At 39.6% G+C, this 120,065-nt stretch overlaps 4 protein-coding genes across 4 annotated transcripts; 1 reads left to right on the forward strand and 3 right to left on the reverse strand.

Annotated features, from left to right (window-relative positions):
* Nucleotides 1-38,638: 38,638 nt before the first annotated feature.
* On the reverse strand, nt 38,639-54,773 carry ANAPC4 (anaphase promoting complex subunit 4; the record flags this gene model as incomplete). The annotated part of the gene is made up of 28 exons (XM_079534950.1): nt 54,576-54,773; nt 53,172-53,277; nt 52,431-52,563; nt 51,187-51,261; nt 51,030-51,056; nt 50,646-50,690; nt 49,393-49,477; nt 48,893-49,003; nt 48,271-48,354; nt 47,931-48,017; nt 47,191-47,255; nt 47,052-47,094; nt 46,865-46,941; nt 46,345-46,445; nt 46,214-46,265; nt 45,875-45,930; nt 45,528-45,574; nt 44,568-44,624; nt 44,331-44,387; nt 43,613-43,706; nt 43,232-43,329; nt 42,696-42,757; nt 42,573-42,611; nt 42,381-42,482; nt 41,021-41,098; nt 39,859-40,029; nt 39,256-39,379; nt 38,639-38,854 (listed from the first exon to the last, which is right to left on the reverse strand). Exons 1-28 carry the CDS (start codon nt 54,681-54,683, stop codon nt 38,639-38,641), a joined length of 2,400 nt encoding a protein of 799 aa, XP_079391076.1. The 5' UTR covers nt 54,684-54,773.
* Nucleotides 54,774-54,968: 195 nt separating this feature from the next.
* Nucleotides 54,969-65,220, reverse strand: ZCCHC4 (zinc finger CCHC-type containing 4; the record flags this gene model as incomplete). The annotated part of the gene is made up of 13 exons (XM_079534143.1): nt 54,969-55,110; nt 56,675-56,819; nt 57,542-57,593; nt 58,112-58,187; nt 58,832-58,953; nt 59,891-60,006; nt 60,445-60,595; nt 62,045-62,117; nt 62,426-62,506; nt 62,923-63,198; nt 63,836-63,918; nt 64,882-65,000; nt 65,130-65,220. The coding sequence occupies 13 exons, from the start codon at nt 65,218-65,220 to the stop codon at nt 54,969-54,971; spliced, it is 1,527 nt and encodes a 508-aa protein (XP_079390269.1).
* A 2,617-nt stretch (nt 65,221-67,837) lies between these two features.
* Nucleotides 67,838-82,232, reverse strand: PI4K2B (phosphatidylinositol 4-kinase type 2 beta; the record flags this gene model as incomplete). The annotated part of the gene is made up of 10 exons (XM_079534404.1): nt 67,838-68,011; nt 69,459-69,518; nt 70,263-70,396; nt 71,373-71,472; nt 71,728-71,795; nt 72,711-72,864; nt 74,178-74,309; nt 74,893-75,093; nt 79,363-79,520; nt 81,974-82,232. 10 exons carry the CDS (start codon nt 82,230-82,232, stop codon nt 67,838-67,840), a joined length of 1,440 nt encoding a protein of 479 aa, XP_079390530.1.
* Nucleotides 82,233-85,063: 2,831 nt separating this feature from the next.
* On the forward strand, nt 85,064-107,549 carry SEPSECS (Sep (O-phosphoserine) tRNA:Sec (selenocysteine) tRNA synthase; the record flags this gene model as incomplete). Its single annotated transcript, XM_079534564.1, has 11 exons — nt 85,064-85,180; nt 85,924-86,078; nt 87,654-87,772; nt 87,859-88,017; nt 89,093-89,246; nt 93,622-93,724; nt 95,785-95,914; nt 96,061-96,152; nt 104,372-104,465; nt 105,154-105,244; nt 107,300-107,549. The coding sequence occupies exons 1-11, from the start codon at nt 85,067-85,069 to the stop codon at nt 107,547-107,549; spliced, it is 1,461 nt and encodes a 486-aa protein (XP_079390690.1). The 5' UTR covers nt 85,064-85,066.
* Nucleotides 107,550-120,065: the final 12,516 nt, after the last annotated feature.

Here is a 120,065-nt window from a genome sequence, read left to right on the forward strand (position 1 = left end):
AAATACAGTAAGCTATTACCAAGAAGGCACAAATCAATATTTTACTGATGATTTTAATGGGGAACTTGAGGGGCTGTCTCAGGCACCATAGCTTTATTCTCTTTGAATTTTTACTTTTTCAGCAGGCAATCTGTACTGAGAAAGTAAGCTGTAAAGCAGCAACTGAATCAGCAGGTCTGCTTCGTCTGTACATATGCAGTGCTATCTCCTTGCAGCTCAGTGACTCAGTAACTCAGCGAGAAAAATAAAACTCTTGCTTTTTGCACCTTTCAACCTAATAGACACCCAGCCTTTGGGGCTGGGGGCCAGAACCTGCTCCTCATCTACATCGGTCTCAGAAATGTTTAGTATGTGTAAGTGGTGGCTGCAAAGCCTCCACAGCCCCATCTGCAGAATCGCAGAGCACCTGCTGGTGTAAAGCTAACCGCTGCCTTTACCCTGATTACAGGTGATGTTGGAACCCACGGGGACTTGAAAATAGCCTGAAGTGGGGAAGAAGTGCTAGGAAATGGCCTCAAGGTCCATTTTCAGAGGCTCCGTTCTTTTAACAAAACTGTCCTTTAACGCTGCCTATAAAAATAGTTGTTTGTGATTGATGACCTTCACCTCAGAAGTAGCTGAAACTTTTGACTGGGAATCCTTCTAATTCTGTAAGCTGTGGTTTATTCTCCTCTGAGTCACTGTTTGTGAAACCCAGCTCTGACGGTGAGAAGTGACGAGATGCTCACCTTTACAGTGCCAGGCTGGGACTCATTCACGTGTGATGACGTCTTAAGACAGGATTTTTATTCCGAGGCTGTTCATTTGCTAAGCACAATATTATGCACTGACCACGTTAATGTTTTAGGCTGGGATCAGACTCATCATGTTTCCAAAAAAATTTTGAAAGAAAAACCTAGTCACTTATGGAGAGGCAGGCAACGCAGGGTCTGCCTCTGGCAGCCTGGGGCTAGTTTTCTGCTTTCAGAGCCTCCATAAGGAGTCTCAAGGCATGAAGGAGGGTGTTCGTTGACAGGAGCCTTTGCCTCATTCAGGATCAAAGGAGAAGAGGATTAAACACTTCACAAGATACCAAGCAGTGAGAGCTGTAGCCCAATGCACTAAATTTTCATTCTTCAGAAACAGATTCAAGAGATGATGCTACCGAAGACCAATTTAATTATTTTTTCCCCCTCTAGAGGCCACAGACCTTATACCAAAAAACACTCCTGGATAGAGAATGTTTTCTAGAACAAAACATTCAAGTAAATGTCAAGAGTTATTACTTCCTATTGCAAAGGCGCTAAATTACTCTGCAGTTTCTTGGAATCAACCTACACCAGCCTAAAACTCACCAGAGATAGTATGGGTTATAGGAGGTGCAACCACAGGTAACATCTCAAACAGAGCACAAGAAAAAATTCCTGGCACGTGCAAATTCAGCATGAGCTGAACTCTGTCCAGGTGCTGTTCTGTTTTGCAGGAAGCCATCACACAGGAGGGAAATGTGTCTGCAAAACAGGTATCATCTCTGCAAGTTCTCTTACAGTTTTCCCAAACAAATGGGAAATTTGCTGGCAAGGGGTTGACCCTGTACATCTTTAAAACCCAGGCCTTAGTATAGAAAACCACTGTACCTAAGTCATAACAAAATTTAAATAATTAAAGGCAAGTAACATAAATGGTCATCCCATCCTGCAAAGGTATCAAGGTATCAGAGTAGCTGAAGATGTGTTTTCAAGAACATCAAAATTCACATGATCGAGTCTACTCTTTTAGTAGACACAGCTTAAGAAGACAGCAGGCATGATCAAGACTTAGCTAGTATCAAGAGAGAAAATGTTCATCTGACACTTTAATATTCAATGTTCCATAAATCCAAAGAATGTAGAGCTAAACACCAGATCTTTGACACGTTGAGACACAAGGAAACAACTGTATGGCTCTTTACTCTAGAGTGGTATTACTTCCAGCATTTGGAAACAACATTGTACATTTTAACTTGTTTTGAAACCTTGAACAAATGTAGCCATCTGTATTTGGGAACTGCATTAGTTTAAATTAGTCTTTCCTCTTGCAGGTCCGTAAAGACACAAAGCATTAAAAAGAGATCAGTGCAGACTTAAAGATGAATTACAACTACAACAGTTATTTAGCTAAGGACTTAGCCCTAGTCAGCTGAGGAGAACATTCTTGCATCGTGCAGTTACTGAAAAGAGTTCAAGCCCTGGTTTTCTCTATTGTCTGAAATGTATTTGACATGTAAACATCTGAACAATGCAATTTGTTAATGAAAAAGTACAGTCAGATATGCACTGTGATTATGAAATTCCACACTGATGTACAGCTGGGTATTTACTAGGGATCAATATTTGCAGCAGACTCTGTCCCTGGTGTTATACAGGATGCCCCATTCTTTTTGTTATAGAACGTTCATAAATGCTAAAACTTTGCAGTTGATTAACACACTTATATCCCATTAGGAAGTGTAAATTTGTCTTTGAGACTTTGGTGTCTACCAGGAAGTCATCTGGTGGGTGTAGATGCATTCCTGAGAATTTTTGCCCAGTGCTTCTACAATAGTCAGAGATAATAAAGAACTCCTGACAACTATGACAGCAATAAGAAAGCTCTTGATTCAACATATAAAGAGTTTGAAACCTATCGCAAGGTTATGAATTACAATACTGTATAGTTTGTTGTCTCTCACATCAATGATAGGTAAAATAATTAATGGAGATACTGTAGTTAGCATATTTCTGGAGCTGAGTAGCAAGTAGAGTCATAAAGAAATCACATTCAACAGAGTCAGTGCCAGGAATGGGTGAGAGAAACAAAATGTGAAGGAGTCACAAAAACTACAGGAAGGGCTTTCATAAATTAAAGGGGAAAGAAATATTTCAACACAGGAACAGTTCTTACGAAGGAGTAGTACGGCCAACAGCTTTAGACAGATGTTTTTGAAAGGAAAGAGGGACTTGGTTTTCTAATAATTGAGCAGCCCCTCCACTATAGAACCAGTTTATTCTCATTACAACCATGCTTCAAATGTTTTCATCAGTACAAACGCCTCACTGGGGCAAAAGTTAGCGGGGTTAGTGGTTTGCATCCTACATGATAGCAGGTTTCTCCATCAAGGACACACAAATGACAATTACTTTCTTTCTTCTTGGAGACCCTAAATATGTCCTACCCACTACAGGGGAAGCAAAAGAGCAAACAAAAATGTACCCACAATGCAACGTGCAAAATAGCACCAGTGCAAGCCTGAACGTGATTTCAATCAGAACTCATAAAATATGAATTGTGTCACATTGAAGATGAAAACCCAGACACTGTTACAATATATTTTTATCACAACTGCTCTCAACTTGTATCATTTGTCTTGAATGTTTAACTAAAAGATTTGAGGAAAAAAAACAAGTCCAAAATGAAGATCTGCTGAATTCTCCAGGGTAAGAAATTTTTAATCACAAAAGAAATCCAATATGATTCCCCTCTTGCTAACCCCTCCTTACCTATTTTATAGTCTAATTCCCACTGCATAGCCCCTTTGCCTTCCTCCTCTGGTTCTCTCTCTCAGTTAATCTTATATTCCACATCCGCCTACTGCCTCCCATTTTGGACACATATTAATGAATGCAAATAGCATCTTCCCACTAACAAGTAATGGGGAGGAGGAAGAAGAGAAGAAGTGAAGAGAAATATGAGAGCTCTTAAATAAATAATAATATTTACACTCTTATGTAAACCTTAATTTACAGATCTCAAAGTGCTTCGGGAAAGTAGGTATTGTTAGCTTCTTTATTATTCAGAGACAGTTCAAAGACTTTTTTTTTAAATCCATTGTTTTCCTCCTACACAATTTGTTAACCCTTGGCTGACACTGGACACGGTGTTGCTGGTAGCAGAATAAGCAAGTATAATTACCAGGCAGCCAGCTAAGCGTGTTCACACTGCAGGGAGGACTCCTCTCACGTTCCCAACCTGTACACTTCTGCTGCCCGTGAGCTGGCCAGTTTGCTGGCCTCCACACACCACGCTTGACATTTACCGTTGCCACACTTATTTGTCTTCTACCTAAATGACACGCCAAATCAAAAGGCTGATTTGATGATGACTTTACTAAAACAATCTCCCACAGACATACTACTCTTTCAAAGAGTGAATGAGTACTAATTCCACATAGAATTGCACATTTCAAATGAAGCATTAAATACCTCAAATTCTAGTTTAGAAACCGAAATTGACGTTTGTTACTTATTGCAAAATCCTTGGCAGTATCTCCTTTCAAAGTTTTCATCCCGGAGATGGCTTTTAGATAATTCTGTCTAAACTCAGATCTCCAGAGGTGATCCGTTGCCATAAGGTGAGAGAATAAATTTCTTCTCTTTAACCTTATTTCCCATACAATTAATTATCCTATAACATGCTAATTTTGTACATATCTTTAAATGAAATCTGCAAAATTAACAGTAAAATTAAACTCTCTGTCATTTAGTGCATCTCTGAGGGAGTAACTTTCCTTAAGATACAGTTTCTGAGCATTAGCAGTTTGTGATTATCAACTAACACTTCTGTCAGAATAATGAGTAAAGGATCTCAGGTCAAATTGTTCAAAGAACCCCGTGCAAGGAAGGACCTTCTTGGGGTGAGTACAGTAGCAGTTTTCTTGTCGTATTCAACAAATGGATTTTGATGCATAGCTGCAAGATCGTACAATTAGATTTCTCTGTGCCACACACCAGAAAAAAATCCTCTTTCTGTCACAGCAATCCATTCCACATAAACTATTTTGATCAAATCCAGCTATCGCCTATGAAAAGTGTGGGTGTTTTTGGAGGGTTTTATTCCAGTAAGCACGGCACTCTGCATGGCACAGGAATCAAACCCACTTCCTTGCAGCTTAAACTGGATGTCAGTCTTCAGCCTTCACAAAAAATTACATACAGAGAAATGTAATTTTTTGTTCTGTTTGTTTTAAACATAATTCTATTCTCATGGACTTTATGTAGACTTCAGGTGCATACGTATTTAAGATGTATTTAGTAAGAGGAGCCACTAGAATAAAGCCACCTCCACTGTTTATGGCACGGCATCTTGACAACATTTAAAAATAAAAATCTACTAAAGATCACAGTTCCTACTGATTTAGAAGAACTTGCATACACTTATCTACATGCATGTAAGACATCATATTGGCTTGTTCATCCATTTACACAAATATTACTTCAACTTTTTAAAAGGGCATTAAAGGGTTAACGTGAGCAATGTTTGTGTTTTCCAAAGGAAGTCTTCCATCAATGTGGGGACACACAAAGCAGAGATTTATTGACTAAATCTCTGAACTTTGGGCTCAGTATTGGCAGAAGGAGGCTTTCAGCAGTGAGGCAGGGAAATGTAACCAAGGAAGTTAAAAATGAAATCAAAGCAAAATGTTCTCTGTTGTGTTGTTTAGCCAACTCCATCTTCAACTTTCTTTCCTAATGCAAACTTTGGCTTGACACTCAAACCAAAAGTAGTAGTACTGCAGTTCTAATTGATATTAGCTATTACTCGTAAAATGATTGTGAACAATTCCACTATACAGGAAAATATAATTTTATATCTCTGAAACAGATAAATTGGTAAACCTTAGTATATAATTGGTTTGCTCTATAAAGGTTCCTCAAAAACCAAACATAACCCCAATGCTATGCTTATTGATGAGCTTAAATTTTCTGGCATCATATGACCTAATTAAGCTGTTGATTTCAGTATTGATAAATATCATTCTTTAGATGCACAGTCTTCATAATCATTACTTGGTTCATATACTTTCATTAAAAATGTTGCAGTATCAATATAATGACAATAACACAAAACTAAGACTTCCATTTCTCCAAAAATAAGTGCTTCTTTGTAACATGTATGAAATAGTGCAGCAAGAAGACAATAATTGCTTCTTTACTGCCCTGGAAGGACTTTTTCTTTAAGCCGGAGGTATCAAGTGTCATTTTGCATTTATTAAGATTTAAACAGACTTCTCTGTTACAGACGATGCGTAACTCAAGACTTACAGTGTTGTAAAGCCGTAACTTTATGCTAATTTCAATAAATTATGTAAAGCCCATTTACAAATATGTTACGTGCTGTCCTTGATCCCCATGCCATGATCTGATTGGCCTGCTATCCATTTAACAGCTGGCTCTCCAAGTGCCTCATAGGCTGTTACAGTTACGAGAAATATGACTTTATCAGTCTTCTCCAAAAACCTTGAAGTTACACATCAAGATTTTTCACATACCATCTACAATATTAGCATTTCATGTCAATATTATATGAGTTTAAAAACATCCACAGAGCTTTTTCGTTTGAAAAATATTAGTGAGTAAAAGAGAGAGAAATATAGACATTAAAATAGAGTCATTTTCAAAAGGACGTTTTGGAGCAACTCAGAATAGAGGAACGGAGGAGCTGTGTGCTTGCCATACCAGGCTGCAGCCCCAGAAGTGCTGCAAGAAAAGTGAATCTCCCTGGTCCTACAAAGGTTCCAGTGCACCCTGCAACAAGTATGCAAAGAACTAAGGGCAGCTCAGCATCCCTTTCTAGAGGAAAGCCATGAGGTATCTTTGGAAACACGTGGGTATTTCTTTTGAACTAGCAAACAGTGAGAGGAAGTACAAGCATTCAGAGGAATGCTGGAAAATGTGGAAAATGGGAACATGGAGAACCGTCAACTCATAGAAGCAGTTAATATAAGTGCTGTTACCAGCTGTACCAGCCCTTTCATGTCTATGATACATCTCATGCACTTACCTGGAAAAATTAAGTACTCTGACACAGTAGAAAATTAGAGGCATATAGAACAGTTTCCAGTTTCTTTGATGTATTCTGTAAAGAAAATACATAAGGCTAACTATTTGCAATAGCAACATAACAACTGATGTGTGCAGAGCATATTTCACATTAAAAGGAATTCTTATGTTACAGCATGCTGAAGATATAGGATTAAGAGAGACACAACTGGTGAAGAGAAACTCCTGATATACAAGTTACTGTTACCTGGAATAGATGTCACACCACAGGCGATACACCAGTACTTCCCTATTTTGTAGTTTCTATCTTAAACTTTCTAGATTTTACATGGTCCCGAGTTTAAAATTGTTCATTGAAAGAGAATCTAGGGAAATACTCATTTTAAACAACCGTATCTAAGAACCTGAAAGTGTTTTTTTAAAATAAGTGGTTTAGTAATAGTCTGCATGCCCGTGAACAGAAGATGGCCAAGTTGAGAAAGCTGAAAAACGTTCAGAATTTGGCACCTCTCAGTGAGGTGACAGGTTCAAGTAGTGCCTACCCATGGAGCAGTTCCCCCTGACAATGGGATGCCTTCTTGGTCACCTGGTCCAGCTGCTCTTGGGCATCCCAGCCTGCATTGTCACCATTTGAAGTAATGCTTGGGCTTAAACAAGAGGTAGGGAAATGGTAGAATCCCTAACAAGCCTCAGAACACATCCATGGCATAACCATCATTGCATCTGTCCCCTCCACAGACACCCGCCTCCTGCACCGGGACAGGACAGTAAGCACCCACAATTGGACCATCTTCTGGGAGTAATCTGGGGTTCATACCTCAGCAATGAGGAAGAGCTGGCAGGGCTGGGGAATGGCACAATAATTCCATTAGGCCCCATAAATTGCATATTTGGCAGCTTCGCTATTACTTGCAAGGTCATACACGCATAGAGGCAGGAAAGGAACATGAGGGCTGTAGTGCTCTTGCAGAAGTCTGAGTTGTTAATGTATAAGCTGATCCTCACTCAAGGCCACCAGCCAATCCATCTGTGCTGTAATTTCCTGCCACATAATGCTGTTGTTCACCCACTCTAGTGAACAGGATAGACCTGAAAACCTCATTGGCCCCAAAGAGTTTACAACTTGCCAGAGGAAAGGAAAACCGCAGTTCTGGATGTTCAGAGCATACCATGGTGATGCTTTGTCTATGCCATAGATCCCAGTGATACAGTAAAACTATTCACAAATAAGGAAATGCATCTTTTTTTGTGAACTTTGGATTGCAAGGATTGCTAGAAATGTTTGTAGGATATAGCTCCACTTTTTCTTTCTTTATTTCTCTTCTGCTTCAGAAAGACCTGAATTCTAAGGTCACTTCTGCCACAGCATTAATTCTGCCATGTGGCCTTGGTTAGATATTCATAAAGTTTAAATGTGACATTAGTGCACCACTGGAGTTTCTAGTGGTTGGAAGATGCCTCTTCCAGTGTTAAAGGACAGCACAGATAATTATTGTCGAGATAAACTGTTCTATCTAGGCTTACATCTCCACCTAACACAGATAACAGTTTACTGCTAATATTCTTGATGCCCACTCCTTTTTATTATCACGTTTAGACTGATTTACAGGATTACAGTCCTCAGGAATTTTTGGTAGTACACACCGAACTGACATTACATACTGACTTACTGACATACATCCATCAGGTAGTCTTTCATCATATCTCAGTTCTCACACTACTACTTTTCCCGCGGAATGAAACAGTATTTCCTTTTTGAGGATATATTCAAAGTTTCATGAGAACCTGGATAAAGAATTCAGCAGGCTTAAAAAATAAATGTTGTTTGTACCCCTTCCCCCCCCCCCCCCCCCCCCAAAAAAAAAAAAGTTGTGGTTAAGCATAATCTACCTGCATTTGACTTCCATCTGTCTGTATATGCTAATAACTCTTGCCCTTTATATTGCTCTGGGGCCTACCACTAGCTAACCTGCACAGTACTCTCTTTTCCCCCCTCAAATATGCAACATGAACATTTCAATTTATAGAAAACACAGATAGCCACATAACTGAATATCTTCTGGTGATAAAGAAAGTCAGAAACCATTTGAGCAACACCTGACAAATATACTTAGCCATGGAATAACTCCCCCTGCACTAGGTATACAAGCAAAGGCTACAGTAGCCACTACTTAAGCTACACCTATCATTCCCACAACCAGAAATGGTTGTACGGAGGATTCATTCGGCTTTACTCTTGTGAGAGATGCCTTTTGATGTTTAGGCTTTTGCACTTAACTTTGTTTTTTAAAATTCTTTTATTCTCTCCCATTATGTAGATCTTGGAGGTAAGTACTGCCTTGTGGAGCACTGCATCACCTCAGCTGCTGTTAAAACACATAATAAAATATAAGAACACAATGGCCAGGGTTGTACGTGGGGTATGTAAACTCACTGGAAAAACTCTTATTTGCCATATACAAAGTGATACAGACAAAGCAACGTGCAAAAAATGTCTGAGAAACAAAATGGGGGACGCTTTTGGTCATTACTGTAAATAATACTTTCCTACCTGACAGCAGAGAGATTTTATCTAGTGTGTCATTCACTGCAGCTGCCATAGTGTTCATGTGGTGCCAAGTCACATAACTCTCGCCTTTTAAGAAGTACCTGCTCAGTCTGATACTGCTGCTCACAGCCAAAGGCATGGACAAACACGGCCAACTTAGGATGGTGGCTAAACATGTGGTGGTCAGCCTCCTCTGTTCACTGTTAGATAAATAGGCCAGGACAGAAGAAGCCTCTGAAAAGCAGGGAACCACTTCATAGCCTTTGAGTACTAAAACAGAATCTAGAAAAACTCAGGAAATATCTCCTGGCTTTCCTGGGAACTCAGTCAGGCTTGCTGGTGCAATTTGAGTCTTGCCCAATACAGAAAACACTGCATATGAGAACCAGGATCCCACGGACCAGGGACTCCACCACAGTTCACCTTTAAGAACTTTCAATTAATTCTATTTCTATTACAATTGATTCAAATTTCCTTGTACATTTTTTTCCATTTTGCAGAAGGCACAGTAAACATTGAGTTTTATCCATTAATATTTCATGTAAGAATAATGAGGAACTTGGAAGAAAAACTGGATGACTTAAGAACCTCAGTGCAACTCAGTGGAACAACACAATACTCCAGTGTCTCATTGGTCATATATTTGGGTCTTTGTCATTTAAGCATTTAAAGAGAAATTGGAGCAGATCAACTAAGCTGCCTTTTCTGAAGTGCTGCCTAAAACCCCAATTAGTCAGGAAAGGTGAGAGCTGGAGGTATTTAACATATTTTAATTCCTTGGGAAGGCTGATTTGTCAAAACTCTTTGTGATTCATGCATTTTTTAATGATAAATCTTCTAAAGGAAAGATTTCTTGGACGGGAAATTGTATTGCTGCTCAAACAAGAGGAAAGGTTTGTGAGATGCAAACCCAGAAGGTTTAGTTCATGACTAACTCTCAGTAAGGCTTGACTGTACATCCTCTTCTAACCACAACAATTCCATGCAAACATCTGTGGGCAGTGTCATTTGAATAGAAATTGCTGGGATCCAGAGCTACTTGAGCTCATTTTCACATGAAAAGATTATGAGCTGATAATCTGAGCAACTCAGTTAACAGAGACACCTTTGTAGCAGAGGCAGCCACCTGGCAGGGACCTGATGGTGTACCTCATTTAGCCTACAGACTTCCCCTTCATACAGAGAGAAACCATCAAAAATTTCAATAGAAATCAGCAGATAAACTTTGGATGTTTATCACCAGATGCCAATTGTCTTGATGACGAAGACTACAAACGAAACAATCTTATGTGTATGTTTCACCTAACAGTCACACAACAGAGAAAACAACTGCCTTTTTTTTTTTTTTTTTTTTTTTTTTTTTTTGTAGTCCATATCAGAGATGTATTGCTCCCTGATGCAGAAAAGTGTGTGAAAGTAATTCTGCATCCTAATAACACCAAGCCACATTGAAGCTCAGGAAAAATATATATGTATACGTATCATTTAGAGGCAAAGAAACGCGAAGGTCACCGTATATGGAAGTTAAAGGCTGGATGTTGTGTTGAGGGACATGGTTTAGTGGGAACTATTGGTGATAGGTGAACGGTTGGACTGGATGATCTTTTGGGTCTTTTCCAACCTTGGTGATTCTATGATTCTATGATTTACAAATTAGAAATTCAGAAAAGGGAAATATAGCAGATAAAGACAATAAACAAAGTACCATGTGAGAAATGTAATTAAATATGAAGCTACACCAGAATCATAATATAACATGTTCAATAAGAAATGTGTTAAATAATTTCCAATTTTGATCACTTCCTTAAGCATCTCTTACATCAACTCTTAAGAGCAATTGGAGGACAGTGCTTACCTATTCCAGGTATCTTAGCAAACTATAATTCCACCATTCTTTGATCATTAATTCACATCAAAAGTCCTTCTTCTCAACAAGACTTCCTTTCCTTTTATTTGATGCAGATGTTTAAATCAATACATCTAAAAGTAGCTGTTTAAAAAAATACCAAGGAACTGCCAAGAAGAACTAAAAAGTACTTATGTATGTGATTAATATCCTCAAAGAACTCAGAGAGATATGTGTAGAGATAATGACATTGTTACAAACTGACATTTCTGGAGAAATAGACTGACACGGTCTTGATGCTGCTGAGGTTAGTTTTCTCTGTTCAGAAAAATACAGCTTCTCTGTAAATCCTTTATTCCCACTATAAAAAAAAGCAAAATAAATATTTCTAAATTCAGTATTCATTCAAATGCTAGGCGATGGAACAAAGTTAAATCAATTCCTGAAAATTTAACAAATATTGAGCTGAAGAGAAAAAGAGGACAAGTTTTCAGCTGGTACTTCCAATATTCCTACTGGCATCCACATTACTCAGCGGGTGCTAAAAGCAGCTCAGAAGCCCACAAATGACAGGACACTAGGAAACAGCACAGCACCAAAGGAGGTTCAGAGTGAACATTAGGAATAATTTATTTATGGTATGGGTGGTAAGACACTGAGAGAGGCTTCCTACAGAGGTGGTTGATGCCCCGTGCCAAACCCACACTTATGGCAAAAGGTAAAGCTAGAAGACAAGAGTAGTAAAGCACTATGAATAGTAAGGGACAGTCCTTCAAGAAAAGTGGGGGAAAAAAACCACCACATTTCCTTTTATGATGTACCACAAGCTAAACCACAGTCTGAGCTTGCTGCCTATCAATGACCTTTACAGAGGTCTGAGATACATTTGTGTGACCAACAGAGTCAGTATTAAGTTTGATGACATACTGCCAAACCAGCTCTAGCACTGAAATAGTGTAATTGTACAACCAAAGCAGAGCACATTTTAATTAGTCCAGAGATCTGTCCTAAAGCAACAATAACCTTCAGGGGCATTTGTGCTACAGCCACATTCGTGTTTTGAACCACACTCACCTAACTCAGAGGTCACAGCTATGATGATGCATAATGCTTTGCAAATATCAACAGTTGTCACAGACATGAAGAAAGATTGGGTATTGACTTTCGAATTTCACAGTTCAGGAAATAAATGCCATGGGATATTTAAACATAGTAAATACACAAAAAGTTAAATTTATGTCCATCTCACAGTAGGGAAACAAATAACTGTGCCCCAAACCTGATGGCATGCAAAGCATGACAGAGGAGATGTTCCCTGTTGCTCAACAGGTGATTGTACACATTAGAGAAACCTCAGCTTTGCCTCTGGTAACAAAGAGCTTGCAATGCGTGAGATTACAAGCCAATCTGGTTGCAAACCAACAAAAAGACGTTGCCTATTTACAAAGGGATGTGCTGAAAGACAAGTATAAGTCCATAAAACTTGTGATGTAGTAGCAGTATTAATAGGGAAAGAGGATCTTCATTAAGTAACTAGGGATTATATTCTGCTACAGTTAAGATGCCAAACCAAGCTGAACCTCAGCAATGTTGAATGACATTAAACAAATAATAAGATTAAGTTTAAAATAAAGACACCGTAAACTGCCTGTGTCTTCTGTGACTTCATTGTTTGCCACTTCCCTCAGCAGCTGGAATTTTAAGGTTAAAAATGTAATAGATATATCAGACTCATGACATAGAAATCTCTGCTCAATATAAATCATCCAGCTTCACCATTTCCATCGGCTCAAACCAGTAGGTTGGATTTCAGACTATTTCAGAATTTTCTCAAAGAAGTTGAGAAGAAAAAGAAGCTAGCCTTATAAGAAAAGGTAGGCATGTGACTGCAAATTGTGAGATACCACTCCCTGTGCCACAGCCCATTGCCTCTCCTTCACAGGCAGGAGGCTTCCAGAGTCACACCTGGATGTTCATTGCTAGGTGGGTTTTCCTGACGTAAGGCTTAATCTTTGTGCAACTGGTGACGTTAATGACTAAAGCCTAGGCTCAGGGCTGTTGGCTTTACAATCCTATCTCAGCACTGCACTCATCCTGCAGCAAGATATCCTCTGTTCTCAGAGGAACACATGTTTTGTGCTGTAACCAGAGGTGTAAAGAAAGATTCTACAAAATATTTATCTCCTTTGTTAGTTCAAAGTAATGCATTTGATTACTCTTCAGCACAAAACCCCTACAGATCCTTCTGCTTTTCTGCAGCCCCATAGCCCTCATATATTCACTTGTTAGGCTTTTCACCAGACACAGATGAAACAAAGGTAACTGGATTCCTCCATGTGGAAAAAATTGAATCCACTGACATTCATCAATGCTTGCTGAATGTTTATGGAGACCCTACAGTGGACATGAGCACAGTGAAGCAGCGTTGGTGCATTTCAGCAGTGGTGACAGCAACAGTAGGCCACCTGCACTGGTTCAGACTTTCACATGTGTGGCATGCAGGCTCTTGTTCATCACTGGTGAAATACACAGCTAGTGGTGCGACTATGTTGAAAAACAGTGCTTTGTAGCTGAGAATTTTCTCTGTCAAATAGTGTTATTGTGCTCTTTGTATCTGTTCTTGTAGTTTCCATGGGAATAAATTGGAGTCATTATTTTCAGAGAGACCTACCTACAATACTTGTGTTCTGAGGATTTTACTAAGAGCTTCTCTTCTTGCTTTTTCTTGTACTTTCTCCTCAGTGACTAAAGCCCAGTATTGAACAAAGCAGATGGATACAAATAGTTAGAAAAGTGATATTAATGGAGTTCCCAATTTCCCATGGTGGACCATGAAAGAGATCTGCCAGAACTTTTTTTTTTTTTTAAAACATTCTACTTCTCTTATGTTCTGCAGATTTAAATGACTAAATGCCTCAGACTAGCACAGCAAGAACTGCAGATGCAGGCAGCCAAGGAAGCTGAGAAGTGTAGATTTTTCTGTTGTTTGAAAATGTAAAATTCTGCAGGCTAAGCCTCTCTTAAACATTTAACATTGCTTAATTTCCATGAAGTACCAGGGAAAACAGCTTTATGATCCAATAAAAAAGAAGTCAGGTGGTTTGCTCACAAAGCTCTTTAGCCTTTCAGATAAAGTCAGATTAACTGTGAACACATCTATCAACATTTCATTTGATTACAAATAACACAGCCAAAAACAAGAGCTGAACACCAACCAGACCTCAAGACACATACTCACAGTTCCCAGATTTTCTCTTTGTTTTGTACTCGTGATTATTCATTACTATTTTTAGCATCAGCTTCTCTTAGCATTAACAAAACCAGCAGAGTCACATTCCCAGAATTAAAGACAAATAGACAATAGAGCACACTAACCTAGCTGCTGGAGGACTATGCACTATGAAAAAAAGTCCAAATAAACAAATAATACCCTCTGTGAAGCCTGCAAGCTGGAAGTACTGTGCTTTGACCAGACATGTGCAGGCACAAGCTGGATACGATAGGACCCAGCTATCTTTATTTCTGGGCCAGTGATCAAAAGGTGTTTCTCAATATGCTGTGCAGGCTTACCACCCACTGACTTCTCAGGGAAGAGCTGAACCTTGCGCATTTGCAACCAGCAAGAAAACAATATCCAGAGAAGTGGCTCTGCATTAAGCTGCCTTTAAGAGAATTCTTAGGGAACACTAACAAAGGTCAAGTTTTAAACCTACATGATACTCAGGTATCCACAATGCTGGCCAGTTTACCGGTAGAGGCTCAGAAACAGCAAAGGTGGCCTTATTTTGGAGATACCACCTCTGAAATCTGAGTGAACACGAACCTGTAAGCAGTGGTTTGTACAACACACCTTGCAGGTAAGAAAGGCAGGCAAGAGGCTTGTTTCTTGTCCTCACTCACCTCAAGGCAGCACCTTTCTCAGTCTTGCTTCTATCAGCTGGTCTACAGAAAAGCTCTCTCAGTGTAAATACCAGGTTCTAACCAACATATTTTCCATTCAAAAAGACCAAAAGAGATCCTAATGACACAGATGAAGAACAAGCAAAAACATTTGTAGGTGGTTTGGCTAAAGAAGAACAAATTTACTAATAGGCTGGAAACTCCCATTCCCTCTGCTTTCTCTTGCAAGCCAGAGAGATTGCAGCTGTCACATCTTGTGGTTTAACTGTGATGCTTAATTGTTTCAGTACCAGAGAATTTGCACTGTATCCCTGAAGTTCATTTGAGAAAATAGAGCTCTACAAAAGCAAAAATTCAGGAAAAAATTTGCATACACAGCAGGGAGGTTTATTATTTATCATCTCCCCTGATTTATGTAACTGCAGTTTGGGAATTTGAACAAGTAGCTTTACATCAAATCCACAATTTCGTTGTGCTAAAGCTTACTGAAGATACTTAGTCTTGGTTTAAAGGGACCAAATGGTGGGAAAATCAACACAACTCAACTGTTTCCAGTGTAAATGATCCTCACAATTAAAAAATGTGGACTATGTTCCAAGTCTCACTCTGTCTATCCTTCAACATCTTTAATATTTTTCTTAAAGTAATGATATTCAAGTTCTAGCTTGAGCAGATTGCCAAGATGCCAAACTGAATCAATGCAGAATATATATATTTTAAAGGGAATTTTAAGGACAGGGCAAGTACTTATTCCAAGCAGTTTTGCTCAATTCATTTTCTGGATTCAACTCAAAATATTTATAATTTAAAGAAAAAATTAAATGGATTTAAAATGGTAAACAGACATTCACAGGTAAGAAATATAAATTAGGCCATAATATGGAAGAAAAACTATTGCAAAAAAAAAAAAAAAAAAAATTCTCTATTTGGTTTTTGTCTATTCTCCGCCAGAATTTTTTTCATATCAAGTAAAATTCTAATTTATATTGGTCATGTATTTACATTAAAGACTATGACAGCAATGGCTGAAGACCTGTATATGTAACATACTTCTGTAGCTAGAAAAGCAAGCAGCCAAATCACCCAAACCTTATCCTCTTTCAGTTCCATCTACTATCCCTCAATTACAGTGTCACCAAGGATGCATGGAATGTCTGCATTATTCCTTTCCCACAAAAGCAGTTTCTTCCAAAGACAGCAAATCAACATTGCGGCCAAGAAGTAAGATTTCTGTAAAACCATAAATGACAATCAGCATCTTTTTTTCATTACTATATCCATCTTTTTTGCTATCTTAGTTTGCCTTTATATATAGTATTCATGGGAATAAAAACAAAGCTATGCTTAGCAGAAATGAGCTTCAGGTTATGCTCAGATGTTCCAGGAGAGCCAAAGGGTACGAGATCCCACTTTTTTTTGCCCTTGGGCAAGAAGGTGGCATGCCTGGAGATCCACAGAAGCCTACAGCCTGGCAAGCAATCAGGCTGCCCCGCACAGCATCTGCCCATGCATCTTTAAGTGTTGCTGTGGGAGAGAATGGAAGACCATCGAAGAGAGTGCGGTGCCATTGCAGATCCTTGGGCCAGCTGAGCTGGCAAAGAAGGGTCCCACCAGCCTGGCTTCTTGAAAGGCTGCTGCTCTAACAGCTGGATTTCTCAAACTTGTTGCTATTACATCTACACTTACTAAACAAAAGGACACTGGACCGCAACCTTTTTTGTATTAAGTGACATTCAGACATAACGCAATCTTTGATTTCAAGAAACCTGCCTTGCCAGAGTTTACAATGACTTCAGCCTGGGTGCTGCATCCTCACCTTCCTATCTTTCGTACAGGTGCTTGAATTCCTCTGCTTCCTTCACTGATATCCTTCTGTTTTTTCTTTTAATTCTCCCACAGTAAAGAGGTGTTAGCCCTTCCAAGCCCTCTTCCAATCTCCTCCACTTTCCATTAGTGGAGTGAATGTCCTTAAAATTCCCTTAAAAAAAAAAATCACTTTCAAAAATTCCTAGAATCTCAAGTGCAAACATAATGTAAGGCCACTGCTTCTATGATACTCGTGTTAAAGGTAGAAAAGGTATTATGAATTATTAAAAGATGCACTCACTAGCAAGATAAAAATAACATACTGTGTTAGAGAGCTTCCCAAATGCTGTGATGCGGTGAGTGGTTTTGTAGACAACTTCCCTATAAACTTTATATACAAGGGAAACAAAAACAAAGAAAAAAAAGCCAGGACTACCACAGAGCAGAATGTACTCATGTTCAGTCTTACAAGATGCGCTTCAATTTGGGGCAAAACTTGCCCAGACAGAATATTATTTAAGGGGTACATTATATAACAAAGACTCATACAATAAACAAGAAGCAGGTTTTGTAGGCAAAGAATATATATGGGTGTATTTGGATTTCTGAGTGCTTAGGCTATGGCTTTTTTGTGTTTCCAATTAATTCCTGAATAAACCCATACACAGGTAACCTACAGAGAAATTACGAGCACGGAAATAAAACGCAAAGACCATCATAAGACAAATCCTGGCTCTTCTGAAGCAGGCATCAAAACCTCTACTCATAACACCAGCTCGCCTATCATCTTCACATTTAAAATCAGCATAGTCTGTTTTTGAAGACAAAAGGAAGCCTGACAGAGTACGCACAGTCTGCAAAGCACACGCAAGCCCAAAGCAGTAAGGTGGGACAGGTGAGGTCTGCACAGGGATAGGGCCAGGGAGACTGCCACAGCGGGGAGAGGCATCTAACCCAAATAAAGGCACGTAGAAACAACAGACTGGAAAAGGAAACAGATTAGAATCCGACAAGAAGCGATTATCTAATAGTAAGGGGATATAGTCACCAGGGTTGGCTAGATAGTGAGATTAGGGCCTAGCAACTAATGAACGGTTTGGGATGAGTAAGAAGGGAGATGAATGTGAGGAGGAGTACCAGTGACTCCAGTGGAGAATGAGACAGAGCCAGGGACTACCAAAGCTCTGATGGTGACGATTCATCAATTAGACTTGATGAGCTTAGAGTTCTTTTCCAACCTTAATGGTTCTCAGATTCTAAAAATTAGGAAAAGGGCAGTTAGGTGTGATAGGAACCAGCTGAGCAAGCAAAATGGGGAAAAGCTACTGAGACACCAATGAGCTCAGGGTAAGTGCAGCCCAGAGAAATGAGAATGGTGTCTGGGCAGGGAGAGAGGTTTGTAGGTCGGAGGCTCAAAAATCTTGGGCACTGCTTTACACAGTGAGTGCAGAGGAACGTGGTGGGGCTGGAGGAGGAGGCTGGTACAGGGTACCAAAACAAGCAGAGGAGATGGCAGAGCTGTCAGGGCGCATAGAGACAGGTCTGGCTCAGACAGTGAGATTAGGGTCAGAAGCAGCCGGCTTGGAGAGAGGGAGGAGATGAAGAAGAAGGGTCTGTGCCACCAGGAACTTGCTTCTTTTCAGCCTCTCCCTCTGTGTGAACTACAGAGCCACTTTCTATTTTAAGCAGCAATGGGAGTGCCTGTAGGAATTAGGAGTTCAGGTGGTGTTATTAACCATCACCTCGCCCAGAAACAGATACAGATCTTCTGTAAGAAACTTGGGCTTATTTGTATATTACTTTCTGATCTTTGAGCTTGAATGGCAGTTTTCAATCTAGCTATAAAGCTGTTTATTATGTTAATGCCTATTGTAGCAAAGAAAATAATAATAATTTTAAAAAGTAATCAATCTACTGATTAATCTGACCTGGTTAAGGAAGCTGTATAACTCATTAACTGTATTTTGGGAGGTGTTTTGTTATGAGGATATTTGTAATGAGGAAAAACTGTTCCTTGCAGAAGTCAGCCATCTGGAATTATTTTAATGTACCATTAACCAAACTTGTTTATTAATTTTAGTACAGTAATGAATTGCTTATAATTATCAGAGTGGGAAAACACTTTCTAAACCACTGTTTATCAAGAAAGATTAAGTCAATCTCAGAAGAGACCATCTGAAATCAGACAATTGGACAGTAAGCTGAATGCATTTGTTGTTTTTCTGATCTGGCCAGCAGCAGCTAACTACAGCTGAACAGCAAGAACACAGAGCTGTTGCAGGAGGAGGAGGACTGGGTTCTTGATGAAAACCAGTTTTTGGATCAGATCACATCAGCAGTGAATACTGATGCCTTCAACACGCCCCTGACATGCATTCTAATAACTCTTATTTGCTTATTTGCCATTTCACTTGCAAAAGTAACCATTACACTTGCATGTAGGGAAAAAAATAGCCTTTTTTTAAGACTACTCAATGACCACCTGAGAACCCAACTTAGCTGCTTTTCTTGTTATTCCATATAACTTATATCTGGCAAGCACCCAGGATCCATTTTCTCGGATATGAACTGCAGTCCTTTTTGCTACGCACACGCTCATGTTTGTGTGTGCAAGCTCTTTGCAAAAGACAGCATGATAGCTGCACTTTGAGGTTGCTATCTTTCGGGAAGGACAGAAATAAACTGAAGTTACAACAGTCATTAAATATGTACTCACTAACCTGCACTGATATGCTTGAGCCAAAACCAGATGTAGGCCATGCATTCTTTATTTCAGGATCCTCTGTAAAACTGAAGTTACAACAGTCATTAAATATGTACTCACTAACCTGCACTGATATGCTTGAGCCAAAACCAGATGTAGGCCATGCATTCTTTATTTCAGGATCCTCTGTAAAACTGAAAGCTCTATTTCCTATTCCATCTTCATGTACTTTCCTGCTTCCTTCCCTACTCCAGTGTTTAGAATGCCATTCCTTGTGCAAAAAACCTCAAGCAGTGGTTTAACATTTCCCCAAAGTAATAGAGAAGGACTTCCCAGTCTGTACTTTGCAGAAGAGCCTTTGTTTGTTGTTGTTGTTGTTTTTTTTTTTTAACTTAGTGTTATAAAAAACACAAATTTTGTGTTCCCCATTCTCACCTGACCACTGACCTCTCATAGAGATGCCTGAATATCTCCATTTTTTACACTGGTAAACTCCCAGGTGTGCAGATATCATCCTGAGAGACTGTGTCCCCTCTGGTGCCAAACGATCTTAGTGACAAAACAAACAAAAGCTTCTTTAGGAAGATTTCAGATCACGGAAGACTGAAAACCAAAGTATCACAAATACAGAACACAAACCATCTGATATTTAGCTGAATACCGTCCAGATGTTTTTTGCCTCCCTCGACTCAGTTCTCCAGAAATATCCCAAGAGCTGCAGCTGGGAACGCAGGTTCTACAGCACCAACATGTCTTCCGGGCATTCATCAAGTTCTGAAATTTTCTAATGCACTTTGGAGGAGGATGGAAGGTCCACGTTCTTCCTCCATCACTTTTAAAATTAGCATTACAATTATAGTTCTCATTTTCTTCTCAGCATAAATGGCTTTAACACTGGAAAGGCTTGTTTATTAATTTTTTGTAACAGACCAGCTTTCACTGTTCCCTTCCTGTGTTTAGAATTAACATCTTAGAAGGTAAATAAGTTGCTGACTTTCCTTGTGAGAAGAAACTCACCATATGACAACATGTATATACTTTATGACTCTTAAATAATGCTTATGCTTTATCATCACAACATATTATCTGAAGACTGACCCCGACCTCATCTAGAAGATGTTAATTGGATTCCACTTTTATTCTATGGGTCTGATCTTCTCATTTAATGTCAGAAATTTCCAAATCCCCAAATCCTAGATACACAAGTTTATCCTATACCATTTTCTTATCTCATGGCAGGTACAATTTTGAAACATCTATAAATTTTTTTTTTTTCCCTCCATTTTTAAGTTTCTTCTTACAGTGATCAGAAGCATTTTTTTTCCCTATAATACTGTAAAAATTTGCATTATAAGCCATTAAAAAAAAGCATCATTTTCACATAATTGCAAAATGGATAAGGTAGGAAGCAACCTCTGGGGCCCTCTGGTCCCACACCTGCTCCAGCTGTGACACCAGAGCCTAGTGCTCAGATGGAACCTGAAATGTGCACATTAAACTGCATGAAATAGGCAGAAGGTATGCAAGAACAATGCTGACTGGCATTCTGAAGATTTTAGTTTACCTCTATAAAGTGAATTATATTGGTCTCCTTATCCAACACAACTACATTACTTTCATACACGCTGTGCTCATGCTCACTCTCCTTTTATTTCAGCAACATTTGCTTCCTCCACCTCGGCACTTCAAGGATGTTCCAGAAGTTAAATATTAGCATTATATTCTTAAGGAAGACTAAGGAGTTGAGGACACCAACCACTTAAGAAACACTATGCATACTGCTGTCTGCAGCCTCCTCTGGAGAACAATCATCCTTCACCTCTTCCTCTGGGATCACATAAAGACAACGATAAAGACAATGAATCAACTTACAACTTGTTTGACCTGCCTAATTATGACATAGTGTTATCAGTCAAGGATGCTCCCAGATAAAGAAGCCTTAATCTTTATTTTTATGGGTGTAGCCTCTGCGCAAACAAGTTTCCCTGCTCTCAAATCAAAGGCCTTCCTTTAACAAGAGTTAATTAATTAATTTAGGTCCAAGGGAAGCTTCAGAGGCAAGGGCAGATCCAGATGAGGCATCACAAATAAGCAATACAAATCACTCATTCATTCTATAATTATTAGACTTTTTCAAAACAAGCCTTGCAAGGAGGCTCGGGTTCCCTATTGTTTCTATCAGGAAAGAATGAAAAGCTTCTTTAATCAACCTATTTAAAAAATATATTTACATAGAAGATGATCAAATGTATAAATACAGTAATCTAAAATGCTTACATTATAATTAAGACAGATTTAAGTTATTTGCAATAGCTAAAGCCATCATAACCTAGCTAGTCATTAATCATGGCAGGAAAGGAGGGCAGACTGAGTCCACTACTTTCCAGTCCTTCCTCGTGAAGCGGGAAACAAGTGCTCTGTGAGAAAGCAGTAAAGGTTATGTGGATGAAGGGTGTTTAGATGAAGGGTGAATCAGATGAAGAGACAGCTGCAATTTGGTGGGATTTCTACAGCAGAAAGGCTATCTTGTCTCTGCTTGTTTGCACCTGACTAGTACTCATTTCCAAGACAGCTCTGCTCACACAGGCTACAGAGACACTGTGGTTATTCAGGATGAAAAGAGCAAACCTCACGCTGTGGTTCAGAAGATAAAGACTTCTGCAAGTGAAAAAAAAAAGAAAGGAGAAGTCAGATCTCTGCTCTAAGTTGGGAACTCAAACAGCCCACCAGCTGAAGTTTATCTGTACCAACACAGAGTACACTATTTTTCAAGTACCTTGAAGCATATTGTAAGAAAACATCTTGAGGCATCAACCCACCAACCAGATCAGACATAAATTTAAGAAACGTGATGCTAATTAAACGTTTGCAGCAGCTCTGTCATTTCATCTGAACCCACAGAGGAAATGTTCTCCCTTCTTGATTTTGTGAGCTTAAACCCCATTTCCAGTTTCAGCGGCTCAAGTGAAAGAGCACAGGATCAGAAGCTTGGAGAATGATTGTTTTTTTCAAAATTGAAATAAGCTTTCAGAGAGAAGCAATATTTGTTGGGTTTCTTTTGTTTGTTCGTTTGTTTCGTTCTGTTTTTTTTTTCCAACCAATCAGTGCAGTGACAAGCATTTCCCCAAAGCACTTCCAGGATGAGTTCCTAATAGTCAGCACATGGGACAAGATTACTGACACCGGCTCACCTGCACATCTGCATGTGAGGAGGCTCCCAGACATAATCATTAGTTTAACAGAGAAAGTGTAACAAATGCCTTGTAGGTCATCCAGCAGAGGACACTGGCATTTGAAGTGCCCATGTGATATAACAAAAATATTACTGGAGAATGATATAGATTGCTTTCTAACCACATTGGAGTTAGTTTTCTTCCCAGAAATAAGTATTTACTAAGATGAAAACAAACAAAAATTCAATAGTAGCCTTTGCAGCTAGAGAACAATGAAACCTGTAAATATTTTTCACTCATTTAATTTAGATTAGGTGGATTTGGTTTTTTATGTTCTCATTTTCGGTATCTGCTTTCAGTTCTTATTATCACAAACAATTTGACTAGATGGAATACTCTTACAAACTGACTTTAGCAGTTACTACAAAGAGATCTCAAACTTACGGCAGTAAAAATATATACTGAAGGCAGACTGGTGAGGGTAACATAAGCAAGCACAGAGAAAAAAAAGAAAAAGTAAATCTGGACAGTCAAACTATGTAATAAAAGTAATAGACAGAGTCTATTCACTCCAGCCATATTCCCCAGCTCCCAGTTAGCCCAGTGAACCCAAGGGAGGTTTCTGACTCAGTAATTCCCCTTTTTTCAAGCCATTATCAGTCAATAAAGACCAGTAAAGGTGGCATAATGGTATTTTGTTCAGCGTCAGAACACCGAGAGTAAGAAATGGAAAAGCACAGATTCAAATGGAAATCCTGAGTCACAGATATGGACTTCCACAGTAACAGCAATGATAAAAAGAGGAAAGGACAATATCAAAACTCTTCCAAAGTTTCTTCCAAGGTACAAAGTTAAAGCCTGGCCTAGAGCAAGTAATGAATATACCAAACATCCAAAAGTACAAAATAATAGTAGTGCTTTATGTAATAAAACAAGCAAATTAGCCACTAGTAAAGGAAAAGGTATCACCAAGTTTCCGGGGATTTAAAATCATAGAATCATTTTGCGTTAGAAGGCACTTTTAAGGTCATCTACTCCACCTCCTCTGCACTGAACAGGGACACCTGCAACTACATCAAGTTGCTCAGAGCCCCATCCAGCCTGACCTTGAATATCTTCAGGGATAGGGCATCACCACCTCTCTGGGCAACCTGTTCCAGTGCTACATTACCCTCATCATTAAAAAATAATAATAATAAAAGAAAATTTCCTTATATCCAATCTAAATCTCCCCTCTTTGAGTTTGAAACTACTGCACTCTGTCCTGCTAAAGAGACTGCGCAATACTGTCTTGTAGGTCCCCTTTTTCTTCCCACATTGATCCTCTTCTTTACTGTAAAAGTTTCATTTGGCTGTTTCTCAGTGTTTTCTGGACGTTAGGCAACTGCTGCTCCAACTGTGCTATAAGTACCTAAAAATGCTTGATAAATGACCACGTGGCACACCCAGATCAGCCCCACGGTGCGTGTGTGCCAACAGCAATCAAGACAACTCAGACCTCCCAGGCACACAGTGCATGAGCTGCACACTTACAGTAAGTCCATCACGTGCAGAATACAAAAAGGAATGAATCATAAAATGGATTAGATTGGAAGGGACCACAAAGATCATCTAGTTCCAAACACCCTTCCATGGACAGGGTTTGGACAGGGTTGCCACCCACCAGCTTAGGGGGACAATTCCCCCCCCCCCTTTCCCTGTTGTTACCCTTCTGTTGATGCAGCCCACGCTGGCCTTCCAGGCTGCAAGTGCATGCTGCTGACTCGCATCCAGATTTTTGTTCACCAGAACCCCCAAGTCCTTCTCTGCAGGGCTGCTCTCAGTGAGTTCTCCCAGTTTGTACACACTGGCTGAAGGCCAGATATTTTCATACTGATGATGCCTTTCAGCAAAATTTTCACCAATGTGAAAAGATGTGCTGAGAACTTGCATCAGATCCACAGATATTCCAGATGTGCTCTTAGCAGTAGGATCATGCACTCGCATACAACAGTCCCAACTCTGAAGAAAATTTCTGACTAAATCCTGCCTTCCTGGTGCACAGAAGTTCTCACAGTCACATGTGATATCCTGGCAAGCCCTGGAATAACTAGGACCAACATAGATTAGTTCATCCAACAAACCTTGGAGATTACTTTCGTCCATATTCTTCTCATGCTCATTAGAATGGTACTGAAACATTTCCAAGTTGTTATTTTATCAATTTTACTTCATATAGATACGAGCACACATATCTAAAAGAGCTGCTGTAAACTGAGGTTGGGTGTGGATTTATGGCACGTTAGGCATTCCAGAAAAATTGCTCTTAAGCATGCCCTTACTGTGACTCCACTCTCACCCCAGCTACCTTGCTTGTACTACCAAATGAGAGCATATTCCTAGGCAGCCACTGGCCAGTAGGCTGTCTATATAAATCCTTTGTATAAATACTTCAGTTACTCTACTGTATCTTGTGAGGATCCGTATATACACAGAATCATACAGACTTGTACGGGTTTGAGAGGACCTTCTCTAGAGATTAAGTCTGTCCAACCCCCGTGCTAAATGCATGCTGGTGCAGATTTTTAAGGGGATTCAGGCTGGCACAAAGCAAGAAAACACTAAGTCACTACACATACTACAACAAGGGCAACCCATTTCTTCAGTTTAACTAAGAGATGTGGCACAGGTCATTTCAGAGCACAGCTCCACCTATCCTATGAACCTTTTGATTTATCCAATACTAAGCTATTGACAAATAGCCCTTTCAACATGCAGAAACTTACTGTGGAGGTACTGGAGACACCGAAAAAGCATACTCCTTTTTAATTCACATATTTCTCCATATGTCAGAAACTTCATTTAGATTAAAATAAGTAAAAGCACGAAGTTTCTGGCATTGCACTGTTATTCTCATATTTTGCCTATGACACTCTGGAAATAAATCTTTTGTTATGTCCAGACACAGTTTACAGATATACTCCTTCAAATAGAAACACAGTTTTAAGACAAACACTTTCTTATGTCCAGATCTGATCTGCAGTCAATTTCTTTCAAATTAAAACATATGACGCAGATTTCCATTTGCTTTCTGCCAGAATCTTTTATTTTTAGGTGTAGGGCAACTTTATCTCCTTTAGTACACCTACCACTCCTATACAGCAAATGGTACACCTTAGCAAGCACTGGCTGACACACATTCCATTAGATAAAAGGCAAAACTGCTGACAAAATTCAAGCTTGATAAGAATGGCAACGTTTTGGACCTCCTACCTGATGGAAGCTTGTTAAAGAAAATAACTTTGTATTTGTGCTCATTTTTATATGTGATAATAAACCAGAAAAAAAAAAAAAAAAGTGACTCTTCACACTCCATACATGAACCAAGTTGCTCTGAGGCAGAACATCCTTTTGCATCAGTCAAATTGAAGTCACTCTAGAACGCTTCCTTGGCTCCCATTTTCAAGACACGAGGTCTCGTGTCATCACGTCTCCACCCATGTCTCTCTCATTTCCTCCCACACTCACCTCCTACTCTCCATGCTCTGCCCAGATGACTGTCCTGTTTGGAGTTTTTGTCCACTCCCAACCCTGGAACTTCTGATATCCCACCCCTGCTAGCAGATGCAACCTCTCAGCCAGTATCTATGAAATTCTGGCCCTTCATCAAGAACTCCCAGAAAACTGCTGAAAAACACTCTACTGCTAGAGATTACAAGAATACATAGGAAAGAGGAACAGGCATTTACCACTCTCCCTGAAATTAAACAGTTTGTTATCCAGAATGTGGAAATACAAACAAAAAGGGCTTAATTTATTAATTTAATTTTCCAGAAGGCTTCTGTAACACCGTCACAGCAAAGATCATACAACTCAGAAATGGCATTTCGGGGATCTGTAACACCGTTTGTTCCAAGCTTCTTGGAAAAAATCATTTTCCTACTTGACTCTATTTCATTAGCCAAATGATTTTGAGTTATTTGAAACTATGAGCATTTGCCCAAATGTTTACATTGTTGAGATAATTTTGAGCAGACTTCATCTAAACAGTGAAGCAACTTCAAGCAGTTTGTTACAGAAACTCTTCCTCCCTCACACATTTACTTCAGTAAATGTCTAAAAGCAACTCCATATTCACGGACTGGAAAGCGAAATGAAACAGACTGGCACAATTGCAACATTCGGAACACAAACTTTTTAACCGTAATTTAGATAATGTCCACATGGGAAGAAAGACTTCGCACTCCCTTGCGTGTCTTACGGGTGTTATCACTTATCTATTCTTCTGAATGTTTCCACATTTACTTTCTGCTCTGATAAAACTATTTTTAGAAAAAAAATTATCAACTCTGGAAGTAAAAAAAAAAAAAAAAAAAAAAAAAGGTTTTAAAATAACACCTGGAAAACCTACTAGAATGAAATAAAAAAGCAAATAAAAACCACCCTTACTTTTCCTCCTCCTCAGTCTAACTGGCACTATTCTCAGTTTGATTTAAAACACTGCCATAAACTCAAAAAGAAAAAAAAAGATACTGGATATAATTACAATCAGGCTCTTCCAACATACAGCCCTGGTGCAGCCCGTCCCCCGCCCTGTGCCACCATGGAGGTGACTCTGCCCCACCTGAAGCCCAGCCTGGCCCCTCCGCAACAACAGAACAGTGAGGCACTATGAACCCCTTCTGGGCAGAACTAGAACACGGGGAGGGCACAGAGCAGAGCTAACTCAAGCCGGGGCAAATAAGGTCATGCTTTTGGATACGTTGGCTAAGCGCAGCCCTGTGATCAGGGGAAATATGCAGCCGTGCTTTCCATTTTGATAAAGGTATTTGAGAAGAGGTTTCAAGAAGAAAAAAAAAAAATCAACTTTGCAACTCCGTTTTCAGTTGACACAACTACGTTACTTGTGAGCTTTCAAATGGAAAGTATAGAATTGCAATCCCAAATCTGATCACATCTCTTTGCCAGGCTTTTACTTGACCTCCTTCACAGTCATGCTTCATTCACGTGCCACTTTCTGGCAGCATGTACGTTTGTGAGCAACATGAACAACCATTTTCAAGGATGGAGTATAGGAAGCATAAAATTTTGTCAAAAATCTGACAAATCCCTTGAGAACTCACTAGGAACTGCATCAAACCAGCCTGATGTGTTAGTTACACCAAAAAAAGGGTCACGTGCTCCACTAGTTTTATATTTTTGTCGCTCTTCTTTAATGTGTTAAAAAATTAAGAAACATTAAAAAATAAAATAAAGTTTTGTTACTTATATACGTTAAGTATATATTTTGTGAGGTCTGCTTCAAAAGTAATGCCTATTTTATGGTATCAGTCCACAATATCAGTGCTGGTATGGCAGCAGAGGTTGAACCTTCCCTACAATATCCCATCAGATTTTGTTGCTGTGTCACAGCTGGCAGCAGAGGGGCAGTCTAACTAAATGGCATCTGATATGGAAGAGCAGATGAAGCAAAGGCGTGTCACTGAATTCCTCCATGCAGAAAAACTGGCACCCACCAACATTCATAGATGCTTGATGAACATTTATGGAGACCAAACAGTGGATGTGAGCACAACGAGGTGGTGCCTTTCAGCAGTGGTGACAGTGGGTCACTTCTGCTGCTGCAGACTGCTATGAGTGCAGCATGCAGGCTTCTGTTCACCACAGGTGAAAATGCATAGCTAACGGTGGCAACTCTGTTGAAAAAGACTGTTTGGTAGCTGAGAATTTCCTCTATCAAATGATGTTAATTTTCTCCTTGTGTTGGTTGTGGCCTCCATGGAAATAACTAGGAAGCATTACTTTCAGAGCAGCCTTTGGAAATGTGGCCCCAGTTCCCCTTCACTCAGCTCAGCCCAGGCCAGCCGAAAGGCTGGACACCCATGATTATACTTAATCCACAATTCCGACTGAATAATAATTCCCTTAAAAGCACAAATGTAATTTTCCTCAATATTAACCAGTTCTTTCAAAATCAATTATTACAAAACTTCAATTTTTAAAATTGAAGTTGAAAATTAAGCATTAAAATAAGGATATGCTTATAATAAGAGCGTCCTTACTACTGCACAGGTTAAAATTGGAGAGAAGATGTGGACAAAGTCAGTTTCACCTGTAATCAAAACTCAGAACTACTAGTTTACAAAAATACTGTTTACTTCGTAGTATGAAATTTTCTGCATTTTCTACAGAAATAGTGAACAAAGGTGAAAAACAAATGTCATCTTGGCAGCATACACGGTCATCTGCCACATTGTGAACATTTTTTCAAAGCCAGTGCCTGAAATTTTTCTGGCTACCTATAATTCATACATTCCCTCAGCTTTCAAAACAGACATTCAACTACGGGAAAACAGTACCTTGAATTTGCCCCAGGTTTTCAAAGGGCTTCTAGATGTTTAGGAGGAGTACTTTTGTAAAACAAGCAACAAAATTACAGGCCATGATCTGAATGTTAACAGTAATTATGTATGGTATTAACAAATATTATTGTAAGTGATAAAGTATGCACGGAGTTAAATAAAGTTAAACTAGAAAAAGTGGAAAGTTTGCAAAAATGGGGCCAAGAAAATAACAACCCAGTGCCCTGACTGCGAAACCAGTACCAATTTTCCAGCAGTGCTGTTTCTCCACCAGCTGCTCACCTCAGGCAAATGACTTACCAAGAGCTGGCTGGAGGAGCAGACCTGCACTGTGGAAGCCTGTTACATCAAAGCAGCAGTTGGAACATTATAAGATAAGTGAAGTCATATTTCTATGAGAAAATTGTTGTTTCTCATCCTGCAAAGCAGATAACGATAATACTTTCTAACCTCAAGGTGTCATAAAGTGATGATGTTCTCAGATGCTGCTGAAGTGCTGACACACAACAGTAGTAATACAAAATACATTCAGCAAAGACAGCAAATTTAAGACAAATCCCTGTCCTGGGTGGAATTTTAGGAAACGGTCTCAACTGGCATTGCTTCCAAACGCTGGTACTGTAGTGACACAATATTTTACTGCCAAATCTGGCTTCTTTTGAACATAAATTGAGAAAAGACATTGTCATCATTGTTATAAGCATGCCTGTTTACTACTACTGTTCAAGCACGGGCAAAAGCACCAAAGCTCTTGGGAGCAAAGTCATCTGGACCAGCTTACGCTGCACAGAAAGTGATTTAAGCAGCGCTGACTTCACAACTGATCAAATAACCAAAACTGATCAGACACAAAATCCATTCCAGAAATGATGCTAATGAACAAGGGAACAATAATGAAAAGCTTGGAGAGATAATATAGTCACCAAAGCAATCGTATGTCCAATCTTCATTGAGAGATCAAGATAAACTACTAACCTCTTAAAACACCAGTGGTATTCAATGCAGCACCTAAAGTCTCTTGTTGGACTCCTGCCTTCACCCACTCATACTTAATTTCTGAGATCCAAGATAGTCACAGCAGTTTGCTGTAAATTAGCAAAATTATAAATTACATTTGAGAACAAAGTCACAAAATTAACTGATAAACACACATGTATTCTTAGAATTTAATCACAAACGGCTATAATGATTTCGAAAGAGGGAAACAAAACAGCAAAAAACAAACAAACAAACAAACAAAAACCAATATTAGCAGAACAGCTAAATAAGTTTGCTATCATTTTGTACTTTAAGAATCCTAAGAAGTTCAAAATCAGATTTTATCTTGCCTTTGGATGTCATATCATAGCTGGAAGCACTCCAACGAGGGTGTGAGTTTGGAGCTTGAAGAACACCAAGCGCTGATTTTGCAGGTCATGCTGATATGGTCTGAATGGCATGGTCTCCTTGAAGCGCTGTGAAAGAGCCAAAAAAAATGCCAGATTTAAAGCTCTCCCTGATCCCATCTCAATGCCTTGCTTTAAAATATCATCACTTGAATACCAACTTGGGCTATATCCCCAAGGCACAAAGGGTGAAGAGAAAGAAGCCTGTGTTGTGTAAGGAGACTTGCTCTGAGTTCTCCAGTGATGTTCAGGTTCCCAGTCTGAGAATAAGGAAAAGTGAAGACAGGCTTTCATTAAAAGCATTTGCAGAAGTGTGCAGCAGAGTGGTTAATTCACTAACAGTAACCTGCAGCTTCTCCTGTGATCCCAGTACTACATTCAGGAATAGCCTGAAGTTTCCCTGCGATTCAGCCTGCTGCTAACACAGCTTTGAAGCCATAGGCCAAAGGACAGCGGATGAGCTGCAGCTACCAAGTCCCATGAACCAGAGCTTATGACCATAACATATCCTGCGAGCAAAAGATGAATTTAATCATATTTTCTCCTCTTGTCCTTCTGAGGAGGGGGAGTGAGAGCAGCACAGCAGAGCTCAGCTGTCCATCAATTATTCCACTGCAGGGACAGAAAATCTCTCTCTCCAACTGCAGTGTGTTTAAAATCCCTTACACTTAGGCCATCACAGCTCAAAGCAACTCTCTCTGAAGTGCCATTTCTGGAGTGAGCCATTAGATCCCTTCATTTAAGACTTCCTATATATATGTATAGGACTTCTTTCTCTGTCTTCCCTTACTTCTCCAAAACAGAAACTGCATCTTTGTAAGATGTATATCACATCTGTGATCTGACAATTGGTCATTTCAAAGCTTTTGCCAATTACATGTTTTTAAAATTATTTTAAAAATTAATAGATAGGAGAGATAAAACCAAGACAGCATAATTAACCTTATATTTATGGAACAGTAGCAACAGTCCTTGAATGTAAATCCTGAGACAATTATGATTTTTCTGCATCAGGAAACTGCACGTTTTCACTCCTAGGTTTCAGAGCAAGAAGAGCAGCCAGGCCCTCACTGCGTATGCAGGGGAACATCCTCCCAGTAAGATAAGCGATGCATCGAGTGAACCAGGAGTGATTCACAGCTCATTGGCAAGACCATCTTGTTCTCCAGATTCCAGGATATTTTTCACTTGCAAGGGATTTTACAAGAGGGTTATCCTGAGCTGTGGCAGGTGCAAAAGCAACCGAATACATCAGGTCCCAATATGCGACAGTAACAAATCAATTCTGAATGTCTAGGATCAGTATTGCAGCAGATGTATTGCTGCTTTAAACATTGTTAAGATACACAAGTATAGCAAATCTTGGCCTTGGCCCGGCTGAAAAGTTTGCAGAGGGACACAGAGCTTTCCCTGTTCTTCCTTTTAACAGCCACCAGTAAAAAGTCAGAAGGCTGTTCCTTCAAGCGAAGGCTGGGCCACTGAAGCAGTTTGTAGCAAATCAATACTGACTTCAGAGTTTTAGAGAATCCCCTTAAGGCTTGTTTGTAATTAGAAACTGAAAAGGCAGTATGCAAAAGGAATGCAGTTAGAAGGTAAATAGTAAATGCAGGCCTTACACATTGGGTGGGTAAAAATGTGCTAAGAACTCGAGGGATAGGCCTGTGCAACCAGATAAGAGTAAGTCTTGGATATTTTTCAGATCAGATAGAGGATCAAAGGCAAAGAAAAGGAGGAAAAAAAATGTCAAAAAGGAAGGGGTAGAAAAACAAAGAATTATTCTCTCTCATTGAAATATGTCCGTCACACATTCTGATTAGCTCTCTCGCTTTGGTTTCACCTTTGATATACTATCACCCCGAAAACGTGGCTTCCTCTAATCTGTCAATATAAAGGTGTATTTTGTGAACAAATGAGGTTGAATGGAGTTACTGTGAAACAGAGCAAGAAAACTGCCTAGAAATGTTATAATGTACACTGGTCACCTGCAGCTACTCTCAGCATGCAAACATACACATCATACAGCAATCTCACAAACAGTATCTGCATCCATTGACAAAAACACCATCAATTTCTGCAGTGAATTTACCTACTTGAGTGAGAACACAATGGGAGCCTTCTTTATATACTCATACTAAACTGTTGGTCTCCCAGATACAAAATGCTTCTTATTTGGGAACACAGCACTCCTAGTACACTGCAGATTGAAATAACAATCAGTTTTTCGAAGATAGAAAATCATCTGAACGTGAATGAACTATAAGTGAGAACCCAGAGATACAATCATTTCTAATTTCAGATTAGCGGCTGTTATTGTTAGAAAGCAGAGAGCAGCCCTGGCACTTGTCTGCTGAGCAGGGAGCTGCAGCTAAGGACATGGGCAGAAGTGAAACCAGCAGGTGAGAAAGCAGAAGCCTTCATCAGTTGTTATTTGAAGGCCTTGCCTTCGGAACATCAGTATCTGTTCCATTTCGAGTGGAGCACACAGGTCTGTTGTTTTTGTTTGGGGTTTTGTCTGTTTCTTACTGTTGTCCGGCTGTTAAGCCATGCCATCACCAAGTCCGCATGACCGCACCACCTCCCATCTCTGTACTAAACTTCGGTGGGACACCAGGCCAAGAAGTAGGACAAACCTAGTAAAACTAAGTCCTTCACTGTCACCCTACAGATTTTAAAGACAAAGTTTGCTTTCATTTGTGACCAGAAACCTACAGTGACCTTTTACAAAGAGAAAGGAAAGGTGGCACTCGGCCCAGAGCAGTCTGCTTCTAAGTTGCATTCAAACATCAAGATAACGAATAGATACCACCGAAAAATCTAAATACTCCTGAACTCTGGGCTGGTATGCTGATTTAGTTTTCCAAAACGATGTCAAAAGATACACTGCTAAGAAAGCCTTGCACCCAGCTCTTGCTCTCCACTCCCAGTTCATGCTCTCCTCAGAGCGGGTCCATGTTGAGAGCCGCCCGGCTACAAGCAGCCTCCCTGCCTGCACTCCTCAAGCAGTCGACACTGCAGCAGCTACACCGCAAGCCCTAAAGCCATCCAATATCAAAAGAGAAGAGGACTGAATTTTAAAGCCAAACTGATTTCATTCATCTGCAGTCATGCTCTCAAACTCACAAGTACCTGGACTCATGTGTTCAAGAAGCAGCATCCGAGCGCCAAGACTACAGAACCCAGGTCGGTCCAGGACCGCTTGTGACAACGCTCAGGACGAGGAGCGGCAGCTACCGACTTGTTTTGACTTCGGACTCTTCTTAGATTGGCAATCGTGTGCTGACTGCGGACAGACCTCTTTGTATCCGTAATCACCGTCCCGCCCTGCCTCTCAGAGCCATCCGCTCACTGCTCGTGTCCTTTGTTTCCTGACGACCCGCACGGACGTGTATTGCAGGACTTTGAAGACCCGCTAATCTCGGTGCCTTCCACACCGACATTCCCATTCATACCTATCTTAACTACTACGATCCTGCATCGTTTCGGTGACTACCAGGGGAATTAGAGTAATAGCCCCCTGTGCAACGAAGCACAGAAAGGGTTCACCCGCACAGCACAACTGCGCGGTATTGTAAGGCAAGAACTGAACTGACGGTGGCCATAGCTTGTGGACTGGTGGGCTTTGACACTGATTTCGATAATAGCCTTCAAATAAGATCGCATGTATGCTGCGCTCCCTTTCTCAAGGGATTACTCGATGTTGAATAAATTTATTTCTAGGTCCAACAATAAAAGCATTAAAAAAAACAAACAAAACACAGAACTCTCCTCTTCCTTACTCCCCACTGCATCTTCCCAGCCTAACATTTTTTAAAAACAAAGGAAGCAGGCATGCAAAGTCTAGGTTGTTGTTGTTGTTTTTCATGCAACTGATGAAAATAACATCAAAATTAAAAGACACTGCCTGGAAATCACAGCGCCTCTCCTCCACCCCCACCTGCATTTCCGTCTTCTGAACGCTGTCTAAACAGTTTGAGCGCTGAACCTGCTGTAAAGTGATAAGCTGCAAGAGAGGGGACATAATAAATGTAATGCATTTATAAAAGACTAAGTGCAGGTATTATCCATTTGCTTCCAGTCTAGTAGGATTGCATTATAAAGGCAACATGGTTAATTCAACGATTGGAAAAGTAGAACTTATTTTCTTCGGATGACTGCAGGGTTTGAAAGCCTTTTGCTATCCTCAGGAAACCGTAGGTTACTTCAACAGTCTAAAATAAATATGTGACCAGATGAACAAATTCCTTACCTTTGCCCCTCCGATTCTTATCAGTAGTGGTTGTTTAAGAGAATGATTTTAATCACTAAGAGAATGATAAAGAGTGATTGCACCTCAGGGCAAGCGTTCATCTTCATCACAGAATTTATACATGAACCAACTTGGCAACCGAAAAGAGCAAAATCAGGCTGTTGTAGTGACTCATTTAAGAGGGACACAGGGCAAAACAGATGTGGCTCTAAATCTGTAAAAGAATTGCTAAAGAGAGAAAGGTAGAGTGGGCTTTTTATTTTTGGTATTGTGATGCTTTACTGGTCGGTTCAGGGAATACCTTGCACCTCTCACCTTCTCATGTGGGCAGCTCTCCAGGCTGCAGAAAATCGAAGATTTTTCAGCCAAGCAAATTGGCAGAACAGACTCAGTGATGTACTAAAAGAACTCCAACACATGACACAACACACAAGAGCACTGCAGACTTAAAAATAGGGTCTCGTACTTCCTACAGTAGGTCCTAAGCAGTTTTTTTTGTTTTTTTTTTTTTCTTTTTTGCAAGGATAGACTCACCCTAGGAGGTAGGGTTCTTAGTAAGATATGTAAGAAGGAAAACTGATAGGATTCTTTATCTACCAATTTAATTGTGGGAACTGCAAAAACAAAAACAAACAAACAAAAAGACCACCCAAGGTCTTCTGATTCACAGTAGCAGGCATGATTACATCATTTGCACACAGTTATAAGACAGCCGGGTAGAAGCAGTAGCTGTATAATACCCCCTGGGGGAAGAATGCCACAACACCCACATATTTATATCCCATTGTAACTTCAACCCTAGGCTTTGCTGGCACCAATCATTTACTAACCGATTTGCTAGCAGCTCTATTGTTCAACCTGAAGGTACAGCTGAAAGCACTTTATTCACCTACAAGTGGCATTTCTTTTTCTTCCAGAGTTTTGTGGTGGTTTTTTTTGTTGTTGTTGTTGTCGTTTTTTTTTTCCCCCCTTGTTCCATGGCGGCATTCTGCTCAGAGATCATTATGTCACTTTGCAACTCCTTCCTTGAAGCTCACGCTATGAAAACTCAAACGCTCTCTTCATTCATATGCATCTCCTTATGAATGGATTGCTGAAATCTTTCTTCCCCTCTCCAAAATGTCATTCTTAGACTGTTTAGACCTTATGACTTTGCTTCATGACACAAGTTAAGCTGGCTCTTCACCTAACGCACCTAAAGCATGAAATGAGTCAGCTGCAAAAGCAATTGCTCATTTCAGGTAGCAAGAGAATGCAACAACACATGAGCCAACTCTGACTACAGAAACTTACTGTAGAACTTGAGTGCTTACCTACGTGGCTTTTCCATTTTGTTGAAGCTTACATACTATCTTAAACAAGCAAAACCCTTGTTTTTTCAAAATAAGAAACTATAGGAACAAGTGCAGATAATGCTACAGAAATACACTCTCTTTCCTGGTCTGCATAAAAGAATTAGTTAACTAAATCAAGTCTGTATTCAGTATTTCTCTACGTACTTCCTGTCTGTGAAAAGCTCAAGTGGTCACATATGAAGCCAGATGTGACTGAGCAATCAAATCCATGGAAGTGGGAGGCAACAGTGCCACAAACAGATCATGCCATGCATAGATTGTGAAGCAAAGCAGTACAAAGTGCTGAGAGTGCAAGAGAAACTTGGCAATGCAGAAAGCTGCACATCAGGCAGAGATCAGGCAGAAAAGGCAGACTGAAGGGGGCTGCACAAGCCAAATGGCAGAAAAATAGAAGATGCAAGAAATCTTTTAAGTAGTCAAACACCACACATGCAAAAGAAGCAGACTTAAGAAAATCAGCAGCAGTAGCTGACCCTTAATGGATCTAGAGATTAATATTATGAAGAGCAGACTATGGGAGCACAGCTGAGAATATATATATACTGAGAATATATATATATACGCACTACAATACTATCAAAAAAGAATGAGAACTCATTTGCAGCAGAAAAAGGCTGAAAAACCATTCAGTTAGCATTAAAAAAAAAAAAAAAGGGATGAAGAAGAGTGACAAGCGAGTCCCACCAGGTCCAGACACCACCAAAATCCTCAAAAACTAGATCAAACGTTTCCCTGTGAAAAGGAAAATGCATAAGCACATTGCTGATGCACTTACTATTATAAAAAAGATAGTAAAACTAAGACAAAGTTTGAAAGAAGGAAGCAGCAAAACATTCAGAAGCACTGACTAAACTGGTACATTTGTACCACATTGCTGGTAAAAGCAGAAAGCATGTACATACTTTTTCAATCCAGAAACAAAGTTATCATTCACGCAAGCACATCCAAGACAAGACTAGAACGGCCCACAGAATAAGCCCAGAGAGATTTCTAAAGAACACGTCCTTGCCCTGGGAAATAGGACACAGCTATTATTAACACAAATTCAGAAACAACTGTGGGCAGGGCAGATCACATTTTCATATGCTGTTAGACCAAAGCTACTTAGCAGAAAACACAGCAGAACAATTGTTTCCAAGCACTCCAGCGTAACAATTCTTAAAGCAAATTCAAAGGCAAGAATTTCCAGGAGAACTTTAAGGCCAAGCTTGACTTGAATTGGTTTGGTAGTTGCAGCAATTTCTCACCAAGAATAACTGATCTACGTAGAAAATGCATGGCACACCTGAATAGGCATTCCTGCCCCTCCTGTGCCACACCTTCTTTGTGCCTTCAACCATTTGTTAGATGAGAGCACTGAACGGCCAGCAGCTTCCTAGGACAGTTACAAACAAGTCTCTCTCAAACAAACTAAAAATCTCAAAAAGTACACTAAAAAAAAGTGACTTAAAAATGGCATATTTCAAAACAAGAGGATGAGTCTAACACCTGATTTTTGCAGTACCAAACAGCAGTTTGAGAAGACTGATTTGTTTTTTTAATATAGAATGGAGCAGACATGTAAGACCTGGATCTTTTTAGAAATAAAAAATACACATGCTGTTCCAAAAGGAAGATCGTGCATTTAGCAGAACTGTTCATTAAAAAGATGTACAGTTAAGGGCTCAAGCCAGCTACTAGGCAACAAGAAAAGATGTTTGATTTCCAGACTCCATCCCTAGCTTTCAGTGCTAGCACCGCACCACTCCTACAACAATATATAAATTAGCAACAGATTCCTTCTGAAGCCTGTACAAGATACACAATGCCACATCACATTAAAAAAATATTCTCTTTTAACTTCTTATTACAAAAAAAAAAAAAAAAAAAAAAAAAAAAAAAAAAAAAAAAAAAAACAAATAAAACAAACAGCAGAAGGAAAAATACAGGAGCAATTTCACACACACTAGGCAGGCTGAGGTTTCTGACAAAACACACACATTGTACTCAGAACTAAAGAACTGCACAGATTGAACAAATACTGTATGACTGAGGAGACAGATTTTTATCAGAATAGCTTTTTAAAAGTATTTAAGTAACAGTAGCTAATTTTTCGCGTCCAGCTATTTTTATGCTGATCTGCAAGCCTGTTGTTCTCTATACACACATTAAAGTGTAACTATACAAGAAGTTTCTGCACCTCTTAGCAGAACACGAAGTCTAACAAGGGGAGGTTTTGGTTTTCAAAAATTAGGGTTTTGTTGTTTTCACATACATGCTCATTTTATCTTCAGAACAGTATTCAGGACTGATCAGGTTAACCATGAAACTTCAGTTAATATTTTTCCTCCACCTACAAAAAACTGCAAATAGAAAACCTCTCCAAGAAACAGTTCCTATCAAATCACTGTGCCAAGAAAAAAAGTTCAAGCTTGTATATTTTAGAACATAGTTGGTCTTTGTTAAGAAGTAATACAGAACCCACAGCATGTTAACGCTACAGAGTAGGTATGGGAAACATCATTTCAGTAACCAGAAGTTAGATTTCAGTCTTCTCCCTTTACCAGGGAAAACCTGTGTCAAAGACCCAGGTTTGACTCATTTTCTTCAGTTTCATCAGGTAGTTCTTCAGCTGATGCACCACACACATTATCTTGGTTATCCACAGAGCAATTCAGCTCTTCAGGTTCCCCAGCTGCTATCTGAGTAGTTTCTTCTTCCTCCTCTTCTTCAACTTCTCCATCATCCTCTACATCCATCTCAAACACTCTCACATGACGAAGATTTGAACTTAGCTATGGAAACATTAAGAAGTCTTGATTAATAAGTAATCAAAAAAGAACACAGATACCAATTTATGTATTGCCCAATAGCTCTGAAAATAGCCTTTATCTTCAAAATGAAGGTACCGTGGAAATTGGCAATTGTTTTATTGCTCTGCAGACTGTAAAGTAAAACAAGTCTATCTATTAATTGCTATTAAATTTTTTCCAGGTTATGTAATGAGACAGGCATGACTGTATTCTGACAAATCGATAATAGATTCTGGGAAGATAATCAATTTGTAAGAAATTAAATGATGATAACCAAGACTTTTATTTCTGTTAACTTTATGAGGTTTACAGACTATCTTTCTCCCTAGCTATGGAACACTTCCTTCCCCCTCCACCCAATGTATTCACAGATATGTACTTACCACACAGGAAACTTTTCTAATACCATTTACAGCAACATACTGAGCTTTCATATTCTCCAGCACTCTCCACTGGTTGTCCAAGAAGACAGTACGTGTTGCTATCTCATCACTTTGCTCAGCCAATCTGAAAGAAATGATGCACAAAACATAAGAAAATTTCAGTACTAAAAAATAAATCCCAGTCAGTCCCAGGTTTGGGTTTTTTTTTTGCGTCTAGATTTTACTACACCATATGCAACAAGTAGACAAGCATTTAAAATCATAACTCCATATACTCCAGATACTTTAGAAGAGAGGATAAAACGGTGCCGACACAGCACGTTTTAAGCGCTGCAAGAGATTACAACAGGACAGAATGGAGTTGTATGATTCCTGTCTTGTCCCAGGTAACAGCTGTGGCAGGAAGATGATGTTGACATTCCTTCAAATCCCTCTTTTGCAAGAACAAAGCTCTGGAGGCAATGTCTACCCTTACACAGAAGTGACCTCTGTGACCTTTGATCAATGTATCTCTTCACTACCACTTACAAGAGCTGTATGTAATTCCCTGTTACAGTGGCCAAGACTGGTTTGAACTTGTTTTTAATATTGCCTGTTCCCCACCTTTTAGTAGAATCCCAGATGAATTCCACTTCTTGATCCTCATTTGTGTATACTGAAGATAAAGGCAGCTGGGCCAAGATTCTCTCCTTCCCCTCTTGTTCCACGCTCTCCTTCAGAACTACAGTTACAGTTTCATCATCATAAAAATGTGCATCTAAACAACTGTAGCACCTATTGGAAATAAACCAGTACCTATATATTAGGAAGCAACAAGGAATAAAAGTGACCATAGAACAAAAATATTTCTATGCTGCACAGCACTGAAGTTAGGTAGTATTCATTAGTTAACAGTGAGTTTTACTGTAAACAATGAAAAGGTCAGTTGTGCAACTGAGACTCTTTAGGACTGCTAAAAACTCCTGTAACATAAATGACACTGAAGAACAAAACTTAATAAAAATCTTATTTCTTCCCATTTCAGTTGAAATGTAAAGAGCAACTAACACAAATACCAAGGAAAATTAGGAGACAGTTGGTGATGTTGAGGGCCATCAGCACCACTTCGGGCCTTTCTAAATTAAAAGCATGAACTTACTCTGCCATGACTTCTGAGATTCCTTCAGGAATGTAAGATGTCGTTCTATCTTATTTCAAGATTACTGATACAAGAAAAAGTTGTTTCCAACTAACTCTACACATGTACCAAAGTTCAGCTTTTTGATCAGAAAACTAAAATGCTTACTTGACCTTAAGTGCAAAATAACTCAACAGTCTCCAGCTGCACCAGGGAGATTAAAGTGGACATCGGGAAGAATTTCTTCATGGAGAGGGTGGTGAAGCATTGCAATGGTGAAGTGGTGGAGTCTGTATCACGTGATGATTTAGGAGACGTGCAGTCATGGCACTAAGGGACAGGTTTTAGTGATGGGACTCGGTACGTCCGGTTGATGATTGGACTTTATGATACTGAAAGTCTTTGCAAGCCTAAATGGCTCTGTGGTAAGATTCCCACAGTCCTACACCTTCACCCCTGTACCGTGCCTTACGGCCCGACTCACTTGGGAACTACAAGCTACTGCAGCATTTGAAGTGCTAATTTGGAATATAAAAGCCAAATCATAATGCTAGGGAAGTTAACTTCAAGTAAAATGAACACTCAAAAACATGGTCTTCGATTTCACAATCTGCATCCCTAGAAGAAGAATCAACTCAACATACTGACCTGGAGTCTGAGCTCTCATTTATACTATTGTTCAAGAAGTTTCCAAACTCTACTGCAACAATTCCGTTACCGATAGACCTGAAGGACAGAAATCACTATTTTGGTGACATTTTTTTTCCATCTGTAGAAAATTCAAAATCTCAAAGGGCAACTGCAGTACAGAATGGTGTAAGCCCACCTGCTTTACAAAGTACATGACTACATCCCTAGATGATGTAACAAGTGGACAGAAACCTTTTCATTTCTCTTGCCTCTCAAGCAAAATGTGACTGAAGGAGCCAAATGAGAAAGTCCTTCTGGGTTGTGGGATACAGTTCTTCGTTGAACTCTCAGCCCAATTGTCCTAGTTTCAAGTCCATTAAGTCACTCATTACTTGCATCTACAGAAAATGAGTTAGTACTACCTAAGATTTATCAGGAAATTTTTCACATAGAGGGTGGTGATGCACTGGAACAGGTTGCCCAAGGAGGCTGTGGATGCCCCATCCCGGGAGGCATTCAAGGCCAGGCTGGATGTGGCTCTGGGCAGCCTGGTCTGGTGATTGGTGACCCTGCACACAGCAGGGGGGTTGAAACTAGATGATCATTGTGGTCCTTTTCAACCCAGGCCATTCTATGATTCTATGAAGATACCAGTGAGAAAGGAAATACAATAGAAACTACACCACAAGGCTACAATTTTGTCTTCAGAAGCAACCAACTGGAAACAAAGAAGGTATTTCCATCACGTGTTCCCTTCAGCAGTAAAAATGTTCTAAAAATTCTCACCCTGTCATAGCTCATCATCTCCTCAATTTAAACAACATACATTATAAAAATCACTATTTTATGTTGAAGCTTTTGTTGTTCTCCACACCTAGGTCATGTCAGTGCACTGCACCTTAGGTCGAGAAATTCCCAAAAGTGCAAAAATGATATCCCAAAGAGATGTATTTGTTGAACCCAGCTGTCCACCCATCCCATTTTTCCCTAGTGTTTTAAATCACAGGCTATAAGGAGTTAACAGTATTTTCAGCAAGACAAATCAACATTGTAAGCCTGATTCTCTACAAGTTTTCTTAGTTCACAAAGAGTAATTCTGCGAGGAGCAAAACGAAGGAAACCTGACTTTTTTCTCCTGAGCCTACAAACATCCTGGATGTTTTGATCAGATTTTTTGAGTTTAATAAAATATGAATTCCTACTGTAGTTTCCCACTGCACCTCCCAGTGCCTTCCACTTTGATGAATTCTCTAGTACCCCACAAGGACTGTGCTCAGTCCTTCAATCTCTGTTTTTGCAGAAAAAAAATCAAGTTGCAACTGTCTCTATACATACAATAAGTCTCACAAACCATTCTCCTTCCCCCCCTTTTTCTTACCTGGAAGTATCTGTATGTCTCCTCAAAATGTGTATTTTAGAAATAGAACTTTCTAATATGGTAAAGAGAACATAATGTATGTTGGATGTTTTGTCATTCCACCTGTAATGTTAGGTGAGGAAACAGGAAAAAGTCACACCATATTTTAAGAACAGGTGAGTGACATACAACAAGAAATAACAGCATACTTACAGAAAAGGCAGTTTAAATAACTGAGGTGAGGAATCTTCACTGAAAAGGAAAAACAAAACAAGTGTACAAAATACTATTATAATTTTGTGCAACTGAACTCCAGAAATAATGTTAAAAACATACCTACGGGAAGTCTTGTAGAGAGACACACAGAATGCTTGATGCACAGACTTTCCAATCACATCCTAACAAATATAATAAAAAGAGCAAAGAAAAAGCAAGCCGTTCATGATATATTCCTTCTTAAGAAAACTAAATCAATAAATACATAAAAAGAATAAAATCCAAGTGTGTTTGAAAGAAAAGTCCACAAATATTTATACTGAACTAACCATCTCTAATACGAACACTGTCACTTAACGCACCTAGTTCGTATTTCTTCAGAAGATACAGACTAACATACCATCAACTAATCAGCTATCTAATCTGTAATTCGTATACCGAGTTACTTAATGTTAAAATAGCTCTCATCAATGCACAGGGTAAACAGAATGCACAGAACACACAAAACAAAAAAAATCCTCCATTGATTTTAAGACACTCAGTAGTGGTTAAGCTGGAATGCATGCTGCCAGCTACATTGTAGGCACTCAATTAAAATTTCAGGCCTTGCTAAGCATGACTACCATCTAGAAGAAAGTTATATAAATTGAACTTACAGCTGGTTTTTGTAAACACTGATCAATGACCTCTTCCATTTGCCTTTTGACAAAATGCAGTGATTTCTCAGGATAGTAGGGAAACAAAAGCGGGCTTTCTGCAAACACATAAAGCTCATTTTAAAAAAAATGCTTATAACTCCATAAAAAAAATAGACAATACTGAAGTGACAGTGGAGTGACAGTGGGCCAGTAAGCTGCTCACAGGCCTAGAGCACATGGTTCAGAGGAGAAGTTGAGGGCCAATTATTTTATTCTGCCCAGATGAGCATCATGAAACTAACTTCTAATCACAAAAAAAAAAAAAAAAAAAAAAAAGGATTACTCTTATGTTAAGTTCTCCACATACCTCAGATTCAGTTTTACTCAAGCACACATTACCTTTAACATGAGTACTATTTTTGAGAAAGTGAAACCATTGGTTTCCTTCTGTATTAGGTGGTGAAACAAGGTCTTCATCTTCATCTTTCAAGTACTAGATAAGAAACAAACATTTTATAAGTCTGCAAATTAAAAATAAGTAACATTAGAATTCACTTCGAACAATATATAATCACAGAATTATAAAGGTTCCACTGGACTTCTGGAGATTATCTAGTCCAAGCCCTACACTGTCTCTCACAAGTTAAACAAGTTTAGTTCCTTCTAAATATAACATGTCTACATTTAAAATATAACATTCCACTCCTCCTAGAAATAAATAAGAAATCAACTATTGTTTAACTATTGTTTAATATCATACAGTACCACTTCCATGTGGAACTGATTTTCAAACAATACTTGAACACAAACATTTAGAAATCCAGTGAGTAACAACATAAAGACAATGTGCAGATTTTAATTTTACACTACTACTGCTGGTTGCAAACACATTTCACCCTTTTCCTAAAATACTGCATATGTAAGGAAAACTATAAAATGTTCTAATATTTTCTTTTTCTAATAACAAAGAAAACATTGACAATAACTTCCTTTTACTGTGACTGGAATGCACAACACATAGCAGAAGGGATAGAGAAGAAAAATGGGCACAACTCTAAAAGCTTTCTCATGATTTTCTCTCTTACTCCCTCCTTCCATATATTCTCTAGTTCTTTACCTGGCCAACCCTCTCCACATTGAAGTATTTTCCTTTGCGATTGTAAAGTTCTGGTGCCTGGAAAAAAAAATAATAACAATGCAAACAAAACCAAAATTGAAACCCAAACTGACTAAGAAATAAGGCACAAGAAGACGATAGAATTATTTTACTTAAAATTGTTCCTATTCAATTACTAGCAGCAAAAACACAGTAACCAAGTACCACTGCTGTACTCAATAAATTAGGATTACTTACCTCGTTGAAGTGCTCAGTAAGAAAATCCGCAACAAACGTGATATCTTTTTGAGTCATCTAAAACAAAAAACATAAAAAAATGGAGCAAGGGGAAACAAAGTTTGAGAATTACATCTAAATGAGCACAGAATGAACATTCTATAGGCTGAACAAGGCCAATTCATTGTTGCTCACAGGACAAGTACTGAAACCCTTTGCCAGCTTGCAGACCTTCTGCTGAAATCGCACCAGTTTATTCATATTTGTCTCATACAAAAGGGCCTCAAACTGGAGAAGGTATTCCGAAAATGATCTGACTCGTCCTAAGTAAGGAAGGTTATCATTTCTCTTGGCCATAATCCTGTTAGAATAACCCTGGTTCCTCTACACTGCCCTTTGTTGCCAGAGCCCACTGCTGGCTCATGCCTAGTTTGCTTCCACCAACATCTACAGCCTGACCTCCCCCCCAGCTAACCAGGGCTGTGCTGCTGCAGATTCTTCCCTGGGAGTAACTTTGTATTTGTTCCTGCTGAAACTCAGGAGGTCCCTATCGGTTCATTCTTGCAGCCTATTTCCCTTTGGATATCTCCATCTGCCCTAAAGCACATCAGCTGATGCACCCATTGTGGTGGTGACTGCAGATCAGATGCAGGTGTTATTTATTTCTTCTCTCAGGTAAAGATGTTACAATCTGATTCCTATTAACTTCATCACCTAGGGCATGTAAAGAGTCACCATACGCATATTTCATAGAGAACTAGGCTCATATGTGCTGCACTATTAAAAGAAAACAGTAAGAGTTATATATGCAAGACAGTACACTGAGGTGTTAGCGTGAATGTGCAGGCATCAGCTTTCTCAAAGAAACGTCAAAGGCACATCCTTTAAGTTTTGGAACAAAAAAATACATTTTTAATCTTGCTCTGTAAGTCAAGCAGAAAAGAAAATATACCACCATTAATGAGAAAATGTTATTACTACCTTGTTCAGCTCTGGAAGCACATGATCTTCTGACATCCTCAACATAGCTGAGGAGAAAAAAAAAGATACTAGTGTTTATCTTTTTCTTAATATTCCTAATTTTTCATTGCTATATAATATGACACTGTCAATAACATAAGAAGGATTAATTTGTCAGAAGCGGAAGAGTCTGAAAAGAACAATTATGAATTGGGACTGAAATTAAGCTTCACTTACCCTACTAAACTGCAGAAAATATCTATGGCAGTAATAAACAGATGGATATAGCTAAGACTGGCATAATTAATTGTTGGCATTTTGGCATTTACAAAACAGACACCAAATATTTACTACATCATCAAGCTTACCAACGTACAGCCATCGAAAAAATGCTTTGAAGTTTTTCATACTACTGTCAATAACTCTGCAGAAGAAACAATCAGTAACAAAAAATTACCAGATGTCACAAGCTATTGCAGGTTTAAGTTCTATTTCTGTTACAGTCAGATATGTAAGTATTATCAACTTCTTAAAAATGCCAAATGCATCCCTCCCTGTAAGACTCTTGTTGGCATACAAGCCTATGAGATGCAGCAAGACGAGCTCATCACCAACAGAGGAGCCACACCCTGCCATCTTTCTTTACTCCCAAGCCACATGCTTTCTCAAAAGCCAAGTTCTTAAAATTCCTCAGACTTTATACTTACTGAAGCAGCTCATTTGCTTTCAGGATGAAAGAACCAACAGCAGTAGTAGCCTCTGTCAAGAGAGCAAGCCATTGATATCATGCTTGCAAAAGTGCAATAAATGTGGTTAAGTAGGACACACACTACTGTACCTTCAATTCCAGATGCATCTAATCCCAGAGACTCATATTTTTGTTTCCATAAAGCCATCCCTTTCAACTCACTTAAGTAGTATAAGAGTGCTTCTGAGCCACTAGGAGAGTAAAGCAAAGAACCAATCTTCTAGTCCCAGTTTGATAACTGTGCTTCACGGTGCACCAGATTTTTATCTTATAACGGGCAAAGTGGAGAACTTTATAAAATCACCTGGAATGTAAGAGCTAAGAAAGTATTTGCAGAAAAGCAAATATTGTCTTTATAATCTTAACCACCACACAATGATGGAGAACATTTCCTATAAAAATACCAAGCAGTGATATTTAGCTTATACGCCATGGAGACTGCTCAAAATATGAGCTCTCCATCACCCACGAGTAAATTAGTACATGGTGTATTACCACATACCATACAAAAAATCTATATATAAAGAACCACTGACACTGCACCCCATCTTTTAGCAAAGTACATAATATGCCACTTAATCTAAAATTTATTGGACATTTTATGACGTACCTCTGCAAATGACTTATAACCAATTTTTGTATACTGGAATAGGAGGACTCTATGGACTGACCGAGCTTTTTTAAGCCCTGTTAAAAAAGAAATATAAACACATAATAATGTTTTCTTAATGTAAATGCACAGCGATTAAAAGATACTGAAATGTATAATTCTAAGATGTTAAATAATATGAACGTACCTTTACTGTCAGTTGGTTCATTAATAATGCCTGCAGTTCCAGACTAAAAAGGGACAGGGAAGAGAAAACCAAACATGCTTTCATTTTGCACTTGCATTTGATACTAAAATACATACTCAGATAAAACAACAGTAGCTACCTTGCTTTGCCCCATAACAACAGCTGCATAAACTCATCCTGAACAGAAGTGGTTGTATTCTTTTCCTGTCAGCCAAAATGATTGAAATAGATTGGTAAAGAGGTTACATTCAGCCTACCAAACAACGTCACAGATACCTCAAATAAAGTACATTATAAAACCCACCCTTACTCTTGAATGCTGAAATCAGTCTACAGATCTTTTGAAATTCAATTCAACTCAGTTCAATGATTCAAGGTCAGTATTTTCAATTATTTTCAGTTGTAATACTCAGTAAAAATTCTAAGCACTTTCCATCATCAAGAATCTATGTTAAAAATAAATACATTAATTACTTGATTCAATTAATTGCCAGCCATGCACACAAAATATATGCAAATATATGATCTGATATATATGCTCCATTGAGTTAAGCTGCAAATGGTGATGGGCTGCTGCTCAACATTTACAGTAGACAGTTCATCAGTGACTGAAGTAGAAAGAACACAACCTTAAACAGAAAGCAATTGTTCAATAGCTGTGCAAGCTGAAAAATATCACTTTCAAATAGTAAGGAGTAAACAAAATACAATGCAATCACACCTGACTGTACTCAGATATCTGCAGCATCACAGCAGTTTGCCTCTGAACTTAGAGACTGTTTGCTGGAGGCCTTACATAAACAGCACTAAGATAATGTACTGTGTAGTTAACATGAACAGCAGACCTACTACAGAAAAGAGCAGTTCATACTACAATACCTGTACAAATTTTGTTAGCCGTGAGTCCATCTGCATCAGTATTTCTTCCCACGCCTCACACATGCACGTCAATGACAAGTTTATATACTGCAATACAGACACTAAGATTAGTCTTACTTCCTTTTTTCTCCTTCAATACATATTAAATAACTGGATGTTGTAACACAAAGGGAAGATATATATTACAGACATCATATGAAACTTCTAATCAACTTTTCAAGCTAGAGCTCCACATTTACTTAAAACCAACAGAAGTTTCCTACTAAGAAAATTTTACTTCCTGTAAGAATATAGAACGTTCTAGGACTTGAGATATTAAGATGTCATAACAAAACCATACCTGTAACAGTGTTGAAATGTGAGTAAACTTCCGGGCCATTCGAGTTACCTCAGGTAAATAACTTGATAACAGACTGGTGTCCAGCTGTAACAAACAGAACAGTTAACAGATCATTTGTTTTTTTAAACAGTTTCGGGTTACTGAAATAAAAACACAGATGGAGAGGACCCACAGAGAAACTTACTATTTCTCATTTTCTTTAAGTTGATTTTAAGAAGAAAACAGGGCAATTAGTATTTTAATCTATCAATAAAAGCTCTTGAGAATGGTTCTAATTTTGGAGTTCTAACAGTAATAGTTTGCAGGATGACTGTTCTGGGTAGAATGAATGATGAACAGCACGGCTGCTACACCTTTGTGTTCAGAATGAAGACAAACGGAGTAACTGTAATTGAATAAACGTTATATTTGAAGTAATATTTTCTCAGAACGCCTCAGAGCATTACAGTCAGTCTCAGCTGTGAGACTGCAAGCCAATGCGACAAATCCAAAAGCTAAGCCAGCGTGCATTTCAGAAAGGCTGAGAACAATCATTGCAGGTTTTTCCTACAAATAACAGGAAGGTGATAAAGTTAGGTGAGAGTAAATAAAAGAAAGAACATTTTAAAATTACTTTACTTGCCTGAAAATAAGTTATCTCTGCTTCACTGTCAGGAGAGTCTTGTATTTCTGTAATAACCGATAGTGATTTCAGGTCACTGGATAAACAGAGTCCACGACAAGAACCTGCCACCTGAAGGATTCCAGTTTAAATGTTAATGAAATATTGAATTTTTTCCATACGTATTCGCTGTTGTAACACATTCACATGCAAAGCAGGCTGTGTTCAATAACATTTAAAAATCAAGGGGAATTTTGTTCAAGAAAATATTTACCCCTTTCACCATGGATTAGCATTGAGCTCAGTTTCTTTTCAAACAAAATGTTAAAATCACCAGTTAAGTTGGAATGTCTTTCCAGCAATAACCACACAACCCTATCCAAAGAAACAGTTATTCCTTTCTGTAAAATTTCAGCAATCCAGTTTCAGTTACACATAAACCCACAGATGCATTATTTCATTCAATTCAGCTGTATTTTGGTATACACTGAAGAAAAAAAAAAATACAGAAATAAACATACCCCAGTTACTGTAGCAATCTTGAACATTCCATAAGCATAAATTTCAATAAACCCTGAGCTGCCACCAAGGACAAGAGCATTAAGCCTATAAGAACAGAAGAACACGTGCTGATGAGCACATGAAAATAAACTGACAACTTTTTTTCCTAAACTATCTGAAGTCAGTTTTTAATGCAGATAAAAATAATTCTTAATTTCCATTCCTTTTACTAAAAGATTCTCTAGAAAACCACTAAAACAAATACTGTGCTGTCGCCTACAATCCAAGAAATTTAAAAACCAAATGAAAAATATTAGTAGCTTGGACTTGATTGATGAGAACTGGGTCTAACACTTGCAGGAAACAAAATCATATAGCAAACTGCTGAATGAAGGAAAAAAAAATTAACGCCAAGTTTAGGCACAGAAGTCCTTTTTCACTAACTGGAGACCTGTGAAAAAAACTAACAGTTTACAGCAGCAGCCCACCTACCAGTACAGGCTGCAAAGCATTCTTATAAAGCTACTTTTTCATTTCCCCTGTATTTATCCTAATTACACACTGAGTAAGTCTGTCACTCGGTGGGCCTCCTCAGTAAAACCTCAGCAGAAATAAAAACATAAAAGATACAGCAGCAAAGAACAGCCACAGACAACAACAGCAAAAGAGACAAAAACCCTGTTTAAAAAAGTAGGATCAGGGAGAAACAGATCTGTGTTCTTCTGATCACTTACCAAAATCAACTTTGCTATACAATGACTTGGAAAAACGCTTTTCTATGATCTCTCACTTTTTTGTCTACATTTGAAACATCACACTTTGCACATGGAGATTGCCTGCTGTGTCACAAACCACTCTCAGACTACTAGACTATACATCCTCCAGGTGCTCCTCATGTTTCCTAATATGAGATGCTTATTTTAAAGCATTCATGGTGCCTCTGAGACCAGCTTAAGTAATCCATACAAGATAGCCTTTAAGCCTGAGTCAAGAAATCTTCCAAGGAAAAGAAGATATAACACCAACAGCAGTAGATTGTAAGGTGCCTGACAATCCCTTTAAGCCAAGGGGAAAAGATGTAAACTGATGGAGACATAAAAAATTTTTTTTAGTATATTCAGTGAACTTTATCTTCATATACGAAAAAAAGAAACATTGCATACTTTCTCCAGAACCATTCAAACAGATTATGAATAACTTTAAAGTAAGCCTCTTTGTTATTTTAAAGCCAAAAAATAAGGAAACAAAAGAACAACACACAAACAGAATTTACCTCACATCACCCAGAAGCTTCATAATCTCATCTGACTTTTCTTCACTGAAAATATAAAAGATATGGATGCTTTTTAGCTCCTTTGTCTCAATAGCAGAAAACAAAGAAAGAAACTTAGAGGGTGGTGACACACTGGAACAGGTTGCCCAAAGAGGTTGTGGATGCCCCATCCCTGGAGGCTTTCAAGGCCAGGCTGGATGTGGCTCTGGGCAGCCTGGTCTGGTGGTCAGCGACCCTGCACATAGCAGGGGGTTGGGGGATGATAATTGTGGTCCTTTTCAACCCAGGCCATTCTATGATTCTATGAAACCCCCTAAAAAAAAAAACCAACAACAAATCATGTAAACCCCTAAAAAGAAACTAAAAAAAAAGTCAGTTCCTTACCTGAAAATTTTCGCAGTGGTACTATAACTGAAAAAGAAAAAAAACAACGAAGTTGAATGAGGCAGGCATCTAACTGAAAGCACCAGTAGAGTAGTGAAGACATAACAAAAACAACAATTAGTGCAAGTCTTCCCAGGCTTTCCAGTTTAACGCTTACTTTTTTGGTAGTGCTGGTAATTTAGGCAAAATGAGATTTGCCTCATCCTCTGCATTGTAGAAGGAAGTGAGAATGCTGAAAAAGAAATGACATTGTCTTAGCTACTCAAACTGTTAAAATAGAGGAAAAGAAAATTACTGACTTTGAAGTTACCGGCACACATTCAACATGTCATGTACATAAAATGGATACAAATATCAGACAGTAATCTTAAATATATCTAAAATCTAAATTAATAAAAGAAATTTTTACCATAACTTTATGGTTATTTCCACCAAGTAAAGTTTGTATTTGCTGGCCCAGTACCTTGCTACTGAATCGCCCATTATCTGTGGTACAGTCACCAATGGAGGCTTTCTCTTTAAAACAGATACAACCCTGCAGCTCACCTACCTGCACCTCAGCAAAGCTTCACTACAAAGACACGTGTTACAGTACGAAGAAGAGCCAACTACAGTCCTTAATAGCACACTTTACATGTGCCTGGAGGTTAGATTCCCTACATGTCTGTCCCCATCAGAGGAATGCTAGAGTTACTTATAATACACTGGTTTTCTGATATTTTAAGATTTCCATTTTGGGGAAATGTAGTGGGAAGTACCTGCCAGACTTACCCAACCGCTCATTTTTAAATAAACGTTTTAGTTATTATCTTGGACTGCCTATCACAGGTCTTTGTAAGACCACAGAAGGAGGGACCACAACATCCCCCAGCCTCACAAACGTGACTGAGAATTCTGCGTCAGCGCTCACAGTCTCTGCAAGAAATCTGATTTCCTAATGCAAGCGCTCCCATGGCAGAATGTCAGCACATTCAGGTGCCATATCAAATTAAGGCTGAGAAAAGATATAAATGCCAAACTGAAGGTCTTGAAAGCACAAGTGAAGAAAGATTTAACTACAAAACTTTTTCTAACAGAATAGATGATCGCAATAACATTATTACAATTACTCGGTGTCAAAGTTAGCTGGATCAGAAGATAGGATGCACAAGTTAACATTTAAATGCTGAAATATTGTGCCTAATAACCTAAAGAACCACGAGACTAAGATTTCAGCACTGGAAAGAAGCACATGAGAAGTGCCTGTTAAAATTTTCCCTTTGGTTAAGATAAAGCAGAAAGACAACACAATTCCAAAATATTAAAAAATATTATTTTTACTTCCTATTACATGCAAAACATACATAATTAATAAGTTAGTGCCACATAGCCCATAATTTACTTGCTGTTTTTCAGACCCACCTGCTCTCTGCAGTTACTTCCATCCAATGCATATAAGTAATTGACAAGTTCACTGAGAAGGAGTGCAAGCTTTCAGGCCTTTCTACATCACACAGAATAATCCGCTTGGTATCACTAAGGCCAAAGGCCAAAACTAGAAAAAGATGAGTAAAATGTATAAATAACCAATATGCAAAACTTTGTACTTTATACTGAACTAGAAAGCAATGCACCTTCACAGTCAATCACTACACTGCATTTTCCCTTTGCCCATTTCCACTACTTCCCAATTCTCACTTGAAACCTGCATTACAATGGGGGTTGTTGGTCCCATCATAGTTTTGATATGTTTAAGTCAAAAGCCCAAACCCACAATTGTGTATTTACATGCTGAATCAAACGCAAGCACTTCTAACACAGTCCTGTTCAGACAACTTCTTTCTATTCTTCAGGTAAATTCTGTATTTCATACAAAAATATTCTGCTTAGTTAAGAACAGGAAACTTTGCTACAACTTGAAAAGTAGTGTTTTGGGTATAAGTTCACCTTGTAATTATTTCTTGCAATTGCTTTCAACAGTGCAACTTTCCCAATTATTTTTAATAAACATACATATAGTTAACCCATCCTTTTCTTCAAATACAGTCTACTTAAAAGTTTCCTTCCCAGACAAAAGGTATCATCACCACATCATCACACATCACTTCACTGACTTCCAGTAGGATTGCTTTGCAGTAAGTCATAGCATATACTTGACATTACTTTTGCCATCTGGCCTCCAAGCAAGAGCTGTCACTTCTTTTCCTGTATTTTCATTTGGAGGCAAACTCCAAACTCGTTGAAAGTTTGCAAGCCGATGAAGTAAAACCTACAAAGCAAATGCATTTAAGACAGAAAAATAAAAACAGTGTTTTAAATAAAACCATTAAAATAATCATAAATCAATTCAAGATGCAATTTCTCACAATTCTTTAGTAACTTCTACTATTATTAAATAACTCCTTCTCCTAGCAGACATTCCACTCCTACATGGTTTAAGAGACCACCACACTGTTTACTGTAGAGCAACACAGAGGAACAAACTGTAACTTGTATAAACCTAGAAGCCTGTAACCAACAGGGATTACCCACACCTCTCCAGCAAGGACAGCCTGAAAGTACAAGTCTTTCAGCATGCATGATCACATGCAGCAGTTCTGGGAAGGAAAAAGCTATGAAGTTTTAGAATATCATTGACACAGGCAATGAAAATATCATTAGTGAACTCAATAAGGCCAAGTGCAGGGTGCTGCACTTGGGTCACAACAATCCCAGATATGCATACAGACTGGAAGAACTTGAGAGCAGTCCTGCAGAGAAGGATCTGGGTGATAGTGGATGAAAAGCTGGACCAGCCAACACACACTTGCAGCCCAGAATGTCAATTGTACCCCAAGCTTCATTAACAGAGGGGTGGCAGCAGGGAGAAGGAGGGGCTTATCCCTCTGCTCAGACCCACAGAGCTTAAGCACAATAAAGGCACAGAGCTGCTGGAGCAGGTCCAGAGGAGGGCCACACAGTGGACCAGAGGGCTGGAGCACCTCCTCTCCTGTGAAGAAAGGCTGAAGGAACTCGGCATGTTCAGCCTGGACAAGGCTATGGGGAAACCTCACTGAAACCGACCTGTACTGGCCAACAAAAAGATGGGAAGGGACGCAAAAGAGCGTAGCGATAAGACAGGGGTAGCAGCTTTAAAGTAAAACGGGAGATTTCGGTCAGATTTCAGGCAGAAATGTTTCCCTCGGAGGTGCTGAGGCACCGGCTCGGGCTGCCCAGAGACGCTGTGGGTGCCCAACCCTTGGAGGTGTTCAAGGCCAGGCTGGATGTGCCCCGGGCAGCCCGAGCTGCTGGGGGAGAACCCTGTGGAACTGGACAGATTTTAAGTTGCTTTGCAACTTGAGTCATTCCATGATGCCATCAATCAGTATGGAAACTAAAATTGGAGCGAGTGACAATGTTAGAAAGCTCGATAAAACGCTGCTGCGACTTGAACGGAACTACGCCGCAGCCCGCACCGCTCCCGCCGTCCGCTCTCCCTGCCAGCCCAGCGGGCAGCGCGGCGCTGAGCCCTCACTGCGGCGCACGGCAGGGACGGCGGGCTGCCCCGCCTCCCAGCGCCGCGCTCACCTCTCCCGCCCTGTTGGCCAAAGCGATGAGGTCCCTCTTGGGGGACCACGCCATGACGACGACCTCCTGCGGCAGCTGCTTCTCCCCGACCTGCCGGAAGGCGGGCATGGCGGCGACCTCCCGCTCGCTGGGCTCCTCCGCCGCGCCGCCTCCCGCCCTCCGCTGCCGGCTTCCGGAGGTGCCGCTTCCTGCTCCGGGGCGGAGCGCAACGGGGTGTCGTACGAAGTGGTCGCATTGTGCGAATACGCGGTGAGACGTTTGCATATTCGTTCCTGTAACGACGCCTAATATAAAGGACTGTCACTTTAAATTAGATCAGCTTTTATTCTGAACGGTGGTGTTAACATTTTTAGAAAGGCTAGCCATAAAAAAAAAGTCTTGAATAATCTTATATCAAGTAGTCTTGTCTTTTTTCTTCTTCATTTTCCTCCTGGAGAATATGGTGTGCTTCGTGGCCCATCTTTTACAAACACCCAACTTTGCCCTCTTTAGAGTTTTTAGGGTTTTCTGCTTTTGTCTTCTGCCTTTGCCAGCTCTGTAAAGAAAGAACATAAAGATTATAATGAAATGGTGACTGGACTTCGGTGTTTGCTGGTATTTCATACGAGTTGTGCATACACCTTAAAAATACTGTCCCAGGATTTGCCATCTTAGGATGTTCTGACATGGACTGTTCTAAAATTGCCCACTCCACTGCCATTTTTCATTTTTCAGTTCTTACTCAGCATTTACCTTTGCATGACCCCAAGTGCAAAACAGCACATGTGGATTTTTGTGCTGAGTGTGTTCTACATGAATATATTGAAGATGGGCTTAGAAGAAAGTAGGTGAGGTTTAACAACATTATGAAATATAAACACAGGACCCACACAGAGTTAGCAAGTGGCTATTATTTTTTGTCTCTGATAAAGGATCTATTTAATAGTACAAAGCATGGAATAATTTTAATAAGGAAAACATATCTATATATTTTTACTAGGAAAATAAGCCTAAGTTATTTTCAGTAGTTCATTAACATCATACTGATGGCCTGAAAGGACTAAACCATCCCAGCACAATGTATACCTGCCTTAAGAAACAGATGAGGTTGCTCGAACTTTTTAGTACCATTTTCACTTTTTCAAGAAAATGAAGTGCTGCTACATATAAATATGCTAAATATAAAGTACAGCCACACTTCAGCTCAAATACTCCGTAAGCAAAATTTGGATGAGTGTCATAGCAGGGCATGAAGTAACACTCCTATAGTCTACTGCCATTGAGCTTGCTGCTAACCTGAGAGGCCCACTGTCTGAATGTCACTGTGCAACACAGGGCATCTTTTGGGAGGGAAGATCTGCATTTCCAGTGTCACATGCATTTAAGGTGAGAATCACAAACAAAACCAAAACACTCTCTGCAGGGGCTGTCAGAAGCGTGGGGCAGCTATCCTAAACTGCCAACTCTCTGACTGGACCATCTTCAACATTCCCTTCCCTTTTTTTCAGTTAGTTTTATCTGAAGACCATCACATGCACTTTTGTCTTTTGATAAATACACGTATGTGTTTGTGTATGTTAAAGAATTACAGTCATGGCAGCATAAACGTAATGTGCCCTCATTAATAAAGTTGTTATATGGTACAGATTTAGACACTATTGCAGAGAACACCTGAAATACCAGATGGAAAAAAAGAAAGATTTGAAAACAAAGCAAAGGAGACAAGAAGCAATGAAAACAGTGCAGCAGCTATATACTCTGCCCTTCTGTGAGGAATCTGAAGGGGATTTAATTATTATGTTACTTAAATTTAATTTTGCATCTTCTTGACAGTGCTACCAATGCACCACTCAGAAAGTTCTGTGAGATCTGTGTGAATCCATTTGGAAAGAAAACACATTTAAGGAAGGGGGAACCAGAGGAAGATATCTACCTCAGCAACGCTAGGTTTTATCATATCCTCCTTTTGTATGCACTCTCCAGCAACACAGCAAGTGGACAACTGTTTAAGATGACAGCACACAAAGCCTAAAATTATCTCTTCCTAAAGCATTTCCATGAAATAAAATCACTTTTCATCTGAAACCTCTTTCATTACAATAAGGCAGTATTGCACTTACTGGCGAGATGCTCTGGTGCAGGAGAGGCTGGGACAGGAGCTGCGTTTGTGACCTGCCTTGCCACAAACAAAGCAGCCCACATCAATCTTCTCACACGTGTGGTTTTCCAGAGCACAGCAGTTGCATTTGTTACAGTGAAACCAAGCTGCAAAATAAGCAACACGGTTTTATGATCTTCAGAAGGTTCAGAATTACCATCCTGAAGTTGAATTCTAAACACAGGCTGTTTTACCAGGATTTTTATTTTATTTTATTTTTTTACATTTTCAGAGATGTGTGCATTCAGGTTTTGGTCCTTTATCTTATTTGATAAATATTTGTTAGAGATACTATTTAAATACAATTGAATTATTTTGCTATTATAACTATTATCCTGCATGGCATCTTAACATGAAAAATAGCCCATATGTTAAAATGGATTTACAAAGATGCAATTTCTATATCAACACCAAGATTGACTGCTCCAGCTGTTTAAACACAGCTGTAAATACAACTGCATTTGTGTATGAAACATAACTTAATAATGCTCTTAGAAACATTTTCACAATTGTCTCTGTTTATAAAGTTCTTACTAAAAGCTTTACAAAATCAGGAAACATTTATATAGCAAATCAAAATACAGATTTTCCCTTTAAAATTATAAGTAAGATTTAGCCCTGACAAGAACTTACATATATTTCCACTATGTGCAAATATGATAACTAAGTTTCTTACAACAACTTATGTGAAACTGATAATTTACTTCATGTCTTCTGCGTGATCCCATTTTATTTATTTTCCAGAATATTTATTTATCTGGTCTGTCAGCTCAGTATCTTCAGACTACCATTTCATTGTACTTTTATTTAGGTATTTTTCTGTACTTACAGGGTTTCACACATTTCTTGCAAAGAACACAATGCTTCCATCGTCTGCCATCCTGCAATTAATAGATGAATAAATGCACTGTTTTTAAAAAACACTGATTAGCTCCTAAAACTGAACTACTCATGTTTGTTACCCACTATATACAGAAACAGGTCCCGTGGAGAAAGGACCACACTTGAAAACGGTAGTGCTGAGAATTTGCATCAATCACAGTAAAACGGCTACATTTGGAAGTTAGTGTGCCCTACAACTTCCAATACATAAGGAGAAATGAACATGTAAACAGACCAGTGATGCAGGATGGTCAAAGTGACAAGTAGATAACTTTTCCAGTCCACTGTACAGAGCAAAGAAATCAGGAAATAGAAATTAATTCCTATTAAGTTATGATGTCCAGTGAAGAAGACAATCAAATTGAATTGTCTGGGGTTTCCCAAAGAAATCAGTATCAAAATAGCTTTTGTTTTTAAAAAAAATCAGAGCAAATATCATAGAATCTATTAAGACTACTGTCACCTGAAAGAAGATTGCTGCTAATATTGTGACCTAGGAAAAAGGCAAAATACTTACTTTTGATGTACATGAATTGCATATTTCACAGTGGTGGTTGCCAGAACTAACGTAGCGCTGACAGATAGCACAAAACCTGGAAGAAATAAAATCCTGTTTTATCCAGTATTTGCTCAAAAAGCAACATGAGTGAAATTTATGCAGGTTCTACAATAAACACAGGGATTGAAAAAATCACTAAATTAAATATGTTTTTGATTCATTAACTTCCACTTTGGCCCACAGCTTCATCATCATTTAGACACGATACACATAGTATCATTTACACAATAGTAAAAATCCAAGTGCATGAATTCAAAATAGAAAAAGCAAAAAAAAACAAACTAAACCAAACTCTGCTAAATAAGTTTTATCAGTAAAATCCATTTGCTCCTGATGCTTCTTAGTGCTCATATTATTAACTACTATCTCAACCAGGCTGATTACTTAGGATAGCTGTAAATCTCCATCGCCCACGGACATGCATAGTTCATACAGCTTAGCTGAGGAACCCCATCATCCCAAAACAGAAACAAACAGAAATAAATGCTCAACTCCCCTTCATATTGCTTATAGAATATGTAACCTTAGACTGCAACAGTGAAATGTGCTCTTGAACCTGGTATCCAAAAGTTAGGCACAACAATACTAAGCAGCACGTCCCAAAGTCCTTTAAAGCCTTCATGCACTAAGAACAAAGGCACTCTTTCAGTCACTCCCTTGACTTTTAACACACCTTACCTGTAGCCCTCTTCTGCAGGAAGTACAATCACACCTGGGGACAGATTTGTGAAGATACGGACAGGGGATTGTCTGCGACCTGTTTTGCCATGTTTATATAGTGCATGATTATCATAATCTACCTAGAAAAAAGAACAGTTTTTATAAAAAAGTATTAAGGAAAAACAGAACTATTTGCATGTCTGTTCTCTTTATGTGTGTCTTATGAAATTGTTCTTTAGATCTGGAAGATGCGAACCCTGAATTAGATTATAAATTCTACACCAAGTATTTTGTCTCAATTCCTTTTAAATTTCTGAAGCCATAATACACTTCAACTATCCTATTTTACTTCTTCCTTTTTACTCTTCTGTATGGGATATCTGGGATAATGTTTCAGTTGTTTGACACTAAGGAGGGGCTGTTTAACAAAAACACAACCTGTGATAAAAAACCAAAACTATACTGTTTGTGTTGTCTGACAGAACAAGAGCTGATGTGCATCCCGAACTACCTCAAAACAATTACAGAGCTGCAAACTCCATCAGCAATGCTTGTTTCCAGCAATGCTTCCTAAGACTTGCCCCCAAAATTCTCATTTCTGAATACTAGCAGGAATACAGCCTAGACTAGCATCCGTTTCCAATTTTCTTCTACTAATTTTCATTCTACAAGATATATTGTCTTGAACACCCATGTCATACCCACCGAGCTACCGGCATTTCAACACCTGCACAAAATGAAACATTCTTCAAGCTACCTCTCACTTCTGCAGTATGCATGTACTTAAATTAATGCAAAATGTATCCCCCTGAAAACATTTCAAAAGAATTGAGATAACGGACTGGTGACAGAAGGCTTAAGGTGTATAATGAAGCACAGGAGTGTGTGATAATGTTTTCAAATCCAAGGCATGACTTCACCAAATGAGCATCACATAGTTTGCAGCACCTCCAAGACAGTGAGAAATGCAAAAAGGCCCATCCAAAATAAGTACTGCCATTATATCCACTTTCATTTATATTCCTGCCCACTCTGCACTCAACCAAAATTCAGCAAAGTCACTGGGCTTTGTCATACCTGATAATCCATCATACTGAAGCTTGGGAAAAATTCAAGAATACGGGATTCAAAGAAATATGGAAATATCCAGAACATGGGCATCTCTTGGTTCTTATTACCTAGTGATAAAAAGGCTTGGATGTACATTAAAGAAAAACAATGTATGTGAAGCATGAAAAATTGACAGCAAATGTTCTGAATCCATAAGCATGCATATGCACACTCCACTAAGCATAATAACTAGTTCCTTTAGGGGAAAGGAAGTTTTTGGTGTATTTATATACGCTGGGCTGTAAGTTCCACTTACCCCAAACAAGTCCTGTCACCTGCCTCGGTTGCTAAGAAGTGCTGTTGTGTTTGAATTTGTTATTTTTCTCTACCCTTAAAGTCCACTTTAATTGCAAAGCTTATTTTTACAAATCCACATTTAAGGGAGACTTCAATACACAGTACTTCATCTTAGAAATTATGCATTTGTTAACATTCGCTCAAGTAGCAATAATTACAGACTTGAACAGGTACTTTTTCTTACAGTAACTTTACAGCTTAATTCACCTATTTGTAATACATGCCTCCTTTTTCTGTATCCTTCCACACTGCCATCAGTTTTTTAAAACTAGAAGCCAGTGCTTCCACTAAACCTCCAAATGGGGGATCAGCCACCATAATTACTCTTTCATCTTTCTCTTCGTGTAAGAATTTCCTACAAGTCTCATGTGCAGCCTGTAAGAAACAGGGGGGAATACAGATTTAATAACTGTAAAATAAAGTTTTAAGATCCGCAAAGATTTTATTTAGCACTATAATTATTGTTTTACAAATTTGAACTTAAACAATGTAGATTACCTCTTGTGTAGGCGAATGTAGCATTTCAAAAAAATTCTGGATCTGAAGAACTGAAAGCAATGCCCCACTCAGTTATATATGACATCACCATGGACAGATGCAGTTAATGATCTCTAAAATACTCTTTTTCTTAAGGGTAGTAAACGTGACTTGGAAAAAACATGTTGTCACACAAGAGAGCAGAGTTCAGGCTCAGAATACATGTAATTCATGCCCTTTTATTTTACTCTGTAAGGCATTACTAATAGGAGAAATTTCAGGCCACTGAAAATTGATTCAATCCGTACTGGTTATAAAAACCAATCCAGCTAGGATTCTATTATCAAAGGAAATGGAAAAAGCTACGTATTCACTGCCATCATGCAGAATCCTCTTCTATTGCCTGGATTCTGTAGAATTCCAAAGGCAGAATTGTAATATTTATCTACATTCAGAAGTGCAGTTCAGACCTTGAAATGATGCATGTCATTACAGGTGTCAGCTTTTCACAGCTTGGCAAAAACACTTCAGTCATGCAGTAATGCAAGTAAACAGTCTTTTAATTGAGAAATACAAAACTGGAATATACTAACAAATCAAAGAAATTCAAAGGTAAGGCTTTTAGGCCAGCTTTCCATTTCATGCTAGATTATTTTTATTTTTAAGAGCTCGCTAAAATTATGCTTTAGAATGAGCAAAAAAGAAAAAACTGACCTATGTGGTATGAAAGGTACTGCAGTAAGAATGTCTATGCAACTCAGTCAGGGCTTACTAATATGGCAGGGGAAAACTAAACAGTGAGTTAGAATACTGGGATAAGTGCTTTGAGAAGAGTGCTTAGAATTAGATTAAACTATGATCCTCTATTTAAAAAAAAGAAAAAAAGGGGGTTTGGCCTTTTGACCTTACTTGCCTGGAGTAAACCAGGAAAACCTTCCCTCTCAAGTATCAGTGAATGAGTACTGTTGCATCTGCTTGGCTCATGAAGGCTGGGAATAAAACAATTCTGTGGTAGCAACACAGGAACAGGGCTAGCCTATACTAATAACAGGCAACAACTCAAACTCACACCAAACTGTCATTTTAATCAAAGAAACGTTAAGCTGTTTAAGTAACGTTAGTCAGCATGTTCCTGAAGTCCCATGACTTTATTTTTGAATCAAGTGGGAAAGACTAACTGAAGATGCACTGTTGTTGGGTTTTTTTATTTCCAGTACTGCTGACCATTTTTATCTCATGACAGTTGTCTTCTAACTAACCATCTAGACAAGCCAGTACTTTCTTACTAAATTTTGTATCAACAACACGTATTGCTTCACAAAGCATTCAAGAAATACTTGTCCTTACCTCTCCACCAAAAAAATAATGATTAAACATGTTGTAGTGGCAGAACTCATCCTCTGTGTAAAATTGTGAATACCTGTAAAATACGTTTTAACAGTAATAGAAAAATATAAGTTACTTCTTGCTTGCCCTAAGGGACAATCACATTGAAAATAAGGCCTTTACAAAGACAACATTTTTGAGTTCCAATCATTGAAAACATGATAATGGAAACAATTAAGTACAACTATTTTTCCTCATAAACTAGTTGTCACTACCGTTAGGGTGCAGAAGTGAAAACATAGAGACAAGAAATGGAGATAACCACCAATTTGTTTTTTAAAGTAATAAGGAAACAAATTTTTGCATATACTCTTCAGACACACAACATTTATCAAAACCTACCTGAAGTCAATATCTAGCAGAAGGCTTCTAACCCTGAAGTCTTCTTCTTGTAAAGCTTTTGACTGGATCATTTCATGAAGCCTGAAGCATAATCAGAACAAAGAAATGTAAGATATAACCACCATCTTCAGAAAACATCTTACAAGACAAGAATATCTGGTATTTTACTAAGCCTGAAACCAAACAGATTAAGAAAATGGAGCAATTTGGCCAATATTTAAAGTTAGAAAAATATGATGGCCTTAAAAGATGGTAAGTCAGTGGAAATTAGAGAATCACCACAATAAAAACCCCAACGCATAACCTGAGTAACTCAGTGTCACTTTGGTAAGAAGCATTAGCACGACATTTAAAAACCACACAGGTGGGTGAGAGGGAATTTAACTGCAGTGCAGCTACAGCTTTCCTGTGTGTTTTGTGAGCTCAAAGCATGTTCCCAGTAAGTGCCTGGATTCTGCCAACCAATTAAAGCATAGTGAACCTCTTAATATACGTACCTGGGTGTTCCAACAGATAGCACTCGTCTGAATCCTAGTGAAATAATAAGGTCCAGTAGAAACTGGCAACTTCTGTCTGCAAATAAATACTGTGCATTTGTTTTTTTATTTTCTAGTGGATACAGAAGTTGACTGGGACTTCTTAGCTGGGCAGTGGAGATATCATACAGGAACTGATGACTCAAGTGTTCTTCCCATTCATCTGGCAATAGCAATTGCTGGCATTCCTGACAAAACCTCCTCTTTGATAAAGGCAACAGAACAAAATTCTTGAATCTATAAATATAAAAGGCAATTTTGAAAAAGTCTCTATAAAAGAAATGGAAGAAGATACAAATGGGTTTCATGTTTTCAAGACATTTACAGAGGCAAATAGTTTAAGCTGCTTTTGCAAAACTCCACTAACTACATGTCAATGAAATAATATTTATGAAAAAAAATGTTCATAGGACACTTGGAAAATCTCCCCTAAAAGCAAGTAATGCAATGGTCAAAGACACTGAGAATTTGTGAAATAACTAGATTACAGAGTGAAGAATGTATCAACTGTAAACATACAGGACTACTTGCTTGTACATAACTCACAAATTAGTGTTACTGTACAATCTGTGCAAGTCAGGAATAACTTTCTGAACTTGCACTGCTACAGACCTGTTGTTAACACATTAAGAGCACTGACATAAGGAAAACTGTAGCTATGAAAATAAAAAGGCACAGTTCCTGAGTTGAAAGCATTGTGTTCTAATCAGATGTTCAATGCTACTTACACTTTACAGACAATCTTTTCTTATTTTTCCATATGCCTCTGCCATGCTTTCATTTTCCAAAGAATCCAGAAACATTGTGCCTTCATACAAAGTCTCTGCACTTATATAAGACTGACTACAAATGAAAATGCACTTAGCAATAATACCTTTCCACATTCTGTCTGTGAGTACAAGGTGGCTGATGACTTCTATTATACTCTTCACGGGCTACAAGTCTAGCTTGTGATACCTGTAAAATTTATGCATGTAAGAAGTTAAAAAGCAGGAATCACTATGTTGTAAATCAAATCTCAGGATTAACCAAAAATGAGTGCATCAAAGATCTTGTGCTTCAGGTCCTCTGCTCAGGAAAACTGTCCCATTCCTGGGGTTCCTGGCTGAGAGTAACAAGCATGACCACAGTTTAGTGGCAAGCTACAAAGAAGTCTCTTTGAATTCAAACCAAGCAGCAACAAATAACTAAATGTAAGAATTCAGTTCCTTTACATCATGTAACATAGAAGGAAAACATCTCAAAATGTGCTTACAATAAACAAAGAAATGGACAGACTATTAATGTGTTCCTACATTGATAGAATTCCCTCTGAAAAACTATTCCACGTGACTGACAGAAACATTGCTGAAGACCCTTGTGCGCCATTATTTAAATGCACACCAGCCCTTTGCTGAGCCTGTGCCATCACTCCCACAAAACACACTCATCTCATAGCTAACAGTATCAAGACATCGGCACAGAACTTACAGATCCGACCCCCACCGCCCTCTCTGGGCACTGCACAATGTCTGCTGCACCCACCCAGTTTTCTCTGCCTGGACTGCAGAAGATGAGGACCTCCCAGGTCAGAACCATCCTTTGCTCAGCATCGCACCATAGTGGCAAAACTCACAGCCCCAACTCAGCTGTATTTTGGTAACGCAGTAACAAACACCGCTTTTGCTCAATGCGTAGGGCAGCCCTCTTTGAAAAGCGTACCTGAAACACCTTCCCTTCACAGAAAGCATTCTGCTACCCGAATACTGTTAGGAAAGCACTTACAGAACAATTACCACAGATTTCCAAAATGACATTTACATTTTCTCAGTTTTCTGTTAAAGAGTAAAAGAAAAAAAACAAAACAAAAAAAAAAAAAAAACAAAAAACAAAAAAACACCCAAACCCTAACACCCCCTGAGCATGAAGCAGCCCTCTTACCTTTTCATCCTCCCACTGAAAGAATTTACAATCCTTTCTGTCCCTACAAGCCGAACAAGCATAGAATCTTCTCCCCTCCTCTTTTCCTTGGCTGGTCTTCACGAACAGGAGAGCAGGACCTAACGACACGAGGCCCACAGACCTGCTTTATGCCTTCCGGGCTTGCTCAGGATCTGCGGCCACCCCCCTCGCGGCCCTCAGAGCTCCCGGCCGGCCCCGCTCCTCCATCCCGCCCGAGCGCTGCTCACCGTGCGGGCAGCAGGGAGCGCCGGGCACAGCGCCGAGCAGAGCCAGCCCGCCCGACCCCGCGCCCGCTGCCCCTTCAGCGCCGGCCGCCATGTTGGTACAGCCTTCCCAGCAGCACCGCAAGCAGAGGGAGGCGGGAACGCGACAAGCGCTGCGGCGCCCACCTCTTACCGAAGTAGCAATAGATTCCCATGCTCCTCCCCTGAATACACGCTGCAGCCGTCCTCCGCCTGGTGCTGCTGCACCACGCGAACTTCAGTTCCTCCTTACCTTAACCGAGGTCCCACAGGTTGCACGCACCGCCTGTCCAGTGTTTTCTGCTACAATGATACAATTTGTAGCTTTCTGCTACAAACTGGGCATTGGAAGAGATGCTGTGAGGAATATAGGCTGCACGTGAGGTTTCTTAAAGCACGCCCAGCAAAGTGCTTCGAGGAGCCCCGTACTGCTTTACATTCAGTTTTCTCCAACCACCACCAGTACTCAAGAAGTCTGTCAGGGTTTAGGGAGCATATAGAAGCATTCTGGTCACTAAGGCATAGTAACTCAAATGGAATCATTGAGGTTCAAAAAGATCTCTAAGATCACCTAGCAGTCCAATCATCCACCTACCACAAATACTGCCACTAACCCCTGTCCCTAAGGTCCCTAAGTACCACATCTAAACCTTTCTTTAATGCTGCCGAGAACGGTGACTCCACGTCCTCCCTGGGCAGCCTGCTCCAGTCCCTGCCCACTCTTTCTGAGAAGAAATTTTTCCTAATATCCAACCTGAACCTCCCCAGATGCAACTTGAGGGGCATTTCCTCTTGTCCTATCATGGTTACCTGGGAGAAGAGGCTGACCACTAACCCACCACAACCTCTGGGAGTTGCAGAGCAATAAGCTCTCTTCTGAGCCTCCTCCATGATGCTTGCTATGAAAAAGCGGTGAGATGCTACAGCCAGGAAAGAGGAAATACTTCAGCACAGAAGGTAAATCATAATAATGGGCAACATTATTAAATCTTACTATGCAATACCATTCCAGTTACATCTTCTCAGTACTCTCAAGAAAGTTACACCATGTAACAGGTACAGAGAGTATACTTAGTACAAAGAGTTATACAGACCAAACAAGACAATTAAGGATTCTCTCTGTAGGACAAACACAATACTGGAATCAAAATCCTGTGCGTTTCAGACTTTAACATTTATTTTCTTCAGTAGGAGGTCTGGTACATAAATACCTTCTTTAAATTTTAATAAACTGGATAAAAACAAATAATGGAAAATTTATAAAGGTGGTCATTTCAGTTTTCAACTCCATCACACTGTATTTCTTTATTTTTCAACATTTAAGGCTTAAACACTTTAGTTAATCATGTGAATTGCTGACACGCTACAACAATATTTACATCCAAAATTATATAAAATACAAGCATTTGAGTTCAGCAATATTGCTTAGAATTACAAAATACAGCAATATCTGAAATACTGAAAGTTTCTCTCATAAAAGCAGCAATTTTTTCTCCCATTCCTGGTCTTCACTGAAAAGTTACGAAAATAAACATTTATCATATAACATAAGCTACAAATCTAGAAGCATGACTATCAAGTCTTAAGTCACATTACTTAAACATAAATGAAAATTGGCAAATGAGCATAACATTGTTAAGGGTCCAATTATAAATATCTGTGCTCTGTATATTACAGTAAGTTGGTTTGGTTTTTTTTTTCCAGTCAAAAAATAACAGTGTGTTTGGTTAGAAATTCAGGAGGCAGAGTAGCTTTGTGATTAATAGTGCTTCTGTCATCAATAGTGAAGAACCACTTTGGTGACTACAAATTAACACAGTTATAAGGAAAAACCCAACCTGTACCATTGTGCAATTCTTTTGTTGTAATCTATCTACAAAGAAATACCACATTTATGCATACAGAACTTTTGTATTGAAGTACATAAAAGCTACAGGTAAAGTTTCACCCTCCAAAATGTACACTCAGTTCATTTTGTCACAGTAGAAAAAAACCTGTGTACTTACTGGGGATGAATTTTGCTGTAATTCAACTAAAAGCTATTTAATTATTTTTGGTCCCAACATGCAATAACAACAACAAAAAAAATCTACTTTGAGCATCTCTCTCCTTCCCCCCCTTCACATGTGTGTCAAGGATTTTTAAATTATTATTATTTTCTTAAGTGCATAACTTTTTTCCCCACGTAAATAGCCTATGAAAATCTATTAACAGCTTCAAATATGAGGCAGAAACTTCAAGGAAAAGCATTTTCACAATCAAATAAAACATTCCACTTTTTTTAAAGAACATATAAAAACAAACTGATAGATTATAGCTTTTCACAAGATTATAGCTTTTCACATTCATATTAAACCAAAAGAATTTCTGTTGTATTCAAAAGTAGTTTCTCAGCATATGCAAACTGTGCATCTTCCCTTTAGTATTATTCATATTACATTAATTCAGCCTATAAAAATACAGTATGGACAAGTTCTTCTCATTCCCTGACATATGAATTCATGATTTTGACACAAAAATTGTAAACTTTTATTACACTCAAAATACATTTCTTAAGTCTTTAGAATTTAAGTTCTGAGGTGATGGCAGTTGGAGCTCTTGGTATACAGCAGAAGTACATTATTGCAGAGCCTTTACACAGAAGTAGCTTACTAAAGTTAGAGAAGCTTACTCCTTCCCACATATTTCTGTTGCTACCAGGAGGAAAAAAAAGGCTTCCTGCTATGAAAGGTCTGTGTGAACGCGTTACTCAGATGAACAATTCGGCCCTGACTTCCAGTGCTACTTCGTTCCACAATTACACGTGGCATCTGAACAAGCTGAATGGGGCTTTTTCCATCCTTTAATGCCTGAGTAAGGTTTAGTATCTAAAAGAGTAGAAAGCAGGTAAGGTGCAAGCATACAAGTTAAATTGTGGTTAACACGACTGTAAACATACCTATCACTCCATTTATTTGATAAGGCAGTCTTCTACAAAATTTGTTTAAGAATCTACTGCAAGTAGAAGTACCTCATGTGATAACATTATGACATTCCACTGCTATTTGATTTGCCTAATACATCAAAAGCAACTCTAAAAATCAATGCTGAGAGAATCCCTTGCTCCTGGATTTCCGAACATTAAGGAATAATTCTGTTAAACTTCTTTTATCTACATCCAAGCCTGAAAAAAAAATTACATCTGTTGCAATTACACAGTTCCAAGGGCAGAGAGACAAAAATAAAATCCTCTGCTGAAATCCACCTCAAAGAAAGAAGTTGGACGAGAGGGTCTGGACTCTGACTTTTTAGTGTCAAATTGAATTAGACATTGTTGTCTAGGTCTCTCTCAGCTATGCAGATTAGATTTTGCCTGTATCTTTTTTTGTTAAACAATAGATTCCCTGTAGCTGACTGATTCAGCACAAACAAAAACAACTTAAAAAACGACTTAACTCTGTTAAGATAGATGAATATTTCAGAATATTTCCAGTGACTTCACAAAGATCTTCAAAGATCTATTTCAGAAATAGCTCTTAAAACTAAACTTTTAAACTCATAAAGAATAAGGTTCTCTGGCTTTTAGCCAGTGAACAATTAATGGTAACTGGAATTATGTTCGACTAAACAGAACTGCAGTTGTGCATAAAGCTTCTTGTTACAGGGGGAAAAAAAACAGACAAAGCCACTCTAGGAATTGCCAACGTCTGGCTTTAAACTACCCACGCTGAATTTACAAATGCAAACAAGTCAGTTTCAGTGCACTCAGAAGGGAGTCTTAGCTCCTCTAGCCCAATTCCCTTATGTTTTCACAAATCACTGGTTTATGCCCAGCTTACTTACAATGAACTAAATTTATTTTTATACTTTCATCCTCCAGTATATCAGACCAATTTTGAAGCAGCAAGGAGAGAGAAACCACTTCCTCTCTTGTTCTAGTACTACAAAATGACTTAAATTTATCACTGAATCTCTAATCTGGAAATGCCTGGATTATTCTGCTAATCACTGGTACCGACATCTGCTAAGATGAAGGAATTCTACTACCTGATTTCTTTATTGTGAGAAGTATTTCCAAGAAGTTAACCTTCTAAAAATCAATACAACTTTATTTTGTATTTATTTGAATAATGTTTTGTTTAATATATCAAAGAATATACAGGTATCATCTCCTCCCTTTCAAAAAAAGCCTCCATTAAAATTCAGTTTACTCTTCCCAGATGAAAAGGCCTTCAAGTATCTTCCAGTTAAATAGGAGCTTTGTTATTTTCCAGATACAAACACAAACACCTGAGAAGTTGTGACAAATGAAATAATATTAAAATGCAGTCTTACCTGCCCCCTCATAACAGACATTTGGTTTTCAAAAGTAGCCTTGTCAAATCCTTTATCAGTCTTTGTGAAGAAAACATAAAACATTACAGTTATTATAAGAAATTATCCCTTTGTTATCAATGTGGTTTTGGTATGCACATTTATTGAGTTCGCAATATGCACAGTCATATCTATCAACATCATAATAAACCTAGGAAGCTCCCAGTAGTCACAGAACGACTCAAAGAAATCTACTTACTGCAAACAATTTAGTTATGTCAAAATAAACATCAAAATTCATCACATGGTAAAAGCAGAACGTATCAATAGGTAACAATTCAACCCACTGGTAGGCAGCCTTAACACCACCACAATGTTATACCACTGGACCCTCATTTTTTCTCTGCCAAAGAAATTCTTCCACCTCCGGATTTATTACGTACGCCCTTTTACAGAATTTGAAAGTCCAGAGTCATTTTGAATGCAGCCGAGTCAAAGATGCAATTATTACTGCCAGACTCATTGGGCTACTTCAGTTTAAGTGTATATACACTACAGAGACAGGTTAAATGGAGAATTTACATAGATTTGTTCTATAAAAATTAACTAGACTTGACCAAGTATGTGAAACTTCACTATATATAAAGGTAATTAGGTTTTCAGATAAGCTGATTACTCTTAGTCACAACAGTGACATAGCTTCCTGTAATTATGTATATATAATGACTTGGTAGAAAAGGGTATAAAAACAAGAACTAACTTGTACTTGAAATGGAACAGTTAGGTATATCAGAAATGCCAAATTCAAAGAAGCATCCCTCTCACCTTAAATAGTTCATAAAGATCTTCACAAAGATCCTGTACAAAGTTCATGTCAGAGATGCGAGGAAGAACCAAGTCTCTAGTCTCCTGAGAGAAGGGAACTTGTGCTTGAGAAAGCCAAGCCCAGTGAAAGGGATCTAACGTAGGAAAAAACAACAGGCAAAAATTAAGTTTTCAAGTGTTTACGACTGTTGTGGTAGCATGCTCCTTCCTGGAGGTAATCAGTAATATGTGCTTCCACAGCACTGGGTTACCTCAATGTACCTCATCTGGCTGCATCTACTACAACAGCTATGTTTTTGTCTTTTTTTTTTTTTTCCTCCATCAGTGACAACATACATTTTAAGAATTTAATATTTTGAGCATTTAGTTTAACCAACAAATAGTGTAAACAAAAGCAGCTTACTCCTTGTGTAGTAATTTAATTTCCTTTGGAATAACATAACAGCTACAGAACTAGAACTGACTGCAGAAGAGATATGTGGGAAATAGCTATCAAGTAGCAAGATGTTTAGGACTGCACAAAGCTATGAGCAGGTAATTAAATAGCCTTTTATTATTAACCAGCCCACACTTAACTGTAACAATTACCCAATCGGCCAACAGTTCACAGACATCATTAAGCCTTTTCAGGCACTTTCCTCTAAACTGTAAGTATTCAGAGAGATTTTCAGAAGCAATTTAGATTTACTAGGAATGTAATTTTTTTTTTATCCTCTTGAACCTAATATTAAATTCTACAAAATGAGCTAGGGTTGAAAACAAGGAAAAATACTAAATAGGCTGTCTACTTATTCACAACAGCACCCTTAGAACAGTTTTGAAACAGTTTGCATATCCTTGCACTCAAGTCACTTTTGACAGCACTAATTAGAAAAAATGTAAGAATCATTCTTTGTGAATATCTATGTATTAATACTGCTCTAAGTTAAAAAAAAAAAAAAAAAAAAAAAAAAAGCAAAGGACTATATCACACATCACACATGCCACTGCAAAAAGAAAAGCATTTGGTGCTAGCTTGATGGCTTTACACTTTATTATCACCCAAACTGCAAATACTTATTTAGAAATCACTTGTCCAGAAGTAAGATGGTAGAATAATACAAAACATACACGCCCTCCACTCATCAGGATGCTTAAAGGGAAATGCTAAGCCATTGTCAATTGCAGCAATTTTAATAGTAGATTCTTCAGTTACGGTCCATTGAATATCCTATGGAAGGAATATTTCAAAGTTTAGTGACACCTGCGTGCTTACAAAAATATAACATACATTAGAATACTAAATATGGGTTTTAGTTTCACTAATTTAAGTAAATTTAAATTTCAGCAAGGACTATCAAAGAAACCACAGCTCACAGAATTCTTAAGGCTACCACCATAACAAAGGAGCTCTTCCAAAAATATAAAATAAACAGAGCCCAGAAATGGCTGTAGGAATCAGAACATTTTCAGATTATTTTCTTACCTTATCTGACAGGTTAAGTTCATCACCTTGCTTTTCATATCTGACTAACCAGTTATCATTACCTCTGTCTTTAAGTAAAGAAAAAAAATGCATGTCACAAGACATCATATAAAGAAAGCACTCAAAATTATACAGAAAGTAATACTGTAAGTTGAGAATTTACCAAAGATATCAGGCAAAACCATTCAGGTTTTTTTCCCCTCCAAAACACCTTTTGTGAAACCTTTAAGATAACTGATTTATTGGAAACACTAAATTTTACTAAACATATTTAAGCCATATATGCTACTGCTTTACTGACTGAATATACAGGGAAAGAAAAAAATAATAATCAAGCAAGAAGTATCTTCAGGCACTGGCATTCCTATAGAACGTAGTAAAGATGCCCACTTCAGATGAAGCAGCAAAGGAACCATTTAGATAAAACTGCTTTTGCATTCTACAAAATTCTAAAACAAATCACCTACAAAAAGTCAAACAAAAATCTCAATCTCTGAGTGAAAGAAAGAGGAACACAGGAAAACAGACATTTCACAGATTACTGTTCAGTGCCTGGCCACCATCAATACAAAGTATTTTGCACCAATGCGAAACTGTGCTGTTATTGGTCTCCAGCTCAGCATAAAAGGAATGGTAGCTGTAGTTGCTTTTATGCTTCCTGTAACCTCACCATCCTTTCTTCTAATTTTGCAAGAGAGACAACTAATCACCTATTAACACAGCTAACGCAGGAGTATTTTATTTTAAATTCTCAAGTCATTTAAAAATATCAAGTACCTGCCAATAAAAATTGCTTGGATTTTGTAATTCTCTAATATTTAGTGTTTGAATCTAGAGATATACATTCTTTAAAGCGCAACATTCTGGCCTTCATTTGTGAGTAAAACACTTGAAATGCATTAAAGCTTTCACTAGCAACTTTCAGTCAGTTATTTATAAGTTTCCCCTCAACTTCACTGATATTTCAGGATGCTATGAGGTACCTGTATTTCTGATGACATAATCTAAGATAACCAATCTTTCAAACTGTGACTGAAATTCCTTCCTTGTGTTCTCAGGTAAAGGATCAGTTTCAAACTTCCTGAGCCAGTAGTCAGCTTCCTTATATCCTTCAACAAACAGCTGGAAGGAGCCAACCTAAAACATTAAGAAACCATATAACAAATACATCCACACGTCTTTAGCCAACATCCTTTCAAAGGTCAGAACACTGAAAGCAATACAGTGAAACACCCAGCAAAAACCAGCAAAACCAGAAAATATAAAAACAAGACTAAGTAGTTTCTCTTCCCCAGTGGTTTCTCTAAATTCTGAGAAAATTCTAAGGAGTCTCAAATGTGATTTGGATTTTTTTGGTTTTGGTCTGATTTTCAGTGTGTTGAAGCACTCATTGAATTTACCAGGAACTAAAAGTAGGCAGACAGACTGGCACAAACAAAGCTTCAGTGTTATGAGCAATATCTGATATGAAGAAATAGCATCTATTTTCATTGAAAATACTTCGTTCATCAGTTCATAGAAAACTCACCAAAAATTACAGCAGGAAAAAAAGTCTTCCCCTCTGAACAGCTTGTATGTTTCACTGATGAGACCAGCAGCTCTGGTCATTTTTTCAAAACATTTTGCATGAAAATGACTGAAATACATTTCCCAAAAGACTCCAAGGAAGGAAAGCACAGATGAAATAGGCTCCGTATGTGTGGACAACAGAAAAGTTACTCAAGATTAAAATTCAAAAGAGAGATTATATTTGAGAATTAAAATGTATATAGATGCACGCATGTTGAGATACAGATGAACTTTTAAGTGTACATAATAAACATGCAATATGTGATACAAGCTTGCATAACGTATGTTGTACCAAACTAAATTGCTGGAATTGAGAAGTAGATCACTAAAGTTGTGTTTCAAAAGTGTAAGAGTAAAACTGGTGAGATTCTGCAGTTACAACAAGAAGGATGTGAGGCTGTAGTCAGAGGAACACTGCACACAAGAAGGTAGGATGAGCATGACAGTAAGATCCCTAAAAAAGGAAAAGAAATAGAAGGGAGAAAGATTCAGAAAATCTGAAAGAACTAGAAAAACAGCAAGGGAGAAGCAATCATGAAACAAAAAAAAAAAAACAAACAGCAAGCAACGAAGGGAATACAACTAGTTAAGACAAGGAGAAAAATGAAGTACACGATTTTTATGTGATTTTCTTCAAGGAGAAAGCTAAGCTACAAACTGAAGCAGTGGCTAGATTGTGAGCATAGTTTAAGAGAAAGAAAGATGCAACAGAACAGTCAGGTTTTGCTTAAGAACATTATATTTAATCAACCTTCCATCATTCAGAGATTGCTTGTAAATAAACAACAAGGTGTTTCTTCTGCTAGTCATCTATAGCATTTTTATTATCAAGGTTTTTGTGCCAGAGAAAGGAAACGCATTGATCTTCTCTTCAATCTTACCTTAGGAGGTAGTCCAATGCGATTAAATTTTTTAGCAACTTTTGGCACTTTCTCTAAAGCATATTTTTTTCCTCTCGACTTTGCACGATCTATTGCACTGTAATTAAAGGTCTCGCTGACAAGCCAGACAACCTTCAAGTAAGAAAATGTCATCATTAAAAATGTTAAAAGCACAACTCCATTATACATCATTTTATTTATCTATTTACGGTAAGTTTTATGCTGTTGCCAAGAAAGCAAAAATGAAGCATCAGGCAACTCCAGTAGGGAAAATAAATAAATAAAAACCAAGAAAGCATGAATATTTGCTATCTCACATAAGATAAGACATTAAGGAGAAATCTTAAAGAGAAATGTGATTAAATACTTGCAAACTAGAACCTTTATGCGCTGCTACATAAAATATATCAGAATTTACAATTCTTATGCTTCTTGCTAAATTAGATGCAGACAAACAGCAGAAAATACTGAACACTGAAGTGGTTATTTATTTTAAATGGAGAACACACTGAAGATTTAATTCAGCTCTCAAACTCATCCTTTAAAACAAAGAACCACAGAGTCACTGTTTCTACACTACAGCACTGGGCAATAGGACTTGATATAGTTTGCAGATGATCTAGAGCTAACGCGATCACAACTGCAGCCCAGATCCTGATATATCAGTAACTGTGTACTTTCTGCATTTGATAATTCATGAATTTTTAACTTTTACCTTAGTTTTGGGTACAACTCCCAGCCCCAGCTTGTCATCTACAAGATAGGCACCAGCTTCAGAGAGATAGCCCTGGTTTGGAACAAGGCAGCCTCTGCCAAAGCAGCAAGGACAACATATCTTGTGAAAATATTTGGTCCATTTAGGATTTAGATGTCCATAAGGCTCTTCAGATTTTGGTTTGAACACTCCAATCGTTTTCTAGGATAAATAATATACAATTAAACCTTTCAATACTTTCAATAACTAATATTCAAAATAATTTTAAATCCTAATGCATTACACAATTCCCCTTTCTATAAAATATAATAAATCTAGACCCAACAAAATAGTATTTGAAATAAATGCATTATATAATGCTGTTCTAGAAGTAGCACAAATTCAAAATGACCTCTTTTCATAACAAAAACATCAAAACCAGCCAACACTTGCTACTTCTACAAAATTAAAGACAACTATTTTAGAATACAAGTAGTTTTTAAAAGCAACTTTAAGAACTTTCAGCCTACCAGTTAACTTACTGATTAGACATTCCAGACAGACAATGGTTCCAGGAAAGCAAAAAATATACTTTCAGTTAGAAAACATGAAAACTTGCACTTGGCAGCTCCAATGGATGGCACCACTATCACTGCAGATTCCTTGACATGAAGCTGACAGCAGCAGTTTATATTACCTGACACACATAAATAATTGTACCAAAGCTTAAAATTACTAGGAGTACTATTCCATTTTTGGACATTATGCTTCAAGAAATCTGTGCAATAACTAGAGAAAATTGGAAAAAAATGAGAATATGCAAGACAGTAAATATTTCTCCATAATTCACAGATCCCAGATGGTATGACCATGGATTGTTCAGCCTAAAGAAGAAAAAATAGGGCGCAAAAATCAACTAAATAAGTTGCTATAAAGAAACAAGGAACAACAGATTTAGTGTTAACCAACCAAGAAACGATAGGCTTAAATCTCAGCAGGTAAGAAGCAAGAAAAACTCTTAAACCTTAAGAGTAGGCTTAAGACCAGAACAAATATCTGGGCCGCGCAGTTTCCAAAACAGGATGCTGCTAAGAACAGGTTAGTCACAGGAGCATGACAAATCCTTTAAGACAATCCTGCTCTGCAACATAGGGATTAAAGAGATAATTTCTTAAGGTGCCTCCTAGAACAGGATTCTATTATTTGTTAACCTCAAACTGCACAGTTTTCGTTACACTGAATTATATACCTTTCCCATTGTCTGTGATAAAATTTAGCCTAATGTACAAGGTCCCTGCAGTGACTTTTGTATAGCTCAAGTAAAATACTGTAGACATGCAGTATTTTTATTCCTTTTCTGATGACCACACTAAGTAAATCAAACTCTTATGTAATATGTGATGAATACAACTATTTAAAAATACTTTCTCATACTAGTTCTCTGAATCCTTACAAAAAAAAAAAAAAAGTAATCTCTCAATAAGCCAAGAATTGCTTGCAGTTGCACTCAATTCTTATAGCTGATTTGCACGTTAAACCAAGAACACAGTTTGCTGCTAGTTAGTTACCAGCATCCCAGGAACCTAATTCAGCTGGACTATGGAGATGAACTAACTAGTTGATCTAGGTTCAATAGAATTTTTAGCTGCTTTCACTCTTGTTTTGGATAAGACTAACTACAGTGAACTTACTCTGTTACACTTGGCAATACAATACACAACACAGTAGGTTTCTCTTATCTATCCACTTTGATTCACTCCCACCAACTACCCGAAGAAATAAGTTGAAACATTACTATTTGCATTCATTCTACAAGTTTACTATCAACAGGAATAGGATGTGAAGTGGCAAAAATTCTCTCGTGTTTTCAGCATGCTGTTATCTCCAGTTCTAATGGTGTGCAAGTTCTCTGCAACTGTGCATTGTGTTTACGATTCTATTTAGACCTACACAAGAGGTCCTTATTCCTACAACAAGCATTCTCTGTAACATGTAAGTCTGGAATTCACAACTATGTTCTCCACACAGAACACATTAGGAATTGGCCTCCTAAAGCAACAAAAGAAAAAAAACCCTTTGGAAACGGAATTTGCTTGGCATGCTACTTCAGTCAACATCACAATACTAGCATTCTTAAAAAGTTATTTTACTCCTGTTGAATCACATGTATCTACCTCCTCAAAACACAGTTACGAGCTTTCATTTCCCAGAAATGTAATGATGTATTACACTTATATGCCAGGTCAAGTCATTAATTATCCTTTCTGAGTCACATTTTAGGTAGTACTTCCACAAACCGAACATTTTTAAAAGGAGCTTAGCTCATTCCATTGCTTGCCTGAACCTTTCTGTGCTATAATATCAAGTCAAGATACAATTTTCAAGTTTTTCCTGAAGTTCAAACCTTGATAAACTTTGCAGAGCCACCGATGTCGAGTAGAACCAGATGGCTCACTATGTAGACAACCAAGAAACCCAGTCAAAATTAATTTCTAGACTGGCTGCAATGACATGACCAATTAGCCAGTAGCAAAAACACCTTGCAGAAGACTGCATTGAAGCAGATAGACTCTTCCTTGGTTACACAGTGTGCAGGTAAATGAACAAGTATTCGTCACTTCATCAAGAATGCTGAAGTACTGAACTGCTTTGTATCAGTAAACAGCTACACCAGTAAAACGCAGAAAGGTGACAGGTTTGTATTTCTGGGAGAATCAAATCAACGATTAAAACAACCTAACGGCAACAAGTCATTTTAGCTAGAAGTTGGTATTAGCGTGAGTAAATATTCCAGAAGCTGAGCAGTTAGAATGCTAAGTATACCAGTTAATAAGGTCTTCCCCAACACAGGGAGGAGAAAGCAAGCCACAAAGCTGCTCTGAATTTTTCCAATTCCACAAAAGGAAAGAAATGATCCTCACTTCTTCAGAATCACCTTTAGAAGTTGTATTCAGTTTGAATATGTATATGTAAGTATACAAGCTGAAAGCCTGCACAGAACAAAACTACTGAAGTAGGGAAGTGACTTGAAAGTAAAAAATTACTGATGAAACTCAAAACGGGTCTCTCCGTAAATAGTACTATATGTATGAGCAAGAATCCCACAAACTGATTGGAGAAAGAAACAATTTTTCTTCCAGTTTCAAAAAGACATCCCCCTCCCTTTCTTCCCCATCTACTTTGGTTCTCCCCCAACAGGATGAAGGAGCTCACTACTAGCAAATGTTCCTGGAATGCAGGAGCATGAACCATGTATACAGTCCTGAAAAGATTTTCTATGGGTAATTCTGCCACCTTACGTCTTCAAAATAAGTTCAGAATGAGACCACAACATAATTCAAGGCAGGCAATTATTGTGAAAAATCACTCATTCAAAAGCATAAACACTATCACCAGAAAATTGCCATTAAAACTAACTGGATATCTATGAAAAGCAGCAAGATGGGAATATACTCCATAACAACCAGTAATACAAACAGAGGTTAAATAAAAAGAAAATTAAATCCCAAACAAGGAAGAAACAACTTTTCTGAGGATGCAGGAAAAAGCAATCTCAGATGTTGTGAAAACCTAGGACTTAGGTGTTACAGTTTCCAAGTCCAACTCAAACAGCATCTTCAGAACTAACAAATACCTGCATCTACCTAAAATTAAAGACTGCTGACTGAGCTTAAAATAAAATTGCATATAACAAATCAAAAGGTACAGAGAATTATCTTCTTGATACTCGCTAAAAATGCTCCGGAGTCTGCTTTTTGGAACAGGCCCATAAGCAAAGTATTTCTGATTTAAAGAAAACGAGGAACTATGCCGAAAGTCTCCTTTAATAAGAATGTTAACATAGTGATACTTTTCAAGCAAGTTGTAACTAAGTTCTCTCTCTCTCACAGTAGACTTAAGACAACTCTGATGATATAGTAGGTGACTACTATAGTTACCCTTCTCTTCTGCTAGTGATAAATGGCACTTTTAAAAGTAAGACAAACTAAAAACTACCACGCTAAGATTCCGTAGCTGACTACAAGCAAAAAGGTTGGCTGGTTGTTTCACTCTCCTTGCCTGTCCATAGGAGCATGTAGACCAAACCATCATAGATAAAACACAATAAACAAAGAAAAAATAAATAAGTAAAACTGCTCGCTAAAGAACACTAAACAGTACTAAACCAAAAGCTGAGTTCTTTCAGGGAAATCAGTTAAAACGTACAAAAAACAAAATGGTAGATTCTGCAAAAAGGTTCCCTGAGCTGTTCTCAAACAGACCCTTTTATTTCCTCCGTATTTATCTGATGCAGAATATACAAAACATGCTAAAACTGCAATAGAGAAACAGTAAGTTGGACTTCATTTATGCCGCAAGACATCAGAAATCTAAATACTTACTTGGGTTGCTTAGATTTTAGCATGCTTAAAAGGTTTTTAAACAGAATTAGAAATTCTCATTTTAAACCAGCTATTGTTAGAGATTCTGCATTTGAAACGTTTTGCTCACCCCCTTGCTGTCCTTCACAAAGTAACTCCCACTGGATCCTTGAGAGATCCTTTCCGGCAAAACTCCACACTCTATAGCTTGTTCTGCTCTCATAACAATTTCTGCAAATTCTGGATCATCTAAAAATGTATTCATATCAATAGTGTGTCCCGTATGTCCTGGAAAATAAGAAAATAAGCAAACAAGCACAATTTGTAGTAAGAATGAATAAAAGCATAAGTAAATACATAGAAACATGAATAGATCTCCCTGCCAATGCCTACTTACCAGCAAGCAGGAGAATCTGCTCTGTCGAATCAGTGCAACTTTGCACAATGATACACCCACACCTAATAAAATGTATTTAAAGTAAAACATCCAAACCTACAACTACTTTGGGACTAGCACTGCAAAATGTTTATATCTTACAGGGATTATTTTAATATTTACGTCACAAAGCCTAAAGGAGAAAAAAAACTAAAAAAAATGCACATGTACATTGAACATCCACATATACCCTTCTCTTAAGGCTTTTGCTCCTCTTAGTAGAGAAAGGTAACTGAAAGCAAACTGTCCATCACCCACTGAGTATTAGAATGGTACCACATTATTCTGCTAACAGCTTGGCTAGCACATTCATTACCTGCTCAGTCTTACACGTAGAGCTGAGAAGTAGCATCAACATCCCAACCAAGTATGGCATGCCTTCAGCACTCAACACTAAAGCACTGTAAACCTCCTAAAGAACTTCTCTGCACACTGACCAGGGAATCAGTTCTATGTAGATAATAAACAATAATGAAAAACAAGCAGCTAAACAGCTGGCAGGAATTAATACTTCTATTGCTCTTCAAAACTTTACATTATTTCTTGGCGTAAGTTCTTGAACTGGAGAGCTCTGGCTTTCTCAGAGGTCAGCTTTTAACTACTGTGCATTCCTTCCAGGTCCGAAATCCATTAGAATCCTTACTGCCTTTAGGAATATAATCTTCTATAATGTCTCCCTAACATGAACGTAATTGAGTACATTTGCCTTGCAGTTATATTTAAGAAATACATTATGCTGTATGTTCAAGAGAATTTTTGTCTTTTTAAACGTAGGGTTTTAGCATTGTTGCTACTGAGCTACTAGAAAGCCTTCTATTACTGCAGTGATGTGGGTATGAGAACACACAGGATGCAAACAAGGACAGAAGCAGTTGTAAGAAGTTTCCTTTCAGTTTCTCAACAGCTTCCACATAAAAAAAAAAGCCACTTGTAACTAGCATCTGTTGAACACAGCAGGGTTTTCCAAGTTGGTTTCTTCTATGCAAACATAACACAGCTTATTTTCAGTACCATCCCTGGATGCACAATTACAACTGAAGGTTTTTCTTGCAGCTGCTCCAAGAACTATTCTTCTCAGAAGTTCCCATTCAGGAGATCAGGGCTCAGCCACACAGTCAGCATTTTCCAAATGAAGTTGCACAAGGTCCAAGTACAGCAGCTTTACAACCTTAAACAACGAGACCGTCCCACCAAGGACATGAGCACTGTCATCCAAGCACACACCTCTACTTGTTCTTCCATCAAGTTAACGATCGCATCGGCTAAACCAGTGTATTTTGCGTGTAAGTACAGCACTCTAACTCCTTTCACCTAAGACTTTCTCTATTTTAATGCTAGTATTAGTAGGGGGAGCCTTGAGGAATTCTGAAGTTTTCTTACATAATCTCAGAGGAGATGTCAAAGAGATCTCTGCATTCACCTCTTACTGCCCTGCAGGATGAGACTCAGAGCTCCAGTCTCCCCTCAGAAACATTAAGGGTGATACTTTGCTAAAAGCACCATCTAAATACATTAAATCTCCACAGAAATAAAGCAGAAGAACCCTAACATCCTATCGGCACCCTCACATCACACACTTTTATTGGTTAAAAAACAAGATTGCATTTGTTTCTTACAGTTAAACTCCCTATGTCTACTTAAGAAGAGTTACTCACATAGCCTGTTTTGTTCAAATTGGTGCGTTTTTGATTTGTTTGTAAAATCAACTATTCCTGCAAAATGAACTTTTTTCAAGTTTAAAGAAAAAAAAAAAAAAAGCCTTCCTAAGAGGCAATTTTAAAGCCCATCATGGACAAAAAATATAATTACCACAGCACACACTGATCGGTGACACAAATCCGTGGATTTCCATCGGCAAACCCTACATTGCTTTCAAAGTCGTACGAAATAAAGCATCAAAGCCTGAAGAAGCAGCGGCAGCCCGCAGTCGTGCAGTCAGAACTTTTACTGTGTAAAGCGACAAACCCAAAGAAAGTCACAGCAGAACCGAACGGCAAGGACAAGGCTCAGCAGCAGCAGGCAGGCTCACGGAGACGCGCACGAGCTCGGCAGCCCCGCACGTCCCGCGCCGCCCGGCACCGTCTGCTGGCTCTCCCCGCGGGACGGGCGGCCGGCGGAAGCAGCGGGCATTGCGAGCCGCGAGCACCTCGGCCCGGCAGGTACGGCCCACCCACCGCGCGGGGCTGGGCTGGGCTAGGCTGGGCTAGGCCGGGCCCGTCCGTCCGTCCGTCCATCCACCCATCTGGGCACACGCCGGGCGCCCCGCGCCGCTCCCCCCGCGCCAGCCCTGCGGCCGCGGCCGTACCTGCGCCGACGCGGGGCTCCTTATCCCGGGCGGCGCCCGTTCGGCGCCCGCGGCCCGACGCCCGCAGGAGAGGCTCTTCCTCTCCATCCCCCTCGGGCCCCGAGTCCTCCTCACCCTCCTCTTCCTCCTCCGGCCCCGGCTCCCCGCACAGCCTCACGGCCCCGCCGGGGGCGGCTCTCCCCGCGGACGGCCCCGCCCGAAGCGCCGGCTCCGACAGGAGCAGCAGCTGCTCGTCGGGCTCCTCGGAACCCAACTCCATAGGCGGCAGCGGCCAGGAGCCGAGCGCGGGGCGAGGAGGCACCGCCGGGCGAACGCGGACTCAGGCGCCCCCACCGCAGCCCATGGCGCTCTCGGTGCCGGCGCTACGGCGGCGGGCCCGTCACGGCTCCGCGCATGCGCCGGCGGCCCGCCCTGCGCTGCTACCTGCCTTAAAGGAGCCGCGTTCCGAGCGCCGCGCTGCCGTCCCGTCCGTCCGCGCAGCGCGGCTCCCGCCCTGCGTCGTCCGGACGCACGCACGCACGCCGTGGAGGGCAGCGTGCGTGCAGCGTGATTGCTCCCTGCTCCTCCGGGCGGCCAGACATTCACCCTCGAAGTATTCTCGTTGCTGGGACTCAACAAAACATCTCCGTAAAGCCTGAGTTTCTAAGTCTGAGGCTGGTTTGTCTTTTGGCCACGTTCCGGGTTCCCTCCTACCTTGCAATTTATGAAATGTTCTACGCAGTGCACTGTCATTTCCAAAAGCAAGCAAGCAGAAAAACAGCAAACAAAAACAGTACGAATCTACTCCAACTGCTTCCATGTTCTAACAGCCATCCTTGTGTTAACAGAAATAAGGGAAACAACCAAACCCCAACACAGCGCATCACACCGTGACTAGGATGCATCCTCCCACATTTCTCTCTCTGGGGACAGGTTTTGCTGGCACAGAGCTCAGAGGCGTTGGTGAAAAACAGGAGAAAGACATGGAGCACGTGCACAGAACTGAAGTTCTGGATTGTGCTGGGAGAGGGTCAGTTCTCAGCTCACACAGTAATTGCATGTCTTTATGATTCTCATAATTATTTGCACCACAACAATTTGTTGTGTACGTCGCCTGCATCATGGAAAGAAAATGACTTTGCTTGGTTTCTAACAAAATAAAACCTTGCAGCAGTATGTTTGCTTTGTCTCAGGTTACCTCTCAGCAGTGGACTTTGGAATACAATGCCATTTACTTGTGTAACTATTGATATCTGCCACATCTGATAAAATCCACTCACAGTGCTTTTCTGTTTCCATTTCTTTTAATAAAAAGTGAACAAACAATTGTGATCCCAATGTTGGCTAGGCTTTTATGCCTAGCCAACAGGTACAGAAGAGCTATAACAGAGGATGTAATTTTCAGTGCAGACAATGACACCGATTAGCTGCTGTCTGAAGCAAGCACACGGGTCAGAATTCAAGGGGAGAAGGCTCACGTTTTGCCCAGCAGATCACTGAGTGCCTTTCCCTTTAGCTGCACTAGTTGAGAGTGATCTGAAAACACTGCTATGCGGTTTGTCCCTGGGCTTTTCAAGGATTTGAACATTAATTCTCCTGAAAAAGTAAAACAAGAAACCCATGAGTTATTTGTTCTGTCACAGGGAACCGATTCACATGAGCTGTGGTGTGTGTGATCACCATCAGTTCTTACTTTTGGTGTTCTGCAGTAAGAACTCTGTAGCTTGCTGCTGGTTTGATAACGAGAAGCCTTCACACTGCTTCAGTCTTTAAGCAATTCAGCCTGTAATTAAACAAAATGTACATCGCAGAACAGTTACTACAAATGATTAATTTTAATTCCAAGTAGCTAATACCATTAGCTACCTGGTCTGAAGTTACTAAAGTATGCAAGTAAGTCTGATTACAGACTCACTTATTGAACCCTCACAGAATGGCCTGGGGTGAAGAGGACCACAATGATCATCCAGTTCCAACCCCCTGCTATGTGCAGCGTCGCCAATCACCAGACCAGGCTGCCCAGAGCCACATCCTGCCTGGCCTTGAAAGCCTCCAGGGATGGGGCATCCACAACCTTGGGCAACCTGTTCCAGTGCATCACCACCCTCTGTGTGAAAAACTTCCTCCTGATACCCACCCTAAACCTCCTCTGCCTCAGTTTAAAACCATTCCCCCTTGTCCTATCACTTCCACCCTTGTAAACAGCCATTCCCCCTCCTGTTTATACTCTCTTCAAGTATTTGGAAGGCCATAGTGAGGTCTTCCCGGAGCTTTCTCCAAGTAAACAAGCCCAGTTCCCTCAACCTTTCAACCTCTTGATCCATTTTCCACCTTAGTCTCTCATACTCGCCCGCACTGTGCCCTCTCCGCTCGCATCCACGCTCGCACTCCCCCCAAACACGGGACGCGCAGCAGAGAATCGAACCCGCGCAGCAGGGCGCGCTTTCAGCTCTCCCTGAGCGCCCTCTCGTGATGCGCCGAAGTAACGAGCTGAGCGGTTCTGCCTTTCCCAGCGGCAGCGACAGAACGCCTGGACGCAGCGATTTGCAAAGCTCCTTTATGTTCAAAACGGTGAAAAACTGGGTTAACTGCAGTCCGTCTGCCAACAGATCTAGCCGGTGTGCAGGACTGCTCCGCCAAATCACCCCTCAGATCCCATCAGGCCAGCGATACCTACGGAACGAGTCGGCCACCGTGGCAGTTCGCGCGTTATTCAGCCTTGAAACCGCGCCAGAGAAAGATCGGACAAGATCTCAGAACCAAATCCGACCAGGCGTGGGCCGGTTAGGACAGAGCAGCGGAACAGAGGCACGGCGTGCTGCACGCGCCTGCTCACGCTCAGCTCGCCGTCCCTGTAGTACAGCTACAGGCAGGCTCGGTACCACCGCCACGCGGCCGCCCACCGCAGCCCTGCCGCCCCCCTCCCCCAGCCCGGGCTGAGCGGCGGCGGGCAGAGGCCGCGCGCAGCCTCCACGAGGGCGTGCAGGCGGGACTCCGCGCGGCGCACGCGCAGCACCTGCCCCGCACGGCCGCGGCGGGAAGCGGACGGCGGAACCGCCCGCACGGCCCCGCGCTGCGGAGAGCGGCCCGCGGCGCCCTCGCCGCCCCTCGGCCATGAACGCGGAGAACTTCGCTTCCAGCGAGAGGCTGGTGACCGCCGCCTACGTGCGCCAGGGGGCGCAGGGCCGCCGCGGGCACGAGCTGCTCCTGCGGGCGCTGCTGGAGCAGGTAACGGGCCCCGCGGGGGGCGGCTCGCAGAGCGGGGCGGCGACTCCTCCGTCCCCGCGGCCCGAGGCGGCCCGCCGCCCTGCGGGGATTTCCGCCGCCCACCGCTCTTCTCGCTGCGGCCCTTCGTACCCCGCTGCGGTTGGGTTCCTTTTGTCGTCACGAGTTAAGCGACCTCTGGCCCGCTGAGTTGCAATAGCGGTGCTGTGCGCGCTTTGGGCGGCTTTCCGCTGGGGATCCGCTTTGCGGTAGGCAGAGGCGAGCGTGGTTTTTAGAGCAGAGCGCAGGAAGGAGTGCATCTGTTGCAGTTGCTGACAAATCTGTCTGCAGCTTCCTGACATACCGGGTAATAACTGCAAAGGAAAACACGCAGGTGTGAAGATGTGTTGCAACTGTTGCTATTCATAATGTTTTGGATTCTGTAATATCCCAGTTCTCTGCACCCGGTTTTACCCGCCGAGTTTCTGTAGTATTACACTTCTGTGTTGAGAATACATCACATAATCCACAGCGTTACATGTTGTGAACAACACCTATGTGCTGCAGTGGCTTGGTGTATGCCTTACAGAGCTCTTGAGAGTGAGAAGTACTCAATATCATGGTACGCCAGCGTAATTGCATTGAATGTATGGCAAAGTCATTATTTAACTTCTGGTTTCAGCATCTAAGAGCTGCATCAGTTGAACAAGTTGCTTGTTCTTAATTTCCAAGTTTATGAATTATCTTTCTGTATTCCGAATATGAAGGGAAAGTGCCCTGAAGATGGATGGGATGAAAGCACCATTGAACTCTTCCTTCATGAACTTGCCATAATGGACAGCAATAACTTTCTGGGCAACTGTGGTGTGGGAGAGAGGGAAGGCAGAGTGGCGTCAGGACTTGTTGCCCGAAGGCACTATAGGTACGAGTTTTATTGGTTATTTGAATTATTCGGTTTTATTACTGATGATTTTGAAGTGCTTATGCTAATTGTGAATTAGTTATCTGAGACCTGGGTAGCATTTGAAGAAAAAAAGAATGATGCAATATTGAAGCGATCTAATTTTCTGTATTAAGTTTTCATTAATAACTCATTGGGCAGTCTTAAATGTAACAAAAATATTTGGTGGCTGTATGTCCTGTAAAACTAGTACAAGCCTAAGATGCCAAATTGACTGCAAGCAAGGAGAAGTCTTTGTGTTTTAAGATAATCCATGCATTACTTGCTTTTTTAATACTGTACAGTTTTTTTTTTAATTAGTGCATCAATCAAAACTACTGAATTGTAGATGTAAAGTACTGAACATCCCCAGTGAACAGCTATTTGTTTTTTTTATATTCATTGCTATGTTTATAATGTGAAAAGTTGATAGGCATGTAAAAACTCAGTCTATATAAAATTTATTTTATATGAGGTGAGCTGAATTATGAAGACAAAAGGAACTATTAATGGCTCAAAGCCCTTGCTTTGGAAGGGCTATAGCAGGTACTTTGGAAGCTATAACTAGAGGCTCTGCATTAATGTCAGTATGAAGATAAGCTTTTTTTTTTCTCTTTTGCACAGTGTTCTGTGCTGAGTGGCTTTGCAGTTTCATCCATTGTGAATGAAACTGAGTGAAATTTCTTGGTGTATTTCTCCTTGAAATAGTAGCACGAAAGCTTATTGGAGACGAGAATTTTAGTGAGCTTTACCATATGAAAACTGAACTACTTAGGCTTAATGTCTTTCAGAAGCCCCAAGTACCATGAAAAATTAATGAAGAAAACCACTAACACATCAGTTTGGACTTCCTGTTTTCTGTTCTGCTCTCTGGTCTCAGATTTGTGAGGTGTGGAAGGCAGAGTTGTGCTGGGGAGAGTGCCCAAGTAATTGCTGGTGTTGCTGGAGAGGGCATGCCCAGCTTCTGGCCAGAGTGAGCCTGGGCTGTCATTTAGCTGCTGTTGATCTCAGGTAGCTCTGTCACCTGACATCTCACCTTCACCTGAGAGTCAGCAAGAACAAGGAAAGGTTTAGAGGCTTTCATCCATGCACTGATTGCTGAAATGTTTTGCCTAGTAGCTTTGGGAGTGGGAAAGGTAGCAGGAGGTGGTTCTGAAGCAGTATTCTACACTATGCTCTGCTGTAGGCAGCTGACTTTTGTTCTTTGGGTTTCTGTGTCTGGACATACCTGCGTTTGTAATGCTAATTCAGTAGGCATTGAGACATTGCTGGGGTGCGCTTAAAAGTAAGCCTGGCAGGTGCTCACGCTGTTGCTGTATTGGATCTTTTTCTTGAAGTTTTTTATTTGCTTTATGGAATATTGTTTGTCTATTGCTCAAAACAAAACAAAAAAATTTCATCCTAATATACGTAGATGGTTGCAATGGAGTTCATTAGAGTGCATTGGATACAAAATCTTCCACAGTTGTTTATCAAATTAAATGCTTTCCAGTAGCAAGAATTATTGCTTTGCAGCATGACAAATCTTGATGTGTGTTTTCAACCTTTTTTGTTCAGGTTGATCCATGGAATTGGAAGATCAGGAGATATTTCTGCAGTCCAGCCTAAAGCTGCAGGGTCTAGCCTTTTGAACAAGCTTACTAATTCAGTTGTTCTGGATATTATAAAGCAGGCTGGTAGGTGTACATCTGAAAAGCTCTCTTTTTTGGCAAAATGTCATGTGTTCTTCATGTTAATTTCTGACTTATTTTTTCATGTGCAGGTGTCCGGACGGTGACCAACTGCTTTGTGGTTCCTATGGCAACTGGCATGAGTCTAACTCTGTGTTTTTTAACATTGCGGCACAAGAGACCAAAGGCAAAATACATTATTTGGCCACGTATAGACCAGAAATCTTGCTTTAAGTCGATGATAACTGCAGGTAACAGGGGGATGACTGGTTGCATGGTGTGCTTTTCTAACAGATACAAAACTTTATCTTTTAGAGTGAATTTATATACTTGGAATCATATCCAGAAAAGGTCTAATGTATAGTAGTTGTAAGTGCTTTATTTCTACACATCTGATTTCTAATATGAAATCAGGCGTATTTTCCTATTGCCTTATAGAATGTGGGAGTATGCTGAAGTAGGGAGATGTATATAGTATTGTGGTTTCTTAGCAAAAAGCACAATACTAAGTAAATTAGAGTTCATTTTTTAGATAGATGCCTAATTTGCTTTCCTGAGAATGATGCCAATCTTTGGTTTGTGGTTCAAATCCCTTCTAAAATTTATTCAAAAAATAAAAAGTGTCTTTGAAATTGGGATCAGAAGGTGACAAGCTGACTGCCATGGTGTTTTACTTTGGAACGTGGCAAGTGTTAGCTGCCCCATTTGTTTTTAATCTTGGTGTGTCAGTGCTTAGTCAGGAAATAAGTTTGGTGCCTTTCTTTGTTCAAACCTTATTTCCTTCTCAAAAGAAATTCCCTGTCTACCAGACTGTAAGTAAACTAAGGATAGAAGTCCATCACTGCTCCAAAGCTGTCCCCTCCTGCAGACAGACCTATGGAATCAAGGAAATGGCAAGTAGGGGATATGTGCAGGAACTGAAAAAGGGTCATACCTGTGCAAGTGGTGGCATAGGTTCTCGTCCTAGTTCCTAGGAAACATTTCATTTCAAGGCCAGGTTGGATGGGGCCCTGGGCAAGCTGATCTACTGCCCTCTGATTTAGTGGCTGACAACCCTGCCTGCAGTGGGACTGTTGGAACTAGGTGATCTTTGAGTTCCCTTCCAAACCAAGCCATACTATGATTCTGGTTTTTGATATAAAAGATTACTTGGATAAAAACATCTAAACAGAGACAATTCTGTGCTAACGTGTCTGTATTATTAAACTAAGTCTGAAATTATCTGTTAAAAGAAAAAATGTACATTTTGGGGGTTTATGGTAGAAATGAAAAGCCCGCAATTAGTTGGAGATTCGTTGATGTACATTTGGATCTTGTTTTTGTTAGGTTTTGAGCCTGTGGTGATAGAGAATGTATTAGAAGGCGATGAGCTACGGACAGATATTGAAGCAGTGGAGGCTAAAATCAAAACTCTTGGTGCTGAAAATATTCTTTGTGTGCATTCTACAACATCTTGCTTTGCTCCAAGGGTACCTGATAGGTAAGTAGACTTCATAAGAAGTACGTTATTTGTTGTCAGTGAAAAAACCTACATGTTTTGAATGCTCAGTTACTGCCAATAAGCGAAGTGCATCTAGTGAAGATGCTTCAGTCCCTGTGTTTAAGGATGATGGCATGTTGTGAAACAGTGCTCCAAATGTTTCCAAAAAATGTATTAGGAAAATGAGAATGATAGAGAAGGTCTTCTTTCTCCCTTATGAATGAAGGTTAATAATGGTCACTTTGGCTGAAATTAATGCCACTTTGACAGAGGTTTCTTATGGGATTTTGTGGAAGTAGTAAGAGTAGAATCTCATAGAAATGTGGTCCAGAAGGTATAGTTCCAGAGCTAATGCCAGATGTTAATATTCATCCTCCCTTTTCTACTCTTTTCTTCTAGCTAATGATGAATTTTCCTAGGCTAATACAACTGCTAAGAAAAATAACCTATCGCCAACATTTAAAATCATTGCTTGAGTTGCTTTTTCCTGCATTATGGTGATGTCTGTAGCATTACTAAAGATGTACTGATGTGGGGAAACCCTTGAAAGCATGTAGGGCAGTGCTATGAGAGTATAACATAAGATTTGCTCTACTGTCATGTATCTGGGTTTGAACATTTACATTTATAGCCTGATTGCCTACAACTTACAATTTCCAGCTGTTAAATCACCATTAAAAGAAACCTAAACTACCTCGCATTCTTTCTTCCTATGGTGTGTCCATATACATAACTTCTGTAGTTCCTGCAAATGTGTCAGTTCAAGCACTTTCTGAAGCAGAGATGAGCACTGCAATTAGGAGATGAGAAACAGAATATTTGAGACATTATTTCTGCACGTAAATTAGTTCTAAAATATTTGGAAAACAGTATTTATCATAGATTTAGCCTAGTTGCTAGAGGGAAGTTAAAAGCAAATAGTTCTGTCGGAATGTTGTTTGAAGTTGAGTTCCAAATTTATTGGCTACCTTAAATCAAAGCTATCAAAATTGAATGGTCTATTTTATAGCTTTGGTAAATGAATCTTTTCCTTATCTGCCTCCTTTTTTTGACATGCAATTGTTTTGTTCTCTGCAACTAAGAGATGAAATATTAGGTAGTGGCACTGTGTTATGATATACCACAGATATAAGAGAATTTGAATGCACTTTCTATTTAAAGGATACTGTCAACTACTGAAGGCCATAACATCCATCTTCCTACAGGAAGGAGAATAAAGCATTTCTGGCGGATACCATTTTTATGTGTCTGCTTTTAAACAATTTACATTGTTAAGGCTTTGTTTAGTTGTGATGGTGATGTTTTAAAATTTTAAGTGAGTTAGGATTGTTGAATGATCAGGATAAGACCTATAGCTCCTTCGAAGCGTTATGAGACTTTATTGATAAAATGTACTACTGTATAAATCCCCTTATTAGAAAGACTTCAGTCTTCTGTCTTCTACCTGTTGCTACAGGCTGTCTCTAGAGGCACTGTATTCAAAAGAGAACTGAAGGCAAGAGGTGACTTTTTGGTTAATTAATGGACTTAATAGAATTCTCCACTTTGTCACTTTCATTGGTATTAGAAGAAAGACCAAAGTTGTTGTTTGTTATGAACTTTCACAGACAGAAGAGAAAGAAAGGACGTTGAGAAATATTTCGCCATTTATGCTATTTGTGACTTTTGGGAGCTTGAGTAGTAACCAACTTGCTTTGATGCTTTATGCCCTGAGAGTAGGGCGGCCCTTCAGAGGGATTTAGACAGGCTGAACCACTGGGCTGAGGAGAATGGGATGAGGTTCAACAAGGCCAAGTGTCGGGTTCTGCACTTTGGCCACAACAACCCCATGCAGCATTATAGGCTTGGGGATGAGTGGCTGAATGACTGTGAAGAAGAGAAGGACCTGGAGGTGTTGGTTGATGCTCGGCTGAACATGAGCCGACAGTGTGCCCACATGGCCAAGAGGGCCAACGGCGTCCTGGCCTGCATTAGAAATAGTGTGGCCAGCAGGAGCAGGGAGGTGATCATCCCCCTGTACTCAGCACTGGTGAGGCCGCACCTCAAGTACTGTGTTCAGTTTTGGGCTCCTCACTACAGGAAAGATGTTGAGGTCCTGGAGCGTGTTCAGAGAAGGGCAACAAAACTGGTGAGGGGTCTGGAGCACAAACCTTATGAGGAGCGGCTGAGGGAGCTGGGATTGTTTAGTCTGGAGAAGAGGAGGCTCAGGGGAGACCTCAGTGCACTCTACAAGCTCCTGAAGGGAGGCTGTGGTGAAGAGGGATTTGGCCTCTTCTCCCAGGCAACGAGCAGGACACGGGGCAATGGCCACAAGTTGTATAAGAGGAGGTTTAGATTAGAAATAAGGAAGAACTTTTTCTCTCAGAGAGTGGTCAGGCACTGGAATGGCTGCCCAGGGAGGTGGTGGAGTCGCCGTCCCTGGCAATGTTCAAGAGGCGTCTGGCTGACGTGCTGCTTGATGTGGTTTAGTGCTTGTGGTGGCAATGGTGATGAGGAGACGGTTGGACTAGATGATCTTAGAGGTCATTTCCAACCTTGTGATTCTATGATTCTATGAGTCTGTGATTTTATTTTTCTGATATGACTAGGTGCTCTTAATGGTTTAATTTAAGCTTTGGAAGCATACAAGCCGGTGTGCTTTATTGTTTGCTTCCCATCCAGAATTACATATTCTTTTCAAACTGTAGCACTCCTGTCCTTTATTGTAGCATGGATCAATTATTCAAAGAAATATTTGTAGAAAAAGTGCTTTTTCTGTTTTCTGGATCTGTAGCAGCTAGCATATTGCTTTGCTGGGACTCAGCAGGTGACAAAGATGATCAGCCATACAGAGTAGTAGAGAACCCTCTGTTTCTAGATTGGGAATTTCTCTACCTGCACTTGGAAAAAAAAAAAACAACATATAAGAGTGGAAATTATTTTATTTGAGTCTTGTTGGAAGGTGAGGAATGAGTCTGAGTGAGCAAGACCAGCAAATCAAAGGGCAAAAACGTTGCCTGGTGTAATGTTTCCTGTTAACTCAGGGTTCAGAATGTTGGTAAATGAGAAAAATTACAGGACATGCAGTTCCTGCTGAATATCTTGACTGTTGAAGATGAATGCATGCATTGCACTACGAGTGTTACCTAGCCAAACTTGTGCTTTACATACCTGTAATTTCTTTAGGAATAGTACTGTGATGATGTTGTTTTCCTAGGGATTGAGGTTTGGAAAATTCAGTCTGAGGTTTGTAGCTGAGTTTTGCATTACAAAAGAACACAAGGCAATATAATAGAAATAGAATACAAAAGAATGTCACCTCTTGTCACATTTTATATGGATGTCAGTAAATTACAGTGAGAGGCTGCACAAAAATAGACAGGGGAAAAATGCATTGAAGACTTGAATTTTTCTGGTGTTTTTTAAAAATAATCTTTATAATCACTTCAACAGTTGATACCCTTTGATACCCTTTGATCAACCAGTTGATACACTTCAAATTATTAAGTATTTATTTTTGAAATGGATTTTTTTAAAAGATATTCGCAAGTTTGTTAGAAATCAAGGTATTAAAAAAATAAGAGCGTGATTGGAGTGCTTTGGAAAGGTTACTAACAACATGTGTGCTTAAAAAGCTGAAGTCTCTCAATGGAAATGACCTTTGCATTCAATTAAATCTTAGCTTCACTGAGAAATAATCCAAATTGGCCTTTCTGTAATTCCAGGAATTTCTAAAGGCAGATGAAAATTTTCCTTCTTCTTTTTTTTCCTGAGCAAACAGTTAAACGAAGTTTTAATGTTTTGATCTCCACATCCAGTCATTTTCAAGGGTATCATTTTAAGGGTATCCAGCCCTTTTGAAGATTTTTTTTTCTGTTGCTCAGTTGAGCTGAACTATGCAAGTGAGATTTCAGCCAAAGGGCTGAAGCACTGGTTCTTAGGGGAAAAAAAGATAGAAACCTGTAAAGGCTTCCTCTTTTATGAAGTTCTCAGTTCCTCAAACACATCTTGAAACTTCCATCAAACTGTTTTCAGGTTGAATGCTGAAAGAAAAGGACAATGTATGAATAGCTGCAACTCTGTTAATTATCACTAAAGTAGGAAAATATCTGAAAGGATTATTTGAGATCTGGGTACTGGGTTCTGGACAAAACTTTCAGCAAAGCATGAAAAATCTCAGCCTAGTTCAACCATTTGTAATACATGTAAAAGTTAATAGAACTTCCTTCTTAGCCTTTGTTGCTAAAGGTGATTACTGCCTCCACGAGGCAGTAAACAAGAAAGTTTATTTCCTCTTTCTGACCTTCTTGTAGACCTTTCAGTCTTTTAATGGTCTGATTGATAACATGGATTACAGTGATCAGTATTTCTCTAAATTACAATTTTATGCTCATAGGCTGGAGGAATTGGCTAAAATTTGTGCTAATTATGACATTCCCCATATTGTCAACAATGCATATGGAGTTCAATCTTCAAAATGTATGCATCTTATCCAGCAGGTAGGAACTGTGCATTTCAAATACATATATATATATATATTCTTAACAAGCATGAGAAAACCTCTAATCATAGACAATGCTAGCAAGTTTTACCATGTGTCACAGCTTGGAAATTAATCCCACACATATCCTATAATTGGACTACTTTCTGAGAATGCGGAGCAGAAGGAAATAATACTTCAAATGTTTGTTGTTTCTATTGTTGGCTTTTTATGTAATCAAGTTTGTTTAGGCTTCCTTTATGTTCAGCTGTCTTTTATAATGGAGAGATACCCTTATTAATCTTTCTTAAAATACTTCATAAAATTATTGACATAATGACCTACTATCATGAAATAATTGGTTGTACTTGAATGGGAATTAAGGCTTCAGCAGAACGAGTTACTGATTTTCAAATTTTCTTCCATTTCTAAATTCTCCAAATCACATGTTTGATTGGCACAATCCTGAAGGCACAAGGTGGTACAGCAGCACTGTGTAAGCGTTGTCACTTGTCAGTATTGTTGGCACAGAGAACACCTGAAAAAACTGTTGAATTCAATGTTGCATTCAAAACAGGTTCAATTTCTTCTTGCTGTTTTTGCAAAGCAAATTGTTTAATACCTAAGATCAGCCACAAAGCATACAATGCCTGCATTTTTGCTCATTGCAAATTCATGCAATGTTTCTTTGATATTTCTCTGTTCTCCCTGTTGCCTATGTATTTTAACAGGATCCAGGGAATCCTGAACTATTATGTATATGCTGATATTTTTTTTTTCTGATTAAGAAGACACTGTTATTAAATGAGCAAAGAGCAGCTGGATCTTGTTAGCATTTCTAAATTTATCTTGAGAGACTGAAGGAATGTGACAGAAGTTGCAATGGCGTGTGAAATAGAACACTGTATATGTTTGATTTGTGATGATACATGGGCACTGCATTTAACTTGCTTAATTGTAGTGAACTTCTAACATGAAGGAGGCTGTGGGATTGCTGAGTTTTGCTGCATATTATGTCATATCTGATGATTTTCTCAGGCTGCAAAGCCACGAATAGAACTGTTCATGTTTCTGTTTCTGTGTTTTTCCCTAGCTTCTTGGTAGATGGTTTGTTTTCTCTTTTTGGGTTCTGGGAATGTATACATTTGAGCTGTCATTTATTTACAAGAATTTATTTCCTCTGATAGAAAATGTACAGTCCATGTGGAAGTAGTTACTAATGAAATCAAATGTATACCTGTCCCCCATGCACTGTCATAGTAAAACATAGAAATGACTTTTAGTTTTATCTGCCTTTTTCACTCTTTTTGTCACAGATGTTAGCTCTGCTTCTGTTCCTTGATTTTAATACAAAGTACTTATGTATGTAGTTGAATATTCTTTAGTATGTATGATCATTATTAGACTTTCCAGCTTCTGTTATGATGCATGCTTCTTAATTGCACAGTTCATTGATACTGTATTCCTAAAACTGAAGTTGCACTGCAGAATCACCGTGTTGTTTTTTTTTCCTAATTGCCTAAATGTTAGGGGCATTCTGTTTTCCAGGAAGAGGGAAAGTCTTTGAGGAAGTTACCTGGATCTTAATTTTGCAAGCAGCATTATATGAAGGAACGCTGTCACAGTCCATTTGTTTTGATGCAGATTACATGCATATGTCAAAAAAGGTAGTTTTGTTTTCTGGTGAGGCATTAACCTGTAGCCTTTTACTGCCAGAATCTATGGCACGTTTTGAATTGTACAGTGTTAACTGTGTAATTCCCATTCAATTCCAAGAGAATTTTTTTGATAGTTGCTGCAAATGAGCTGGACTTTTGAAGACATGCAGGAACTAAAACCAGTATTTTAAATCATAGCAAATGAAGGTTGCTGAAGATGGTGTGTTAGCAGACAGCAAAAAAATTGTAAGCAATGCTAAGCAAAGGTAATGCTGTGATTTAAAATTCTTCATCACAAATAAAATATCTGAGAGAGTTTTAGGAATTATATTCGTTTTATTGCTGGATTATGGGTAATTATTATGCCTTCCCATGTTTTTTCCTAATACTTGCTGTGGATTATTTTTTCCTTTTGATAAAGGGTGCTCGAGTAGGCAGAATAGATGCTTTTGTTCAGAGCCTGGACAAAAATTTTATGGTTCCAGTAGGTGGTGCTATCATTGCCGGCTTCAATGAGTCCTTCATTCAGGAGATCAGCAAAATGTATCCAGGTAAGTAGCTCACAAATTGATTTCATCCATACAAAATAAGCGTAGAAAATTTGATTATCAACTTTCTTTCGTATAATTTTTGTTTGTTTTTGTTGTTTCAGAAACTTAACGTGTACTTTTTGTTTTGTTTTGCTTTGCTTTTTCAGGAAGAGCTTCTGCATCTCCTTCTTTAGATGTCCTCATTACACTTCTGTCTCTAGGTGCCAGTGGCTACAAACAGTTACTGAAAGAGAGAAAGGTAAACTTTTTGGGAAGCAGTGTTTTCTTGAATTCAGCTCTTAAAGTGTTGTTGCAAAACTGCTTCATGTAGTAAATCCTGTTTCTGTCTTGAAAACCGTTAAATTTCTTTGGAGTTTACAGCTCTTAATCTGGAAAGGCAATATGATACAGTTACTGCTTGAGCAAATAATGTTCGTGCATGAGTTTGATTTCCTTCTTGTATTTTAAATGAGAGATTTTACATCAGCTTAACTATCTCATACAGTATTCATATTTATTGTTCAAGAGTACGACTGATGCAATAGAATTTTGTCCAGTACAATCTGAGAAGTGCTGTGCTGTGTAATGATCACAGTGCTCATCCCAGGGGTCTTTGCTCATCTTCGTTTGGCCATATTATGCTATTGTGCTACAGCAGTGTTAAATGCTCAAGAAGATCACAGTTTCTGATTCTGTGTTCTGGGCCACAAAAAGATTAAAAGATTGTCATTTAAAGCATCCATCTAGATACAGAGCTAGGTTTCTTCTCTGCCTCTCCCATGCATATTCTGTGTTGGATATAACCGAGTTTTTATTAAGTGTTCTAAAATTGGAACTTGTACATCTTGAGTCATCTTCAGTTCTGGACGTACTAAAAGGCTTGTTTTTGCTATCTGTAAGCTTTAACACAGAGAATTCTTTTTATAGAATGTTTTAGGTAAGGAAATGTTGTGCATTAAGTACTGTAAATTAATAGTTTTAAATCACGAGTGATTTGTTACATACCTTAATTTATTTAGGAAATATGTTTCATTTGTCTCCTGCTGGCAGCTTGCTGCTGCTTCTGATATCTGAGCAGGATGATAGTGCTGTGTGCCATGACTTGTTTCTAGTTCCTTGTACTGGCATGCGGAAATTCTGTACTGGAATTGAGACCCCGTAGGAGTGGCTACAATATGAGAAGCACAGCAGGGTTGACTTTCAAAGGCTATGGTGTGATCTGTGCAAGCTATGTGAAAACATGGTTTGTGAAAGGCTGAAAGCAGTCACTATTCTACCAGTAGTGGAATGTAGTTTCTAATGTTTTGTTCTGAACCAGTGTATTATCACAATATGTGGGTTTATATCTTCATTTAAAGCAAATTTATATATTTTTCCCCTCTTCTTCTCATCTCCAGAAAAACTTCAAGTGACTTTATCATGTTTTTTGCAAAACTGATTTTGATGTTAGACTTACACTTGCATCAGATATGTAATGAGCAGTATAATTATTGTTACGTGATGAATAATAAGTTACTTGTAAGTAAACTGTCTTAATGAATAGCTGTATAATATTTAAAATCATATCATTTTCTTGGAAGTAGAATTCTAAAGTGAATAAAGCATTACATTTTTACAATTTCAGGTCTGTTTTATTTCAACGTGAGTATACTCTATAAACATAGCCTTATATATGGCATAAATATTTTTCTTTTATTGGATTTGCTGTAGAAATAGAAACCTTTTTTTTTGCTTAAATGTGTTTGTTCCTGAATTGTAAAAATGTAATAATGATGGTTTATTGCCTGTGCTCTGTGAAGGCAGAGGCAGAGCTATTAGGCTCTCAGCAGGAGCTATTTATAGGTTGACACTGAGTACTCCTTTCTATATTGGTTCAGTTATACCTACTCACACAAAGTCAGCTATAAAAAACTTCCAGTGTTTCTTTCTCTTTTTACACTTATTCACTAGTGTTATTTCAGGTTACTTGAGTTCAGGCCAGAAAAACCAGGATATCACTGAGAAGAGGTTAATCTCACACAACCAAGGGAAAGAACTAGTCATAGAATACCCTGAGTTAGAAGGGACCCACAAGGATTATCAGGTCCAACTCCTGGCTCTGTGCAGGACCACCTCAGATTCAAGCCCTTAGTCTGTGAGCATTGTCCAAACATTCCTTGAATTCCAGCTGCTGTCACCACTGCTACCAAGAGTCTGTTCCATGCCCACCACCCTCCAATGAGTAACCTTTTCCTGATATCCAACTTGGCCCTCCCCTGACAGAGCTGTATATTGTTCCCTCAGATCCTGTCACTGTCACCAGAGAGTAGATTAGCACTGTCCCTCCGCTCTCATCATGAGGAAGCTGTAGGATGTCACGAGGCCTCCTGTCAGCTTCCTTTAGGCTGAACAAACTACATTATCTCATCTGCTCTTGATAGGGCCCTCTAGACCCTTCACCATCTTTGTTTCCCTCCTTTGGACCCTCTTTGATACTTGTACATCTTTGTTATATTACAGTGTGCTAACATGCACTCGGTGCTTGACGTTGAAGCTGCACCAGTGCAGAGCAGAGTGGGACAATCCTTTCCCTTTCCCAGTTGTCAGTGCTGGGACTGATGCACCCCATGATATACTATTGACTCATACTCAATTTGCTGTCAACCAGAACTTCCAGATGTGCACGGCTGCCTCTTATTTCCCTGACAGTACCTGTATCCAGAATTACCCCATTCCAGCTGCAGAACTGAGCACTTGCTGTTGACTAGTGGTGATTGCCCAACCCACTAGTCAGTCAAGATCTCTCAGAAGACCTTTCTGCCCTTGGGGACATCAACAGCTCCTCCTAATTTAGTACTGTCTGTAAACTTAGTGTGCATTAGAGTCTTGGACACAGATCATTTATAAAAAACATTGAACTGGCCCATAGATGGAGCTCTGAGGTACCCCACTAGTAATTGGCCTCCAGCCTTCAGTAACCCCATCTACTCTAAACCTTTGAGTTCAACCCATTAGTCTGTTGTTCACTCATCATGCCATGTACTTGTCTAGCTGCATGCTGTACATTTTGTCCAGAAGAATGCTGTGAAAGACAGTATAGAAATTTCTGCTGAAATCCAAAAAGATCACATGAGATGGCTTTTCTTGGTCAACTGGATGGATAACCTTGTCATGAAAGGAAATTAAGTTTGTTAAACAGGACCTTCCTCTTTTGAACTTGTGTTGGCTGTGACCAATGGCTGCAGTCATTCGCGTGCTTTTCAGCAACTCCCATTATGATCTTCTCCATAATTTTACCAGGCACCGAAGTGAGACTGACAGGCCTGTAATTACCAGGGTTGTCTTTCTTGCCCTTCTTGAAAATTGGAACAATATTTGCCAGCGTCCAGTTTCCTCAGATTCCCAAAGTCACTGAAAAATAATCGGGATAATATCTGCAAGTTTTTTTCAGTTCCCTGGGATGAACCCCACTGGGCCCCATAGTCTTTTGTGCACCTGATTGGAGCAGCAAATCTTGTATGAGTTCAGAGTCAGCCAGGATGGTGTCCCTATCTATGGCAAGGGGTTGGACTAGATGATCTCCAAGGTCCTTTCCAACCTACTTCATCATTCTATGATTCTGTGGCACAGTCCCTCAACTCAAGGTGGGAGGAGCCGCCTCAGCCTGCCCACCTCCCAATGCTCTGTGCCAGTGCTGAGCAGTTCTTCTCTTTGGGCACCTTCCACAGGCGTCCCAGGCCCTGACAGAAAGCTTGGACATGCCCTGCTGCCTCAGGCCTGGGTAGCTGCATGATGTTTGGGCAGCTCTGTCAGGGAAGCTGAGCCAGTTCCAATGGGTGCAGAGGCTGTAGGGGATGCAGAGGACACAGCTTTCTACTGGGTGAATTCTATTGCTAATTCAGCTCCTTGTGAGCAGATTAAAGCCTTCTTCTGAGTTGACTGTTTGAACTGGCACAGTGGCAGTTTCTCTTCGTGTCCCCTGCTGCATCTGTCCCATTTTTCTCCTGCACGGGGATACTGTTTAATATAGGAAGGAGATTGTAGGAGAGAGAGGAACATGTACATGGAATGATGTTTTCTGAGAGGATGGCATTCGTGGAGTATGAGGTTGTATGCTTTGCTATAAGAGGGCATATGGGAACTGCTGGATCATGGCCTGAACCTCTGATTGATCACCTGAGACGAGCAGTAAGTCAGCCCTGGGAGCACAGCTGAAGGCAATTCACCTGTGCTGCTGGAAGGGGTGGAGCCTGACTGCACCTCTCCTAGACCCATTTAAGAGCTGACTGCCAGTGGGGAAGGATCTCTTTTGGAGATACCTCCTCTGGAGTTCTGTAGTGAGCCCAGGACATGGATAAGCATTCTGTCTATTCTCTTTTTGTTATTATAATCTGATTTGCCAAACTCTCTTGTTTATTTCATAATTATAACATCTTTATATTCATTGATTATACAGAGGGTAAAAAGGGTGCGGTGAGTCTGAGGACTGAAGAGCAAGAGAGTAACGCACACATACTGTCTGATAACTGTGACTATGTGCGATAGCATAACAAGGAAAGGATTGGAAGTAGTTTATCTCACTTGTGCTAGGTTCTCAGTATTATTTTTTTATGCATGTGTCACGTTTTTAAAAGTGGCTTTCTGACTTCAGAAAGGGGTTCTAGGTCTTGTAACGTGGATGGTGGCAACAGGTCCATACTCAAATTTGTTAATACTGTTGCTTTTGAAGAACTCATGTAAAAGATAAGCTTTTGAATTGACTCCTTTGATTTTTCTCAGTACCGTTTATGTTGTGTCCCATATTCTGTATTGCTAGGTCTTAAAACACTCTATTTGCATTATGTGTTTCTTTATCCAGGACTTATGTAGCAATTACAGTGACTGCACTGCATAGTATCATAAGCAGCAGACTTCAGTTAATGATCACATCAGAATTGATGGAAAGCGGGGAGCCTACATTCTGTGACAGGTTTAATACTTGTTAACTGTTTTCCAATGTGTAGGTAACTGTCCTGTTAACTCAGCTTAACTAGTTAGTATACTGGTAGTAGTGGAAAGGTAGTAGCTTCATTCTGTTTTCAGCAATTACATCTGTCAGCAGTCTTTTCTTAACAAAATAATGGTCAAAGTAATTCTGATCTTCTGAAATGAGATGTGATGGAGCTCTTTATATCTGTATTCAGCTGTCTGTATCCTTTTGAGAGTGATTAACTGGAGTCATTCTTACATTCCTAAAAAGTGTGAATCTGAGTCTAAAATATTTAAAACCACAACTAGTGGGAGGAAATTGTTTAAATTTTACAGTTTGTTAAAATACTGGTTTTACATTTCTGGCTGTGCTTAATGCACCCTCAAATGCTGTTTGCCCAGCACCCCCGAGGTCCCTTTTTGCAGAGCTATCCTCTGTCCACTCGTTTCCCAGTCTGTATTTGTGACCAGTGTTACTCCCAGGTACAGAACCCAGCATTTTCCTTTGCTGAATTTCATGCTGTTAATGGTTGTCCGTTATTGTTGTTACAAAGATTTCAAACCTTGTACATTTTTAAAAGTTTCCACTGTATTATGAATTCAGAACAAAATTCTTGGTATTGCAATTCAAGAGTGTCTATATATGAGGCTATGTGGGATTTGTAAGTACTCCAGATGTACACATGCATTTTCTCTGCTGTTTTTTGGCTGCATTTCAGGAAGCAAGCCTTCTGGTAACGGGGCTTCATGCTCAGCATTGCAGCCTTTTTTTGTGTGCATGAAATGGTGTGCCCAGTGTCTGATCAGGTTGCACATCAGATGCAGCTACTCTGTCTCATACATAAAGCAGAAGAGGAGCTGTGACAGTTCTGTCGTGAGCAACTACTGCAGCAGCAGCAAAGTGTCTTAAGATGAGACCAAATCAGACTCAGGTACAGCATATGAGAATTGTCAGTGTGTATGGAGCACAAAAGGGCTGTGAAGTTTTGTGGTTTGGTAAGTTTTTAAGGGGAAAGGGAGAATTAAGCAGTGAAACATAATTGACATGTAGTGCTTGGGTTGTTCAATGCAACTGCAGCGTAACAGTTAGCTCCAAATGAGAAAGCTTCATTGGCTGTCACAGAAATGCAGTTCTGTAAACTCTTATTTGTATATAATTGCTTAGCGTGCTTATAAATTGTCCACGTCACAGAAATGTTTTGTAATAGGGGTTGGTTATAGATTTGACCTCACAAGAATGTTTTGTATTTCATATTTCTTTTTTTTTTTTTTTTTTTTTGAAAGGCCATTAATCTATTTTATAACAATCTATAAAATAACACGAGGGCTTCCAGTGGGAAAATGCAAAATGCAGTAGCTCATAAAAATAAGTTTTTGAATGTGTGCAGTCAAACACATAAAATGTGCACTTGGATTTTTTTTTTCCCTATCTTTCTATTCTCTCCTGTTCTGCCAAATTGCTGCACTTGTGAAGGCTGATCTAGTAACCTAGGTATTAATTTTATTTAATATGTTTGTACAGTGGGTCACTGATTGTAACAGCTTGGAGTCCTTAGGTAATAAATATGTACTATAAGAGATGCAAGAGAGAGTTCCTTAGACATGATGTACAGAAATGAATTACTTGGGAATTTCTTCCTGCTCCAAGAGAAGTTTTTCTCAGAACTAGTTTCATAGATAATACCTCCACAGTAGGCAGAGTTGATGTATAGTTCAGCTGTAAAGTAAATAGCCAGCAGAGGGAGCCCAGATTAATTTATGAATTGGATTACAAAAAGTACTGATCTAATGGCTAAACATATTAACGATGCTCATTGTGGAAAGCAAATAACACATGAGTAATGTGTTTGTGTTCGGTGATGGACTAGGGGGAAGAGAGATGTGTTTGAATATTTGAGTAAATGTTTTTCAACTTCTGCAAGTGAACTGTAAATAAACTGATGGATTGAAACCACTAAATCACCTCATTTCAGAATGCCGCTGCAAAATATAAATGATTCTTCACACATTTTGAGTTCTGATAAAGAATCACAGATGCCTCCCATGTTGTTGTTGTTGTTCCAAGTGTTACAGCAGCTGTATGCTCTTGTTGATAATGAATCCATAACCTAATTTTTTCATAGAGCAGAATCCTACTTTTTCTCTCTGGCAGAATTCATCCCATGGTACTAGGAAGCACAGGTCAGGAGCGGCGGTCATTTGTTTGCTCATGAAGTGAGGCTGGGCTCACTGCAGTGGCTTAAACAGCTGTAACATTCTTCTAACTTAGCTGCTACAAAACTCATTTGGTTTCATAAGACCTGTGGGAGGCTCTGTTTAAGAGCATAATTTTGATCACAAGCTATAATTTGTATTTGTCAGAGCAGGATACTGGCCTGCAAACAGGAGAGACAACTCTATTTAAGGAATGAAAAATCACTTGTCAGGTCCAGAAATTGATGAGGATGCTGAAACGGGCAGTCACATTGAAATAGATGAGCAGCACAATCAGAAAGAGGAAAAAGATGGTGTTCAGTATTTTTTTAAAAGAATACCCAGTATCTGCATCTTTTTGCTAGTATTTATGAGAAACTGAGCATTAAGAAGGACAAAAAAGCAGCCAAAGAGCACAATAAGGAGAATGGTGTTTATTCTTACTGTGTTGCATTTTGAGCTGATATGTGATGAGGAAGATAATGAACTGAGGAGGACTATGAGCAGCTATCATAGGTTATCACAGAAATGAAGCAGAGGTGAAGGAAGAGAAGCAGGCTTTAATGTGTGAGAGTCACATCTTAGCCAGAATGTTTATGAACTCCAGTTTCACAACACTTTCTCAATCAGAGAATCAGAGTGGAATCTAAGTGGCATCAGAAATTCAGGTACCTCTGTTGTTTTAGGAGGCTTGTACAGGAGAGGTGGGTGATAGGAGGAGGACTGGCAGTAGAATGTATGTAGAAAATACAATCACATGTACTCATATCTTTCTCTTTTAAAAAAAAAAAAGCATACTGCCTTTCTTGTACAGAAAGAGAGGTCTATGAACTAACGGTAGCTGTGATTGTACAAGTGTTAACAAAAAGTAATTGTTTTAGTCTGAAACGTATTAATGGAAAATAATACAGGAAGCAGTTGGTCATTTGTGTTGGTTCATTCTGTGGCTCATGGGACTGGAGTGAGAGGAGGCTCTTGCAGGAGTGGGTAAAGGTCAACTCCTTCAACAGGATACTAATATGGGGGAGGACCTGCTGTAGAGTGCTAATCTCTTCAAGATTTTGCTCCTCTGGGTTTCAGTTTCGCAGAGAGAATGGCTGACCTCCCAAGTATGCATATTAGATCAGATAGAGAGCATTCTGCCATCCTGAGAGGAAGAACAAGGTTAAGGAAATGGAGCTGTTCCTTTGTAGATGGATTTCAGAGAAGTATCTGTCCAACTTATTTGATGCACTTATAAAGGTTGTAATAGAGACTTAAAAGTTTTGTGCAGTAGTAGTATTTTCTGTATTTGATAGCTAATAACAAAAATATTGTCCTTTTTTTTTTTTCTTCCAGGAAATGTTTTCCTATCTTTCAAGTGAGTTGAAGAAGTTGGCAGATATCCACAATGAGAGACTGCTGGATACACCGCATAATCCCATATCCTTAGGTAACTGTGGGGTTTTAAATCTTTAAAAAGAAATTCTAATATGGTGTGCATTCATAATGCACTTAACGTATACATTTGCTATACATTAGGCATTGCACACTGCACTCCATTAAATTATTATAAAGCCAAGATGAAACCATTGAACCCAATAAGGTAACCTATTATAAAAGCAGAGCAGTAGGGTTGTGACTCAGGCCCCTTTTACAAAATTGCTCCTGTGCAGCATAATCAATTATTGTAGTCAAGGCAGGCAGAAGATGTCAGCATGTTACTTTATAAATAAATAGGTTTTAAAATAAATTAGGATATAATTGCTGTACACATCATCTTATATTGTTGTACTACTCAGGATATTTGTTCTAACCAAAACTTCTGCTGAACACCAAAGTAATGTTACACCCTTGTGCAGGATCTCTGCCTTACGTGCAGCCCAACCAAATAAGTAATCCATGCCAGTTTGTGGAAAACTGGAGATGCTAAAATGTAATATTTATGCTTATTTTTCTTTTGTACCTGAGCACAAATCCTTGGACAGGTTTTTATTGTTGGAAGACACCTTATCCACTGTGGTGCTTTTTTTTCTTTTTTCTTTTTTTTTTTTTTTTTTTTTTTTTTTTTTTTTTTTTTTTTTTTTTTTTTTTTTAAAGAAGCTTCATAGTGGTTTTAATCTGACCTTCTGTTACTTCAGCCATGTCACTGAAGAATCTAGATGAAAATAATGATGCTGCTGTTACCCAGCTTGGATCTATGCTTTTTACAAGACAAGTTTCAGGAGCGAGGTGAGAATGCTGTGAATTTGAAAATTCTGGGGAGTTGTATTAGGATTTCATAAAATATGTAATAGAATATTTACTTTCTACCAGTTGTCTCATGATTACAGACTTCAGTCTGGCAATTACAAGTCCAAAAGCATTATACCTTTCTTCCTCAGTATTATGTACTAATAATGTGTCTACCTGCCCGTGTTAGCAGCAAGGCCTTCTCTTTTAGCTTTGGTGTACTAAATAGATAATCTATCCGCCTTTAATTTAGTGTCATTATTTCCTAGAACCCCTTGGTTTCATTTGGTTTCCAGCTGTTGTCTGATCTTACAGTTTCGTTGTAAGCTGCTTAGGAAAGATCTTTGTTTTGTTTATTGCAGCACAAATATGGTTGCGCTGGATGTCAGGGGAATAAGCTTTTAATACTCTGCTTAGCTTTCTGTCATATGGAAGAAAATCCTACTTTCTGGAACTAGCTATATTTAAAAGAAAAATTCTACAACTTGAGCCAGTCTGAGCTGAATTTATTCTTAGCGATACTGGTACATGGAAACATAAACCAATCATTTGTAATGATTTTGGCTTATACCTTTTAGAAGAAATGATTTAAAATTTGTTTTGGGAGAATTCCTTAATATGAATATTACTGCTTCCATGCCAGCTTCTGCTGTAGACTGAATGTGATTTTCTGTATCAGTGCTGATTGTTTCCACATCGGAAGGTATGCTTCATTAGCTTGGATTATTCCACTTTCTGCACAGAGAAATGGCAGTAAATCTGTATGTTCTGTAGTTAGATGCTCTTTTTAATTCACCTTTCCCAGCCTTGACATGTCCTGCAGTCTTAGTCATCACTGGCTGAGATTCCATATTTGAAAAGTTAAGGCTCTCCAACTCTTTGTCTGATTCAAAGGTTTCAGATTTTTCCTTTTATATGCAAGCAATTCTTTTGCAGTACATATACTGTTTGACATGGCATTTCAACAGATTTTAAACATCAGCCTTGAATTACATGGCAGTGGTGGCAATAGCAGCTCCCTGCATTGCTCATACATGGGCTTTGCCATAACCTGGCATTTGAGCACTTGGGCACGGAAAGGATGTGGCAATCAGAGTGGTATTTGTCTGAATACAGTTTCTTACATGAACTGTAGGGGCTGTCTCTGCAGGGATAACAAATTCTTATCAGTTGATTGGTGTTAATTGCTTGTGTAAGCTGTAACTGTAGCCATAAGGTGAGTTGTTCCTTAACGAAGGAAAGAGGTAGATTAAGGTTGTGGTTTATCGGGAATGAATGTGTACCAAAAGCCCTGAGAAACAGGGTGTTATAGGTAGTGGTTCTTCCTATGAGGAAGAGGTAAAAGCAGTGCTGAACAGCATCCTTTTTAGAAGGGAATAAAGATTACCGTCATAGGATGAGGGAAAGGGGAGCTGTAGTACCAAGGTATACGTGTGAGGAAATTAAGATCCTGATTTGAGGGAGTAGACTGAAAGAGGAGGCAGAAGGCGGTAAGGATTAGGAACCTGGTTTGGGAAGATATGTAATGTCATGAAAGGATGGTAGACAGTGGTGCACATGTAGTTCTAGCTACTTGGAAGGCTGAGCCCTGTGAAGCACTTGAACTCAGAAGCTTTGGGCTGCAGAACACAATGCTGAGCAGATGTGTGCCCTAAGCCTGCTCCCAGCATGCTGACTGCAGAGGCTGTCTGAGGAGAGACAGCATGTCTGATAGTTAGGTCTTGTTACGGAACAGAAAAGTTGGCTGCAGATGTCTTTCATGTCATGCTGAGGAGCTCATAAAAGCCAGCAGAAAAGATGAAAATTTGGCTGAGGAGGGGAATGAATATTCACCTGTGCCCACAGACTTTATCTAATTGTGGATCTGCTAACCACTGTCAGTCACTGCAATCCTTAAGCACTAATTTGGAGAATACCCATTCCAAGCCCAACTACAGGAATTTGTTTAGCAGATATTACACTGCATAGAAATCTGTGTAAATATGTTAATTGTAGTGTATCACATAAAAATATTTAAGGCGTCTTGTAACTCAATCACAATTCTGTTTATTTCAGGGTTGTTCCTCGTGGGTCTGTGCAAACAGTGAATAACTACACTTTCAAAGGCTTTATGTCACATGCAAATGACTACTCCTGTGCTTACCTCAATGCTGCATCAGCTATTGGAATTAAAAAGCAAGATGTAGACATCTTCCTAAAAAGACTGGACAAGTGTTTGAAGGCTTCTAGGAAAGGGAAAGAAAGTGTGAATGAAACATGTACAGCTAACACAGACCAACTTGAAGACCAGAAAGTACAGACATAGTAACAAAGGAAGATGCACTTTTGTTTGAAGTATGCAGGTTTGTACTGGACTAGCACTGTGAATCTGAAGTGCAGAGAATTTGGTCCTGATCTGAAAAGAGCACCAAAAAATTTTGGGGTGAAATTTAGGTTTAAAGGAAATAGGTGATTTTCTCCTATTCTCTCTTACGGGAAAGTAAGCATTTTGCACCATGTAAATGTATTTAATATGCCAAAGTAAAGCTCTGCATTCATAAAAGCCTTCAGCTGACCTGTCAGTCTGTGGGTGACTGTTGGGGCTGGTGTTCATCAGGTCACAGAATATTTAAGCACATTTTGATTAACTAGATCTTCTGTAGCAGTGATTGAATTTCTTTTGTCTAGCTATACAACCAACAAGAAATGTTTTACTGCTCTCAAAATGTCTTGCTTTTACTCAGCTTACTTTCTATTTTTCTTTTATTTCCGAAGATTTATGTAGAAGTGTTGGGATAACCCTTAGTAAATACAATGTTGAAACTGGATGAAGAAATTGTGGAGTTGGAATAATGGTCTTTTTAGGCACTCTTACCTCTCATGAGCTGCCTGGAACAAAGCAGCCCTCAGTGGCAAAGAACTTAGAGTACCTAATATCCTGTCAGTACTCAGCTCTTGGAAACATTTGCATAGCTCAGCAACCTGAAGGAATTTTGAGGGAGTGCAGTGATGAAAATGTGAAGCAGTGGAGTGAGAGTTGCCCTCTGTGTACATTTCATCTCTTCTTTGATAGTTGCTCATGAATAGAGCAGTCAGGTCAGAGGTCCGCTCAAAAAGTGGAATGCTTTGTGGGATGACTGCAGCAGTTTCAAGATCCAGTGAGACCAGAGGATGTCTTGGCATTTTTAGCCCAGTGTTTTTAAGAGTTACAGACATCCGTTTCTGCACCTTCTCCTGCCATTGGCACTGTTGTCTGTGTTTGAATTCATTAATGGAACTGATTTGAATTCATTAATGGAACAGTAGATTCAGAGTCTGTTCCTGAAACAAAGGTTCCATATCACTGGAATGACAGTGCTGTAGGTTGTAAAAATTTTTGTTAATTATTCTTGAATGTAATTTACACACTGTATGTAGATTTTTATGTCATTTACTGTTCAAAGTGAGCTTAGCGTTTGAATACATCTTGCTTTATTTGTAATGCAGTAATGCTTGGGACACCGCAGTTAATGAGTTTTTAATGTCAGGAAACATTCTCGTTACTTTGTTTTTGTGGGATCTGAGACACATTTCCTCAGAGCCCTCTGCAAATTGCCTTATCAGTATAGATAGTGCTTTTGAAAGAATTGTCCCTCTGCTGTGCTCAAATGAATTTATACAAGAGGTGATGTTAATATGTGGAACTATTGTATGCTGGTTGCCATCGAGGTGGCCTGACTTAGTGAAGTTCATTGTATCTTTAGCCTAAATTGAACTGCTGCTCCTACATTGTTATTGCTGCAGTTAGACTTCAGGCCCATTAAAGCTTGTGGAAGTGAGGGCTCTCAGGAGTCAGTTGGTACTTCTTGTACCGTCATGTCTTAAGAGAAAGGTAATGCAGCTTGACCACTGAGTCCTTGTGGCCATAACTAGATGTAAATATTGTTTTGTTTTGATCTGAGATGATGCTATACCAGTTTTTCTAGTCAGTAAAGCTCTCGTTCAGCCTTGGGAGACAGAGCTGTGCAGCTCACCCTGCACTCAGCGTATTGGAGCAGCCAGTGAAAACCACAGGGCCTTAGTGATGCCTTTCTTCCTGTTTTGGGATATTGTTGTCTTGTGCTTGAATGAGCGTAAGTTAGTGATTTAATTGGTTATTGCAGATTACACATATTAGAGTTATTGTTATGAGAGCTTAGGGTGGTACGTGGTAGTAGCTACAATAAGGATTTGATAAGCAGTATCCTGAAACTGAAAACAAGAAAGCAGCAATTGCCTTTTCTGAGAGGAAAAGACCTCTACCTTTTATGTTCCTGTAATAAATTGTCTGCTGCAAATAATTCACTCTCTTCTACTCTAGATTGAACTGCTTTCTCAGATAGTGTTTCTCCTGTCTTCAAAATGTTTCCCATTCGAAATCAAACATAAAAGTTTCAACACATCTCTCTGAACAAGTATTCAGGGAAAGAATTAAAGTGTTTCATTCTGATGCTGTGCTTTTAAACATTGTATTTTTCTAATTGAAAAACATTTTAAGATGAGACTTCTGGTTACTTTTTTTTTTTTTTTTTAACATTAGTGTCACTAGGGCTTTTCACAGGTCTCAGTGATGCTACCTGAAACCACGCAGTTTGAAATACTTTGAAAATTGTGCCCATTGTGAAGTATGATCTCTTGAACTAAATACCAGTGTTATGTTACTTTGGTATGTTTTCTTTTACCAGTTCACAGTTTTATTTCCTTGCTTTGTTCCTTTAAGCGTGTTAAGCTGTAATGCATACTGAGTTTTTAGAGACAGAAGCATAATATAATGTCATCATAGTTATATTTAAATTTAAATAAATGGAGAAGAAATGGTTATTTATGACATACTTGAAACAGGAGATTCAATAGATAAACTTTGTATTTTTCAAGGAAGAATATAAGCCACTTATTCTCTATTCACCGATGTCTATAATGAGGTAATAAAATAATACTGGAACACACAGCTATTGAGTCTTCATTTTCTTTATATAATAGATACGGGAAGATTTCATGTCTGTGGCAGGTCTCAGCCACTAACAGCAGCACTGCTGAAAGATGGCAATAACTTGGGTGTAGCTTTGTCAAAATATGAAGAGCAAAACAAATGCATTAGAGATATTTGCTTTCTGCGAAGGTCTTTCTGAGATTGCACAATGAAGTAAGAAGTTCCTTGGCTCAGAAAATTAATTGTGCATCCTTTTTCCTGTCCTCTATGTATGCACGTGACACCAAAGGGCTCTATGAGCCTCAGGGACCTGCCAGAGCCAGCATGTCATCTCCAGCATCCACTGTGCTATTGAGACATTTAGGAAGACAGCGTGGGCTTTAGATAACACTTGGGGTTGTGTAGCAGGAATCCTTAGTAAAACACTATGAACAGATGCCACAGTTACTAAGGCTGCATCTCAGCTGCTATTTGTGAAGCTTCCTGTCTGTCTCATTGTAGGACACAGCATGTAGCTATCGGTGGTGAAATAAGAAGCAAGCATGTGAAATTTTCCAGAAGAATTTAACATCCAGAAATGTAGGAGGTTACTATTCTTGCTACTGGTTTGTTGCTCTGCCAGAAGCTACTGCCCTGTAGCAGGGGCAGCAAAGCCATCCGTCTGCTTGGCTGCTGCCACAATTCATACCGTTGGAACAACTGCTGAAACTGAGGTGTGTTAAAGTGAGCACTGAGGGTATGAAAAGCTGTGCCTGTGAAGCAGGCACATTTCCTGTTGTATTTCTGCAGAAAACATAGATGCTGATACCTGCTTCTGAATAACCTTTTGTACCAGAGCAGGGTGTGTGGGTGGGCAGGAACCCCTCACAGTCCTGCATTTTGTGTCACTGAAGTGACTTGTGCCTCCTAAGGTGCCTGTAGTTGTTCTGTGAGATGCTTTTCTTTCCCTCTGATGGTATGTCTTAAGCTGTCTGGATCTATGTAGGTGAAATAAATGAAGGAGCAGATGGACTTGTCTTGTAAAAAATAGCACTGGGAAAATACAGTGTGAACAAACTGACACTGAATGACCCATCTCACAGACCAGCACTTCGTTTACTTTTGTAGTGTCTGAGATAATGAACAAAACTAAGGACTATTTGAGCAATAATATTGCCTATTCACGCTTCATTCGTAACGATTGCCTCAGATACAAAGCAAATAAAAGCTACCAGATGCAGCAAATTCTCTTGAGCCTAAGAAAGCAAAACTGTAATGTTGCAAATGTAAATGCTGGCATTGCAGCTTAATACACATATAAACCGAGCGATCTATATTGTGCGATCATCATTTTTTAAGAAAGGCTGGAGCCCAGAGACTACCAAATGTTCTCATCTGCAGTGTATCAGCAGTTCTCAGTCTTCAGCTGCTGTATAGATAATAATTCTAATTGAAGAATCATTACACGAATCCATGTGCGAGTGAGAGATGGGCTATAGCCTTTTGTTCAAGATGCTTTAAAAATTGAGTTGCTGTTTTCACTTTTTATAAAGGGTAATTAGATTGCCTCATTTTTTTTTAAACGCAACATTTTAATCAACCTGGCTTGGCAGGGTTTGGAATCTGAAGGAAAAATAATCGATGTAACTGACAATTTTTTTAAACAATAGCTATTTAAAGGCTTGAATTGGTTACAAAGTGACTTTCCTCAGAACCTTTATTCAAATGGCTTAAATTTTGAAACCAGTGCTTGAAAAATTGTGCTCTGCAATAATAGTTTTTCATGTATTACGCTTTTTCCCCTCAAACATAACGACATTTTAGTGGTTTAATAATGCCATTTAAAAATTCTAGTTAAAAAGGCATTTGCTCTGTCAGAGTTACTCATCAAACATCTGCCATATCAAATCACCAGTAGTAGATTTATCTTGATGCTCCAGTGTTTTGAACCAGTTTCACTAAAACCGGACCAAGCTTACATTACTCCATTTGGGGTCCTAAAGTCAAGTTTGCCCAGGGAGGTGGTGGAGTCTCCTTCTCTGGAGATGTTCAAGACCTGCCTGGATGCCTACCTGTGCGACCTGGTGTAGGGAACCTGCTTTGGCAGGGGGGTTGGACTCGATGATCTCTGGAGGTCCCTTCCAACCCCTACAATTCTGTGATTCTGTGAAGTTCACAAACAAAGCATGTTTTGATAATTCTATCTGCTGCTCAGCAGCAGACTTGAGATTGAAATCAAAGCTGATCCAGTTCAGGAGCTGAACTGCTTTCTTAATGTGGATGGTGAAACTTAATTTGCCTTTAGATCCAGCCTGAGTCTGCTGTAGCAGAATTGTAACTGCTTTTATTTCTTTAACCTAACATGATGAATAGAGGGAATAGAGCTGTCCCACCAGGGTGCTGCCTCTCCTATTACTCTGTCTTTTAAAGAGCTTCAAAAATAGGGCTGCTACACATTATTACTTTTAGTCTTTTGCTGGTTGAGGTGGGCAATTGGTCTTGGACAAACATGGGAAGTAGGTGGGTGCATATTCTGTCTCTAGGCATCCCAAGTAGGATCACACCAAATTACTGGTGTCATGGTACATGCCAAATTCAGGACAAGCATGCAGTGTTTCTACTGGTCCATTCTTTCCAAAAGCTGCATCTTAGGTGCATTTCTTGTGGCAGAAAAGTGCCAAAAGAGCACATGGCTCAGATACAAGTAGAAGGATTTTGGAGGTTTCTAGATTGGTTGTGTTTGACTTCTGCTATGCATGAAGTTCTTCATGCTGTGTCAGCTCTATTAAAATGTTTGCAGCTACTCTCATCCCTTACCTAAGTGGTTTTGTACTGGGGCTCAAATGCAGTGGCGAGGTGGAAAAAGTCTGGGGTGCCCAAGCAGAGGAAGACATTCCATTTATTTTGATACTGGACTGCCCAGCACATGTGGCATGTAAAATGAGTTTGCAGACCAAATACTGCTAAGTAAGTTGCTCATGCTGTATCTGTTGTTTTTTGGAGTTTTAGGAACTATGGGTGGAAAGTACACTTACTTTGGTTCTGTAATCTGTCAAATAGGGAATGCAGCCGATGAAGGAAGAAGAATCTGTCCAATAGAGCTGAAGAGAACTGCATCAAAATACAGTTCTTGTTTTACGCTCTCCTTATATCAGCCTATTAGTTGTGCGTCTTCTTTTGAAAGATCCTTCTCACCTCACCATATTTTTGTGAGGCTTTTTCAGCAGACTTTTCTGTACTAACGCATAAGAAAAATGTACTGCCTAGCAGTGCATGGCCATCCCCATCGATGCAGAACTTCACAGCCATGAGAGGGCAGCAGGTGTGAGCGCACACTGCTGGCTTCCTTCTGTTTGAGGGCTTTTAAGCAGAAAATAGATTTGAATACAAAAATGTTTGTTAAAAATGATATAGCTGGTGCTATTAAAACTTGAGTTCGTGTTCCAGGCAGATGGCACAAGCTGTCATGCTCTGGCTTTCTGTTTGTTCTTATTTTTTTTGACAATCAGCCCGGTGTTAACTATGCTTTCTGCACCAGGGCAGCACCTCCGGCTGCAGGAAGCAGCACAGCACATCCCTCCCTGGCAGCAGATGATCTGGCCAGGACCCTCACAGCTCCTTGGCCCTCTGTGAGTCCTTCTGCACTTCAGCCTCCTTTGCTCTGAGATCTCCTGAAGTGACACGTTTCTCGGTGATGAGGAGGCAGTGGTGGCTGCTGATGGTCTTTATATCAACACGCACTTTTTAGAGTACCCTGTGGTGCCCTTGTGCAGTGATTTCTGGACCACTGTGCTCCAAACTGAGGAGGTTTTGTTTTCACCCCGAGGTTGGCAGGACAATGCTTCCTCATTGCTGGAACACCAGCAACAAAAGTTGGGTGTGCTGTGGGGAGTACAATGTCATGGCCTCCTCAACAAGACTATAGGGGCCACGTGAGTTTGCTAAGGGGAGGAATGGGGTGGAGGTGCTCTTGCCCCCATGTCAGCGGTGTTCATGTTTTCATGCTCCGATGCTGAAATATCACTGCAGCTGCCAGGCAAGGAAGGCATGGCAGCACCCAGAAGTGGGAGTTAGGCAGAGGGGAGCTGTGCTGCCTGCCTGAAGCTGCCTGGTCTGCTGATCCCAGAGAGATCTGGGATCTCTTTTGTAGGTGCAGCAGCTCTGCAGTGCTAGCAGGAAGAAATGATAAAAATGTGTGCAAGTTGCTGTGACTCAGTGCTCCTGGGGCATTGCTGAGCTCAGCTATAAAAAGCTGTGTGCACTTAGTCCCTAAAACTGCATTTCTGAGGCTCCTTTCACATCCTTCTCGCATGAGCATTTACAGGCCTCATTTTCCCCTACCTTGCACTTTCTGCAGATTTTTACATCTGTGCAAATGGCACTAAGACTCAGCGTTTTTGACGTGATAGCATTTAGCATATATGCTGTATTTGCTTGGCGCAAGCATTTGAGGTCTTGGTAGGGGCGAGGCAGCAGGGAATCAGCCAGTTGTTTGCAGCCTCCTCCGCAGGCCGCAGGTCAGAGCTCCTCTCCTTGCCCCCAGCACTGTGCCATCAGCAGCTGTTAGCCGTGTTAGCGCATCGCGCTTTTTCCCCTCGAGGCCGAGCACATTATCTCTGCAACACTCCAGCACCTTGCTGGGAACATGCCACCGTTCTGCTTTCAGAGTGTTTTGTTAATGCCAGTGACCTTGACGGTGTGACCACAACACCTGCTTCACCTGATAAGATCATTAATTTTTCTCTGCAGCCTTTGTGTTGGGCGTAAGCAAATCTTCATTTATACCTGGAAAACGTTGCCCAAACACCAGCTTCCTGAGCACTGACCTTCATCTCCCTGTATTTTTTGAAGCAACTGGAAGAAATCCCTTCAATGGAAGTGGGGTGAAGGCGAGCCCCTGGCTAGCTGAGGTGGAGGAGGATGCGGGCAGCAGTGGCTGTCCCTGCGCTGCGGCGGCAGCTGCCTGTCAGCCAGCATGAGAGCGGTGAGCTGATCCATACTTTCCCTGAGCCGCAGAGATAAGCCACACGTACACAATAAGTGCGCTCCCAAAATAAACACGCTGGGAAGAGCAGGGTCTTTTTGATGATAAACGTTCCCAACCTGCTAGCTGCTCTCTGTTAGTTCACCAGCTTGTGGCCGCTCTCTATGCCTGCATCCTCCATCTGTCTGGGTAGGACAGTCCCAGGGCACGCAGGCCGTGCTGTCCAGGCCCACTGTCGCCATGACATGGTGCCTTGCCACTACGTGTCACTGGCAAAAGGCTGCAATCACCCTTACTTTGTGTGAAAGTAGCAGATGTCCTTGGCGGAAGTCCTGCTCCAAAGCCCCTGATCGTAGCCCTCCCGGTTCTCCTGTCATGCTCGGGCTGAGGCTGCTGCTATTCTGCCCTACTCTGCAGCAGCAAATGCTGTATTTAGGTGTCTCACTGCCTCAATGAAAGCGCGGTGGTGTAAGCACTGTGTCCTGGAAATGCAGGCGATGACAGTGTCTCAGAAGATTGATCATATCACTGGTGCAGGCCAAGAGCATGTGCACCAAAAGGGAAGATCAGAGCCTGCAGGACAGGGCATGGGACAGGCAGCTCCAGCCTGTGCTGTGTGACTGTGGGTGTGAGGTGCAGATTGTTTAAACTCTTTGTTTTTGAGCTTTTTGAGTGGTTCGCTTATTTAGACGAGGATAAATACTTTTAAGGCTGAGTAAGGTTTGCCATAGGATTCACAAGACCAAATGCCACATTATGGCAGATACAGGGACAAAATCAGCAGCTCCAACTTTCTAGGCTGGTGTTTTTGACCACCTGGCCTCTTTGATAATTTCAAAGGGCCTTGGATAAAAGTAGCTTAGGAAATATAAAGGCCTCTGATTTCCTTCCAGAGACACTGCACGGGAGCAGCGAAGAAACACTTTACCATCAGCATTTCTGTCGTTCTCAGGTTACGGCCATAAAATTCCAGTTTTCAGGCCTGTCAGCAGATATTTTTCTTAAGTATTTGAAGTACTTCAGGGGTGTTATTTACATAGCCTCTTGTGCACTGGCAATCCTGCCTTTGAAGTCCTCGGTTTTAGGAAAGTTGCTTACAAACAACTTATCCACGTGCAATGGAAGTCTGTTCATATTATAAAACACATTTTAAGCTGTTCCTTCTACCTTTCCAGCAATCAATCTCAAGTAAGATTTTAACAGTGAATATTTCAGTCCTATTGGTTAATTAGAAACTGTTTTTCTTCTTTCTGGTTCTAACTCAGAGCAGATATTTCCCTTCAAAGTATAGCAGAGGGAGTGCAGAGCAGCAACATGCCCAGCATGTCTCAACAATAAAATAGATAACATACCAAAACACATTAAAAAAGGGGGCAAAAAATAACAAGAAGAGTAACTTCAGAGTTATGTTTCTGAAAAGAATACACCCTAATTATTTGTTTGATTTGAACTGCTGTCTTTATCAAATGAAGTGTCGTAAGTCCTGATGCACCCAAGGCACACTCAGTCCAAACCTACACAAAATTTTCTGTAAAATTTTATATTTTCCTTGTATATTTCCAGCACACAAATGCCTCTATAAGATCCTTGTGGAATGCTGGTATCGTTAGTAGCTAAAACAAATAGTGATACATTTAGAAATGCCAAACATTTAAAAACAAAGTCACATTTTGTTTTAAGTAATAAACACATACTGCAGGGAGAGACATAAATGATGTGCTCTGTATTTCAGACAAAGCAGTGTTTGTAAATGGGCTGGAACGTAGCAGGATATTGATCGCTGCCTCTTGGGCTCGCCAAGCACAACCATCTCCCAGCAGAATTGTTCCCTCTTGCTGCTGCCCTTTATTTAACCGCTTGTTAAATGGAAGAAAGATAACAAAGGCATGAGATAAAACAATGCTGTCTGGGAACGCCTTTGAACAAATCCAATTATATGTTAAGAGAGCTGCAGGAGTGGGATCTGATCCTGCAAATTAACTGTGGGGAAAGCTCTCACGGGTGCTTGGCACCGTCCTGGGCAAAGACCTCAGTTCCTCATAGGTCTTCATCAATTCTCCCCACACGAATTTTCCCAATAATATTTAGCCCCCCTAAGGCGATTCCTGTTTCCTCTGAGTGAAGTTCTCTAGCTAACAGGCTAGCAACAAAAATGGTAATAATAATAAAAAGAAAAGGCAAAGATGGGCAGAAGGAGCAGACGAATTACTGCACATAGCTTGTAGATTTACTGTGACAGCAGCTGTATTGCTCCAAGTCAGATGTGCCATTGTAGAAACACATTTATAGCTGGTCAGTCAACAACTGGTAGCAAAAAGCCTCCAGAATGCTCAATTCAACAAGTCCTAGCTTATTTCCACACAGCTCTTAAGACCACTGAAGCTATGATGGATGGCACCTGGCTTGAAATCTCCTTTCCCGAAAAGCACAAGACTGCCAATATTTGTAAGCTTTACTTACACAGGTCAGCAAATATAATAGACAAATATGCAGAGCAAAATGCATTTTGATTGATTAGATCAGCTTTAGAGAGAAGGTACGCGTTCTTTATTAGGGATATTTGTCTTTTCACCTTTTCCACTGTGCTGCTTGTTAGAGCTGATGGAGCTTTTTGCATGTATTTTTAAATACTGGTAAGTGCGAAAGACATAGGAAAGGCTTTTCAGTGGATTTTCTCTTACTTAACTGAAATGAGGTCAAATCTAATGCTGACCTAATCATATCTTGTAAAGCTCCAATAGAACGTATTTCCCAAATAGTCACTGCATCGCTGAGAATCAACCTAAACTACAGGACAAAAAGGGCAACAAAAATCCTGTTTTTATAAATAGTTCAAGTGTTGGGTATTGAAACAAATATTCCACTAGCAGTATTTTTTTTCTGTTTCATCTCACGTACTCAGGAATCCTCCAGCTTCTTCCATCTAACACTGTCGCCAATAGGTGGTGCTAACAATTTCCAAATTCAGTACGAGTTGGTCCCCTTTGTTCCTCAAGCAAACCCTCCTGCCCGCCTCATCTTCCTGGCAGATCTTCCTCTAAGCCTGTTCTTGATGATATGCGATTCCCAGCAGATTAATCTAATTTTTCATACTCCTCCTTTGCTGCTCTGACCTTTAGTCGCTCTTGCGTGCTGGTCTCTGGGTTTTCCCTGTGCTCCATTTGTTCCCACAGCTCCCTGTGCTCACAGCCAACTGTCGAGCAGAAATTCCTGGGAATGCGATTCCTGCGCCCAGGGCTTTGGCTGCGCTCCCAAAGAACTTACCTTTCTCTTTGTTCAAAGTTCTTTGATCTTGACTGTATTTTTCCATTCTTTCTGGAAGTGGGTCTTAACACTGCTCCAAAACAAAAAAATCACTTTCTCTCCAACTCATCTTTAATAGGACTTTTTAAAATTCTGCATGTAAAAGCAGAAGACAGAATGTAAAGGAAGGAAAGGTCATATAAATATAAAGCAAAGTCAAATGATATAGTGACTTCAGTCTTCTATCTTAAGCAAGGATATTCTTTAAGATCATTGATTCAGAATTCAGACCGGTAGATATTTTCTGTTTTCAGTGACAGTCAGTTTCAGAGCAATAGCCTGTTACTCCAGCCAGCAGGCACTGCAGAGCTAATTCTCCTGGTGCAAGCCATGACGTCAGATTTGCACAGGTGGGAGAAAAAGGCTGTCCCTGCCCCAACATCAGCACGGCGAGTGGCACTGCCCTACACTGGAGGCAAGAAATGCTGTGGCTGTGGGACCAGCGCAGGAATGCAGGAGCCACACTGGACATCAACACACCCAGCTTCACAGCTGTGATACTCAGGGGATGTACCACATCTGTATGTTAAGAAAACACAGTGGAACAAATTTTCATGGTGACTGAAGCAAAGAAATGTGCAGTTTCTGAATCTCACCTGCATTTCAGTGTGTCTGATCTAGAGCCCTACATCTTGGGCAGTTTTGGGCATGGGCACCTTTACAACTCGGGACCTACCAGAATGAGGCAACAGTTAAGTAGTCTGAGAGGTGGCCGCCTCACTACTGGACCAGCTCTGTAAGTGATGCATCAGCTTTTATTTCCCCCCAGCCTATTTCCCCCTATTTCCCCCCCTGCGTTGCTGTTACTGATCCTTCCTCCTGCTGGTGAGAAGGAAGCATCTCGTGCCCTCTCAGGTGTCCATCAAGGCAATCTGATATTTTGCTGAAGTTTCAGTGTTCTGCACCTAGACTCTGTACAGGGAGCTATCACCTTTCCAAGCCTGTCTTTCCTTTTTTTATTTGAACGGAAAGGAACGAGCAATGCCTAAACTGCAGCTTCTAGCATTTGCATTGCTCTAGATAAGATCTTGCTGACCCTGTAACAGATTTCACAACAAAATAAATTATTCTGTTGCATCAATATGATTTATGAGTATTGAAATGCCAACAAGGGAAATAAATATCTAATCTGAGGAAAAAATATGCTGCTTATGTATACAAATTGGAAACATTGGCTTTCTTGTTATGGCTTTGAAGAAACCAGATCAGATTAACCATATGACCCAGAATACAATGGAGTGTTTGCATTAATTGTGTAGACCTCAGGAAATCAGGAAATTGGTGTCTGGAAGAGTGAAACAGACGTCCCAAGTTTAAATTTTCATCTTTTGTCTCTAGTATGTTTTATATGCACTAGTCTGTGTTACTGAGGCTGGTGAAGCCACCATCTTTCACTTAACACTGCAAGTCCCAGTGTAAGATGTGCAAATTCACTGACGAAGCGCAATCACACAGGAAGAGGAACTTTCCTGATGCTTGACTAAAGACACAAGGGAAGAGAAAAACATGGCAAGTCAGACCTACTCTAGATGAGCATTACCCTGAGGAAAAGCCCAGAAAGGCAGTTTTGAAATTATGCTGTCTGGAAGGGACTTGGAAGAAGCAAAGAAATTGCCTTTGTTTGCTTA

This window comes from Tetrao urogallus (assembly GCF_951394365.1).
Source record: "Tetrao urogallus genome assembly, chromosome: 4".
Taxonomy (NCBI): domain Eukaryota; kingdom Metazoa; phylum Chordata; class Aves; order Galliformes; family Phasianidae; genus Tetrao; species Tetrao urogallus.